This window comes from Xenopus laevis, chromosome 6S (genome assembly GCF_017654675.1).
Source record: "Xenopus laevis strain J_2021 chromosome 6S, Xenopus_laevis_v10.1, whole genome shotgun sequence".
In the NCBI taxonomy this organism is placed as follows: Eukaryota; Metazoa; Chordata; class Amphibia; order Anura; family Pipidae; genus Xenopus; species Xenopus laevis.
In genome coordinates, this window is record NC_054382.1 from 1,148,357 (window position 1) to 1,292,535 (window position 144,179).

Genomic DNA, 144,179 nt, shown 5'->3' on the forward strand with positions numbered 1-144,179 from the left:
GACACTGAAAGCATAAGTGGAGTTTGTAGACCTATAATGATTAATATAGCTAAATTATTTTGCAAAAAAAAAAGTTGACATTTCTTGTTTTGATGTGATTTTTTTTTAGGAAACTTTTCAAAGGTCCCAGATAGGAACATCTCTGAAACACCCATACAATTAAAAAAAGAGGACACTCAGAGTCTAATAACCAGTTGTCCCCGCTATCCGCAGGATGCAACAAAAATTCCCTCACACACAAGGAACCAAATGGTGAGCGAAGGAGAGAAACTATATCACTGCACTGAATGTAGAGAGAAATGACATACTAATATTCTTCTTTCTTCTCCTCAGCTCATCCATCAGAGAAATGACACTGATTCATCAGAGAATTTACATACAGACTCTGAGGAAAATACTTTTCAAAATAGTAACTTTGTCTCAAGCCAGGATATCCACAAAGGGAAGAAAATACTCAGTTGTACAGAATCTGATAAAGATTTCACACACCAGACAATCCAAAGAGGGCAGAAACTTTCCTCTTTCACAGAATGTTGGAAACAATTAAATTCTAAAAGCAGCTTTCACTCTCAGAAAATCCACACAGGAGAGAAACCTTTCTCTTGTACAGAATGTGGGAAAGCATTCTGTTATAAGTTCAACCTTCACACACACCAGAAAATCCACACAGGAGAGAAACTTTTCTCTTGTACAGAATGTGGGAAAGAATATTCTGATAAGTCCAGCCTTCACAATCACCAGAGAATCCACACAGGAGAGAAACCTTTCTCTTGTACAGAATGTGGGAAACAATTCACTGAGAAGTCAAAACTTCACAGACACCAGAAAATACACACAGGAGAGAAACCTTTCTCTTGTACAGAATGTGGGAAAGCATTCTGTTATAAGTTCAACCTTCACACACACCAGAAAATCCACACAGGAGAGAAACCTTTCTCTTGTACAGAATGTGGGAAAGAATTCACTGATAAGTCCAGACTTCACAATCACCAGAGAATCCACACAGGAGAGAAACCTTTCTCTTGTACAGAATGTGGGAAAGAATTCTCTGAGAAGTCCAGCCTTCACAATCATCAGAAAATTCACACAGGGCAGAAACGTTTCTCTTGTACAGAATGCGGGAAAGAATTCTCTAATAAAAGCCACCTTCGTACACACCATAAAATCCACACAGGGGAGAAACCTTTCTCTTGTACAGAATGCGGGAAGGAATTTTCTCATAAAAAACACTTTTACTCACATCAGAAAATCCACACAGGAGAGAAACCTTTCTCATGCACAGAATGTGGGAAAAAATTCTCTGAAAAGTCCAGCCTTCGCACACACCATAGAATCCACACAGGAGAGAAACCTTTCTCTTGTACAGAATGTGGGAAAGAATTCTCTCATAAGTCCAGCCTTTACACACACCATAAAATCCATACAAAAGAGTAACCTTTCTCATGTACAAAATGTGGGAAAGAATTCTCTGATAAGTCCAACCTTTGTAGACACTAAAATCCACACAGGAGAAAAACCATTCTCCCCGGAACAGCGAGTATTCCAATTCAATACACACATCTTTTCCTGGCTGCTGGATTCATCTATTCCATGCTTCACCTGGGCAAGTTGTGAATAGTGCACTTCTTCCAAACCACTGAGGAAGCTTGCCAGTGGCTCAACAACCCGTGGTGCAACTGATATGAGCATCTCGTGGTTAGTAGGACCTACTTATGTTTACCCTACATGCACTAACCAAAGTAACTACACAACAGCTACAGACTATGCACAATGAGACTGTTTGGTAAGTGCGGAAACTCAGGGAAAAGGCGTAACAAGACTATTGGCTGTTTCTTTTATTTGAACTTGGCTACAATGCACAAATTTGGCCTCCATATAAGACTGTAGGTCAACCAGTGCAGAGTGGTACATATAGTGGGCAAAACAATGCACAGGAGGATTGAATACCCATTGGAGTAGTACTCAACATAGATGATGCTTGCGTACACTGCTTAAATCTAATACAAGGCTAAACTGGTGCCTCAAAAGCAGTGAAGCTATTGGAGCTCCAAAAATACTCAATGCAGTATTTGAGGTCCAACTCTCCCTGGGATTACAAATTCTAAACAGATGCCAGTAAGCAGACTCTTATAGGAAAAAGTGGATAAGATGACATTGGTACTATGGACAAGGATTTTCATCGCTGTTCATTAACCTGGGCACACTGTTAAGCTGGAAACTTAAAGTAACAAGGTGCATGCAGGACATAGGGCAAATGGTCTTCAAGATCTAGCTATTGTAATATCACCTGGAAAGGCTCCCTGGCAGTGACAGAGAAAAACACTTAACCAACCCTATGGACGTGATGGACAGGTGTCAGAACTGGCCCCCCCAGGATACCAGGAGAACTCCTGGTGGGCTCAGGTGTCAATAGGGCCCTTGTGCTGCTAAACATTTGACCTATTTCATGGTCATTCTTTATTTCCTATGAGAACAAAAAGGCTAAATAGATGGAAAAATAGATTATAGTATTATATTATGTAAATAGAAGAGGCTAGGAGAATAGTGATTGAGTGAGGAGAGGAAGCATAATAGTACTGAGAGTGGCCCCTGGTCCTAAGATTTTTGGGTGGGCCCCTGGTGTCCCAGTCCGACACTGGTGATGGATGATTGGGGGTTGATAGCCTGGAATAACTTCAACAGCATCTCCACTAAGGCAGAGGCTGTACATAAGTCCCCAGCTGTGTGGGGGAGGGGGCGACCTAACCTAAAGTTTATATCCCTAGACCTAATGGCAAAGGAGTAGGGACAATGTTGGGAGGGCTTTAAGTACTCACACCATGGATGTCACAGGTTTGGGGTATAGGCCCACACAGGTTGGGGGGAGTGGGTAGAGAGGGCAAGAGCCTGCAGCGAAGTTTGGTTGTGTATATAGTTCAAAAAGTTGTCAGTCTTTAATGGGAAGGGCAATTCACACTGTATTAATGATGAGCCACTGGGACAACAACGAGAATAAGTTATGCACAAAGGTGATGTCAAAGGAATGTGAGAGGGGTAAACTCAAAATTTAAAAGGACACTAGTCTTCCACCATATACTTAGATATTGCCCAGATGTGGAGTTACTGCAAGAAATGCATTTAATGTGTCAGAACTTAATGGCAGGGGGTTCCATACAAATTGTTCAATATACATGTGGATTTCTATAGTAGATAAATAATAACTGGTAATAGTGATAAATATATATATATGTCCCCCCTCTCCCTGGCATTGCTGGAACAAGTAGCACAAAAGGTGGTAGATCTTTCCCCAGACCCCCTATGCTACATAGAGGACTTTAATCGCACTACGGACCCCACAATTGATAGGCTGTCAGGGATTAAACCCTTTTCAAAAGCACTAAATGGGTGACTTAAAGCTTTTGGACTAGCAGACCTGTGGGGAGCTAAGCACAGGGGAGAACAACAAATCTATTGCCATGCCACTAGCCACAGGATCCTTTCTAGGATTGATCTAGCCATTGGTACACAAAGTACAATACTTGCCAAGGGCACAGTCTGCACCACTTGCCATTATTTATACTCAGTGGGGCAATACCCCTCAAAACAAACTAAGGAGACCTATCCCCCCTATGGCTGGCAGACCAGGAGATAGTGGACAAATGTGTTGGAGCTACAGGGACTACTGGGACCAGTAACACCACCCTATTTATGTCCTCAGGGATGCGTCCAAGGCAGTTTCAAGAGGACACTTATAGTAAACAAGAGCTCCAGTAGAAGGAAGTGACAGAGAAGGAAATATGCTTTCCAGCAGGAACAGGCTTCATCATCATCATTTATTTATATAGCGCTGTCAGATACGCAAGTGCTTAATCTTCTTACACTTCCCTTAAAGGGACACTGTCATGGGAAAACATGTTTTTTTTCAAAACACATCAGTTAATAGTGCTGCTTCCAGCAGAATTGTGCACTAAAATCCAATTCTCAAAAGAGCAAACAGATATTTTTTATATTCAATTTGAAATCTGACATGGGGCTAGTCATATTGTCAGTTTCCAGCTGCCCCCAGCCATTGACTTGCGCCTGCATTTTAGGATGGAACTACTTCTCTGGCCGTTATTTCTCCTACTTGTATCTACTTGTAACTGAATCAGTCTCAGTGGGACCTGGATTTTACTATTGAGTGTTGTTCTTAGATCTACCAGGCAGCTGTCTATCTTGTGTTAGGGAGCTGCTATCTGGTTACCTTCCCATTGTTCTGTTGTTTGGCTGCTGGGGAGGAGAAGGGAGGGGTGATATCACTCCAACTTGCAGTACAGCAGTAAAGAGTGACTGAAGTTTATCAAAACACAAGCCAGATGACTGGGGGCAGCTGGGAAACTGACAATATGTCTAGCCCCATGTCACTTTTCAAAATTAAATATAAAAAATCTGTTTGCTCTTTTGAGAAACTGATTTCAGTGCAGAATTCTGCTGGAGCAGCACTAATAACTGATGTGTTTTGAAAAAAACATGTTTTCCCATGACAGTATCTCTTTAAGTCAAAAGAGGCTCATCAACACCTGGTGTGGGCCCAAAGAAACCTAGAATTGACACAGGAGAAAGTAAGTAGGAAAATGCTTCTTTACTATAGGCAAAAAAACCTTCGCAGCCCACCTAGCACAAGCTGTGAATCCCATCACTGTTATAAGCACTGTTATGGACAATAAGGTGACCCCTCCAAACACCCAAATGAAAATAGCCTCAATATTTGCAGAGTAGTCCAGGGATGTATACGAGCAACTAGACTCCCAAGAGGAGGCAGACCTAAACTACTATCTAAGTTCTCTCCATGAAGGCTTTGTTAAGTCCTAATTAGTCTGAGGCCTATATAACCTCTGAACTCTGGTTCATTTCCATGTCCTTTTTTTATTTCTAAAGCATTTTTCTTTTTTGTTTTGTTACAGTTGTCAAGCTACGTGCAATGAAAGCGGAACCTAATGTCCAATGCCTAATTGGCTTGTTATTATAAAATTGCTTTTTATCAAGAAAATAAACAAATTTTTCAAAGGATAAAGTTTGTGCCCATATAAGAATAATGGATTGTTCTGTCTATAACTATATTAGGAATGAAAAGCAGTAGGTCTAAGAAGTCAGGTCAAGCTGAAAATATATATTTTTTCTTTTTGCTTGCAGCTCGGGTGTTTGATATTATCTCAAGATTTCTAATGTCTAATACGGGAGATTCCCCCTTTTTCCATGAATTAAAATGAAATTATTGGGAAGCATTACATGATGAAATGGGAAAAGAGTGGAGAAACCCTTTAATTAAGGTGATTCTGCATAAATAAAGTTTTCTGAGCTCTGATAGTTTCTTTATATATTGGTGTTTTAAAGACTAAAAATTTTCATTTTTGTGTTTTCCCCTGTCTAATAAAATTTAACATAAAATATCATTTTATCCAATTTTTTATATTACAATGTAATAAAGATTTAATGAAGGAATACAAATTCATAGAATACAGCTCTCAATAAATATACCTCTCTTAGCGAGTGAGCAAATGTGTGGATGGTAAAAGGCTTTTCTCAGGAGGGTTGAGCTAAGAGCTGATTTACTGTTGGGACGGGGACATTTATCCTATTCCTGGGTTAAAGGGGACATATAGCATATATTTTCACAATGCATCAAACAATGTAAAATAATGTAAAATAGAAGAAATGATTTTTATTTTAATACCTTTTGGGTGAAAACATCTGTATTAGCTTGAAAACCACCGTATGCTCAGCCCTCCCCCTTTGCTTCCCGTCCAGGAGTTTCCAGTATAAGACTCTGGAGCCTCCAGCAACTTCTACATAAGATACAGAGCAGCAGCCACTGTAGTAGAGAGCTGTAGTTGGTGTATACATATAGCTGTAGTTGGAGTATATAGAGAGCTGTAGTTGGTGTATACATATAGCTGTAGTTGGAGTATATAGAGAGCTGTAGTTGGTGTATACATATAGCTGTAGTTGGAGTATATAGAAGCTGTAGTTGGTGTATACATATAGCTGTAGTTGGAGTGTATAGAGAGCTGTAGTTGGAGTATATAGAGAGCTGTAGTTGGTGTATACATATAGCTATAGTTGGAGTATATAGAAAGCTATAGTTGGAGTGTATAGAGAGCTGTAGTCGGTGTATAGAGAGAGCTGTAGTTGGAGTATATAGAGAGCTGTAGCTGGTGTATACAGAGAGTTGTAGTTGGACTATATACAAAGCTGTAGTTGGTGTATACAGAGAGCTGTAGTTGGAGTATATAGAGAGCTGTAGTTTATGTATATAGAGAGCTGTAGTTGGTGTATACATATAGCTATAGTTGGAGTATAAAGAGAGCTGTAGTTGAAGTGTATAGAGAGCTGTAGTCAGTGTATAGAGAGAGAGCTGTAGTTGGAGTATATAGAAAACTGTAGTTGGTGTATAGAGAGAGAGCTGTAGTTGGAGTATGAAGAGAGGGCAGTGGGGCTCAGCTTTGGAGTAGAGCAAAGCCTGAATACAGTCATTTTCTCAGGCTTTGCTTTACTAAGTCTGCATATTGCGCATTATTTCTATAGATATTGTTACTTGATTCAGTAGCCTGTCTTCAAAGTCTGACCTCTAATTTTACTGGACTTTATTGAGTCCCATATGTCACCTATATATAAATGATTAACCAATACAGAGCCTGCAGGTTAAACATATATTTATTTGGACAACATTCCAGCTGCTCCTGTCATCATACCCTATAAAGGCTATATACTGTATAAATATATACAGTATATATAGAGAGAGAAAAGGGGGGATTAAAATACATTTGCCCCTGTGAGTTTATTATGGAACATGTGGCAGAGCTCTCTCTTTTACATAAGGTTATTAGCAACAGTATATACACATTCACTGCTGTTGAACCCTTATTACACTGAGGTCTTCTGAGGTCTATATCATCTCTAAACTCATTTCCATCATATTGTCTATTTCTAAAGTATATAAAAAAAATGAAAGTGGAACCTAATGGCCAATGCCCGGCTAGCTGGTTATTATGAAATTGCTTCTGGTCAGGAAAATAAACAACTGTTTCAAGGATAATGTTTGTGCCCACGTAAAAATATTTTGTTTAGCCTCAGTCACGCCTTTATGCAGATGTATTTTATAGGGATGCACCAAATCCAGGATTCGGTTCGGGATTCGGCCAGGATTGGCCTTTTTCAGCTGAATCCTTCTGCCAGGCTGAACCCGAACCCGAATTTGCTTATGCAAATTAGGGGCGTGACTTTTTGTCAGAAAACAAGGAAGTAAAACCTTTTTCCACTTCCCACCCCTAATTTGCATATGCAAATTAGGGTTTGGATTCGGTTCGGTATTCGGCCAAATCTTTCAAGAAAAATTCGGGGGTTTAGCTGAATCCAAAATAATGGATTCGGTGCATCCCAGTATTTTAACCAATCATGTATGGCTTCTATTTTCTATATTGATATTATAAAGATATGTGCAACAGACAATTTGGGTAGAGAACATTCTCCTGAGCTGCTGAATGCTTCTGTATTGTGTATCTCAATAAACTTCCTTCTCTGATTGAAACTTTGAAAGGGCATTGGATAGGGATCGGTGAAATTGACTCGTTTTGTTTCGCCAAAAATTCGCCACTGGCAAAATTTCACTGGTGCCCATTAAAGTCTATGGGCATCAAAAAAATGTATGTAATTTTTTTTTGGAGCGCAACGCCATAAAAGTCTATGGGCGTCATTTCCACGTTGAAACAAGGCAAAAAAAAATTCACCCATCCCTGGCATTGGACTGTATCATTGGAAAAGACACTCACTGAGGTCCAGACCCAACAGTTGGTGCCATAACTTGGATGGGAACTGCAGTTCTGCCTCTACCATGTGCAAATGGGCCCACATTAGGTAAGCTTTTACCTTTTTTGCACTGGCTATTGGTTTTACTTCCAACCTGTCCAGGAAAGGATGAATCCCAGTCAGTTTATCTCAGAGAATTGAAAACCTGTCCAGAGATAAATTATAGCATATCTGTTGTATCTCATGACAGATTGGTATTTTAGGATTTTTCATTTTAATATTTTTGTCTTGAGATTTACACCTTCTTGTATAAGATAGATAGTTAAATAAATAGTGTGGTGCTTGCAGAGAAGGTTCACGCTGTCCTGGGGGACCTACGTTGTCCCTATTGAAGGGCGTCAGCTATAATGGTACGGGAGACGTCCCCCGCTAAGGTAGTGGAAATTCTAAGCACTCTTATCACTTGACTAGCGAGTGACCGCAGCTCCTAGGAACTAGATACCAAATACTGTGTGAGCTTTCCAATGTATGTACATGAAAAAGGGCATTTACATCATTACATGCGAGATATGCTAGGAGCTAGTTGCTTGTAAAAGGTGGAGCTTGTACCTTAGCAAGTACAGACACATCTAGAGGAGTGGGGTTGGTTGAGAGGAGGCACACACACATCCTAGTGGCTTCAGCTTTGTGTATTTTAGATTCTCTCTATTTCTTTGTTCTCTCCCTCTGTTGCCTGTGTGAGACGGAACAGACGCAAATACTGAGATACAATAACAGACCACACTTCAAGGAGCTCAAGTATTGTCTTTTATTAGTTAGCATTATGGGTAACCTCAAGTCCAAACCCTGTCAAGAGTCTGACTCGCATGAGCTTGCTTTTACTAAACCTACGCACCCTTTGTCTCCTGTTGCTTACATGGATATTAAGTACGGTAGAGGTGATGGGAGTTGTAGTTAATTGAGAGCAGGAGGTTTGTTAGGGCCCTTACACACGGGCTTTTTGAGCTGCAGCGTGTTGCATTTTACCTGCGTTTGGCGCTTACATGCGTCTGTGTGACTACAGCCCCATTGACAGTAATGGTGTGTGTCTATTCCTGCGTTCCCCTGTGGCTAAACGCATGAAACTGAAACGCAGGGGAACGCAGGAGTAGACACACGCCATTACTGTCAGCGCAGCTCAAAACGCCCGTGTGTAAGGTCCCTAAGACTAGATGTACGGCAGGTGTCAATGTAAAGAATCAGGTGCCTCTGATCCTATTCATTGTCCTGTATCTCTTGTAGCATGTAATCATTTAGATTGTAAGCTCTTTGGCAGGGCCTGTACTACCTCTTGTATCAGTTACTCTTTGCTTGTAAACTGTATGTTCATTTTAATAAGTGATTATATCTTATTACATTATCCTATACCAATCACATTATCTTTTATACCACATTATCCTACTACATTATCATGTATTATATAAAATTGTTTTATTACTTTATCCTATATATTAGATTTCTATAAATGTTATATATGATCAAAGGGGATGTTCACCTTCCAAACACTTTTTTCAGTTCAGTTGGATTCAGATTGTTCCCCAGAAATAAACACTTTTTCCAATTACTTCCCATGTTTTATTTTTCCATAATTGAAGTGGAAAGTGGAATCCAGGGGCAGGTTCCAATTGGCTGATCCATTAATTGGTCCATTTCTCAGCAGTATCTGTGGAATATAAGTACAACTATTGTATCAAGTCTAACAGTCGTCTAATGAAACTCAGGGATTCTGCTCATCAGGGACAGAGATAAGAAATGTATAAACTAAATGTATCAATTTAGAATAGTTTACAGGGTCGGCGACCCCCACTCCCAGAGCTGCTTTAGAAGGTGAAAAATTACACGTTACCCTTCAATATTAGAAAAACAGTCACAAATAGAAAATAGAAAGTCATTGGAAAAATTCTTTATTTCTGGTGATCTATCTGAAACCAACTGAACCGAAACAAGTGTTGGAAGGTGAACAACTGCATTAAAATTATTATTTTATTCAATATGTTTTATATAAAACTATTTATTACACTATTCTATATAAAAATGATACCATTACATATTATCATATTCCAATATCTATCATATTATCTTTTACATCATATAATTCCTCCTATATCTATTATTCTTCTAGTAACACAGTAACATAGTAAGTTAGGTTGAAAAAAGACACACACCCATCAAGTTCAACCTTTTAAGTCTATATATAACCTGCCTAACTGCCAGTTGATCCAGAGGAAGACAAAATGAGAATTTTACCTACTCAACGTAAACTCCTTTCCTTCTAGTCCCGACATGTCAGTACACATGGGCATTGCCCCTCCCAGACCTGGAGGTAGGACCTATAACACAGCCAATCAAAATGAATCATGACCTATAAGATCACATGACTTCCTCTTCACCACAATTATACTTTTGCCATAGCAGTACAGTAACCAAAATAAATAACTTGGGATGGGAAACCCTGTACTGACATGTCGGGACTAGAAGAAAAGGAATTTACGTCAAGTAGGTAAGTAAAATTCTCTATTTCTTCTACGTCTCTCCATGTCAGTACACATGGGATCTACAAAGCCATACCCCAAAAACAAGGGGTGGGAATAGGCCAGCATCACATCCATCCAACAGGGGAGCTGATAAAATGTATAGCCCCTGAAAAGGTAGATAAAAGGCACAAGAACATGAACTAGGACATGGTAAGCGATTGATAAAAAGAGCTGCAAAAACCACCACTAAATTACAGAGACTGGCACTTGAGGAACAAGCATTGCAATCAAGAATAACCATATTCTGCTTAAAAGGTTCTCTCAGTGACTAGAGGGGTAACCTGCAATATGGTTATCTGACACCTGGGAAGAACAAAAAACCCTGCAACTGTTAAAAAGGTTCCCTAGGACACAACCAGAATGATGGCAACAGTGATCTCAGGACTAAAACACCATAGAAACCACCAGGAAACCAATCAGATCAGAAACTAAACACAACTTGGATGTATCTATCACCAGTGCTGGAGAAATACACGATCCTCAGCAATAGCGAGAGGCCCTAAAAAGACTTGTCCCATAAGCCTAGTCCTGCAGCTTAATGGAAGCAGCTCACCCCAGTGCTGACCAAAGTCAACTCCACACCATAGATCAGCCAAAAATCTACCAATTAAATGCTGATAAACACCTAATGAAGACTTAACCAGATGAACACCAACTCTGGGTTATCCTAATTCAGCATTTCCTTGTAACCATTTTAGAGCCATGCTGGTACAGCCCAGTAGCTCCACCAAACCAAACTGGGCATACAACAGCCCCAGAATCAGGCTGCTGGACCAGCCAAATGTGACTTAAGTTCATGTACCAGTAAGATATGCTGTTGCCCCAGCCAACTGCTACACAAGCAAACAAATGGGACCCAAGACAATTACAGTGCTAGAAAACACCCACAAAAGCCAAGGCCACTACATCTCAAGCTGCACAATGCTACAGTTTATGCAAAAACTGAACCAAACCTGTGACCATACATTGAAGCTACTGAATCCAATAGGCTACTGAACCAGCCAACAGCTGGAGTCAAAATCCAAAATCAGGCATGCCAGAAGCTTATAGCCTACAAACACTGGTACCAACCAGTAATGATGCACAATCCACTGGCAAAAGAACCAACCACCATACATGCAAACCAGTGGTGGACCAGCCAGCTATTATGTATTCCAACATAGATGTGCAAGGCCATTGTCACACTAGCAGGCCAAGATGCCCGTCAGCTGCAGTATATGCAAAACACCAGAGTGGAACTCTAATACACAAGCAATAGTACATAAGCCAGCTATTGTGAATGTCACCCTTGGAGACAAGGTCATCAACTGCACTGGCACCTGACACAAAAGTCAATTTTCACACATGCAACGAGCACAAGTCAGTTGTTGAACTTGCAAAACCCTGGTCCACAAGCCAGCCTTATTCATAATAAGCAGTGTCATACAAGACCAAAAACAATGCATGTAAGGCAGAAGCAAAGGTCAGCTGTAAAACCGACAACCTATGACCAACCGCAGCTGCTAAATACCAATCAGCAACAAAATTAGCTAAGGGCTGTGAAACTCAGAGCAAACACCAGCTGATGGTACAACCCATGTTAGACCCAACCAAATAGCCAATATTGCCTACTGCTGGTGTAACCAGAACCATGCCTGCAAGGATTGTAGACAAGACAAAACCAATGGCTGTTGTCCTGCCAAGGATTGCCGCAAGGCAAACAGACATACCCCCCAAGGGCCACAGTAAAGAACAGTAGCCACACCTATCAGCCGCCGCCGGTGGCCTATGCACCACAGGTCACAGCAAAGGCTGGCAGCCACATGACAGCCAGCAACCACAATCCCTCAAGGACTATAATAAAAACTAGTGGCCGTCTTAGCCAATGGCCACGGAAAAAGGCAAACAGCCCAAGAACCCTGGTAAAAGGCAAGCAAGCACCTAAGTTAAGGGCCATGGGAAACAGGCCAGCAGCCACAATAACCCTGGTAAAAGGCCAACCAAACAAATGTGCCAACAGGTCAGCAGAACAAGGACCCTTGCAGCAGAACCATGAGCCGAACGCCATGGTATACGGCCAGCAGACCCATAAGTCCAGGGCCATGCAAAAAGGCCAGCAGACCCATTAGCCATGGACCAAAAACAAGGGCTCTAACACAAGCCAAGGGCCATAATGAAAGCCAGAGGCCACACAAACCCAGCTCCCTGGCAAGAGGCCACACAAAGGGCAATAGACTACAACCTGTTAAGTTGCCAGCAGACATTACAGTAAATGCCCTTCAACATACCAATAATTAAAGAAGGGAAACACACAGCCACCAAAAACTCAGTAGAGGTAGTAGAACTACAACTGAGCTCCCAACAAAAACCACCAGATGGGAATAGAATATCTAAGAGCCTATATCACCATCTAAACCATATAAATTGAAAAACTGCCTGTTAAGTGTGGACACATCATAGGAAAAAATGGGGTACAATGCTGCTACAGCAGAACAAACCCCTAGCCAGTCCTGGAAATACCAGGTGTAATAAGAGCACACTTACCTACTGTGTCTGCACAGAGAACTCAGGCTCACAAACCTAAGACCTCAGGTGACATCAATACAAGAAGTCAGAGGAACCCCGGCACATAACCAGATAATATGCGCTAGACAGTAGGAATAATCCAGTCAGATCCTTGGTGTCAGGCTCTTAGGAGCAGACTCAGGGGAGTAAATTCAGAGGAAGCAGACCCTGCGGCTGCAGGTGGGCCCAAAAGGTATAGGGACCCATGAGGCCTAAATAAAGAGCAATTTCAATATGTATTGGTAAAAAGGCACATCTTCTGAATATGTTAGGGGCCCTAAAATGAATTTGCTGTGGGGCCCAATGACATCAGGTTACAGCACTGAGCAGACTCAATGTAAGGAGGGAAGGGGCTACCATACTGCTTCAGCAGTGCAAGCCTCCAGCCAACCCTGCAAGCACCCTGTGTAATAAAAGGCAAATATAGACAATAGGACAATAGAAACAACAATAGCAAAGAGACCCAGAGGAGTATTTGCACGTTACCTGATAACAGTGACTAGTCCACAGGATGGAAACTCCAGCCAAAGCCCTGATAGCTTTCAGCTGAGGGACAGAATTAGCTAATTAGCCTGCAGACTTCCCAGTGCAATGAGCATTTTAACACACAGTGGATACTGAAGAACACTCACCAGCACATGGGGTGCCGTTTGTTCCAAATACATTCTGTATACAAAACTATCCCTAATACACAGAATGTTATCTAAGTATTTGTGCCCATACACAGAGAAAAAAAATATACAAAAGACTAATTTCTATTAAAGAATGAGAACAAAATCTGGTTAGTGCACAAAAGGATGTCATTATATCACAGACTCCATTCTGTACATTTAACAATCAATCTGTCTCACAAATGTATAACCTCCATGTAACGGACGCACTTATGTGCAAAGTTACTTACAGAATGAATTATGTAAAAAATAACTTGGACATAATATATAATAGTGTAACTAACTAGTGCATGACAAGCTAGATTTGACTGACAAAATAGATATTTGTGACAGAAAGCAAGATTTTATAGTACAGGATTCATTCTTTCCACAAAATGACAGTTTTGTTTCACAAAACAGATAAAATAACCATTCTGTGAAGCAACACTGTCAGTCACATTCCTGAACCAATAAGAACAAAGCTTATTGCCATATACAAACAAGATGAGAAGTTCCAGCTCTGCTCCACATGGCTAAGGCAAAGTATCTGACCTGCTATAGAGGCTCCTCTAATGTCCCCTGTGCTGCATAGTAATAAACATGAACAAACATTTCCTAAAAGAGCTATACCTCCCAACTGTCCCTTTTTTGGAGGGACAGTCCCTCTTTTAACAACTCAACCTGCAGTTCCTCATTTGTACTGGAAAGTCCCTCTTTTCTCTGCACTGAACAGCCAGAAAAAGAAACAAAATGTCTAACTAACAAGAAGTCATGTGTAGTGTGGGTACTTCAATGTGGTAAACAAATTACTCACCACGTAAGGGAAGTGGCCCAGGTGCACTGCCCTGAGCCCTCAGCATAGGGGGCGGATGAACCGAAATGTAAAAAGGAGCAGGCGCTCAATGAACGCAGACTTCCAGCAGGCACCAATTCAAAGTGTAAAGATCTTTATTGTATCCAAAATTTCTAACTTAATTGGTTTTTGGTAGAGAGGCCAGTACAGCTAACAGGTGCAACTAAGATACTTTGTAACAATTTTGAGATAAGAAAATAAGTAATTTTAACAGTTTAGATAAGGAGAAATATTTTCAAACTTTTATAACCTGCCAAACTTTGTAAAATGAACATGGTAATTAAGGGGTGCGGCCACAAAAATGGGTGTGGTCAAAAAAATTCACCGCGCTACATGACAAAAAAATTTTTGTCCCTCTTTTTACTTCCAAAATGTTGTAAGGTATGACCACGCATTGTGTATAGTATGATGTGTAGGTTATATGAGCAGCCACTCCTGAGTACTGTGTATAAACAAAAGGGGGTCATTTAGGCAGGAGCAATTTTAGGGGATCATAATTTATTTATATAGAAGCAACAAGCTGCACATGCTTTCTATTTATTTATAACAAAAGACTAATGATGCCGTCCCCTTACCTGCCCAGTGTTTAACCCTTTCACATCAGAGTGGGTCGAGGGGGGCACAACACTAGAGCAGAGAGCACAACTGCGCCCATGTCACATGTCCAGGGCCGCCAGCAGGGGGGGACAGGGGGGGACAAGTGTTCCGGGCCTGATGGGGGGCCCAGAAGTGCTGCATTTTTCAAAGAGCCGGGTCCCCTTTACGAGCGCCCGAGCCATGCGGCCATTTCGCATATTACAGAATGCGGAAGTGCCGAAAAGACGAAGCTGAAGTCCCGAAGTGGTGAAAAGACCCAAATTCACGAAAGGAGGTGAAGTTGAAGTCCTGAAGCCTTTTGTTTACACACAGTACTCAGGAGTGGCTGCTCATATAACCTACACATCATACTAAACACAATGCGTGATGCACATGATCAGTCCCAAGTCTCTGGCTAAACATATTATGTAGTAGTTGAACTATAGCTAAGCACATTATTAATTACTAATTGGTGCAAGATTACAGCTAGGAGGAGACATTGGAGTCTAACAATCATATACAAAACTTATACGTGACTCTGAGAGTTTGTCCGACATCATTGAAGGGATATTAGAGCAATTATAATGATGGGTTAGGCTGCTGTGTGATGTCTGATAAACTGACTGCTAGTGGATTAAATGATTGTGTTGTGTTAGTTCAGGCAAAGCAGCCAGACAAGCACAGGAACTTCTGCTACATTTAATACAACATGGCAGGTGGGTGTGGCCTGTCCCATTATTGCTCTCAGCTTAGACAGGAAGAGGAAACAGGAGTGAGTCATAAGATAATGGCAAAACAGCAGGAATGCCCTTAACCAAAATGGCCACACACGCAGGTTACTACAATAAGAATAGCCATATCACCTAAAATGATCATATTTATGTTTTACATACATTTCTTTCTCTACAATCATTATAAGTGCAGCATTATATTTCTCAGCCATTTGTAAGAACTTCCATTTATGAACCTGTAGTGTTAAACAGCAGCTCTTTTAGGAAAGGTTTGTTCATGTTTATTACTATGTAGCACAGGGGACATTAGAGGCCACATACTTTGCCTTAGGGATGATACAGCATGTGGAGCAGAGCTGGAACTTCTCATCTTGTTTGTATATGGCAATAAGCTTTGTTCTTATTGGTTCAGGAATGTGACTGACAGTGTTGCTTCACAGAATGGTTATTTTATCTGTTTTGTGAAACAAAACTGTCATTTTGTGGAAAGAATGAATCCTGTACTATAAAATCTTGCTTTCTGTCACAGATATCTATTTTGTCAGTCAAATCTAGCTTGTCATGCACTAGTTACTTACACTTGACTGTGCACATGATCAGTCCCAAGTCTCTGGCTAAAGCTATTATGTAGTAGTTGAACCATACCTCCCAACATTTTGGAAATAAAAAGAGAGACAAAAAATTATTTTGCATGTAGTGCAGCAATTTTTTTTGACCACACCCATTTTGTGGTCGCACCCCCTAATTACCATGTTCATTTTACAAAGTTTGGCAGGTTATAAAAATGTGAAAATATTTCTCCTTATCTAAAATTACTTATTTTCTCGAAATTGTTATAAAGCATCTTAGTTGCACCTGTTAGCTGTACTGGCCTCTCTGCCAAAAGCCAATTAAGTTTGTTAAATTTGTTTCTTTTTCTGGCTGTTCAGTGCAGAGAAAAGAGGGACTTTCCAGTACAAATGAGGGACTGCAGGTTGAGCTGTCAAAAGAGGGACTGTCCCTCTGAAAAAGGGACAGTTGGGAGGTATGGTTCACACTTTATACAAAATGCTAATGGGGCCCCAGCACTGTGTCACTGTATGTAGTACATATTAGACTGAGAGCTTTCCCTGTCTCCTGCTCTGTTCTACCTTCCCTCCCTGTGTGTCACACTTAGGTGTTTGTTCTGGGGGTTTGTTACCATTTGAAAATGATTGTTAGTGGCCCCTAAGGTGTTTAATCATATGCTGGGGTACTGTATTATACACAGGGGAGGAGGAGACATATGGATTTATATCTTATATGACTGAGTTTATTTCCCATATGAGTGACATCCCTGCAGGACAGACACAAGGTAGTTTGGCCCCTAGACAAGAGCTTCACTCAGTGCCCCCCTGTCCTGCATTACCATTTCCCTCCTTACCATGATGGTTTTTAAATAAAGAGAATAAGAAAATGTACAAGACTTTCATTTATATTACTGCCCCCTGTACCTGTACCAGCAAGCTCAGCAGCCCTCCATCATACAGCCCTCCTGCAGCCATCATATTGCCCCCAATCTTTACCTGTGTCAGCAGCAGCCAAAAATAAATCTGATCATATTGCCCCCAAGTATTTATGTATCTGTGCTAGCGCCCAACAGCAAATATATGGGCCCCAAATCTGTACGTGGCTGTGCCAGCAGGAGGCTTCACACTTTACAGTAATAGAGAGAAAGTCTTGAGTTCAGTGTAACTGTGCAAGTGTGAGAGCAGCGAGAGTCCCACCAAGCAGCCCCCCAGCTCTCTGCCTCTCTCTGTCCCCCAACATATCAGTGATGTCATTGACGCGTATACGCACATCACACTGCACCGCACAGAAGGAGCCATTACTTGCCGGCAAGAGGAGAAGGGGAAGGAGATGGATTCCACCCAACTGGGTGACCATGATTACTGAAACTAATTATTAAATAAACACTTGAAATGATGGTGCCCCAGACAGCCGCCTACTCTGCCTCCCCCTAGTTCTGGCCCTGATCCCTTCAGTGAGCACCAACCATTTGGTTTTTTGTTGTGCTATTAATATGGACATGGTCTTGTGGTAACATGGGTGTGGTTTAAAGTGGGTGTGGTCTAAAAACAGGGAGTGGCTAACACTGGCTTCCGTTATCGGCCCTCCACCATGTAGATTGGAAGTCCTGGATCATTGCTGCTATTGACAAGCTCAAACTTTAGCCTCGTGCAATAAGTTCACTATAGAAAATAGGCCATTTTTAGCCACATTCATTTTTAAACTCAGGTATTCTGCTCAGCAGGGCCAGAGATAAAATATGGATCCACTATGGGGCCGATTCACCAAGGGTCGAATATCGAGGGTTAATTAACCCTCGATATTTGACTTGGAATTAAAATCCTAAATTGGAAGTCGAAGGATTTTAGCGCAAATAGTTCAATCGAACGATCAAAGGATTATTCCTTCGATCGAATGATTAAATCCTTTGAATAGAATGATTAGAAGGATTTTAAACAAAAAAAAAAAAACTTAGGCAAGCCTATGGGGACCTTCCCCATAGGCTAACATTGACTTCGGTAGCTTTTAAATGGCAACTAGGGGGTCGAAGTTTTTTCTTAAAGAGACAGTACTTTGACAGTCGAATAGTCGAATGATTTTTAGTTCGAATCCTTCGACTCAAAGTCGTAGTCGAAGGTCGAAGTAGCCCATTCAATGGTCGAAGTAGCCCAAAAAACACTTCGAAATTAGAAGTTTTTTTACTTCGAATACTTCACTCGAAGTTAGTGAATCGGCCCCCAAATGTATCAATATAGAAAAGTTACAGGGTCGGTGACCCCCCTCCCAGAGTTGTTTGAGAAAGACTTAAAAAGGTGAAAAACAAAACTTTAATCTTCAGTGTGGTAAAAAATTGTCACAAACTGTAACAGAAACTGCCACTGGATCGCTGAGTTGCCTCACTCACACTCACACTCACAATCGGTTGTAGTTTCTAAAACACAATCTTAAAATAACTGATCTGAAAAAGGTTTTTGGAAAGTGAACAATCCTTAAATAAATTTATGTAAAAAACTAGACTGCACTAAAATCCAATTTCTAATTTTCTTTCTTTTATTTTACAGTCTAAAAAAAAATCTAAACATTTTTCTCAAAAGCTTGAATCTAAAAATAATTTGTATTTTAAAAATACACCTCACAGTTTTTAGGTGCTGAATTATTATTTTTTTTTAATAGTAACTTTTTATTACATTTTCATGAACAACAAGAAAGAAGGAAAGAAGAAGAAGGAAAGAAGAAGAAGGAAAGAAGAAGAAGGGTAGACATGGAGAGAATATGATGAAATTTCACAGTAGACTTATTTGGTCGCCGTTGCGGGTGAATCCAGCCAAGGAGACCATATACATTCAAATTTCTGTGGACAGCCTCTGGCAATATACGTTAACTTATAAAGTTCCAGCTGGGAATTAATGAGATTTATCCATTTTTTAAGCGTGGGAGATGTTGGCCCCATCCAGTGTAGGGCTACTGTTTTCTTGGCATAGAACAAAAGTGCTCTCATCAATAATCTTGATTATTTGAGGAGATTCGAGGAGATTTTGTTGGCCTGGCGATTAATCGCCTCGTCTTTTGAGCGGCTATTTCCCCAAACTGCCTCAGCATTTTCCCCCATAGGCTACAATGAAAAGTCGCCTGCCGCTAATGCACACGCGGCGATGCGTTTTCAATAGTCGCCCAAAGTTGCCTCAGTGAGGCAGGCGACTTTTCATTCTAGCCTACGGGGAAAAACGCTGAGGCAGTTCAGGGAGATTGTCGCTCAAAAGACGAGCCGATTAGTCGCCAGGTGACAAAATCTCCCCGAATCTCCTCGTGTGGACTAGCCCTAATGCATTTGGAGTATGAAAAAAATTGTTGCGCCCAAAAAAAAGTTTGCCGCCTGTTGACTTCAATATGTTTCATGACTATTTGACAGTTGTTTTTTTATTAATTAAAAAGTTAAATCTTTACCTGTAATTTCTTTTGTCATTTATTCCATTTCTCTGCACCTGTTGTGAGTCATGAAAACAACGCAGCTGACACACCATAGAAATCATTGGGAATGTGATATGGACTTGTCTGTGTTTGATCCACTAATAACTACTGGGGATAACACTAACACATTTCCAACCAGAACTTTTCTCTTTCTCCATTTCCCATAATCAGATGGGGAGCTACTGGGGCATCTTTGGAGACACAAAGATCTTTACTGCTAAAGGGCTGTGGTTGCCTGGGCTGGTACAGAAACACAAAACATCAGCAGTTTTATATTCAAGAAAAGCGGACGTTGCAGCGCACTTCCAGGAGTCAAAGATTACTCAGTTCAATATGTTGTTAAAATCATCCGTCTTTATTGTTGAATTTAATTAAAAAGAAAGAAAAAGCAGCCCAAGGTCTGACGTGTTTCGTAACAACCCCTCAGAGACCTAGGCATGTATTGTACAGTCCAACAACTTATACTCACAAACAAACAACTCCCCCTCTTTCCACAAAATTCATCATCTTAATCAACGTCCTAATTAACAGCACGAGCGCGTGTATTAAAAACATTCCAATAAAAAGGACAACATTGATCCAAGTTAATCAAATACATATTTCAGTTTTATAATTGTTACTGTGTTTCTTGCAAATGTCACTACACTTCCCATTATAAGATAATCATGTTTCAATTCATTGGTTACAAATCTGTTACTTAATAACATTATATATGTTTAGAAACAAATGGTACAAAGTTTGATTAGACTTATGAATATATATATAATAAAGATGGTTAAATAGATTAATTTAGATCATTCTCAGTGATCACTGTTCCTTACCCTAATCACTAGAAATAGTAACTGATATCAAACACAGAATTTAGCCTTGGGTTGTCTAGTCCATAATTTGTATATCATTTATCCTCTGCTCATAGTAGTTTAGATTGCAGGTCCCCACCCCTTGGCCCCAAGGTTACACACTCTATTCCCTGTACTATAAGTGACCCTACATTACTACCATTGCATTAATTCCTTAAAGTGCCTTCACACTGTCGTGGACTCGCTCCCAGATTTAATTGAATTAAGGTGCTCCCTCCATCTGTTCTCCTTCAGGGGTGTAATGGTGCAGCCCCACATATTGTTTATAACATGTCAAACACGTTAATAAATAAACCACTGATCTTGTATTGCAGTTTTCATTATCTAATAACTTCCATGTGTTATGCTACACTCAAACTGTCTGATACATGAACCACAGAACATGTTACACAATTAGACTATGGGTAACACAGGGGGCTCAGTGATCAGCACATCTGCCTTACACCACCGGGGGTCACTGTGTGTGAATAGGGTTTCCCCCAGTTTCATCCCTTGCTACAAACACATACAGGCTGTCCGGGCCCGGGACTGGCAATCTGTGGGTTCTGGCAAATGCCAGAAGGGCTGCTATAAGGTCCCATAGAAAGTCAGTATTTAGTGGGCTGATGGGGGCTGTTTGGGCTCTATTTGGGTTGTTTGGGCCTCTGTGTACCTGAAATGCAAGGGCCTATTTTAATTCTCAGTCCGGACCTGACTGTCCCTAGTTTGGGTGAATGTGATAGGGGGCATTAGATTGTAAGCTCACTGGGGCAGGGAATATGATAGCAGTATTAGATTGTAAGCTCAATAGGGCAGGGACTGATGACAACGATATATATCTGTACAGTGACAAATGCTACATATAACAATAAACACAGGACTATATAGACTGCCTTCCCATCAGGCCCCGACACTTTACAAATAATCAAAAGCCATGATTGGTCATTGGGCAGAAGCTTCCCTAGTATATATAGTGAATAAAGTACCCCCTCTTGTAAATATAAGGATATTATAAGTTACCGAGGAGTTTCATGACCATATAAAAGTACGAGGCCGAAGGCCGAGTGTTTTTATACAGGTCATGGAACTCCGAGGTAACTTCTAATATCCTCATATTTTGCAACTGGGGGGAACTTTATTTATTTATAATACACAAATTTCAGTGAGTCCACTGTGACAGAAATTACATCACAACTCACCGTTTATAACTGATGACATCAGAACTCACCGTTTATAAGGATATAATTTACAGGATATTCATGGCTTTTGTGTATTATATGGATATAAAGTCATTTGGGTGAATAAGAAGCCTGTGAGTAGCAGCAGTTGGGACCCCTCTGAGCAACTCAACTGGCTGGGGCCTGACCTACACTCACTGATTCACCTGCAAACAACACAATTCACTTGCTCAGGAATATTCCTCTGAAATTCATCATTGGTTCCTCTGTAGTCAATTGTGCCCATAAACATGAACCCTGGGGAACATCACTGGGAAACATTCTCACATTTTATTTATTAATAACAATAACCAACAAAAATATGCAAAAACTTTATTATAGGGATTGTGTTGCCTTTAGCCATCAGATTAATTACAGGATATAAATCGTAGCTCTCTCAGCAGATTAAAATACAATTTCTGGTAGGAATTTAACATTTATAGATTATTATTAGCAGTCCAGTTCTCACCTGTATCAGACAACAGGCAGTTTTCCCATAGAGCTGCAATAGAACAGCCCCCCCATCTGATCTGTGCTGCAGATAAGTAGGGGTGTCACCTGACTGATGTGAATATCACTGATATAAGCCAATCACAATGCAGCATATTCCATACAATAAACAACAAGCCCCTCACATACAGTAAGAGGAGAAGAGTCACAAAGTCTCAGGCACATTATTTGCTAAAATCCCAACCTATTTATTTATACACACACAGTGGTGAGATCAGTTAGAGGGAGATCATGGATAATTGCCTTAGTGACCAGTGAATCAGTCCTGGGCTCACTACTCAGGGGCAACTGAGCCATTTGCTGCACCAACTGAGCTGTTAATCATGTGACTGGCACAGTCCTCTCACTCCCCATGTGCAATTCCCTATGAGAAATATCCAGTGGGTGTGGCCTTAAAGGAAATGGGGCGGGGCTAATTTACACTGTCACTTGCCAAACTAATTGTCCTGGCCGTATCCTCCTTAGTCACATGATCAGTGTATAACTTCAGTAAAATCTTGGGATAATCCCCTCACATAAGAGCTGTGCCCCAGGGTTAATATATTTGGCTTCTTGTCTCTAATATAATCTGCCCCCCCCCCCCATACCCACAGAATATTGTATAACACACATATTGTATATTGTACATTCACAGGACAGTTCTGGTTGTGACAGCTCAGCCCATAGTCCCAAATTCTTATTCACATCTCACATTTCTCTTTGATCCCTGACACTGAATGAGCAGGAAAAGTAACGTTTCACAAACTGAATGAGATAAGGAGACTTTTGTCAGATCCCAGAATACTCAGCACCTGCACTGAGATACAATTGTAACTAATAAGATCAGCAGGTCTCTTGGGAGAGGTCTCTTCATTAGCAAATCTGTAATAACACATAAAACATGGCCCTAAAACTCCATAAATGTGTTCAGACTTTCCTGACAAAATTTTTATAAAAAGGGCCGTTGATATAGGGATGTGGCCACTAATGAGCCACGAGAGGAATGTGATTTTACTTCTAAATCTACAGTGGCCTGTGCCCTAACTAATGATTCTCACACAGGCACCCGACTCCAATACAGAGAATGCAGCATGGAGGGGCTCAGTGAATGTGACAGTGAAGGTGTGTAAGTGTCTGATTGGCTCACTCAGCTCATAAAAGGACAGACGTCCCGGCCTCATAGTCCAATGAGATCCTGATTCTCCTGCAGGAAGGGATGTGGGGTACTTTGTTTCTTTACTGTCATGTCTCACTGTATATTTATTATTATTCCATCTCCACAAACACCAGGACTTGTTATTATTCCCAATACAGGACTGATCCCCTCTCCTCTTATACTGGGATAGGCCACCCCTACCCTCCAGTCCCCTGATTCACTGACCTCCACTTCCCAGTAATGTCGCCCTGAGGGGAAACTCCTGCTGCTTAAAATCTGAGCATAATCCTGAAATCTCTCTGGGGATTGTGGGTAATGTAGTTTGTGTTAGTGAGTAGGAAGCAGATTCCTGTCCCCTGATACAGATACAAGATTATGAGCCGTTGTTATATCCAGTAACAGGTCTGTAGCCTCCTGCCCATAGTTAGATCAGTGTCCTTATACCCAGCACAATATGAGCCAATCCAGGGGCCATTATCCCATCTGTGCCCCCTCATTATGTGCCCCCTCAGCCCCACACAGTGCAGCTCCATGTGATTCCTGTGCCAGTAAGGAACACAATGTATCACACATGTTACACATCTCCTCCATGTCAGGGATCTGCCCGACCAACTCTTCCCTCTCTGTCTCCCCCTTGTGGATTATGAGACACAACATCTCCTCCTGCATCCGAGTCTTTAGGTAGAACTTCTCTATGTCTCTTATCTGTCTGTCTGTCTGTCTCTAGTGTCAGTACTTCTTCTCCTTTTTTTCTATCTCTAATGATTCTCACCCAGTCACCTTCCCCCTCACCCAGAATGCAGCATGGAGGGGCTCAGTGAATGTGGCAGTGAAGGTGTGTAAGTGTCTGATTGGGCTCACTCAGCTCATAAAAAGGACAGACGTCCGGCCTCATAGTCCAATGAGATCCTGATTCTCCTGCAGGAAGGGACGTGGGGTAAATTTGTGCCCTTTCTGTCATGTCCCACTGAATATCTGTTATTCCATCTGCGCAAACACCAGGACTTGTTATTATCCCCAATCCAGGACTGACCCCCTCTCCTCTCTATACTGGGATAGGCCACCCCTACCCACCAGCCCCCTGATTCACTGACCTCCACTTCCCAGTAATGTCGCCCTGAGGGGAAACTCCTGCTGCTTAAAGTCTGAGGATAATTCTGAAATCTCTCTGGGGATTGTGGGTAATGTAGTTCTGTTAGTGAGAAGGGAAGCAGATTTCCTGTCCCGCTGATACAGATACAAGATTATGAGCCGTGTTTATATCCAGTAACAGGTCTGTAGCCTCCTGCCCATAGATCCACCTTTCCTTTCCCTCAGTCACAATGGCAGCTAAGCCTGTGAGTAATGTCTCTGAGATCAGATCCACATACAGATCCCCTACAACAAGGACCCTTATATAATGTCTCTCTTGTAACCTGTCTCTATTCATCTGTGTGTTCTTTCCCCGAGGCAGAAAAGAGTGAAAAATGAGAAAATTGAATCCTCTCTCTCTCTGCCCCCCTCATTATCTGCAGCTCCATGTGATTCCCGTTCCTGTAGGACAGTGAGTGGATCTGCCATGTTGCACAGCTCCTCAATGTGACGGATCTTCCTGGACAGCTCGTCCTTCTTTATTTCCAGCAGGTGGATCAGATCAGTGAGTGGGAGGGAAAGCTCCTGTTTCTGGCTGGAGATGTCACTCAGGAGTCGCTTCTCTAGGGCTTCCAGCTGTTCCCTGATGTCTCTAAACAGGGCAGTGGACTCTCTCTGTCTCACCGGCTGCTTTTTCTGCCACTTCTCTCCTGCGCTCCCTTAGCAGTCTCTGGGCTACTCTCTCAGTCTCCTCTCTCTCTGGCCTCAGTTTCTCCACAACTTTCCTCAGTGTCTCTTTCTTCTTCTCAGAGGCCTCACTCAGCAGCTCCACCCTGTGGCCCCTGTGCTCTCCGGCCAGACAGCAGGACACACAGACACAGACAGACTCCTCCCAGCAGTAATATTCCAGGGGTTCATCATGGACTGAGCCATTTCTTGTCCCCCAGGTGCATTGTGGTTCTATTAAGACGTGTTTCGCTGACTTGCTGTGCACCTTCAGGTGGGTCTCACACAGAGAAGCCTCACACAGGAGACAGGATTTATCAGCAGGTACATGGGAGTCACAGTAGGTGCAGGGAATCCCAGTGTCCCCCGCGCTTCGGGCTGAGCCAGAAAGGAATCGCTCTGCTATGTTCCTCAGAGTTCTGTTCCTGGGCAGGGCAGGGCGCTCCTTAAACTCCTGTCTGCATTCAGGGCAGAATAAGCCCCAGATCCCTCCTGGGTGTCGCCATGTTGTCCCAATACAGTCCCGGCAGAAAGTTATGGGAACACGGCAGGATTACAGGATCAGTATAAATGCTCAGGGCAGATGGAGCAGCTCAGCTCGGTCTCTCAGAATCAGGCAGCCGACGCCATCACTGAGAGCAAGGAACAGCAACTGAACAAGAAACGAAACTGAAAAGTTCCCCTTTTATCAAAGACAAACAGCACTTTGTACTCCTGGGAAGTTAACCCTCTCAGTTCCTGAATAGGGTGAAGTATCAGGCTCAGAATAATTTTAGCTTTAGACAAGAAACTTTGCAACAATGAAGAAAAGAGATGAGTGAGAGGAGGGATGGAGTATGGCAGCTCCACTCATAATAACTAGTGTGATCTTAATCCTCCCTGGAAAGAAACAAGTTAATACAGTGAGTAACCAGTGGTCATACAGCTACACTGCAACTACAACTCTCAGCACTACTCAGTGGCGTAAGTACCGAGGGAGCAGGAGGTGCAGTTGCACCAGGGCCTGCTCCGCCTCGGGGGCCCGCCAGAGCCACTGACTTTTGTTTTAGTTTTTTTTACAATTTTTTTTGCCTTTTCTTTTTTTGTGCTGGCTGGGCACCTCCCCCCACTGTTCCTGTGGAGCCGCTCTGCTGGAAGGTATGAGGGAGAGGTGGTGGGAAAGTTTACTAGTGTTTTACACAAACCTGCTGAATGTAAGGGGTTTTTGCAACCTTCGAGTAGGGCACAAAAGGGATTTGCGTTGATTGAGTCATCAGTTTGAGAGGGATGGAACAGACACAAGAGGAGGCCACAGAGACCACAAGGGCTTTATGTATTAAAATGAGGCTGCATGTCCCAATAAGGTGAGTTTAGGATGGGGCAGTTGGTAGAAGGTGACTAGACCCATGTCTGCTGGGGGGTGGCATGAAGGTCCTGATTGTGTGTGTATATATTATATATATAGATATGTGTGTGTGTGTGTGTATATATGTATGTATATTTGTGTGTTGTGTGTGTGTATATATATATATATATATATATATATATATATATATATATATATATATGTGTGTGTGTGTATATATGTGTATGTATATATGTGTGTGTATGTGTGTGTGTGTGTGTGTGTGTATATATGTGTATGTATATATGTGTGTGTGTGTGTATATATAGATATATGTGTGTGTGTGTGTGTGTGTGTATATATATATAGATATATGTGTGTGTGTGTATGTATATATATATAGATGTGTGTGTGTGTGTTTAAGTGTGTGTGTGTTTAAGTGTGTGTGTGTGTGTGTGGCCAAGATTTGGGAGTGTTTCAAGCACTAATGATGTTAAACAAGTGGAGTGGTGGGAAGAGTGAATCTGCACTGGTTTACAGTGATGTCTATTGGATCCATTCAAACCTTGTGGTTAATGTTTAAGTGATGATTAAAAAAAAAAAAAAAAAGCTGGGAATGTTCATCTTTTAAAATAAAAACCAGATACTTTTGGTGTTAGGGCTGCTCCACTTTCATTGCTCTGGATTAAAAGCTCCTTAGAAGTGGGTTCCAGGGCACAGGGTAAATATCACAGGGACCCTTGGAAAGGCTTCTCGGCTGGGTAACAGGGGCAAAAGCTCTTCTCCTCGATTTCTTCACCTGAGGGGTATATGTGAGAACAGCTTCCCAGCACCCAGCTGTAAACTACTCATCTCCTGAGCTGTGTGCCACCGGGGGTGCATGAGGCATTGGCTAGACCTGGAACTGGATCAAGGAAACTGGTGACTTTTGCACCAAACCACTTGCTTGGAATATAGAGGCTAAAACAAGACTCTGGGGACAAACAAAGCCTGCTCTGGACATTCTCCTAAAGGGGAACCCCCTGAGCTAAATATTAAGGAGAAGGAGAGCAGAATGAAGAAATTAGCAGGGTAGGTCCTAAACCATCGTAATTAATGGGTGAAAATGTAAGTCCAGTGTGTGAGAATCCCCCACCACAATGGAACTAGATATAACCCACACAACCTGTTGTGTAACAGCCCCGCTGCCAGTACAAGTGCGGTGGTACCGAGGTTACCAGATCACGTGAGTGACGTTTATAGGAAATGCAGCTTGACGACAGCATTGATTGGAGTGTAAATTGTATTGGCATCTTAGATACGTTAATTAGATGTTTTCCTGACTTTTCAAGGGATCTGGTGTTGGAAAGCTGTCATTTTAGATCTTATGGCAAAGATTAGCCACTGAAAGTGCCATTTACATTAAACTTTAATAGAAGGCAGTGAATACAACTCCGGTCAGAATCACGAGGTTCTGTAGAGTCACCTGGTTACAACCCTGCCATTGTATGAGAAAGCTCATTTTGCAGTGGTCCATAGCCCTGATCGAACTCCTGTCTGTCTCCTCCTTATGGCTGCCCTGTCTGCTGGACATAGTAAGTTAGGATGAAAAAAAGACACATGTCCATCAAGCTCAACCCTAAAGGACCAGTAACATCAAAAAAATTTTTTTGAAAATTGGTTAGTAAACAACGAAAAATAAACATCAAGACAAATTAAACTTTTAAACAGCAAAGCCTTTATTAAGAAATAACTTACCAAAACTCCACTTCCTGTCCTCTGCAAAAAAGGCGAATGGGCGACCATCCATCCTGCAGAGCTCGATTTCTCCTCCTGGCTATTCTAGTGACAGTCTGCAGCGCTTCTCCTATTCCCAGCAGCAGCAGGTACTGGGAGAGCTGGATCAGTGGGCTGCGCATGCCACCTGCTCCGGGAGTTGTAGTGCCCCCGTCCGATGCTGGAAACCCCAAGACGAAGATCAACCCCCCTAAAAGTGATGAGACCGCCAATGCTAAACTACAGGACTGTTCTTTCCCCAGATCTGACACAAGCTCACAGCCATTATAAACAGGCCACAAATCCCGCGAGCTACAACATACCTCCAGTCGGCAGTCACGATTTCCCTCCCCGAGCAGAGACAGTGGATGTATAACCCGTGCGCTGAGATCACCGTTACAGCTACAACAAGCAAGCAGCCGCGCTCGCAGCCTCCTCGCAGCGACATTTCCGCGCTTGCTAGCTCCCAGACGCCGGACAAGCAAGCGCGCGGCACAGCACGACAGTAAACAAGGAGGTAAAGAGCAAAAATGGAGAGCTTGTGTCTGCCTGTGCCAGTCCATGGAGTAGCCAGTGTGTTGCTGTCCAATGTGTTGGACATGCTGCTGCTGTCCGGACTCTTATCTTGGGCAGGAGACATGGACTGAGAAGTAGACGGGGCACTACAACTCCCGGAGCAGGTGGCATGCGCACCCCACTGATCCAGTTCTCCAGTACCTGCTGCTGCTGGGAATAGGAAGCGCTGCAGACACTAGAATAGCCAGGAGGAGAAATCGAGCTCTGCAGGATGGATGGTCGCCCATTTGCCTTTTTTGCAGAGGACAGGAAGTGGAGTTTTGGTAAGTTATTTCTTAATAAAGGCTTTGCTGTTTAAAAGTTTAATTTGTCTTGATGTTAATTTTTCGTTTTTTACTAACAAATTTTCAAAAAAAATTTTTTTTGATGTTGCTGGTCCTTTAAAGGAGAAGGACGGTGAGATAATAGCCTCTGGGAAGGGAGTGTGACTGTGGGATAGCAGGTATAGTAGGGAGAGATGTGTCTATAGTAACAGTGGATAATAGTCTCTGGGAAGGGAGTGTGACTGTGGGATAGCAGGTATAGTAGGGAGAGATGGGTCTATAGTAACAGTGGATAATAGTCTCTGGGAAGGGTGTGACTGTGGGATAGCAGGTATAGTAGGGAGAGATGTGGTGCCTATAGTAACAGTGGATAATAGTCTCTGGGAAGGGAGTGTGACTGTGGTATAGTAGGAGAGATGGTGCCTATAGTAACAGTGGATAATAGTCTCTGGGAAGGGAGTGTGACTGTGGGATAGCAGGTATAGTAGGGAGAGATGGTGTCTATAGTAACAGTGGATAATAGTCTCTGGGAAGGGAGTGTGACTGTGGGATAGCAGGTATAGTAGGGAGAGATGGTGCCTATAGTAACAGTGGATAATAGTCTCTGGGAAGGGAGTGTGACTGTGGGATAGCAGGTATAGTAGGGAGAGATGGTGCCTATAGTAACAGTGGATAATAGTCTCTGGGAAGGGAGTGTGACTGTGGAATAGCAGGTATAGTAGGAAGAGATGGTGCTATAGTAACAGTGGATAATAGTCTCTGGAAGGGAGTGTGACTGTGGGATAGCAGGTATAGTAGGGAGAGATGGTGCCTATAGTAACAGTGGATAATAGTCTCTGGGAAGGGAGTGTGACTGTGGGATAGCAGGTATAGTAGGGAGAGATGGTGCTATAGTAACAGTGGATAATAGTCTCTGGGAAGGGAGTGTGACTGTGGGATAGCAGGTATAGTAGGGAGAGATGGTGCCTATAGTAACAGTGGATAATAGTCTCTGGGAAGGGAGTGTGACTGTGGGATAGCAGGTATAGTAGGGAGAGATGGTGTCTATAGTAACAGTGGATAATAGTCTCTGGGAAGGGAGTGTGACTGTGGGATAGCAGGTATAGTAGGGAGAGATGGTGCTATAGTAACAGTGGATAATAGTCTCTGGGAAGGGAGTGTGACTGTGGGATAGCAGGTATAGTAGGGAGAGATGGTGCCTATAGTAACAGTGGATAATAGTCTCTGGGAAGGGAGTGTGACTGTGGGATAGCAGGTATAGTAGGGAGAGATGTGTCTATAGTAACAGTGGATAATAGTCTCTGGGAAGGGAGTGTGACTGTGGGATAGCAGGTATAGTAGGGAGAGATGGTGTCTATAGTAACAGTGGATAATAGTCTCTGGGAAGGGAGTGTGACTGTGGGATAGCAGGTATAGTAGGGAGAGATGGTCCTATAGTAACAGTGGATAATAGTCTCTGGGAAGGGAGTGTGACTGTGGATAGCAGGTATAGTAGGGAGAGATGGTGCCTATAGTAACAGTGGATAATAGTCTCTGGGAAGGGAGTGTGACTGTGGATAGCAGGTATAGTAGGAGAGATGGTGTCTATAGTAACAGTGGATAATAGTCTCTGGGAAGGGAGTGTGACTGTGGGATAGCAGGTATAGTAGGGAGAGATGGTGCCTATAGTAACAGTGGATAATAGTCTCTGGGAAGGGAGTGTGACTGTGGGATAGCAGGTATAGTAGGGAGAGATGGTGCTATAGTAACAGTGGATAATAGTCTCTGGGAAGGGAGTGTGACTGTGGGATAGCAGGTATAGTAGGAGAGATGGTGTCTATAGTAACAGTGGATAATAGTCTCTGGAAGGGAGTGTGACTGTGGGATAGCAGGTATAGTAGGGAGAGATGGTGCTATAGTAACAGTGGATAATAGTCTCTGGGAAGGGAGTGTGACTGTGGGATAGCAGGTATAGTAGGGAGAGATGGTGTCTATAGTAACAGTGGATAATAGTCTCTGGGAAGGGAGTGTGACTGTGGGATAAGCAGGTATAGTAGGGAGAGATGGTGGCCTATAGTAACAGTGGATAATAGTCTCTGGAAGGGAGTGTGACTGTGGGATAGCAGGTTATAGTAGGGAGAGATGTGTCTATAGTAACAGTGGATAATAGTCTCTGGGAAGGGAGTGTGACTGTGGATAGCAGGTATAGTAGGGAGAGATGGTGTCTATAGTAACAGTGGATAATAGTCTCTGGGAAGGGAGTGTGACTGTGGGATAGCAGGTATAGTAGGGAGAGATGGTGCCTATAGTAACAGTGGATAATAGTCTCTGGGAAGGGAGTGTGACTGTGGGATAGCAGGTATAGTAGGGAGAGATGTGTCTATAGTAACAGTGGATAATAGTCTCTGGGAAGGGAGTGTGACTGTGGGATAGCAGGTATAGTAGGGAGAGATATAGGTAACAGTGGATAATAGTCTCTGGAAGGGAGTGTGACTGTGGGATAGCAGGTATAGTAGGGAGAGATGGTGTCTATAGTAACAGTGGATAATAGTCTCTGGGAAGGGAGTGTGACTGTGGGATAGCAGGTATAGTAGGGAGAGATGTGCTATAGTAACAGTGGATAATAGTCTCTGGGAAAGGGAGTGTGACTGTGGGATAGCAGGTTATAGTAGGAGAGATGTGTCTATAGTAACAGTGGATAATAGTCTCTGGGAGGGAGTTGACTGTGGGATAGCAGGTATAGTAGGGAGAATGTGTCTATAGTACAGTGGATAATAGTCTCTGGGAAGGAGTGTGACTGTGGGATAGCAGGTATAGTAGGGAGAGATGAGAGCAGGAACAGCAACTGAACAAGAAACGAAACTGAAAGTTCCCTTTTATCAAAGACAAACAGCACTTTGTACTCCTGGGAGTTAACCCTCTCAGTTTCTGAATACAGTGAGGATCAGGCTCAGAATAATTTGTAGCTTTAGACAAGAAACTTGTAACAGTGAGAAAAGAGGTGAGTGAGAGGAGGGAGGGAGTATGGCAGCTCCACTCATAATAACTAGTTGTGATCTTAATCCTCCCTGGAAAGAAAACAACCGAGTTAATACAGCATACTCCCACTGTCCCTTTTTCGGAAGGACAGTCCCCTTTTGACAGCTTCAACCGCAGTCCCTCATTTGCACTGGAAAGTCCCTCTTTTCTCTGCACTGAACAACCAGAAAAAGAACTAAGTTTCTAACTTATTAGCTTTTAGCAAAGAGCCCCAGAACAGCTAACAGGTGCAAATAAGATATCTTGTAGCAATTTTGAGACACAAAAAAACAGTTTAGATAAGGAAGAAATATTTTCAAACTTTCATAACCTGCCAAATTTTGTTAAATTAACATGGTAATCAGGGGTGAGGCCACAGAAAGGGGCATGGTCAAAAAATGTTGCTGCACTACTTGCAAAAAAAAAATGTTGTCCCTCTTTTACTTCCAAAATGTTGGGGGTATGATACAGTGAGTAACCAGTGGTCATACAGCTACACGCAACTACAACTCTCAGCTCTACTGAAGCTCAATGGTGAGTGAGTGATGTTGGCAGCAGGGGTACAGACATGAGGAAAGGGGCAAATCATATCTCAGGCAGCAGCAGCCCCACATTACCATGTTGTTGAAAAGTCACTCCCAGTAAACTATAAGAACAAAATTTCAATTTTAAATGAGAATTTGGCTTTTGTGCTGCACTAGTGATCTGCGCCCTTGATTTGGTGTCAAAGCTCCTAACGGCAGATCTGAGGGGTGAGGAGGGGCAGCATTGGAAAGTCGGGCTCAGGGAATCCAGGGCCAGTGAATCATATATAGATACTTAGGTCCTGTATATAAGTCACTGCTGTAGAACTGATTGTTCTTCTGTATTTTATTCCCTCTTGTTCTCCAGGGCTGGGCTAACGAGTGGCTATAGAATTATTGCAGGATCTCAGCACTGGGCCAGAGAGTTATTCTGTGCTGCCTGTAAGATCTGTTTGTCTGTCAGTAACATATTATAACAATATACTGACGTCACTTACCTCTAGTTTTATTCTCTGTTGGTTGGATATTGTCTCTTATGAATGCAGCTCATCTGAATTCAGCCTGTGATTGGCTTGGGCTGTCTCATGCCCAGAACCAGCAGTCTCAGCAGTCTCACTTATTTTTGGATCTGTCAAAGCAGAAGAGAGACCATGGTTAATCTTACGGAATTTCAAAAAATGCCAGTGAGATAAGGAAGTTGCTTGTGTTTGTTTAACTTGTTCTGCCCAAACCTGACAGTCAGTATTTTATTCTGGGGGAGGGGGAATATCTGTGTCACATTGTATAATGGCACATGTGTATCAGTCATGTCTTTATTATCTGCCATGTTCAGTCAATGAGTTTAATTTATTTGTATCAATTAACAATTACTTTAATCAACTGGTATATATTCATCAATGGAGGATTTGTATTAATTTACATTTAACTTATATTCTTGGTGAGATCAAAAATGTCAGTAACTGTTTATTTCAGGCCAGATTATTACACCTAAGGTTCAATACAGATAGAATCCATAAGGGATGTTATCAGCCTCTTAACTTAAGCCAAAAACATTATATTTCAGGTTTAATATAAAGAGGTTATGTGTGTATATGTATATTTTTTTATATAGCGCTTCCTGAGGGCAAAACACTGTACAGCAAAACAATAAATTAGTAGTAACAAACAAGGGGTCATTGGAATAAAAAGTAACAATATGTGCATTATTAGAAATACAATTCACAAGACCTCTCAGATTGTGGCAATTATCGTCCCATCTCCATACTGAATAATGATGTAAACATTTAGGCAAAATACTGGCCACTCTTTTAAATTCATTTTTGGCAAATTTAATACACCAAGACCAAGTCGGCTTTGTCCCCAACAGAGATGGTGGAGAAAATATAAGGAGATTAATACAACTAATATACACTCTTAACTCTTCCAAAACCCCAGCGCTCCTACTCTCATTAGATATACAGAAAGCTTTTGATACAGTTACCTGGGATTATCTGTATTATATATTGAAAAAATGGAACTTTGGGGTAAATTTATCTTGCTAAGTCAAGCTTTATATAACACTCCACAAGCTTTTTTAAAATGGGGCCCCTTGCTTATAACACTATTACAGTACATAGAGGGACAAGACAAGGTTGCCCCCTCTCACCACTGCTCTTTATATTGGCAATCGAACCCCTAGCAGCACTAATAAGACAAAACCCGGACATAACTGGAGTATTGATAGGTCAGCAAGCTCACAAACAAATGCTATTTGCAGATTGATATGTTATTGGTAATTAAGAAACCACTTTCATTGTTACCTCATCTATTTAATATCCTACACACCTTTGGGATTATCTCTGGACTAAAGATAAATCCAACAAAATCTCAAACCCTAGGTATTAGTCAGACGCATAAAAAACGAATTCACCTCAATTTTGATTTACAATGGAAACAAATATTTGATTTACTTAGGGATTAGGATAACACCAGACCTCGAGGGTTTATATCAAGCCAACTACCCTTACCTTTGGACAGAAATAGAAAAAATTCTTTCAAATTGGTCACATATATGTATATATATATATATATTATATCATGGCTTGGGAGGATAAATACGATAAAAATGATGATCCTACCTAAAATATTATATCACTTTCGAATGTTGCCAATTGAAGTCCCAAAATATACTATAAACAAAATACAAGCCAGACTCACAAAATTATCTGGAATGGGAAAAATCAAGGTTTTCACAAAAACACTTATAACACCTAAAAACAAGGGCGGTTTGGGTGTCCCTAATTTACTTTACTATTATCAAGCGACGCTTGCTTCCCCTCATTGTCCACTATGCCTGTATTTGGGAATTCCTATTCAATGTCGGACTTTGATACCAGGGGCCCACCCAAAAACCTTAGACCAAGGGCCCACCAAGAAAATTTAGACCAGGGGCCCACTGTCAGTACTAATATTCTTCCTCTCCTAGCTCAACCTCTATTTATAGTTTTACATACTATAATCTATTATTCCATCTATTTAGCCTCTTTGTACTTATAGAAATAGGGAATGGCCTTGAAATAGGCAAAATGTTTAGCAGCACAAGGGCCCACTGACACCTTGGCCCACCGGGAGTTTTCCTGGTATCCTGTGGGCCAGTCCGACACTGATCCTATTTTTGTTCCAGGTGTACAGAAATACAATTTCCAATGGTGGCAAACACACAATATGACGTATGTGAATCATTTTCTGGCTTACATGGTATTGTAAAATGGGCTACTATAGTTATGCAACACGACCCACCTGGAAATTAATATTTTAGATATTTTCAGATCCAACACTTTCTTAACAAAGTGCTTAAAGGGTGCAGTAATGTTTTAACCTTGACTGCTTGGGAACAAATGTGTATTACATTTCCATGTAGTAGAGGAATAATAACCTTACTATATAAAGATATCTTAAACTCCTCAACGCTCTCCCCTCCGAACTACATCAAACAATGGGAGAAAGAGCTAAATATGACAATAGAACCCATTTTTTGGCAACAATCTCGGGAAACTACACACAAAAGTTCAATAAATCTACTGGCACAAGAAACACAATATAAAGTGCTATCTGGTTGGTACATGGTGGCTACTAAACTACATAAATATTATCCCAATTCCAGCCCGTCATGTTTTAGAAATTGTAGACTAGAGGCTGGATGTTGCATACATGGTGGCATTGTAGAGAGGCATCTTTAATAGACTCAATCACGGGAGTTAATCTTCGAAAAGACCCATTGTTTGTGCTGTTGAATACAAAAATTCCAGTGTCAAATAAATATACATGAAAACTGATACAGTTTATCTTCATAGCAGCAAAACAAACTACTGCTGCCTCATGGAAAAAATGTACCATTCCTATAACTATGTTCCGCCATAGAATGAGCTGGATAATGATCAATGAAAGAAAGTTAAGTATAACGGTTGATAACTATACTATCTATACCAAGATCTGGACGCCTTGGATATCATATACTAATATGTAATACTGATATCCTCCTGAGAAGTTTTCCCACAAAAAAGTGTAACTTACTCTCCAAACTGACCAATGATATTAGGTTGAGTTGAAATCTATATGACAATACTTTATTATCACAAAGCACTATTTTAGGAGAATATGGTATACAAAACTGGAGAAACACTCAGCTGTAGACGGTTATGTTTGTTTTAAACATTTTTTTTATTGGTATGCAATATAAAAATGGAAAATCATCATTTATTGTAACTAACAGTAAAGCTGGTGATTCCCTCTGCGTAGGTGAACATCTGTTATCTGAAATAGGAAAAAGAAAAATAGTTACTACATAATGTAAGTGAATGTAATGCTGTAAACCAATAAAAAAGTTTTGAAAGAAATACAATTCACATAAATATAAAAATAATTACAATACAGATCAAGTGCTCAGTGTCAAGGAGACAAAAGGCTAGAGGAGCCTACCCCGTAGGGCTTACAGTCTAAATGAGAGGGTAACATACAGACACAATTCAGAGGGGTATTAAGGTGCTGGGAGTTACAGTTTGTTACACTGATATATAAGTGCCAGTTCAGCTGTTATCCAGGTGCTCCCAGAGGGAGTCTGAGTTTTGTTATAAAAACACTGAAGGAGGATTCTCTGCTGAGAGATTCAGGAATGACATTCCAAATATAAGGAGTCACAAGAGAGAAGGGTTTGATACGGGCAGTGTTGGACTGGGGTGCCTGGGGCCCACCAGGAAACCATAACCTTCTGTGATGCTGCAACAAGGGGTTTGATTGGAGGTCTCAGAATTAGTGAAGTGAAGCCAGGTATGATGTGCCAGTCTCCAACCAGTACTGGCAAGTATTGTGGGCAGAAGTGAAGCGACTAGTGATGGACACCAGGACACTAGCTGCCAGGAGGCGGTGGGCTCACTCATTGAAACGGTGCAACTCTGATTTTGGTGAGGCCCACACGCCGCCTGCATGCATATGTGTTCCATCACCTGTCGCATGCACCGCATGGTACAGAATAACTTATTTTATAATAATGCTGTCGCAGATCATTAAGTAAAGGGCCTAGGGGCCCACCAAGGCTGGGGAACACCAGGTTATATCCCGGTACCCGGCTGGCCAGTCCGACCCTGTGTAAATACCTTGTGATTTCAGAAGATCACTTTGCATACAATTGCTAGCTAAGGGCTTTTTTGGCTCCTTTCAGCCCTTCTCACCATAACCAGAATTGGTTCCTTTTTTCTCCAAGTCCTACCTCTCAGAAGCCATGTTCCAATATCTTGCACTGATAAGATCTAACAAGATTGAAACAGACTGTCTGATAGTTTGGATATATGGCTCTGAACCATTAGGCTGTATCTGTGCTATAAACCAGCGGTTCTGGATGCATAGTTGGCCAAAGGGACACAAAGGAGTGATTTGCATGTCTCCGCCCATAATGCCTTATGGGAAAAACTCTCATTTTTGGTATCTAGGCAGTCCTGGTTACATATAATCTTCCTTTTCTAGCTGCTTCAGTGAGTGGCCACTAGATGGCAGTGCAGTCATCAACAATGTCATTCTACCAGAATAGCTATGAGGGCAGCACAGTTGGTATTTCTGTATTTTATGTACATCTTCTTGGTAACAATCTTTCTTCTACATCCCTCCATGTCAGTACACATGGGCATTGCCCCTCCCAGACCTGGAGGTAGGACCTAGTAGGTAGGACCTATAACACAGCCAATCGAAATGAATCATGACCTATAAGACCACATGACTTCCTCCTCACCACAGTTATTTTTTGTCCTATTGGACAGGGAGGTTGGATCTCCCCCTCAAACACAGTTTTTGTTTTTTCTTTTGTATTTTTTTGTTTATTTTATACCTCTGTGTGGACACATAGGGATGATTCCCAGGTAATGAAGAAGAATTTACCTGATGCCTCAAGACCCATAATCTGTAAATTATCGCTTATTGGGAAGAAGTGCAGGTGTGGGCATATCCATGGTCCTAGCCCTGTGCTAAAATAGCCCCCTGCTATATGTCCAGTGAGGCACAAGATTCAATCTAGTGCTTTTTTGGGAACAGACTCAGGTGTGAGCTTCCACAATGTTACCTGTGAGATTTTTGGACTCCCCTTTTCTTTTGAGTTACGTGAGGCTTTACAGAACGTCTGCAAAAGGGCCATGGGTATGTATATGGGCTAGTTATAACTGGCTGAAGCTGGTGAGTCTGATTCTTGTGTGTTTTTAAAAATGCTCAGTGCACTGGGAAGTCTGCATGCTAATTAGCTAATTATGTCCCTCAGCTGAGAGCTATTTGGGCTTTGGCTGGAGTTTCCATCCAGCTAATTAGTCTGATAAGGTGCAGGTGTGCCTTCGGCCCGCTGCTATTGCTGTTTAATATTTTAAGCTTTGTATGGGTGAACCTGCATCTTCTGTGCAGACACAGAAGTTATATTGGCTCATGTTACTAAGGCACCTCCAGGAAGGGCTAGAGGTTGCACTGCTCAAGCAGTATGGCACCTCCTTCCTTCTTATGAGTCTGCTCTTAACAAGCAGTGTTCCACCTGTCTGGATATTCCTGCTGACAAGCCTGAGCTATCTGCTAAGGCGCCTGTGTTCCTCTGACTTCTTGTATTATCTGAAGTCTTATGTTGTGAGCTGGAGTCCTCTGTGCAAAATGCATTATTGGCTCTTGTTACACAAGGTACTTTAAGTACTGGCTGGTGAATCCCTCTGCCTAAGCAGTGTGGTACCTGAATCCGGTGAGTTTGATTTCTCAGTATTCATTGTGTGTTTGAAATATTAATTTCACTGGGAAGTCTGCATGTTAAGAAGCTTAATTATGTCCCTCAGCTGAAAGCTATCAGGACTTTGGCTGGAGTTTCCATCCAGCTAACTAGCCACTATCTGGTAAGGTGCAGGTGTTCCTTTTGGCCCCTTTGCTATTGCTGTTTAATATTTTAAGTTTTGTATGGGTGAACCTGCATCCTCTTGGCTCACACGGTTATATTGGCTCATGTTACTAAGGCACTTCCAGGAGTGCCATACTGCTCAAGCAATATGGCACCTCCTTCCTTTCTTCTGAGTCTGCACTTAACTAGTAGTGTTCCACTGGACTGGATATTCCTGCTGACAAGTCTGAGCTATCTGGCAAGCTGCCTATGTTTCTTTGACTTCTTATATTATATGAAGTCATATGTTGTGAGCTGGAGTCTCACAAAATTCCGTTACACAAGGTACTTTCAGTACTGGTTGGTGAATCTCTCTGCTGAAGCAGGATGGTACCTGAATCTGGTGAGTATGATTTATCAGTATCCACGGTGTGTTTAAAACATTCATTAGGGCTCTTACTCATGAGCGTTTTTACCTGCGCTCCCCTGCGTTCTGTTTTTCGGCGTTCAGCCGCAGGGGAGCGCAGGAATAGACGCATTTCATTATTTCAAATGGGGCTGTACTCACACAGGCGCGTGTAGGCGCCGAACGCAGGAAAAATGCAGCATGTTGCGTCTCAACCTGCGTTTGGCGCCTACATGCGCCTGAGTGAGTACAGCCCCATTAGAAAAAATTTAATGCGTCTATTCCTGTGCTCCCCTGCGGCTGAACGCAGAAAAATGGAACGCAGGGGAGTGCAGGTAAAAACGCTCATGAGTAAGAGCCCTTATACTGGGAAGTCTGCATGTTAATAAGCTAATTATGTCCCTCAGCTGAAAGCTATCAGGGCTTTGGCTGGAGTTTCCATCCTGCAGACTTTTCATTGCTATCAGGTAAGGTGCAGATACTCCTCTGGCCTCTTTGCTACTGTTGTTTCTATTGTACTCTGAGCAGACACAGAGGTTATATTTGCCTTTTATTACACTGGGTGCTTGCAGGGTTGGCTGGAGGCTTGCACTCCTGAAGCAGTATGGTAGCCCCTTCCTTCCTTACATTGAGTCTGCTCAGTGCTGTGACCTGATGTCATTGGGCCCCACAGCAAATTCATTTTAGGGCCCCTAACATATCCAGAGGTTGTGCCTTTTTACCAATACATATTGAAATTGCTCTTTATTTGGGCCTCATGGGTCCCTATACCTTTTGGGCCCATCTGCAGCTGCAGGGTCTGCGTCCTCTGTAGTTACGCCCCTGAGTCTGCTCCTAAGAAGCAGCCTCCCACCAAGGATCTGACTGGATTATTCCTACTGTCTAGTGCATATTATCTGGTTGTGTGCCGGGGTTCCTCTGACTTCTTGTATTGATGTCACCTGAGGTCCTAGGTTTGTTCTCTGTGCAGACACAGTAGGTAAGTGTGCTCTTATTACACCTGCTATTTCCAGGACTGGCTAGGGGTTTGTTCTGCTGTGGCAGCATTGTACCCCATTTTTTCCTATGATGTTTCCACACTTAACAAGCAGTGTTCCGATTTATATGGTGTCTTTTTGTGCAATGTAGGCCTTCTCTTAGATAGCCTATTCCCATCTGGTGGTTTTTGTTGGGAGCTCAGTTGCAGTTATACTACATCTACTGAGTTTTGGTGACTGCAGGTTTCCCTTCTTTAAGTGTTGGTAGATTGAAGGGCACTTACTGTTATGTCTACTGGCACCTTTAACATGCTTGAAGCCAGCTTGTAGTCTATGGCCCTTTGTGTGGCCTCGGGCCTCTCGCCAGGGAGCTGGGTTTGTGTGGCCTCTGGCTCTTATTATGGCCCTTGGCTTGGGTTAGAGCCCTTGTTTTGGTCCATGGCTTTTTAACATGGCCCTCGGCTCATGGGTCTGCTGACCTTTTACAAAGGCCCTTGTTCTGCTGGCCTGTTGCATGAGCTTTTGGTTCATGTGGTCTTTTACCCTTGGCACATTTGTTTGGTTGTCCTTTTACCAGGGTTATTATGGCTGTGGGCCTGTTTCCATGGCCCTTAACTTAGGTGCTTGCTTGCCTTTTACCAGGGTTCTTGGGATTTTGGCCTTTTCCATGGCCCTTGGCTAAGGTGGCCGCTAGTTTTTATTATAGTCCTTGGGGGCTTGTGGCTGCCAGCCTTTGCATAATGTGCATAGGCCACAGGCTAGGCGGTTGTCACTGATAGGTGTGGCTACTGTTCTTTGCTGTGGCCCTTGGTGGGTATGTCTGTTTGCCTTGCGGCAATCCTTGACAGGACAACAGCCATTGGTTTTGTCTTGTCTACAATCCTTGCAGGCATGGTTCTGGTTACACCAGCAGTAGGCATGATTGGCTATTTGGTTGGATCTAACATGGGTTGTACCATCAGCTGGTGTTTGCTCTGAGTTTCACAGCCCATAGATAATTTTGTTGCTGATTGGTATTCAGCAGCGGCAGGTGGTCATAGGTTGTCGGCTTACAGCTAATCTTTGCTTCTGCCTTACATGCATTGTTTTTGGTCTTGTATGACACTGCTTATTATCAATAAGGCTGGCTTGTGGACCAGGGTTTTGCAAGTTCAATAACTGTGGAAATTGACTTTTGTGTCAGGTGCCAGTGCAGTTGATGACCTTGTCTCCAAGGGTGACATTCACAATAGCTGGCTTATGTACTATTGCTTGTGTATTAGAGTTCCACTCTGGTGTTTTGCATACACTGCAGCTGACTGGCATCATGGCCTGCTAGTGTGACAATGGCCTTGCACATCTATGTTAGAATACATAATAGCTGGCTGGTCCACCACTGGTTTGCATGTATGGTGGCTGGCTCATTGCCAGTGGATTGTGCATCATTACTGGTTGGTACCAGTGTTTGTAGGCTATAAGTTTCTGGCATGCCTGATTTTGGATTGTGACCCCAGCTGTTAGCTGGTTCAGTAGCCTATTGGATTCAGTAGCTTCTATGTATGGTCACAGGTTTGGATCAGTTTTTGCATAAACTGTAGCATTTTGCAGCTTGAGATGTAGTGGCCTTGGCTTTTGTGGGTGTTTTCTACAACTGTAATTGTCTTGGGTCCCATTTGTTTGCTTGTGTAGCAGTTGGCTGGGGCAACAGTATATCTTACTGGTAGATGGACTTGTCACATTGGTTGGTTCAGCAGCTTATCCTTGTGCTGTTGTATACCCAGTTTAGATTTGGTGGTTTGTGGAGCTACTGGGCTGTACCAGCATGGCTCTACAATGGTTACAATGATATGCTGATTTAGGATAAACCTGAGTTAGTGTTCTAGTTAAATCTTCATTAGGTATTATTAGCATGGAGTTGGTGGATCTTGGGCTGATCTCTGGTGTGGAGTTGACTACGGTCAGCACTGGTTTGAGCTGCTTCCATTAAGCTAATGTGGGCCAAGTCTTTTTAAGGCCACATGCTATTGCTGAGGATCGTGTATTTCTCCAGGACTGGTGATAGAGACATCCAAGTTGTGTTTAGTTTCTGACGTAGAAGAAATAGAGATTTTTACTTACCTACTTGACGTAAATTCCTTTTCTTCTAGTCCCGACATGTCAGTACAGGGTTTCCCATCCCAAGTTATTTATTTTGGTTACTGTACTGTTATGGCAAAAGTATAACTGTGGTGAGGAAGAAGTCATGTGCTCTTATAGGTCATGATTCATTTTGATTGGCTGTGTTATAGGTCCTACCTCCAGGTCTGGGAGGGGCAATGCCCATGTGTACTGACATGTTGGGACTAGAAGGAAAGGAATTTACGTCAAGTAGGTAAGTAAAATTCTCTATTGTCTTTGTGATCTAAATAACTTATTGTCTGTATGAAAGCTTGTGCCCTTGTGTATTAACTCTTTGGGGCAGATTTATTAAGGGTCAAATTGAAAGTTTGAATTTGAATTTTTGAAATGTTTATGGTCAAAACTGTGAAGGGAATTATCCAAACTTGATTTGAGGGTTTTTTTTTTAATTTCAAATTCGATTTTCAAGATTTATCATACTCTGGTCCTTTAAGAATTCAAATTAGACTAATAGCCACCTCAAACCAACCAAATTGCTGTTTAAGTCAATGGGAGATGTTTGCAGCCTTTTTGACACTCAAGTTTTTTTCGGGGGGGGGGGGGAACTGGAATCGAGTTTGATCTAATGTGACTAATTCAATTTAAGTTTTCGGGTCATTTATATTCATCTGAGTTTAAAAAATGCAATTTTTAAAATAAATTTCCTCAAGCTCGATTTTGAATTCATATGAATTTAAGGGAATTTGAAAAAACTCACATGAATTTGAAATTTGACCCTTGATAAATGTGCTTCTTTGTGTGTGTGGGAAGGAAAGGTGCCGATTTATATTCTTAATAACTAGTACGGCTAGCAGGAAAGTGTGTTTGAATGTAATTTAACCCTTTGGCTGCTGGATTGCTTGCTGAACTAGTAAAGACTAAGCCTAAAACTAACTTAGTGTTTGATGCATTATTGTAGTGTTAGTTTTACCTGTTATAGAGAGCAGGGGAATAGTCACATTAGGTTTCTATCATCTGTAATGATAGATGTGGCAGCAAATGAGTTTTGTGGATGTTGGTAGGTTTTGGGGTGTCCCATGTTAGTCTAACCTGTGTGTAAGTGTAATCCCTTGTAGCCACACCCAAGAGTCACTTAGATAACAAGTTGTCTAATTCTGGGCAGTGTCATTCTGTGGCTACTAAAGCAAATAAAGTTCTTGTATAAAAAAGGGCATTAACTCAAGGGATGAAACCTAATTGTGTCTCTTTATAGGTCCCTGGTGAGGCCTCATCTGGAGTATGGGGGCAGTTTTGGACTCCAGTCCTTAAGAGGGATATAAATGAGCTGGAGAGAGTGCAGAGACTAAGTGCAACTAAACTGGTTAGAGGGAGGGAAGAGTTAAATTATGAGGGGAGACTGACAAGGTTGGGGTTGTTTTCTCTGGGGGAAAAAAGGCGCTTGTGAGGGGACATGATTAGACTTTACAAGTACATTAGAGGACATTATAGACAAATAGCAGGGGACCTTTTTACCCATAAAGAGAATCACGTACCAGAGGCCTCCCCTTCAGACTAGAGGAAAAGAAGTTTCATTTAAAGGAACAGAGTAGGGGGTTCATCACAGTGAGGACAGTGAGGTTGGGGAATGCACTGCCGGGTGATGATTCAGTTAATGACTATAAGAGGGACTTGGATGATTTCTTGGACAGACATAATACAAAGGCTATTGTGATACTAAACTCTATAGTTAGTATAGATATGGGGATATATCATTTATGTGACAGTAGGGAGGGGGGTGTGTATGGGGCTGGGTTTTACTTTGGAGGGGTTGGACTTGATGGACTTTGTCTTTTTTTCAACCCAATTTAACTAACTATGTAACTTGTGGCTGAGAATATCATTTTTCTGAAAGTCTTGAATTAAAAAAATTAAAGTCTTTATTTCTGGGGAACTGTCTGACAACTGAACTGAAACAAATGTTGGAAGGTGAACTTCCCCTTTATTAGACATTCTAACTATATCATGAGTGTAAAATATATGAAATTAGACCGTTCATTAATTTTAAATCAATGCGAGAGGCATGTTTATGAAAATTTTCATTTTAAATTTAAAAAAAAATGAAAAAACTTTAAATCTTATTTCTCAACTGCTAGCTTATTTATGAAAAACTCCAGTTACAAAAACATTAAATAAATCATATTAAAAAAAACTAGACTGCCTTAAAATCACATTTTAGTTATGTGCAGTGAGTCTAGAAAATGTCAACATTTTCTGAAAAGCTTGAATTTAAAAATAATTTGTACTTTGAAAAAACACCTCACAGTTTTTAGGTGCTGAATTGATTTCAATGATTTTTTGGACTTAGAAAATCCAAGTTATGAAAGCACAGATAAACACAATATCGGTCACGTGTTTTTGTCGTGAGAAAATTGAATCATTAAAACTTGATGATGAGTTCACTTCAGTGTGGGACACAATATGTTGGAGACACAAAGAGATGTTTGAGAGAGAATTGTAGGAGTCTGTGCTGATATTGCTCATTACAATCTGACTCTCAGTATTTACTAACACATTTACTATAAACATGATGGGAGAGGCTCATGGGATTTGTATAAATGGGAGAATCTTCACCTGCGAAGGCTTTACATCACTTTGCGCACCTTCATCATGTGCAAATTCACTACCACTATACTAATTCACTAAAATGCAAAGTTGCTTCTCTGTAGCTGAATGCTGGTGAAGTTTCGCTAGTGTTGATTCTTCAGTGTGAGCAGTGAAAACAAAATAATGTATTTTTAATGTATTTCTAATGTCCTAGACATGAGCCCACCCTAAAACAAATGTGACATGCCCCTCAAATGGTTAAAAAAAATGTTACCACAAAAAATCTTTAATAGTTAAGACATTTGAAGGCAATCCCGCTTTAAAATATAAACAAAATGCAGCATTTTTTTTAGAACTTTTATGAGTTTCTGACAGATTATGATGTCACTGACATAAGATTGAGGAGGATGTTGCTTCATTTTATCAGCTCACCAGGTCTAAGTTGGCAAAGAAAACTCTGGTGATAGAGCTAACGAAATGGAAAATTTGCACTTTAGTGAATTTGCGGAGTGACGGTTGTTGGACTGAGTGAAAATTCACCTGGTGATAGGGCCCAAAACTGCGCTAAAGATGTCCTTTTTCACTAGGGAATGGTCCTCTATGCCTGTTAGTGAATTGATGACGTCCCTGCCAATGGGATTTCTGGTGAATTTTCACTTCACCCTTTAATAAATGTGCCCCTTTATTTAAATCCAGAGAGATATTCCAGGAGGAAACAGACATAAACCCTGAGAAAAGAAACAGAATGGATATTTCAGCTTTAATTTAAATTCACATATTGTCATAATTAAGGGGCCGATTCACTAACTTCGAGTGAAGGATTCGAAGTTAAAAAAACTTCGAATTTTGAAGTTTTTTTTGGGCTACTTCGACCATCGAATGGGCTACTTCGACCTTCGACTACGAATCGAAGGATTCGAAGTAAAAATCGTTCGACTATTCGATAGTCAAAGTACTGTCTCTTTAAAAAAAACTTTGACCCCCTACTTCGGCAGCTAAAAGCTCCCGAAGTCAATGTTAGTCTATAGGGAAGGTCCCCATAGGCTTTCCTAAGTTTTTTTTTTTTGATCGAAGGATTATTCCTTCGATCGTTGGATTAAAATCCTGTGAATCGTTCGATTCGAACTATTTAATCGTTTGATCGAAGGAATAATCCTTCGATCGTACGATTGCAGTATTTGTGCTAAATCCTTCGACTTCGATATTCGAAATCGAAGGATTTTAATTCCTAGTCGAATATCGAGGGTTAATTAACCCTCGATATTCGACCCTTAGTGAATCGGCCCCTAAGTGTTAATTCTCAGGCCTCTCTGTGATTTTATTTATATTTTTATTAATCTGGAATAAAGCATTTATAATTAAATATTTAAAGAAATTAGATAAATAAACTGTAGAGCATTCATTAAGTGGATGGTTTAAAAATTAAGGGGCATATTTATCAAGGGTCATGGTAAATTTTGATATTCAAATTTTTTAATTTTTTTCAAATTTGGAATATATACTAGTTGAAGTACACAAAAATAGCTTGAAATTTAAATTTTTTTCATTCAAAAATTCACCTCGACCTTTGATAAATCTGCCCCTAAGGGGCAGATTTATCAAGGGTCAAATTTTGTATTGAAAAAACTTCAAAATTCGAATTCAAAAAGGGTTGTTTTTTTTTTTGGTCGAATAGGTCTGTTTTCGATCAAATAGGTCAGTATTTGGCCAAATTAGAATCATACGAATCGAAGGAATACTGCATTCGATTCAATCTTTTTCCCCAAAAAAACTTTGATTTTTCAAAGTCCACCAATTGACTCCACATGGGTTCTAGGAGGTCCCTCATAGGCTAAAATAGCAATTTGGCAGGTTTTAGATGGTGAATGGTTAAAGTCAAATTTTTAAAGAGACGGTACATGATAAATTTCGATATTCGAATTTTTGATTTTTTTTTTTAATATTTGAATTGAATAAATCTGCCCCTAAGTGTTAATGAAATTAAAAGTGTGAGATTAAATATAGTTAATGCCAAAAGTTAAAATGAAACAAAATTTGTTAAGAAAAATGCACTTAAAATGACTAAAATATAGAGTAACAAAACAGGGGAAACAGTATTTCAACCTTAATATAAATTGGATATAATCAGTTATTAGCAACAATGTTTCTAAAAAGTTACTTAATATAAATATAATTGTATTTAGTAGCAAAAATGTTTCCTGAATAAAAAGTGGATACTTTGTGGTAAAAAGGATATAAAGGTTACAATAAGCCTTTCGGCAGAGTAAATTGAAGTATGAATTGTCACTAATTATAAAAGAATGTAAAGAGTTAATACAAGAGTGAGTAATGTCACTAATGACGTCAGTTCCAGTTGCTCTTTAAAGGTGGTGGTTAAATGTATTGTATACCTATGATTCCGTGTGGTTACGCATGAAACGCGTTAGCTGTTATTTACTAGATGTGAAATAAAGTTCTGCTAAATATTAATTGTGAAGTGCACAACATAAGTGCAATATTATTGTTGTGACTCCTGACACAATGCAGCAACACCAGGGGATTTACAGAGCAGGAGGAGAGCCGAGTGCTGCTACATTGCTTCACAAGTCACAACCAGAGAACACAAAGGAATAAACTCTGCTTTCAATAACAATTACTTGTACACAATTAAAACCATTGGATATGTGTAATTAATGTAGTCGGGGGAATTATCCTGAACATGGAGAAGGAAGTTGAAGCCACATTCTGTGGAAATATAATGAATAAAACATTCTGAGCAGTTTGTGATCAGCAACTTACTCTTCACTATTGTCTCTCAGGGATCTGTCTCTCTACATGCAGGAGTCACTGTCCAGTGATAAGTAGTGATCAACAAAACTGCCCCATTTCTTTTCATCAAAACATTTGCAAAACTGTTGAAAATTTAGCAAAATCTATGCCAGATACATTAAAGTCAATGGGCGTAGTTTCATGTTTAATCTTTCTATGTGCAAATGTATAGCAGTCAATAGATGTTTTCTCCATATTTTTTTAGGCACAACAAATCAGGATTGTTTGGGGGGTAACACAAAATGCAGAATTCTAATGCAGGTTTGCAGAATTGCAGAATTCGTTTTTATTTATTTACAGAGTGTGCTTTCCTTATTTTTTATTTTTTGTTTTCATGCATGATTTTTTGGAAACTACAGATGGGTAGCCTCCTATAGGATTAGCACCTCGCATAGATTTACTTTTTGTAGTTTTTGATTTTTTATTAGGGAGTGTGCGCCTTCTATTTTTGATGTTTTGTACAAAACTGTACCAAGCTGAAAATGAACTCGTCTCTAGTGATAAGTACTTACTAGTGAAGAGCAAATTCTTTTGCCAGTCATGGACTCAGAGCAAAATTTGCATTTCACCAGCTGAGATTTATTTAGCAAAAATTTGCAGTGGAAAAATTTGGAGACAAAAAAAGTCACTGCATGAAAAAAAACGCCCATTGACTTTGATGTATTTGGAGCAAGAAAAATATGTCACTTGCAAAGAAAATTGTCACCTATTCACTTTAATATATTTTGTGAATTTTTATTCAGCAGTTTGGCAGATTTTTTGGTGAAGCAAAACAGATTCAAGTGATCACTAGTGATAAGTACTTACCTGTAGGTGACCAACGTATTCCTGTAATGTCACTATTTCTTCTCCCCTCCATACAAATCATTGGGAATGTGATATGGACTTGTCTGTGTTTGATCCACTAATAACTACTGGGGATAACACTAACATTTCCAACCAGAACTTTTCTCTTTCTCCATATCCCATAATCAGAATCTGGGAGCAGTTTTATATTCAGACAAACCTGCACTTACAGAACCAGTAGTGAAATCATTGTCTAATAAATTCCTTTTGCAAAGGAAGGTTGTATATAATAATTATACTATGGGTAACACAGGGGCTCAGTGATCAGCACATCTGCCTCATACACAGGCAGGCTAACTGGAAACTGCCTTTTACTTCAATGTGTGGGATCTCTGATTGGTTCCAGACATCACGTGTCTCTGAATCCGGGTTCCTGGCCTAGGAACTTTCTTTTATATCACAACACTTAACGGATTCACTCGTACACGATTTTTAATTAAAAATATCGTTACTTTATTATTTCCATTAAAATTTGTTAGCTAAGGTACAGTGCATGATGATCACCACTGACGCGTTTCATGCCCTATGGCACTTCCTCAGAGTGTTACAGATCTTCAAAAAGACACAACTTTATAGCAAGTCTGGTAGCCAAACAATTTACACAATGTGTTTCTTAAAGGTGTATTACACATATAGTCTCACTTCTATATTCCTTTCATACAACCAATAAAAACATCATAGGTTATTAAAAGAAATCTTTTTGTTTTCATGTATGTTATTTAAATACTTTAGGGGATAATTCAAAAACATTTAGTGGATATTTGCCTAGGGGAACCTTATATCGCTTATTAAGATCTCAAATCTTAACTGGAAACTGCCCCTAGAGTGGGTGAATATAATACAGACATTAGATTGTAAACTCACTGAAGCAAGGATTGATAGGAATGTGATAAAGACATCAGAAGCCATGATTGGTCATTGGGCAGAAGCTTCCCTAGTATATATGGATATAAAGTCATTTGGGTGAATAAGAAGCCTGTGAGTAGCAGCAGTTGGGACCCCTCTGAGCAACTCTACTGGCTGGGCCTGACCTACACTCACTGATTCACCTGCAAACAACACAATTCACTTGCTCAGGAATATTCCTCTGAATTCATCATTGGTTCCTCTGTTAGTCAATTGTGCCCATAAACATGAACCCTGGGGAACATCACTTGGAAACATTCTCACATTTTATTATTAATAACAATAACCAACAAAAATATGTAAAAACTTTATTATAGGGATTGTGTTGCCTTTAGCCATCAGATTATTTACAGGATATAAATTGTAGCTCTCTCAGCAGATTAAAATACAATAATACAATAATGTATTCATAATTAGGTTTATAGATTATTATTAGCAGTCCCAGTTCTCACCTGTATCAAACAACAGGCAGTTTTCCCATAGAGCTGCAATAGAACAGCCCCCCCATCTGATCTGTGCTGCAGATAAGTAGGGGTGTCACCTGAGTGATGTGAATATCACTGATATAAGCCAATCACAATGCAGCATATTCCATACAACAAACACAAGCCCCTCCCATACAGTAAGAAGAAAAGAGTCACAAAGTCTCAGGCACATTATTTGCTAAAATCCCGACCTATTTTATTTATACACACACAGTGGTGAGATCAGTTAGAGGGAGATCATGGATAATTGCCTTAGTGACCAGTGAATCAGTCCTGGGCTCACTACTCAGGGGCAACTGAGCCATTTGCTGCACCAACTGAGCTGTTAATCATGTGACTGGCACAGTCCTCTCACTCCCCCATGTGCCATTCCCTGTAGGAAATATCAGTGGGTGTGACCTTGCGGGAAATGGGTGGGGCTAATTAATACTGTCACTGCCAAACTAATTGTCTGGCCGTATACTCTTTAGTCACATGATCAGTGTATAACTTCAGTAAAATCTTGGGATAATCCCCTCACATAAGAGCTGTGCCCCAGGGTTAATATGGGATTAATGTATTTGGCTTCTTGTCTCTAATATAATCTGCCCCCCCCCCCATACCCACAGAATATTGTATAACACAGATATTGTATATTGTACATTCACAGGACAGTTCTGGTTGTGACAGCTCAGCCCATAGTCCCAAATTCTTATTCACATCTCACATTTCTCTTTGATCCCTGACACTGAATGAGCAGGAAAAGTAACGTTTCACAAACTGAATGAGATAAGGAGACCTTTGTCAGATCCCAGAATACTCAGCACCTGCACTGAGATACAATTGTAACTAATAAGATCAGCAGGTCTCTTGGGAGAGGTCTCTTCTGTAATCTGTAATAACACATAAAACATGGCCCTAAAAATCCAGAAACAGGGGCGGAACTACTGGGGGAGCAGGGGGTGTGAGCGGGCCAGGGCCCGCACCCCCTCAAGGCCCCCCCGGCAGTCCTTGCGCTGCGCATATCCCGGCCAGTTCCGGGTTTATGGAGGGGGGCGGGGGCCCGGCTGTGCTTCCTGTGCCAGGGCCCGCCCCCCTCTAGTTCTGTTTCTGTCCAGAAATGTGTTCAGACTTTCCTGACAAACTTTATAAAAAGGGCCGTGATATAGGGACGTGGCCACTAAATGAGCACGAGAGGAATGTGATTTTACTTCTAAATCTACAGTGGCCTGTGCCCTAACTAATGATTCTCACCCAGACACCATCCCACCCTACCCAGAATGCAGCATGGAGGGGCTCAGTGAATGTGGCAGTGAAGGTGTGTAAGTGTCTGATTGGCTCACTCAGCTCATAAAAGGACACACGTCCGGCCTCATAGTCCAATGAGATCCTGATTCTCCTGCAGGAAGAGACGTGGGGTAACTTTATCCATTTACGGTCATGTATCACTGAATATCTGTTAGTAATCCTTCTGTACAAACACCAGGACTTGTTATTCTGCCCAATCCAGGACTGACCCCCTCTCCTCTCTATACTGGGATAGGCCACCCCTACCCCCCAGTCCCCTGATTCACTTCCCTCCACTTCCCAGTAATGTCGCCCTGAGGGGAAACTCCTGCTGCTTAAAGTCTGAGGAACCTGAAATCTCTCTGGGGATTGTGGGTAATGTAGTTCTGTTAGTGAGTAGGAAGCAGATTTCCTGTCCCCTGATACAGATACATTATTATGAGCCGTGTTTATATCCAGTAACAGGTCTGTAGCCTCCTGCCCATAGATCAGTGTCCTTATACCCAGCACAGTATGAGCCAATCCAGGGGCCATTATCCCATCTGTGCCCCCCTCATTATGTGCCCCCTCAGCCCCACACAGTGCAGCTCCATGTGATTCCTGTGCCAGTAAGGAACACAATGTATCACACAGGTTACACATCTCCTCCATGTCAGGGATCTGCCCGACCAACTCTTCCCTCTCTGTCTCCCCCGTGTGGATTATATGAGACACAACATCCTCCTCCTGCATCTGAGTCTCTGGCTCCAACTTCTCTCTGTCTGTTATCTGTCTGTCTGTCTGTCTCTCTAGTTTCAGTACTTCATCTCCTTTTTTTCTCTCTCTAATGATTCTCACCGAGGCACCTTCCCCCCATACACAGAATGCAGCATGGAGGGGCTCAGTGAATGTGGCAGTGAAGGTGTGTAAGTGTCTGATTGGTTCACTCAGCTCATAAAAGGACAGACGTCCGGCCTCATAGTCCAATGAGATCCTGATTCTCCTGCAGGAAGGGACATGGGGTAAATCTGTACATTTATTGTCATGTCTCACTGAATATCTGTTATTATTCCATCTGTACAAACCCCAGGACTTGTTATTATTCCCAATACAGGACTGACCCCCTCCCCTCTCTATACTGGGATAGGCCACCCCTACCATCCAGTCCCCTGATTCACTGACCTCCACTTCCCAGTAATGTCGTCCTGAGGGGAAACTCCTGCTGCTTAAAGTCTGAGTATAATCCTGAAATCTCTCTGCGGATTGTGGGTAATGTAGTTGTGTTAGTGAGTAGGAAGCAGATTTCCTGTCCCCTGATACAGATACGTAATTATGAGCCGTGTTTATATCCAGTAACAGGTCTGTAGCCTCCTGCCCATAGATCCACCTTCCCTTTACCCGAGTCACAATGGCAGCTAAGCCTGTGAGTAATGTCTCTGAGATCAGATCCACATCCAGATCCCCTACAGCAGGGACCTTTATATCATCTCTGCCCCCCTCATTATCTGCAGCTCCATGTGATTCCCGTTCCTGTAGGACAGTGAGTGGATCTGCCATGTTGCACAGCTCCTCAATGTGACGGATCTTCCTGGACAGCTTGTCCTTCTTTATTTCCAGCTGCTCCATCAGATCAGTGAGTGTGAGTGAGAGCTTCTCTTTCTGGCTGGAGATGTCACTCAGGAGTCTCTTCTCTAGGGCTTCCAGCTGTTCCCTGATGTCTCTAAACAGGGCAGTGACTCTCTCTGTCTCACCGGCTGCTTTTTCTGCCACTTCTCTCCTGCGCTCCTGCAGTCTCTGGGCTCCTCTCTCAGTCTCTTCTCTCTCTGGCCTCAGTTTCTCCAGAACTTTCCTCAGTGTCTCTTTCTTCTTCTCAGAGGCCTCACTCAGCAGCTCCACCCTGTGGCCCCTGTGCTCCTCAGACACCCAGCAATACACACAGACACAGACAGACTCCTCCCAGCAGTAATATTTCAGGGGTTCATCATGGACGGAGCATTTCTTGTCCCCCAGGTGCATTGTGGGTTCTATTAAGACGTGTTTCGCTGACTTGCTGTGCATTCCCAGGTGCTTATTACACAGAGAAGCCTCACACAGGAGACAGGATTTAACAGCAGGTACAGGAGAGAGGACACAGTAGGTGCAGGGAATCCCAGTCTCCCACGGCTTCGGCTGATCAGAAAGGAATCGCTCTGCTATGTTCCTCAGAGTTCTGTTCCTGGGCAGGGCGGGGCGCTCCTTAAACTTCTGTCTGCATTCAGGGCAGGAATAAGCCCCAGATCCCTCCTGGATGTCCCATGTTGTCCCAATACAGCCCCGGCAGTAGTTATGGGAACACGGCAGGGATACAGGATCAGTATAAATGCTCAGGCAGATGGAGCAGCTCAGCTCGTCTCTCAGATCAGCAGCCGACGCCATCACTGAGAGCAGGAACAGCAACTGAACAAGAAAAGAAACTGAAAGTTCCCTTTTATCAAAGACAAACAGCACTTTGTACTCCTGGGAGTTAACCCTCTCAGTTCCTGAATAGGGGGAGTATCAGGCTCAGAAATATTTGTATTGTTACACTAGAAAAGAGGTGAGTGAGAGGAGGGAGGGAGTATGGCCGCTCCACTCACAATAACTAGTGTGATCTTAATCCTCCCTGGATATTATTAACATGTATTTATATAGCGCCAACATATTGCGTAGCAATGTAAAGTAAATGTGATTATACAACTAAATCACATGAATTCTATACATAGAACATATGGAGTTACATACATCACAATCAATACAGGTACAAAAAGATGAGGAAGGCCCTGTGCATAGGCATACACTCTAAAGGGAAGGGAGTAATACACAAGGTGTGGGAGTGGGCAAGATCGAATTAAGTGGGTGAGAAATGTGGTACTGTATGTGGTGTTGCGTTTGGTAGTTAAGCAGAGTGAGGGGAGGCTTCTTGAAAGAAGTGCGTTTTCAGAGATTACTTGAAAGCAGAAAGGTTGGGAGAAAGTCGGACAGACCATGGGAGAGAGTTCCAGAGGAGGGGTGCAGCCCTTGCAAAGTCTTCAATGTGAGCATGTGAGGAGGTAATGAGAGAAGAGTTGAGTAGCAGGTCAGTAGAGGAGCTTAGTAAGCAGTTGGCTGAGTATATAGAGATGAGTTCAGAGATGTAGGGTGGAGCAGAGTTATGAAGTGCTTTGAAAGTCAGTGTCATTAATTTGAATTTGATTCTGAAAGGTAACGGAAGCCAGTGCAGGGATTGACAGAATGGCGAGGCAGAGGAGGAGCGGTTGCTGAGGTGTATGAGCCTCGCAGCAGTGTTCATTATGGACTGGAGAGGTGACAGTCTCTGGAGGGGGAGGCCAATTAAAAGAGAGTTACAGTAGTCTAGACACGATATGATGAGAGAGTGAATAAGAATTTTGGCAGCATCTTGGGTGATAAATGATGGTATTTTGGATATGTTCCTTAGGTGGAAGTGACATGATTTAATAAGTGACTGGATATGAGGAGTGAATGGATACGTCCGGGATGTTACTGGTGTTAGTTGGAGGATAGAAACAAACAAGTTACCGTATATACTCGAGTATAAGCCGAGTTTTTCAACACCCAAAATTTGCTGAAAAACTCTTCCTCAGCTTATACTCGAGTCAGTACGCAGAAGGCTGCAAAACAGGCTGCGCTTCATGAGCTCCTCTGTGTTCCCTGCACCCCTTGATGGGGCTCCGCATCCGTGGGGTCAGCAAGACTGCCCTAATCCAGCGCTTCCTACCGTAAGTACCGGCGCACAGTAGAGGAGATGCACTATTCAGGGGTGGTTGCAACCTGCGGCCCGGGATGGAGATCAATGCGTCCCCTATTGAAACGCTCCGTTGCCGAGTTGCACTACCGGGAATCAAAGACAGTGCAGTGATTTTGTCTCCCGCTCCCTCTGAGCCTTTCTTCTCTGTGGCAGACTTTTCTTTTCACAGCTTCCCTTGCTGCCGCTCCTCCTCTCTTGTCCTAGTCTCTGCTGCAGGATCAAATTAATTCGGCTGTGACAAGGAGAAGGAGAGAGCGCTACCAGCAGCTGTGGAGCATCTGATTGGCCAGCAGCACTCAAATGGTTTTCAGCTCGGGAGAAAAGGAAGCAAGGAAGGAGCTGCTACTATCACATTAGCACTGCAGTCTGCAGCCTTCTCACCACTTTCCCACCCACACGGTCAGTCAGTGCCTCTGTTAAGTTGTCCCTGGGTTATTGTGCTGGCTACTGGTCCACTTTCTAGTTAAAGCCAGAGAGCAGTGCAGGCATTAAATCTGTGCCATTCTGCTATGATATCTGGGGGTATTATACATGTACTTGCTGCTGTGCCATCTTTTTGTGAGCTCTGGGGGTATTTAGTAATAGAGTGCCAAGTCTCCCAGTCCATCATTTCTCAGCCTAGGCTTATACGGGAGTCAATAAGTTTACCCAGTTTTTCTAGGTAAAATTAGGTACGTCGGCTTATACTCGAGTCGGCTTATACTCGAGTATATACGGTAATACAGTGAGTAACCAGTGGTCATACAGCTACACTGCAAGACACGTGGAAAGGGGCAAATTTTGTCTCAGGCAGCAGCAGCCCCACATTACTTTGTTGAGAAAAAACTCCCAGTAACTATAAGGGGCAGATCTATCAAAGGTCAAAGTGAAAATTCAAATTAAAAAAATTAAAATTTTGAGCGAAGTTTTGTGTACTTTGACTATAGAATAGTCTAAATTCGATTCAAATTTGAAAACTCAAATATCGAAATTTATAATGTACTGTTTCTTTAAAAATTCAACTTAAACCATTCGTAATCTAAAACCTGCCGAATTGCTGATTTAGCCTATGGGGATCTCCTAGAACCTATTTGGAGTCATTTGGTGGACTTTGAAAAATCGAAGGGTTTTTTTTGAAAAAAAATGTTGATTAGAATTTGATTTGATTCACACAGACATTTACTCCAATTAATGTTACTATAGAGAGAGGCACAAGAGCCTTTATACTATGACTGGAGGGAACAAGTTAGGGATCACCGTGTGGAGTTTTACCTTGACGAGGTTTTGTGACTTATCAACTTTATGATCAGAACTTTGTAACTAAACCCCTGTGTTTGTGACACTTACACTTGTATTTATACTGAATTACTTATGAGACGGGACCAGGGAATGTGCATTAATTCATTGGCCCAGTCAGTGACACTTCCATTGTATTTAATACACATTAGATACCTCCCAACATTTTGAAAGTAAAAAGAGGGTCAAAAATATTTTTTTCCGCACGTAGCGCAGCAAACTTTTTTGACCACGCCCCTTTCTGTGACCACACCCCCTAAACCATGTTCGTTTTACAAAATTTGGCAGGTTATGAAAGTTTGAAAATATTTCTCCTTATCTAAACTGTGTTTTTTGTGTCTCAAAATTGTTACGAAGTATCTTATTTGCACCTGTTAGCTGTTCTGTGCTCTCTGCTAAACGCCAATTAAGTGAGAAACTTTAAGAGGGACTTTCCAGTACAAATGAGGGACTGCGGGTTGAGCTGTCAAAAGAGGGACTGTCCCTCCGAAAAAGGGACAGTTGGGAGGTATACACATTAACTTAGCCTTATTAGTGCTCCCACAGCCCCCCTTTGTATTAGGAGTGTAAGTAACACAATTTGTCTGGAAAACCACCAACCTGGCAGCCCTTGTGTGAGTAGAAGAATAATAACACAGAGCTCTGGAGTCTGTATCAGTCACATTGAGGCCCCTTGTCTGTCACACACGGCCAACTCCCTCCTCCTCCTCCTCCTCCTCCCTCTCACGCGTCTCCTGTGCCCTCCTCAATCACTCCTCTCCTTCCTGTGCGCTCAGTAAATCCTCCTCCTCCCTGTCACGTGTCTCCTGTGCCCTCCTCAATCACTCCTCTCCTTCCTGTGCGCTCAGTAAATGCTCCTCCTCCCTCTCACGTGTCTCCTGTGCCCTCCTCAATCACTCCTCTCCTTCCTGTGCGCTCAGTAAATCCTCCTCCCTCTCCCTTCAGGCATCTTTGTTCCTTCTCTCAAACCGTCCGACAATGTCATCCCCTCCCCCAGCGTTTCTCCGCCCTCCTCTGTTGTTAGTGAACAAGCTCAGCTGAGCACGCACATCCGGTTGTTTCAGGTTCCCACACAGACACATGGAAATATCTGAGATTAAATCAGAAGCTGAGACTGAGGAGCATTGGCGGGAGAGCTCAGCACTTACTGGTGTGGGTAAGTAGCCGGGGAGTTACAGGGAAATAGGCAGCCCGTGTAGTATCAGCGCCGGTTAATGTGTGGAACTCGCTGAACAGGAAGTGTTTCCGTGGGGAAGGGATACTGGGGGAACTCGAGGTAAGAACATAGAAATACAGGAACAGGAAGTGAAGGGATACTGGAGGAACGCGAGGTAAGACAATAGAAATACAGGAACAGGAAGTGTTACAGAAAGTCCAGATCAGCTGGGAGGGTGTATTTCTTATTCAGAGCGAGGGTGGGACGGTACATGTGATACTTATTATGACTCTATGTGCTGCATGCAGTGTATGGGACTGACTGTCATATGAACTGTAATGGAAGGCAAATGTCTTTATACTGGTCTGGGATGGACAGGAGCTGAGAAGGAATGAAATGCCACCATTAAATGCTTCATGTTTAGTATATTACAGAAGGGCGAATTCTCAGCAACTTTTCAATTGGTCTTCATTTATTTTTTATAATTTATGAATTATTTCCCTTCTTCTTCTGATTCTCCCAGCTTTGAAATGGGGGTCACTGACCCCACCTAAATAACAAATGCTCTTTAAGGCTACACATGTATTGTTACTTTTTATTTATTCTTCTATTCAGGCCTCTCCTATTCATATTCCAGCCTCTTATTCAAATCAGTGCATTGTTGCTAGGGGAATTTGGACCATAGCAACCAGATGACTGAAATTACAAACTGCAGAGCTGCTGAATAAAAAGCTAAATAAGTCAAAAACCACAAATAATAAAAAATGAAAACCATTTGCAAATTGTCTCAGAATATCCCTCTCTACATCCTACTAACGGTTAATTTAAAGGTGAACAACCCCTTTTAATTAAAATGTGCTGATCAATTTCATCTATTTGTCTTAATGAAAGCTGCCAACCTGCCTGGTACTGAGCTCCCAGCACATCCAGCTGCAAAACAGGCAGACTAGCGATTATAGCTGATACACCAGGAACTTCTGTCAAACAAGATGCGGGAACATTAGAGTCAGAGTGAATTTAGGGTTAAAGAATTAGGGGTTGTTGCACCCTCGGGCAGGTTATGCTGTTGCTCAACTTACATTGTTACACAGTTTATTTAGATTGAAAAAGTCCATAAAATTCAACCCGGGTGTGTGTGTGTGTGTGTATATATATATATTATACACACACTCGCTGATATATATAGGGATATGTATGTAGAGCCTGGGGGATGCCAAAATACCATGCAGCTGTGTGAATAGTTTGCTCCATTGGCCTTTGTGAGACTGACCAGCTTAGACTCATTACATTCAGTTGCCTAATTTAAAGGGGTGGTTGACCTTTAAGTTAACTTTTAGTATGTTCTAGAATGGCCAATTCTAAGCAACTTTTCGATTGGTCTTCATTAGTTATTTTTTTTTAAAGTTTATATTGAGTATTTGCCTTCTTCTTTTGACTTTTTCCATTTTTCAAATGGGGGTCACTGACCCATATAAAGAACAAATGCTCTGTAAGCCTACACATTTGTTACTTTGTATTCCTCATCCTTTTATTCAGGCCTCTCCTAATCATATTCCAGTCTCTCGTTCAAAGCAGTGCATAGTTGCTTGGGTGAATTGAGCCATAGCAACCAAATTGCCGAAATAGCAAACTGGAGATCTGCTGAATAAAAAGCTGAATAACTCAAAACCCACAAATAATGAAAACCAATTACAATTTTTTTCAGAATATCCCTCTTTGCATCATACTAACAGTTAATTTAAAGGGGAACAAACCCTTTTAAAGCCTAGTGAGTCAGTTGGAGTTGGAGAGACAGAGAGTGAGGAGGAATGAGATCTCAGAGAGTGTCACACTATTATTTAATGTCCATGAGAAGCACCGGCACAGTTTATTGTTGCAGTTCAGCACAAATGAAAGTAACTGCTGCCAGTGTTGTTGTGACTCTTGCCAAGTTTCATTTGTTGCTTCTTGTAGATACGGAGGCTGTCAGGTAGAAAATCCTTCTCACCTTACTGAGTGGCTGGAGTCACACACCAAATTGAGCAGGTGGATTGGCATGGGCAGGGCTGCTGTAGATACTGCTTTGCATATTACTGAGCATTTTAGTGACGAGATGAGAAGGAAACACTGGGGAAGCAGTTATCCCTCTGTTTCATTGCTTTAATTTCTGTAATTAGACTCCTTCCAGCTCCAGCCAGTCCATGTACTGTATATACTCGAGTATAAGCCGTCCCGAGTATAAGCCGAGGACCTCATTTTACCTCCAAAAACTGGGAAAGCTTATTGACTCGAGTATAAATAATGCAGTTGGTTGTGGAACAAACCCAAGGCAGCAAGTTGACTGCAATACTCTTTATTGGGAGGTAGAGTTACACAACATGTTTCGGGCGGAGCCCTTTGTCAAGTGTAACATGTTGTGTAACTCTACCTCCCAATAAAGAGTATTGCAGTCAACTTGCTGCCTTGGGTTTGTTCCACAACCGTCTGCATTATTGATACATTTATTTGGGATATCGAACACAGGATAACCCGTGGAATTAAACCAACAAAGACTTTTGGTGAGCCGCACCCATTCCTTTATTTGACTCGAGTATAAGCCTAGGGTGAGAAATGCAGCAGCTTCTGGTAAGTTTCAATCAAAAAATTGAGGGTTTCTGCTCCCATTGGAGGTGCCGGCGTCTCGTTTTTGGATGCTGGCAACCATTCTTGGACGCCAGCGAATATTCTTGGAGACTATTCTTGGATGCCAGCGACTATTCTTAGACGCCGGCGACTATTCTTAGACGCCGGAGACTATTTTTGCGCTTGACCCGAGTATAAGCCGAGGTAGAGTTTTCCAGCATATTTTGGGGGCTGAAAAACTCGGCTTATACTCGAGTATATACGGTAAGTGCAATGTATATAGACCAATATGTCTCCACTCACACCCCCTTTCCAAAGTGGCAGTTTCCAAGTTGTTAATCAAAGGCATGTTGGGAATTGTAGTTTTCCTATATATATATAATCTGGGCAGATCCTATAACAGCTTTCTGTTGTAAAAGCAGCACATTGAGAATATGTGTTTATAAAAAGATTTTCTACTTCATGCAGAATTTCATATCTCCATTTCATATAAAACTTTAGGGCATGATCAGAAAGGCATTTATCCAGCACCTTCATCACTAGAGGAACCTCGTGGGTGTGGTTAGGAAAACGTACTTTGTCACATGACTCTTCATACTTTTTCATGCTTGCTGCCTGCTCCTGCTCTAAATATGCGTAGACAGGTCTGTAAACAAGTGGGACACATAAGTGTTGGTAGTTAAGCTCAGCCTGGCTGGTATAATGCAGGGGTGGTGGTAGATCAGTATATGGGCTGGGGCTCTGTTATTGGGTGCGCAGAAGCAAAGAGAGAGACATCCAGCACTTGTGTCCATATATAGGGCTGCCATCAGGGAAACAAAAGGGACTTTGGATTGTCATTGGCCCTAATTTCCTATGAAAAGGGCAGTTAGAGTTTGGGAACTGAAGATCATTAGGGATCACTGGCACAGACGCTTGGAAAATGGTAATTAAAGCAACCCTGGCCATGTTGAAGTCCACATTTTCCTAACAATGTTGCTGCCATTCTGTAGTTCTTTGATCCTTTTCCCAACCTATGGGTATAATATGGTGCTCCAGTATAGGTATCTAGTAGCAGTCCATATACATGAATGAGGAAGGAGTCCATTCTATGATTATAGCAATATAATGGAAAACAGGGGCCTCTAATTAAGCCATATAAGGAAGCTCCAATAAGAAGATACAGTCAGAGTTGAGCTGAACTGCAACAGGCAATAGGGTTTCTTTTATTGTGAGCATCCCCCATTGATATACACTTTTCTTGGAACCAAGAAAAATATATGGTGGCATGTTTATTCTATTGTGTCCCTGTTCTGAGAGTATTTCTTATGTTGTAATGAAGCCCAAGATGTACCACACTAGTAGCAACATGTCCTCCACTTCTACTGTCATGGTCCAAGCTCAGTATAAGGTTTGGGGTGGAACCCATGTGCTCAACTAGTTACACCAAAAGAGCAGAATGAACAAAACTATTGGCAAGTGGTTTATGAGTGGTGGCTATCACATGTGTGGACCTCATAGCCAACTTCATGATGTGTGTTCCTTGCTGTCAGGTTCTCCAGAGATGAAAACAAGGAGGTTAGAGGGGAAATGGGAGAATAAAGAGCCGGACACTGAGGATCCTCTGGACACAATAAAGAGAGAAATGGATTCTGATCCTTTAGAGGGTGAGTAACATTTGTGTAGGACACATCAACTATTTACACACAACAACTCAACTGCACTGGAGGGACAAGAAAAGCTAAATGAAAATCAGATCCTCCTCTTTTTAGACATGAGCTCATTCAGTTTGACTTGTGTAGAAAAGCTGCATAAATGTATGAACTTCCAGGAATAAATATGGATCTATTTTTTATATAAACAGATTGCTCAGAGGGTGAGTAACGTTTGTGTAGGACACAGACCATCTGATTACACAGAGCTCAACTTCATTAGAGGGATAACAAGTCACTGGAAATGGAAAACAGACCCCTCTCTTTTTTTGACATAAGCCCATTTAGTTTGACCTGTAGAAAAGGTGCATGAACACCATGTGAACTTATAAATATGTGTGTGAGTCTAAGGAGAGGGAGTACTAGAGAAAGATTCTTTGTCTGCTAAATGGTCTATTGCGGAATTACCTGGAAGGATTACAGCTAGTATTGGTAACTGGCCACGCACTTTTAGAATTGCTTCACACCATGGGGTGAATCACTAAAATCCGAAGTTGCGCTCAGGGATAGCGTAAGGTTGCGGAGTTGCGCTAGCGTTGATTCGCTATATAAAGCAAAGTTACGCTAGCGAAGGCTAATTTGCATACGGCGCGAAATTCAAATTTCAATGGAGGAATACGTATCAGCACTACAAATGCCTAGAAAACCTTCAAATCAGCAAATAAAAATGTTATTTTGCCCTACACATGTGCCCACTGTCTAGGTAAGTTGCCATGAGTCAGGAAATGTAGGGGGGAGGAAGGGGAGCCCCAAAAAAATTTCGATCTTTTTCAGCCATCATGTAGAAAACACGCCAGCGTTTTTTTGGGACTTAGAAAAAAAATTGACTTTTTTTTTAAACAATCCCTATCTACTCTATTGCGCTTCGCCAGGTCTGAGGTGACGAAGGAAGTCTAGCGTAAAAGGTAGCGTTCAGTACACTGCGCAAGTTAGTGAATTTGCGTAGTTTCGTCGCTAGCGAAAATTCGCCAGGCGTAAGGTTGCGAAGTAACACTAGCGAAACTACGCCAGCGTTCGTTAGTGAATTTGCGCAGTAGCGAAAATGCCAAACGCTAGCGAATTAACGCTAGCGTTCGGCGCTTCGCGGCTTAGTGAATTTGCCCCCATGACTGATACATACCCCAGATTGATGAGCTGGTATATGGGTCTCCCACTCTTTGCCTTTAAGGTACAACAAAGGCCTGGGAAGGAAAAGCAAAATTTACCAGACAAGGGTTGGAGAGTTGGGGTTCAACCATGGGAAGCCAAACTGGGGAGGAATGTAGCCAAGTGAGGAGCTACAGACTAGTTGTGTGTGAGTAGCCTGAGTTGTCTACTCAGTAGCCCATAAAGCCCTCACTGCCAGTCTCACTGTTGGAGACAACTGTTTGCTGAAAAAAAACTGCCATTGTCTTGTCTATGTTGTTACTGGCTGAAATGGCCACAGTCATGGGGTCGGCTTCCTCTGTAGTTACATGAAAATGTAATGTAATAATATAAAGTTTCAACATACTGAAATAGGGAACTTTCTACATGTAAAACATACTTTGTCACATGACTTTTCATCATTGTTCTTGCTCACTGCTTGTATCTGCTCCAAATAGTCTTAAACAGGTCTGTAAATGAGTGGGACTGATAAGTGTTAGTGGTTAAGCTCAGTCTGGCTAGTAGCATGGCAACATGCAGGGGTGGCAAGTAGATCATCATATGGGCTCTGGCTCTATTATTGGGGGTGCAGAAGCAAAGAGGGGCATCCAGCACTGGTGTCCATATGTAGGGCTGCCATCAGGGTAACAAAAAGGACTATGGGCTCCTATTGGCCTATAAAAGGGACTGATGTCCTCATTTTCCTATAGTATTTCTTATTTTAATGAACCACTGAAGCCAAAGATGTACCTCTCTAGTAGCCACATGTCCATGGTAACAGGTCTGAAGTGGAACCCATGTGCTCATCTAGTTATGTCAAAATGAACAAAAATATTGGCATATATATCGCATGTGTGGACCTCATAGCCAACTTCATGGTGTGGGTTTGTGTTCCTTGCTGTCAGGTTCTCCAGAGATGGAAACAAGGAGGTTAGAGGGGAAATGGGAGAATGAAGAGCCGGACACTGAGGATCCTCTGGACACAATAAAGAGGGAAATGGATTCTGATCCTTTAGAGGGTGAGTAACGTTTGTGTAGGACACATCAACTGTTTACACACAACAACTCAACTGCACTGGAGGGACAAGAAGAGCTAAATGAAAATCAGACCCTCCTCTTTTTAGACATGAGCTCATTCAGTTTGACTTGTGTAGAAAAGCTGCATAAATGTATGAACTTCCAGGAATAAATATGGATCTATTTTTTTATATAAACAGATTGCTCAGATTGAAAGGATACCATGTTACTCATAAGAAACCTTTGCCAACTCCTCTTTACAGCAATCTCTCCCTTAAAGGAGAAGGAAAGCCCCAGGGCGCAAAACCCCTCCCCTGTGTTGCCCCCCCTCCCTCCTCCCCCCTGGCCTACCTGTCCCCCTGGGCAAATGCCCCTAACTTGTTACTCACCCCTCTGCGCAGGTCCTGTCCACGGAGTTCACAGTCGCCATCTTATCCCACGCGTGTCTTCTTCCTGCTCTGACCGGCGTCTTCTGGCGCATGCGCAGTAGGAACAGGTACCGGTACAGCTCTACTGCGCATGCGCCGAATGTCACAAAGTTTTCCGATTTCACTTCGCGACATTCGGCGCATGCGCAGTAGAGCTGTACCGGTACCTGTTCCTACTGCGCATGCGCCAGAAGACGCCGGTCAGAGCAGGGAGAAGACGCGTGTAGGAGAAGATGGCGACTGTGAACTCCGTGGACAGGACCTGCGCAGAGGGGTGAGTAACAAGTTAGGGGCATTTGCCCAGGGGGACAGGTAGGCCAGGAGGGAGGGGGGGCAACACAGGGGAGGGGGGGAGGGGTTTTGCACCCTGGGGCTTTCCTTCTCCTTTAACTTGTTCCACTTTAATGTGATAGAGGGGTCACATCAAAGTGTGAGCCTATAGAGGGGGTATATATATATATATATATATATATATATATATATATATATATATATATATATACACACACACACACCAGTTGCACCATGTCCTCCAGTTCTACTGTCATGGTCCAACCTGACTAGAACAGGTTTTGAGTTAAACCCAAGTGCACATCAAGTTACACCAAAAGAGCAGAATGAACAAAAAGATAGCCACCACTCATATAACTTGTGTCAATCACATGTGTGGGCCTCATAGCCAACTTCATATTGTAAGTTTGTGTTCCTTGCCGACAGGTTCTTCCGAGATGGAACCAACGTGGGTAAAAGTGAAGAGTAAAGAGTCAGACACTGAAGATTCTCTGATCACAATAAAGATAGAAATGGATTCTGATTCCTTAGAGGGTGAGTAATGTTTCTGTAGGACACAGACCATCTGGTTACACACAGCTCACTTTTATTAAACGGACAATGATAACATTTGACATGATCTCTTCAGTTGGGGGTGTAAAGCAGCATAAATATCTGAACTTCCAGGAATAAGACTTTCTATACTTGCTGGACCTACCTCTGTCCAGACCCTTCAGCACACAACCTCCTCCAGCAGGTGGGGAGCAAAAGATTGAGAATGTGCGGTGGATTCAGTTTTATATACAGTATTAGGGAAATATTTGCTGTATTTTTTGTCTTTAAGATGTTTTGCAAGTCATCCAACCGGCTTTTTCATTTAAAAAAGACTTGTACAAGATCTTTCTGGAGTTTATTAAAAATAATAAACACCTCATCCTGGTCTACTTTAAACCCAGCAACTATTTTACCCAAAAAACAAACAAAAGTAAATCATAAGAAGAGTAACGTGGTGTATGCAGTGCAGTGAGGAGAGCTCTGACTTGTTTATGGGAGAAAATGATGCTTGACAAAGGGGTTACGCCCCGAAACGTTGCATCCGCAATAAATGAGCAAGGGGTTTCCCTGCTAGAAGCAACCCATGCTGTGCTGGTGATTTATTCGCTTTTTAGAAAAGCAATGAGTACACCCAGGTATGTTGCAGCACAGAAGAGCCAGCTCCTCTGATCAGGACTCGTGCTTGAAGACTTTAGGTTCACATTGGTGTGACATCTGTTGTCTGCCACATACAATGCTTTTAAAGGAGAAGGAAAGCTACCAACAAAGTTTACTGCCAATAGATTAGCCACATAAGCCACACCCATTGGTTCATCCACTTTAAAGCAAAGCCATTTTGCTGTTTCCTTTTTGGTATTTCCTACTAATGCCCAGTTTTTTACGTATGTGACTTGTGGGGACCCCAAAATGAAAATTTTGCATATGACTTTTCTTGCTGCCAATTCAGCTACTGCAAACACAGCACATTGCCTGTGTATTGTGTATCGTAACAACCCCATCATATTCTGTATAACCCAAGATTATTTTTATATATATATATATATATATATTTCACAGAAATAAGGAAGTTTCCAATTCCAGCACTGCCTTCAGGAGCTCTCTGACCCCATGCTACTTCTGCTAAACAGATTATGCCGATTGAAGCAATATTCCAGGGTACTTAACTCCAGGAACATCTTCCTACAAGTCATTCTGAATTGACTTATTACAGTAGATATTTACTGGATTTGCTCACATCTAGCAACCAATCAGATGTTTTTTTCTACACAGCTAACACAGTTCGTTGGTTGCTATGGGTTACTAGATCAGTAGAAAACCTAGGACCAATTGATACATTACTGTAACCGTTTTTTCATGTAGTAAAGAAAATGTTAAACTTTCTGACCCCCAACCATACCTACATTCCAAAAGAACATGTCTAGACCTACAAATTTGGCTGATGCACTTATAAAAGTTCAGAAAGTTGATGTTGGAGGATGGGCTGAAATTAATTTTATTGGCAACCTCCCATAAAAATAATCATTCAGATAAGTCAAAGAATGTGAGGATGAACAAAGACACCAATATTCATGAACCCATATTTTTCATGGATTACATGCAGATACAGCCTTCTGATGCTGATATAAGATTTAGAGGACATGTAGCCCCAACTGGTCTAGGCAAACCAATGTCATAACCAGTTTAGGGATAACATTTACAGATGCCTCAAAAAGCATCTAGAGAAGGCAATGCATGCACTTGTCTTGGGTTGGAGAAAGGTTTTGAAATTTCCTCTCTAATTTTTCTCTAAATTTGTATTCCTTTTGATATCTGGCTGGCCTAAAATCAGATGCAATGAGGACTGCTCAGGACAGTGAAACCAAATATATATCTGGTAAAGTGAAGCCATGATTTAATGTCCAATAAATTCAAGGCCACTACCCGTGTAGGGGGTTAGATATATATGTGACTGGTTTGCTATTGTTCCTGTCAAGAAGTGGATTTCTTGTAACATAGTAAATTAGGTTGGAAAAAAAGACACACATCCATCAAGTTAAAAATTAATTCCATATATAACCTGCTCCATCTGGAGCATATCCAATTTGCCTCAGAGGGGGAAAAATTCCTTCCTGACTCTAAAATGGCATCAGACTAGTTCCTGGATCAACTCGTATGTTAATGGTTGAAAGAGCTACATCAGCCCAAGAATGTATATAGTGGGCTGCTGAGTGGCAGGGTTAGGGTAATTTCCAGTGCCAGACATATAAAATCATGTCTGGATCTTAACAGCTGAGTAGCAATCCACAGTTCACCAGAGCCACATTTAAACTCTCTTAATACACCTACTGTGGGTCCTTTTCCAACCTGTTTATGCTTACTCCTGGTTTTCCTCTTGTGGATTCATATCACTCCTTCACCAGTTAGTTCTCCGTTAGCTGCTGAGGGTATACTGTACGGGGAGCTGTAAGGAAGTCCCATTCCAGCAGTTGAGTTTCAAGAACTTTCTACTGGGGAGGTCTGATTTAGAGACTTTATCTCAACAGACCATTGTTCTCACATGACCTGTTCAGGAACTTCAAGGAGACTACAGAACCATTCAGTCCAGACTTCAAGACTTTCCTCATACTCATCAGCCTGTACATCCAACATCCAATTCAGATGCAGCCCCACCAGCCTTTTCTACTGTACTTCCTGAACCTCCGGTACTCCTGCCTCAACATTTTGTAGGGGACCACAAACCGTTTTTTTGCTAACGTGAATGGTTGCAGATTGCAATTGTTCTTAAAACCTTGAACTAATGCTGAGGAGAAGACATTCCTCTTGGAGAATGTTAGTCTTGGGCTCACTCTTGTTAGAAATGAACAGTCCTCTTCTGAGTGACAGTGTTTAATATAAGCCACTGCTTTTCTTTATGATGACCCTCAACAGCCTCCCAATTGAGGTCTATCCTGCAGAATTTTGGAAGTGGATACTTGTTTGAATGAACCTACCCTCAGATATAGGTATTGCTTTAGTCTTTCTGAATACTGGAAAGAGAACTGGCTATAGTTGGGGGGCTGACTCTTGAAGAACCTTTTTCAGCAATTTAAATTGACTTTTGTTTAAGAGACAGCAATTCTGATAGACTTGCTTTTCAAGCTTCTTTGTCACACTCAAAGCTCTTCCACCAGTTTATCCTCCCTTTGATGAGCATGATCCTGTGCAGCTCAGGTTGGTTCAGCTAAGCTGAAGCCCAGGGGAACCTTTACAGAAAGGCTGTTGTAACCTTTGCTTTAATAAGACTCTGCTGATCATCATCAAAACCTGCCCAGTTCATCCAGATGGTAAACCTGTTCCTTGTAAGGTTCAGGACATGATTAAGTTAAATTTTTTTCTAAAGCCCAGCTTTCCATTTCATGACAGTGGGGAAGAATGTATGTGTTAGTAGCAGCAATCGTTGTTTCTGGTGCTCTCAACCAGGTAGAACACTTGTGCAAGGGCAACTTGTGTTTAATAAACTGGCCCTGGTCTTCTTCCATTTTATTTATGAAAATAACTATAATCTCGGCCTGGTTGCATTGATCTATTTTCTATTTTTTAGGTAACTGCTCAACAGACACAGAAGAAGAAGAGGAAATTCACAATCTAGCAGGCAATGGTCTCTCCTATCTCCTATCTGAAGCCAACGGGCCATCACACCCAAACAACCAGATGGTGAGTGAAACGATATCAATGCATTCAGCGGGGGCAGAACTTTAGTACTAAAATACTTCTGTCTTCTCATCAGCTGATCCACCAGACAGTGAACACAGATTCATCAAAGAATTCACACACAGACCCTGGAGAACATAGTTTTGCCTCTGGCAAGAAAGTCTATAAAGGGAAAAACACCTTCACAGAGTCTGAAAATCTGTCACAGCAGAAATTCCAAAGAGAAAAGAAAGCCTTTGTTTGCAGAGAATGTGGCAAAGAATTCCCACAAAAAAGCAACCTTCTGCGACACTATAGAACCCACACAGGAGAGAAACCTTTCTCTTGTTCAGAATGTGGGAAAGAATTCTCTGATAAATGCACCCTTCTCAGGCACCATAGAACCCACACAGGGGAGAAACCTTACAATTGTACAGAATGTGGGAGAGAATTCTCTCACAAGAGCCAACTTTGCAGACACCAGCGAATCCACACAGGAGAGAAACCTTACTCTTGTACAGAATGTGGAAAGGGATTTTCCCAAAAAAACACTCTTTACAGACACACGAGAATCCACTCTGGAGAGAAATTTTTCTCTTGTTCAGAATGTGGAAAGCTATTTTCTCAGAAAAGCGCCCTTTACTTACACCAGAAAACCCATATAGAAGAGAAACTGTTCTCTTGTACACAATGTGGGAAAGAATTTTCTCAAAAAAGCTCCCTTGACTCGCACCAGAAAATCCACACTGGAGACAAACCTTTCTCTTGTACACAATGTGGGAAAGAATTTTCTCAAAAAAGCTCCCTTGACTCGCACCAGAAAAGCCACACAGGGGAGAAACCTTTCTGTTGTACAGAATGTGGGAAGGGATTCTCTACTAAAAGATACCTTTGCCTACACCAGAGAACCCACACGGGAGAGAAATATGCCTCTTGTGCAGAATGTGGGAAAGGATTCTCACGGAAAGCTTATCTTGTCTTACACCAGAGAATCCACACAGGGGAGAAACTTTTCTCTTGTACACATTGTGGAAAGGAATTTTCTCAAAAGTCTCACCTTTCCTTACACGAGAGAACCCACACAGGGGAGAAACCTTACATTTGTACAGAATGTGGTAAACAATTCTGTCAAAAAAGCTCCCTTGCCTTACACCAGAGACTCCACACAGGAGAGAAACCTTTCTTTTGTACAGAATGTGGGAAGGAATTTCCTCAAAAACGCTACCTTGACTCACACCAGAAAATCCACACAGGGGAGAAACCTTACACTTGTACAGAATGTGGGAAGGGATTCTCTACTAAAAGATACCTTTGCAGACACCTGAGAACCCACACAGGAGAGAAATATGCCTCTTGTGCAGAATGTGGGAAAGGATTCTCACGGAAAGCTTATCTTGTCTTACACCAGAGAATCCACACAGGGGAGAAACTTTTCTCTTGTACATATTGTGGAAAGGAATTTTCTCAAAAGTCTTACCTTTCTGTACACGAGAGAACCCACACAGGGGAGAAACCTTACACTTGTACAGAATGTGGCAAACAATTCTCTCAGAAATGCATTCTTGTCACACACCAGAAAATCCACACAGAAGAGAAAACTTTCTCTTGTACAGAATGTGGGAAGAGATTTCCTCAAAAACGCTACCTTGTCTCACACCAAAGAACCCACACCAGGGAGAAACGTTCACATGTACTGAATGCGGTAAAGCATTTTTGCACCAAATAAGCCTTAAGAAACATTATAAAATCCACAAAGATGAGAAAATGTTCACTTCTGCAGAACGTGGGGAAGAATTCTTTCTACAGAACCATCTTTCCGCACACCACGAAATCCACAGAAATGTTGACATAGTGCATGAAATGTTGCCTAATAATCAGATTTAAGTTCATTTTAGATCAGGTTTCTCATGGTGGGACTGGCAAGTAAAACTCCCCTCTCCATCTGTCACTACTTCCCATGGGTCTATGCACTAGTTAAAGCCCAAGCAATGGAGACCAATGGACCTCAACTGTCACAACGCTTGCTTTGGTGATTTGTAGCACTATAGAGACAGTATTTGGGGTGCCTTTTCCAAATGCCCTCACCAGTAAACCTCTGAACTATAACTCTCAAGATACGCTTTGATCATTCATCCTGGCTGTTCTAGGATAACATTCTACAAGAATAGTAGAATAATATTGAAGTTGTTGTTTCCATGGTAAACAAATATTCATGGCACAATAACAAAATGCATATTACTCATACCACAGATGTCTGCCCCAAGTGCATCAGGATTCACAGTTTGCTCCAAGGAATATCATCGTCTATCCCTGAACTGCAGTCCCTACGGATTGGTGGATGTCACTGGGGGAACAACCCCAAACTACAATCTCTTTGTTGGAGCACAAAACTGCTCTTACCAGCTCATACTGTATTTCTTACACTCATGTAGTGAGATATAACTAGAGTTGGCTGCCCTTAACTGAAGCCCTTATTCATAGAGTTCCTTTGTTCACTGAGTGGGTAAACAGGCAAAACTACCTATACTGCTTCCCAATAATTTAGGGTGGCTTCAAGCATTGACGTTATCTTGGAAAAACTATGGAAAAACTGCCCCATTTGCCATTCGCCTCAATTAGTTTGCACAGTAACGGATCTATAGTTATGAGCACATGACTTGCCTTTGAGCTGAATGGCAGTGCATCTGTAGAGCTCTGTGCTCCACACCCAGATCCAGCGATGGGGAAAAGGAAGGAAAGAATAACGGGGAAAAAGCAATCCATGGCACAAACCAAGCTAAAACTGCTTTTCTTTAAAAAGAAAACCAACCTTGTGCAATCCAAGATGGCGGCCTGTAAAATAGGAAACCTGCTTCCCAAATACGAGAATATTTTAACATTGTAGAGATCAAACAAATTCATGAATTATTCACATTATTAAATATGCCCCATGTCACAGCTAGTGGTCGAAATGGTTTGCTATTACGTGACTTGGGCTTATCTGAAAGCAGTTCTGTTGTGTAGTGCTGGATCTTTCTGAATGCTCAGAATGGGGCACAGTGACCTGAGATGGCGCCTACACACCAATATTAAAAAATAAATGTATAATAGATAAAGTAATGTAGAAATAAATACAATACTATAAAAATTATAACAGATTCCTTTTAATTCTGTATTTTAAGTAGGAATGCACAGAATACAAAATTCAGTTAGGGACTTGTCCAAAACATAATCTTTTTATTGGCAGGATTCAAATGCCGCCAGATCCAAGTGCCTGGCTAAACTGAATCCAGACATTTAAAATCATGTGACTTCAAGCCACATGGAAAACTATACCTTCAGCATGAATACCTGGCCAACAGATTACCATATAATTTATATAATAATAATAATAAGTGGCCTATTATATATATATATATATATATACATATATATATATATATATACCAGTAAATCTTGCTTTATTACATCATTTACCTTGAGCCACCATTTTGTGATGGTCTGTGTGTTGCTTCAGAGGTCACCTGACAGGAAGTGATGCAGCTCTAACTGTAACAGGAAGAAGTATGGGAGTAAAAGGAAGAACTTTCAGAACCATTCATTGGCTCATGTGACCTAGCATGTGTATGTGCGCCCTTGGTGTGTTTGTCTGCACTGTGAATTGTACAATGCCAAGGGGTGTCCCTTAATATTAAAATGACAGTTTTCTATTCAGGATTAACTGGCATATTCTACTAGAAAAGTAGATTTTTATAAAAAATGCTGTGTTTAGATCAAGCAGTGTTTTGAATATGGGCTGTTTTATACAATATATTTTCATGGAGACCTATATTATTCAGGGTATAGTTTACCTATATTGCACCCCCCTGTATGCTACACGTGTGTATCTACCCCCCTTCATTAATATTATATATATCCCACTTATTCATATACAACTTGGAATTTGGAAATTTGAATTCTGTACAAGGTTATACTTAGAGTTACTTTTTCTGTATATATATTATATAATAAAGATGACTGATGGTACAGTTCTCCAATGTGATTGGCTTATATTCCTTTAAATAGTTTGTCTATACTGCTGGTGATTTAGCCTTTTATTCAAGGGGAAGCGAAGCTTGCTGCACTGCTCAACCAAACTTTACTGTTGCTGGACTACAAATCCCAGAATAACGGATGAAGTTGGAGGCAGGCTTACAGCTGAAATCCAACAACATCAGGGTTGTATTCTTAAAGTGATATTGTGCAATAAATCAAAATTTTCTCCAAATCTCCACAGCCAGGTTGGAATTATTACACAAAGTGAGATGATGGGAAAAGCTTCAGTTACAAAGCCGGGGGCTTAATGCAAAGTAGTAAATATGATTTAACATTCAAAATATTATCAATACAATAATGAGAATTGACAAAAAGTCTCACTAAAGAATGGAACCTGGTGTAATTGAACTGAATCTGTTTCTAAAAAAACTCCTTCACTCTCCACAACCTTATCTGTGCAACTCCCGGATCCCACATTCCAGTATAATCACATGATCTGGTTTAAGGACACATCGGAGGTTATAATGACAATCAGACCCTGTGCTGCAGGAGAAACAAGGTGGCCATACACGTGCCGATAAAAGCTGGAGACAGACCGTGTCTGCAGCTTATTGGCTCGTGTATTGGGCCCCCCGACGGGCTTCACCGATCGAGATCTGGCCGAAAGTCGGCCAGATATCGATCGGATGGGACAACAAATCCCGTCGGATTGCGGCCGCATCTATTCGTTGATGCGGTCCCGAAATCCGACCGTTTGGCATCGTTAGGATCTGATCGTTGGGCCCTAGGGCCCACGATTGGATCAGCCCAATATTGCCCACCTCAAGGTGGGCCTATCGGAGGGAGATCCACTCGTTTGGCGACATTGCCAAACGAGCGGATCTCTGTGTATGGGCACCTTAAGTCTGGATCAATATTAGGGCTGGATCTGGATTGTTCTGTATGTGCCATGTCTGTGTGAGGCCAGTGTCAGACTGGGACACAAGGGAACATGAGATTAAAGGGCCATCAGCCAGAGCCCAGTAATCCTGGTATCCCCAGGTTTAAAAAGTTCAGTGTTGAAATGAATACTATTAAAAACAAAATAAATAAATGTAATTGCTTAAAGGGGTTGTTCAACTTCAAACAACTAGTAGGTTTCAGATAGATCACCAGAAATAACGACTTTTTCCAATTACTTTCTATTTTCTATGTGCAGCCGTTTTTCTAATATTGAAGTGTAAAGTTTCATTTTTCACTTTCTAAAGCAGCTCTGGGAGGGGGGGTCGCCGACCCTGTAAGCTGTTCTAAATTGATACATTAAGTTGATACATTTCTGAGCGGAGTCCCTGAGTTTCATTACAGGCAGCTGTTAGAATTAATACAATAGTTGCTGATGCTCCAGAGATGCTGCTGAGAAATGTGTCAACTAAATGTTACAAAATTGTAACAGAATCTGCACCTGAATTACTGAGCTGTCAGACTCAAACACCAGAGACACAAACATTCAACTTTATACTTAGATTTTGGAAAAACAGTAAAAAATAAATAATGGAAAGTAATTGAAAAAAGTCTTTATTTATGAGGAACAATCTGAAAACAACTGATCTGAAAAAAGCGTTTGGAAGGTGAACACTCCTTTATAGGAATTTTTTTGCCCAGTAGATGGCAGCTCACTGAAGTCTATGGGAAATGTTAGAGAGATCACAGCAACCACTATGGCAGCTTCCAGTAAGATACAAAAAAAAGAAGATACCATTGTCCGACGACTTATAACTTTATCCTCTTGATTACAGTTGAGGTCTGACTTACAGTCAGGTCCATAAATATTTGGACAGACAACTTTTTTTCTAATGTTGGTTCTGTACATGACCACAATGAAGTTTAAATGAAACAACTCAGATGAAGTTGAACTGCAGACTTTCAGCTTTAATTCAGTAGGTTGAACAAAAGATTGTATAAAAATGTGACAAACTAAAGCCTTTTTTTTAACACAATCACTTCATTTCCGGGGCTCAAAAGTAATTGGACAAATTAAAAAACTGACAATTAAATGTTCACGTCTAATAGTTGGTAGAAAATCCTTTGCTGCAATGACAGGCTGAAGTGTTGAACTCATGGACATCAGCAGATTGTGGGTTTGCTCCTGTTTAATGCTCTGCCAGGTCTTTACTGCAGCCGCTTCTTTCACTTGCTCTTTGTTTGTGGCCTTTCTGTCCCACGTTTAGTCTTCAACAAGTGAAATGCAGCTCAATTGGCTTCACATCAGCTCAATATTCCACTTCTTTGCTTTAATAAACTCCTGGGTTGCTTTGGCTCTATGTTTTGGCTCATTATGAAACGCCTCCCAATCAATGTGAGTGCATTTAGCTGGATTTGAGCAGACAGTGTCTCTGAAGAGCTCACAATTCATTCTTGTGCTTCTGTGTCACATGATGGATAAACACTAGTGTCCCAGTGCCACTGGCAGCCATGCACCCCAAGCCATCACACTGCCTCCCAAATGTTTTATACACAACTGTGCTATGCTTTGGATCATTAGCTCTTCCCAAGCCTTCTCCACACTTATTTACTCTTGCCATCATTCTGCTAGAGCTTCATCTTGGTTTCATCTGTCCAAACAATGGTTTTCCAGAACTCTGCTGCTTTTTTAGATGTTTTTTTTTAGCAAAGTCTAGTGTAGCTTTTGTATTGTTGATGCTTATGAGTGGCTTGTACCTTGCAGTGCACCCTCTGTATTTACTTTCATCAGTGGTGTAACTACCAGGGGTGCAGCAGGTGCAACTGAACCAGGGTCCGTGGTCTCTGCACCCCCGGTGGGGCCCCACCTGGAAAATAAGGCTCCTGAATCTACAGAATTGTCAGGCTATTGCTTGGCCGCCTAAGGAGGTAAGAAGGACTTCCATGTGCAAATTGGCCATTTAGGGAGCTTTAAGCAGCAGCACTTTCAATTTGCTGTAAAACCTGGAGCGCCCCCTGATTGGCCAGTTTGTACATTGAAGTACATTGTGCCATAGAAGTTTTTTTTTCTTCATCGCTGGCTCCTGTCTGTGTCTCCTGCTGTGTAACCTGATCCCCCCCAGCCCCCCTCCGTCCTGCACAGAACACGCAGCTAATGTAGCAGAGGAATGGAATGAGCTGACAGCAGCGAGAAACTCCAACTTCTTATTGACCTGCTGCTTCCCCTGTAAGTTTCTCTAACTCATAATACTTTACTTAGTCACATGTGAATCACAATGGGAATCTGGGGCTGGGGTTATTATACATGTGATATCCACATATCATTTTCCTATGACTTCTGGGGGTATTTATACATGGGATTGCCTTTATGCCATCCCACTATTTATTCTGGGGGTATTTATACATGGAATTGCCACCGTACCATCTTGCACAATGCCTTCTAAGGCTATACGTTTACTGCTACTTTTTTTTTATTCAGGCTCTCTGCAATTCATATCCCAGTCTTTCATTCAAATCAATTTATAGTTGCTAGGGTAATTTGGACACTAGCAAACAGACTGCTGCAATTGCAAACTGGAGAGCTGTTGAATAAAAAAAGCTAAATAATACAAACCGCAAATAAAAAAAATGAAAAAAACTATTGCAAAGTTTTTCAGAAGATCCCTCTCTGCACCATATTAAAGTTAATGTAAAGGTGAATGACCCCTTCAATGCTGCACTGATTAACCCTTGTCATAAATGCAGTAAAAATGTATTTCAGACTCATGCTTAGATCCTTTGAGAACAAGAATGGGACCTGTTATCCAGAATGCTCCGGATAATAGATCTTTCTGTAATTTGGATCTTCATATTTTAAGTCTAGTAGAAAATCATGTAAACATAAAATGAACCCTCAATAAGGATTAATTATATCTTAGTTGGGATCAAGTACAAGCGACTGTTTTATTATCAAGTGAAAAAGGAAATCATTTTTAAAAAGTTGGAATATTTGATTATAATGGAGTCTATAGGAGACAACCTTTCCGTAATTCAGAGCTTTCTGGAGAACAGGTTTCTGGATCCCATACCTGTACTAAAAGACAAATTGTCTTTCTCAGATTGATTTCTTTTTCTCTGTCCCTATAAACCAGCAGCATTATTCATATACAGTATATATGTGTGTATATTGCAGCCAGAACAGGAACATGATTCATCCATATTATATTATAGGCAGATATATTATTGTTCAATCCAAGGGTGCCACTATTTACTGTCCAAAGCTGCATGAAGTCATTCTTTTCATAAGAGTAATGTTGCTGTGGACTTAAATGATTGAGAACATACATGAACTATTATTCTGAATTGGTAGATATGTATGTCATGAGCAGCCATATTGATCATATTAATGTTCTCTTTACTGGAACAGTTTAACTGCTCTATGACATTAGGTCAGTAATCCTGTGTTCCAGCCCAATACACGTGTGTGTGTTGGGGGGGGGGGGTAGGGGGGCCCAGTTATAAATTTATGTACCAGGGCCCTAGTTAAGCCACTGACTTTCATACAGTCTTCTCTTTATGGTAGACTTGGATATGGAGACTCTACCTCCTGGAGACTGTTCTTCACTTGTTTGGCTCTTGTGAAGGGCTTTCTCTTCCCCATGGAAATGATTCTCAGATCATCCACCACTGTTGTCTTCCATGGACGTCCAGGTCTTTTTGTGTTGCTGAGTTCACCAGTGATTTCTTTCTTTCTCACCATGTACCAAACTGGAGATTTTGCCTCTCCTAATATTGGAGACATTTCTCGCATGGGTTTTTTCTGTTTTTGCAGCTTAAGGAGGACTTGTTTCACCTGCATGGAGAGCTCCTTTGTCCTCATGTTGTCTGTTCCACATACACCCCCCCCCAGGCCCGGACTGGCAATCTGTGGGTTCTGGCAAATGCCAGAGGGGCTGCTATAAGCTCCCATAGAAAGTCAGTATTTAGTGGGCTGGTGGGGGCTGTTTGGGCTTCTATATAGGCTGATTGGGCCTCTGTGTACCTGAAATGACAGGGCCTATTTTAATTCTCAGTCCGGACCTGCCCCCCCCTCAAATCAACTCCAGGGTTTTATCTGCTTCATTGATAATGACATAATCAAGGACTTGCCCCACCTGCCCATGAAATAGACTTTGGCTCAATTGTGAGTCAACACTTTTAAGCCCCTGAAATGAAGAGATTGTGTAAAAAAAGTCTTTAGTTTGTCACATTTTTATACAATCTTTTTGTTCAAGCCACTGAATTAAAGCTGAAAGTCTGTAGTTCAACTGCATCTGAGTTGTTTCATTTCAACTTCATTGTGGTCATGTACAGAACCAAAATTAGAAAAAAGTTGTCTCTGTCCAAAGATTTATGGACCCAACTGTAAGTCAGTATATCAAAGTTTTAGTAGAATAAAGTACCCGCCTATACCAAGTTTTAAATTCTAACTGGTCACTTGTAACTATTGTATTAATATCTGAATATAATAATCACCTAACAGGTTAATCCTTATACAGAAAAAAAACAATCAAAAGGATATCGACCGCACCTACGATTAAAAAACGTTTCTCCTTTATTGTTTTGCTATTAGAAAAGATCACATAAAAGCATGTAGACTCATCATTGCCTGACGCGTTTTGGACTCAACTGCTCCTTAATCATAGGCCTATACAGAAAAACACCAATGACCTCACCTAGATTGGTTGATAGTCTATTGGACTTATGGACCTTACTAAGTGCAGTGCAATATTTAGAAATTCATTACCTCAAATTAATTCTAATTGGGAATCAATTTCCACAAGTGATTTAAAAAACAATTAATTCATCTCTATATTAAGTGCATCCATTAATTATTTTTATATTAATCGGCTAAATAAATTAGCTTCAATTAATCTAAAGTGCAGTGCAGGCCTTTTATCTTTTTTGCAATAATTTATGAATTTTGCCCTGATGAAGACCACGTTAGTGGTCGAAACGCGTAGGGCCAATACTGGGCCATGGGCCAATATTGGGCCATAACTGAAAATGTAAATGTATTTTTGTAAATGTAATAAAATTTTGCCTTTTTTAATTTGATTGTGCAGTCCCTATATTTATCTTTATAAGTTATTAAAACAATCTGCTCATAATTCATGATATAATAGAAGGAAAATAAAATAAAAGGAGGTGGAGTTGTCCCGTTATCTACTGCCTTAATTGTTACTATCCCTGGGACACCACAAAGCTGGAGAAGAAAGGATAACGGGACTGTGATCTCGATGGTTGCACAAACACATACAATATGGAACAGTCCTTACGGGAGAATGCGGGAGAACTGCTCTCTCATAACATTACGGATTGAGACACTTTTGGGAACATTTACTTAGTTCAAGTGAAGGAATAGAATAAAAAAAAACTTTGAATGATTTTTTTGGCTACTTCGACCATTGAATTGGCTACTTTGACCTTCGACTTCGACTTTGAATCGTTCGACTATTCAACCATTCGATAGTCGAAGTACTGTCTCTTTAAAAAAAAAACTTTGACCCCCTACTTCGGCAAGTAAAACCTACCGAGGTGCAATGTTAGCCTATGGGGAAGGTCCCCATAGGCTTTCTAAGCTTTTTTGGTCGTACGATCGATGGATTAAAATCCTTTGAAACGTTCGAACGATCTTTCATTCGATCGAACTAATTGCGATAAATCCTTTGACTTCGATATTCGAAGTCGAAGGATTTACCTTCGGCAGTCGAATATCGAGGGTTAATTAACCCTCGATATTCGACCCTATGTAAATCTGTAAAAGTGCTGATAATATATTTTTTATATGAGCACATTTCTATGAGAACAGCCTATTCCAATGATGGACAAATGGTTATGTGTCAAGTGTAGGAATAATAAAGTCTAATAACAAATGTCCCTATATCTGATCATAAAAACAAATCCCTAAGGCAGGAAAGGTGAAGGGAGGGGTGATGTTCCCCCATTTATTATTTCTCTTATTAATGACACCCAGTGATGAGAGGCCACTTTGTAAGTTACTGACAGAATTCAGAGTGTCAGCAGTTGGGCCCCTTGTGTTTTCTTCATTTACTGATTCCTCCCTGTGTCTGATTTTAACTGATAAAGAACCACAAGGCTGAGGGACAGTTGTAAGCGGGAAATATCTGTAGATAAGAACATTCAGTTCTCTTCCAACATTGACGTATGTTTGTGTCCTCCCATTTTAATCTATAAAAGTTGTGAGAAGAGGAGAGTCTATGGCAAAGCCCTCGTGTTCCACTTCGGTGTCACATCGAATTCTTTCCCAAATCAGAACCATTCTATGTTCTTTGTTAAACTCAATAAACCTCATTCTATTTGAAATAGCCTTATCTTTGAGTTTTGCTTTCCATATACAGGGCCGCCATTAGAAATCACGGGGCCCCGTACAACAAAATTTTTGGGGCCCCGCCCACACTGACGACCAAGCTCCGCCCCATATCCCACCCACATCGCAGTTAAAAGACCACACAGACATCAGCGCTAAAAAAGTAACCCCCCCCACACAAGTTGTAAAAAGCTATTGATGGTCAGGGCCCCCTTATAAAAAATTGGGGCCCCCAAAAAAAAATTTAATTTTTTTTTTTTTTTTTTAAAAAAACATTGGTGGCAGGGGCCCCCTTATAAGTTAAAAAAAACTTGGGGCCCCAACAAAAAAAAATGTAAAAAAAAACGAAAAAATAAACAAACATTGGTGGCAGGGGCCCCCTTATAAGTTAAAAACAAATTGGGGCCCCAAAAATATAATTGAAAAAAAAAAGAACTGGTGGCAGGGGCCCCCTTACAAGTTAAAAAAATTTGGGGCCACCAAGAAGAAAATTAATTTTTTTTTTTTAAAAAAACCAAAAAAAAACAATGGTGGCAAGGAGCCCCTTACGAGTTAAAAAAAAAATTGGGGCCCCAAAAAAAAAGTTTTAAAAAAAAAGTTTGGCGGCAGGGGCCTATAGAATATTTAAATAATACATTTGTGGCCGGGGGATTAAAAAAAAAAACACACAAACTGGTGTCAGTAGAATTGAACTTGTGGCTTCAGTACTTCAACTTCACCTCCTTTCGTGACTTCGGGTCTTTGCGCTGCTTCAGGACTTCGGCTTCGGCTGTTTTCGTGACTTCGGGTCTTTTCGGCGCTTCGTGACTTCGGCTTTTTCCGTGACTTCGGGTCTTTTCGGCGAATCGGCTTCGGCTTTTCGGCACTTCCGCATTCGGCAACGCAAGAGGCAAGACGTACGGATCGGGGGCTCGTAAGGGGGGCCCGGATCTTCAAAAAATGCAGCGCTGCCGGGCCCCCCTTCATGCCCGGGCCCGGTACACTTGTCCCCCCTGTCCCCCCCTGATGGCGGCCCTGTCCATATAACGAGGTCATAGCAATAAAATTAGCAACACATTTGGTGACTCTCCCGACGTGATCATTTTCCTGATGCCTGAGATTTTCCAGTCGCATTTGTTCAAGGGCCAGTTATCTACAGGATAAACTGATGGCAGTGCAATCGGTCTATCGCTTATGTATAAAGTAGATCCGGCAGCGGCAGACTCCATAGTGTGAGTATTCATGGTTTTCAGCCTGTTCTATTTTGCTCATTGTTTTGTTAAGTGTTGTGACAATTAGTTCAAATGCCACTCGTGATAGGAATACGCTTTTTCCTTACTATTTTTGTCATGTATGTCGTTGCTTATTATGAAACATTAGACTAATCTGTCATAGAAACTACACAAGTATGTTGGTTGATGAATGAAAAAGAATCCCTGTGTCTTGAGCTGGATGAATGAGGTTGAGACCGGATACAATAACCGGCATCAGACTAGTGTGTGAATAAGATTTAGAATAAGTATAATCTGTATGAAAGTGTCCATGAGGGAATTCACGGCTCTTTCTCAGAGTCTGTTTGTGTTCTGGGATTTTCCCTATGATTCCTGTTTAGGAGGCGACTCCACAGACCAGGGAATGGAAATCTAGGATGTTCCAGAGGGAATTCTTGTAGTGTGTGAAGTGTCCATCACTTTCCCGTCTGTGTGAATCAGCAGATGACAAACGAGAGCCCGAGAAACATCTATGTGTCCTCCATCTGCAACTTCAAATAGGTTTTCTTCCCTTACACCCAGTTGTAAGTCCCACACAGTAAATCCCCACTACAGACACAGGTCCCACTATCTATACTAGGGAGCTTTCACATGTCTCCAAATGGAGAAATTAGTTCTGCTGAATAAGCTGAAAGCTACAGATGTAACTATCTTCTGCCTTACTTCTCTAGGAGGTTTCATTTTCCGTGTCTATTATCTGATATTAATTATTCCTAATTTTAAAATCCCAAACTCTTCTAAATTACAGAGGAAAGTATAACATCATTTTTCCTGCAGGCGACCCGAGGAGTTTATGTGTCTGTTTGTCTCCACTGTTTGTTTTTATAAACAAAACAAATGTTAATAACTTGCTGCTCAGCTTTTTTACATTGTTATATAGGTGTGTTTCTACAGGTCTGTTAGAGCATATTGTGAATGTAATACTTGTGTGTATGTTACAAAGAAAAGGACTTGACACAAATATGAATTTGATGTGTGTGTAATGAATACATTTACCTTACTGTTTTTGGTTCTCTTTAATGTTTATATGTTTTAATTGGTACCACTTGTAATATAATATTTGTTCTATGTGTCTGACACTATTATACTAATATTGTTATTTTGTCTTTGACTATCATGTCACTATTCTTATCTTATCCTAACATTGTCTTCTTTGTTATTTAGTTCTCTTGTGTATTTTAATTTGTGAATGGGTTACTCGTGAATAAGGTTAATACACTCCACTTGTCTTTATAGTGTTAATAGAAATATTAGTGTTGTCTCTTTAAAGGAACAGTAACACCAAAAATGTAAGTGTTTTAAAGTAATGAAAATATCATGTAGTGTTGCCCTGCACTGGTAAAACTGATGTGTTTGCTTCAGAAACACTACTATAGTTTATATAAACAAGCTGCTGTGAAGCAATGGCGGAAATTGAAAAATGGCTATATGGCACAGGATAACTAATGGATAACAGATAACACCATTAAATAGACAGAGCTTATCTGCTATCTGCTGTGTAACCTGAGCCTTTTCTCCTTTGAATGGCTGCCCCCATAGCTACACAGCAGCTTGTTTATATAAACTATAGTAGTACTTATCTGTTATCTACTGTGTATCCTGTGCTTGAATGGCTGCCCCCATGGCTACACAGCAGCTTGTTTATATAAACTATAGTAGTACTTATCTGTTATCTACTGTGTATCCTGTGCTTGAATGGCTGCCCCCATGGCTACACAGCAGCTTGTTTATATAAACTATAGTAGTACTTATCTGTTATCTACTGTGTATCCTGTGCTTGAATAGCTGCCCCCATGGCTACACAGCAGCTTGTTTATATAAACTATAGTAGTACTTATCTGTTATCTACTGTGTATCCTGTGCTTGAATGGCTGCCCCCATGGCTACACAGCAGCTTGTTTATATAAACTATAGTAGTACTTATCTGTTATCTACTGTGTATCCTGTGCTTGAATGGCTGCCCCCATGGCTACACAGCAGCTTATTTATATAAACTATAGTAGTACTTATCTGTTATCTACTGTGTATCCTGTGCTTGAATGGCTGCCCCCATGGCTACACAGCAGCTTGTTTATATAAACTATAGTAGTACTTATCTGTTATCTACTGTGTATCCTGTGCTTGAATGGCTGCCCCCATGACTACACAGCAGCTTGTTTATATAAACTATAGTAGTACTTATCTGTTATCTACTGTGTATCCTGTGCTTGAATGGCTGCCCCATGGCTACACAGCAGCTTGTTTATGAGTTAGATTGATAACTCTTTTAAAGTGTATTATGTTTTAGTTGTGATCTAAAACAAATCCACTTTCCATATCTAACAGTCCTCTGGCCATGCTAGTTGAGTGCCCAAAACATTTCAAGTTTCAAAGCCTTTGTTAAGTGTCACAGTGGAGGGGACAAGGCTGAGTTTTCCTGGCCAGAAGGCGATAGTTTTCTCTCCTCTCACAACTTGAAATTCTGCTGTGATAGATAAAGGATTTTATCTGCCATGAGCGTAAACACCAGTTCACTACATTTCCCACAATTCTCTGTTGCACAATATTTCAGATGCTTAACTTCTCCCGCTGACTCAGGATCTTTTAACTACAGCTAATTTTTGTTTTTTAACTTTGCCATTTCATATTCATCTGTATTTTTTCTGTATCTCCTCAATCTGGATCTTTTCACCAACATGAAAGTAACAAAGTTTTCCATTCATATCTGTGATGCCTTTACATCTATTGCTTATCCTAATATCAGATCTATGGACTGATTATGAACTATTAAGAACTGTACAGAGACTGCTGCATTAACTGAATACAAGTGAATATTTCTTCATATTTCTATCCACAGCCATGATGTCTCTCTGATTGGACTTTCCTCTATAATGAACTGACGGACTGATATTGAAACGGCTTAATTTTACGTTTTAGATTCATACAGTATTGAATGTGATATAGTTAAATTGTGTGACATTGACAAGAACAGTGGGAATGTGATAATGAAAAAGTTTTTTATGTATGTTTAGTTATAGATTAGTTATGAAAACAACAAAGGTATTTGTTTAAAAAGCTTTTAGGCTAAGGCCACACTAGGCGATAGCGCCGTGATTTGACTCGCGGCGACTTTTCGCCGCCACTTTTAAGCCGCAATCGCTGGAGAAACTTTTGCACTGGCGTCTATGGGAAATCGCGACAAATCGCCAGCGTAAAAACACACGCGGCAATCTTTTTTCTATTGTCGCTCGAAATCACCTAGTGAGGCAATTTCGAGCGACAGTAGAGAAAAGATCGCCGCGTGTGTTTTTACGCTGGCGATTTGTCGCGATTCCCCATAGACGCCAGGGCAAAAGTTTCCCCAGTGATTGCGGCTTAAAAGTCAAGGCGAAAAGTCACCGCGAGTCAAATCGCGGCGCTATCGCCTAGTGTGGCCTTAGAAGGAAAGTTTTCTGTAATTACTTAATTGTATTATTGCCCCAGATCCTCAGCTCTATATGTAGCTGGTTGTGTGTAAACGGCACTGACATAAACAAAATGATAGACCCATAATAATAGAACTTTGTCTAATATTAGTATTGAATAGAGTCGAGATGCCAAGACTGATCCTCCCATAATGTAAAATCTATAAATCTATCACCGTCATAAACATAGAAGTTGTCCAAATAAATAAAGTAACTGACCAACATAGTGTGACTTTAGATTAGTATGTGTTTTGATAGGAAAAAGAAGGTTGAACTCATATTGTTTCTGAAATGTTTGTTGAATGTCATATAGTCAAAGTTTTAGAGCTGCAACAATAAGGGGCACATTTACTATGGGTCGAATATCGAGGGTTAATTAACCCTCGATATTCGACCAGGAACTAAAATCGTTCGACTTCGAATATCGAAGTCGAACGATTTAGCGCTAATACTTCGATCGAACGATCGAAGGATTATTTGTTCGATCGAACGATTAAATCCTTCGAATCTAACAATTCGAAGGATTTTAATCGTTCGATCGAACGAATATCCTTCGATCAAAAAAACATAGGTAAGCCTATGGGGACCTTCCCCATAGGCTAACATTGAGTTCGGTAGCTTTTAGCTGCCGAACTAGGGGGTCGAAGTTTTTCTTAAAGAGACAGTACTTTGATTATCGAACGATCGAATAGTCGAACAATTTTTAGTTCGAATCGTTTGATTCGTAGTCGAAGTCGTAGTCGAAGGTCGAACTAGCCCATTCGATGGTCGAAGTAGCCAAAAAAACACTTCGAAATTCGAAGTTTTTTTTATTCGAATCCTTCACTCGAGCTTTGTAAATGTGCCCCTAAGTGTAATGTTTTTATAGAAGAGTTCAGTTATTGCAAATGATTAGGTTACATTTTATATGTGGTTAAACAACTCCATTGGAAGTTTCATTAAGTCTATCCATGTTATCCTAGTATTAATACTTGCTCTATATTTCTCTGTTAGAATTTGTGCTATAAGTACCTCCCCCAACTTCTCCTCTCATTTCATTTACATCTATAAGATAAAGCTTTTCTCAGCCGTATGTGGGGAGGTAAGAAAGAAAGAGAATAATGTTTTGCTTTTCAATAGTAATGAAATCAGTATTATATTCATCTCTTATAACAGCTCACATATAACATGTTACATATATATATTATATATTCTTTGTCATTTTGTAGGGTTTTCTGTTCCCAGCTGCACTTAACCAAGTTATTTCATGAAACAGGATTTATCTGTAGCTCCCGAGCTTCCTGTGTTTTCTTTTCACTGATTTCAGCTTTCAGCTGCACTTCTGTACTGGTGCTGCCATGACGTTGAACTGTAACTCACAACAGCGCACACCACTGTCCACCAATTACAACAGACCTCCCTTGTTCCTGGGGGCCCTCTTACTGTGCCTATGATTTACTAATATGAAACGTTTTTAAAATGTTCCAAAAGAGGAAAAGTTTATATTTTTTATATCTGGAACGGTCTAATTCCTATGACGGATGAATGGCTAGTGTCAGAGGGTTGATATTTGTCACCCCCGCCCTCTATGACGCCATAACGCTATAGGGCCCAAGGCAGGATGGACTATAAGGGCTAATGGTCAACTGTGGACAATGGTCACTCATATAACTTATAGTAGGCCATACAAATAAATGATCTCCACTCTGTTACTTAAATTCCAGAGTGTCAGCATAGTGTCAGCATGTCTCTTATGCCCTTTTGCAGAAGTGTTGCTCAATTACTGGCTGTACCACAATGGCTATGATTAGCCAACAGATGTCTATGAGGCTGTGGACAGTTGGAACCAGAAGATGTTGCAATGTTGCAAAACTGCACATCTTACAGGAATGTATAAATGTATATGCCAGTAAGTCTCCTCGCCGGACCATGTATGGTATTTCCCTGTACCCCTTGTCACAATTACTGTAAATGCCTTCTGAAAGTTATATAACGCCTGGACCAAGAGTCCTTGGTTGACATTCTATGTGTAACTTCAACAGCTTACCCAGACACAACTGTTATGTTGTATTCTGTATGAATAAATTGCCTGACTATTACTAAAGGTTTTCCTTTACTGAGTTTTGTCTTACACAAGGTCAAAATGGTACTACTACAAATACCATCAGTATACGTATTGGGTTTGTTACCACAAGTGTTATAGTGCTAGGGGCATGGTCTGAGATGATTATGTCATGTATGTTTATATGGCTTGATGTTGGAGCGTGTTTTGGTTTACTAGTATATAATCTATTCTGGTTTATAGGTCATGTACATGTGAGTAGTAGGTAAATTCCCAATCTAAGGGGTGTGTGATCTGCCATGCGTGTAGTAGTTGTAATTTCTTTGTGAATGAACAAAGGGGATTAGCTCCTTGGGACGGGGGTTTATTCCTATCTATTTGCTGGTCCATGACTACATTGAAATCTCCTGCCACCAATAATTGTTAAGTAGGAATATCTATTGTTTGCTGCAGACTATAAAAGCTATGTGTAGGGGAATTCGGGGCATATATGTTACAAAATCACATACATTTCCATGTTGGCCTGTCCTTTAATGATTAAGAATCTGCCTTCTGGATCTTCAATGTTATTGAGTAGTTTCCAATTAAGACTTTTGTGTATTAATATAGCTACTCCACGGCTATGTGATGTGTATAGGGCTGCATAGCATGTTCCTACTCAATCTTTGCAGAGTTTTTGATGCTCCTCTGCCGTGAGGTGTGTTTCTTGTAGGAGTGCTATATGTGTGTGTGACAGTTTGAGGTGATGAAGAATCTTGTATGTCTTGATTGGGTTATTAATGCCTCCTACATTCCAGGATGAGACTCCTATCTGTGTTGTCTTGTTAGTCGTATGTAATGTTCATGTCATTTGAACTTGTGACTTTCTGTGTGGTTGTCCATGATATTGTAGTTTGGCAATTTATTTGTTTTGGTGCTCGCTTCCTCCTCCTCATTTTCATAGGTATTAAGATAAAGAATAGATGAGAGAGAGAAAGATAAGGAAAAAGAATTCAACATATTATTAAACAAAACATGTCCTCCGATATCAGACTTAGGATTTTTTTTCCCCTATAGTTCATAAGAACATCTGGCGGAGTATTTGAGTTGCATTGCTCAGATGGAGTCTAGTAGTCTGGAGCCATTTTTTTCATGTATCCATTGTGTTGGGGCACTATTTCATCCTTTAATAGGTTCATAACGTGTGTATAATTAGTGCCATAGTTTGTCCCATGCCATAATATCCAGCTCCAAGGACGTGTCTTTGTTCGAGCTAGCTTCCGGCCTTGTATGGCCTTATTACAGTAATGGGTTTAGTCACAGTCGAGTATTGTGTAATTAGCCACCCAAGTGAGTCCCATGTGAGTAGGGCAGGAAAAAGGAAAAAAAAGGAAAATAATACATCCGGGTTGTTCAGTTTGGGGGTCAGACTCTCCGCTGGATGCCTGAGAGCAGTTGAGAGATTGTATAAAGCTTTTAGCAGATTCAGGTTTTGTGAAAGTGTGTCGTCCCTTGATGTAGTATTTTCAGTCGCACTGGATAGAGCAGTGCAAACTTAATGCCTCGGTTGTACAATATCTTGCATATTGATGAGAATTGTCGTCTTTTTTCTGTGACCATGGCAGAAAAGTCTTGGAATAGTAGCAACTTGCAGCCCTCAAATTCCAGTATGTCCATTCTTCTGTATTCTGCCATGAGTTTGACTTTATCTACATAGTTGGTCACTTTGAATATTATTGGCCTGGGCCTTTTCGCTTGGTTTAGTTTCAGTGGGCCTATCCTGTAGACTCTGTCTATATTAAGTTGCAGGTTGCTCTCCATTTTGTATATTAATCCAGGTGGAGTAAATCTGACAAATTCCCATAAATCTTGTACTTTTATTCATTTAGGGTTAGTGTATTAGAGTTAGGGTTAGTGTATTAGGGTTAGGGTATTAGGGTTAGGGTTAGTGTATTAGGGTTAGGATTAGTGTATATTAGGGTTAGGGTTAGTGTATTAGGGTTAGGGTTAGTGTATTAGGGTTAGGGTTAGGGTCAATCAAGGGTAGGTTGCTCCTTCTGTTCCTGTTTTCAGGTCTTCAATGCAATCTATTAGTATTGTGTTGGTTTTTTTTGTATGTGTTCTACTTGACTTTCCAACCCTCATTCAAACGTTCAGTGTGTTGCTAGATTTCAGATAGCATCTCCTTTACAGAGAATGAAATGAAAAAAAAAAACATTTTTTGCTTGAATGTGGGAGTTAGCAATTCTGCTACCATCTTGGCGGTTTCCTGCGCTAAGGTTTGCTGTGTGTCTGCTGGGAGTGCTCATCTCTGAATTGCTTTGGTTTGCTGAGGTATGTTCTGGTGTTGAGGTAGGAGGTGCTGTTGTCTCTCTCCTTGTGTCTCGCTTGTCACATTGGGTTTTTGGTTTAGACATGAGGTTTGTTTTGGTAGGATATCTGTACATGCATGAAGTCAAAGTATAGGCTTTTACCACAGCCTGTTAATGATTCACTATTAGTGTAACACAGAAAATCATGGAGCCCCCGGGGTTCAATGACATCCTGTTTAGCCTGGGGCATTGTTGTGAGTAGGATAGCCATAGATTGGTGGTGGGTCCAATGTCGCGTCTGTGGGGGTAAGGGGGAGATATTCAGGTTGATGCATTGCTGCAATATGGTTGTGCTTGTAGCTAAGCCTCTACCTTCCCTGCTGTATAGCCTTTTAGCTTTCAGTTTAAACTCAGTTGGTTTCCAAGTGTTTTGGTGCTTTGGTGTCCTACTGCGATAGGCTGATATGCTGGAGAAAGTCAGACAATGAGTGCCCAAAATCACGCTGGGGGGTGCTGTGGACTGCAGTTGGAGGTAGCCAACCAGTCTCACACAGCTTGTGATGTCCTGGCATGGGGCTTTGAGGTGTTAAAGCAGTATAGTTGACAAGTGTAGTCCGGGTTTAACTGCTGCTGGCCCCTTCCATTGCTTTGGGTATATTTTGGCAGGGAGGAGGGCACCCTGGGATCAAGTGTGTGGCAGCAGCAAGTCAGTGGTGGTCAGTTTCTGTGGTGTTGCCCGGCTGCTCCATGTAGCCGCACCCACTCGGTCAGTCGCCCCGTGCACTTGCGTGTATGCGAGGTTGAGGCCTCCCCGGCAGCAGTAGGCCTCGGATGGATTTCCACTCTCCCTGGTGCCAGCAACCGATTCCAGCTGGCTCTCCATGCAGGTGCCACACTGAGGCTCTTTTGGTGCGGTAGAGGCAATTAGTGCCTTTATACTGGGTGGATGGCCAGGGAGTATAATTATAGCCCCTGGAGCCCACAGGTTTTGCATCCTACCAGCAGGGCCGCCATTAGAAATCACGGGGCCCCGTACAACAAAATCTTTGGGGCCCCATTGGCCCTGCCCACCCCAGATCCAGCCCACAACACAGTTAAAAGACCTTAGCGCTAAAACTGTAAACCTCCCTCACACACAAGTTATAAAAAGCCATTGATGGGCAGGGCCCCCTATAAGTTACAAAAAACTGTGGCACCAGGGCCATCGCTAGCGACAATTCGGCAGCAATCTCATCCAACAAATCAGCAGCAATCTCACTGACAGCACAATTCACTAGCGAACGAGCAATTGCTAGCGTTTGTTCACATTCTATTTCCAGGCGACTTTTCGCTCTAGTGAACGTTCATTACTCCGCAAATTCACTAAAGTGCAAATTTTACTGAACATTACCTCTTTCCTTCACCACTGAATGCATGCATTAAAGTTGGAAAAAACACTGGTGACTTGTCCTTTTTTAAGTGGGATTGCCTGCAAAAGTCCTAACTATTGAACTTTTTTATGTCAACATTTTTCCCCAGACATTTGAGGGGCATGGAACATTCGTTTTAGGGTGGGCGCATGTGTAGGGCATTAAAAGATCTATTTTGTATTTATTCAGGTTCCTTGCACATGTGTAATAATAAGTGGACACTTCAAGCATTTGCACCCACATCACTAATAAAGACATGTATACAACTTTAATGAACCCGTCCTATTCAAATTGACCTTAGCCTAAGAAGACTAAGGAAGTTTCATTAGGCAGAAGCGATCACTAGTGTTATTTTGCTTTGAGACACTCTCACTGCTGAAGTAACGCTAGTGAAAAGTCGCCATTGTTCGGCACCCAGGACGCAAGTGCTATTTTCTAGTTATTTATACCTAATCAATTTTTGAGATGTTGGTCTCCCTAATTGAGTTCAATTATTATTTACTGTCATTAGAAGGAAGTGGAATACATTTTGCCTTCCAAACACAAGGATGGAGGGTCCAGTATCTCATTAAGTAGAAGGATTTTTGGCCTGACTAAAAATCTTGCACAGCAGCTGACCTTTCACAGACTTTTCACCACAGATATCCCAATAAACGTACCGGATATACTCGAGTATAAGCCGTCCCGAGTATAAGCCGAGGTACCTAATTTTACCTCCAAAAACTGGGAAAGCTTATTGACTCGAGTATAAGCCTAGGGTGAGAAATGCAGCAGCTTCTGGTAAGTTTAAATAAAAAAATGTAGGGTTTCTGCTCCCATTGGAGGTGCCGGCGTCTAGTTTTTGGATGCCGGCGACCATTCTTGGACGCCGGCGACCATTCTTGGACGCCGGCGAATATTCTTGGACGCCATTTTTGCGCTTGACCCGAGTATAAGCCGAGGTAGAGTTTTTCAGCATATTTTGGGGGCTGAAAAACCTGGCTTATACTCAAGTATATACGGTATCTATTTTCACATTTCAGAGGCCACACTCCTAAGATGGGGCAATGATAGTTGTCTGGTGGTCCATGGTTTGTGCAAGTCAAAATTGTCAAACTTTTGGCTATTTCTGTGAACATTTCTTCATAAAAATGCTGAATTTCCAAGAGAAGCCATCAATTTTTCATGAGTATGTACTGGGTTCCAAATGTCCCTCTGCTCTAAAATTCTTACCTTTGCATGACTTTTGTTGACTGCATCTATAACGAAGAATAAAGCTAAATTGTTTTTCTTTTATATATTTTATTTACATTAACAGTTTTGACATGATTTTTTTCTAGGTAACTGTTCAAAGGACACAGAGAGGTGGATCTCTGAAACACCCATCGATTTAAAACAACAGGACACTCCGAGTCCAGTAGCCAGTGATATCTCCTATAAAGAGGATGCAGCAAAAAATCCCTCACACACATGGAACCAAACGGTGAGCAAAGGAGAGAAACCATATTACTGCACTGAGTGGGGAGAAATATAATACTAATATTCTTCTGTCTTCTCCTCAGTTGATCCATCAGAAAAATGACACTGATTCATCAGAGAATTTACATACAGACTGTGAGGAGATCACTGCTCAAAACAGTCATTTTGTCTTAAGCCAAGAAGTCCAGGAAGCCAGTTGTACAGAATTGTTTATATAAACTATAGCTTGTTTATATAAACTATAGTAGTACTTATCTGTTATCTACTGTGTATCCTGTGCTTGAATGGCTGCCCCCATGGCTACACAGCAGCTTGTTTATATAAACTATAGTAGTACTTATCTGTTATCTACTGTGTATCCTGTGCTTGAATGGCTGCCCCCATGGCTACACAGCAGCTTGTTTATATAAACTATAGTAGTACTTATCTGTTATCTACTGTGTATCCTGTGCTTGAATGGCTGCCCCATGGCTACACAGCAGCTTGTTTATATAAACTATAGTAGTACTTATCTGTTATCTACTGTGTATCCTGTGCTTGAATGGCTGCCCCCATGGCTACACAGCAGCTTGTTTATATAAACTATAGTAGTACTTATCTGTTATCTACTGTGTATCCTGTGCTTGAATGGCTGCCCCCATGGCTACACAGCAGCTTGTACAAAGGACATTGTGTAAGATGATTCTTATTGAAAAAAAACCCACAATTTTTGTTTGCTGTTGTACTAAACATTGCAAATAAAGAATGATTTGTGATTTCACTTCATCCTGCACCTTGTGGGTTTTTATCAGAGTAAGCCCTGGAGGAGATTCACATTATACTCCCAATTAAATTGACATGACTTTTTTGCTTTACAGTTTTGCAGTTTAGACTTACTGGGAGTTGGACAGACCAAATCACTAACTCGTGTCAGATCAGGTAACCCAGAGAAAACCCAAATTACAAAGGAAGTTTTATCCAGTACAAGTATGAGATCTGTTATCCAGAAACCTATTATCCAGAGAGCCCTGAATTATGGAAAGGCCTTCTCCCAAAGATTACATTTTATCCAAATAATCCAGTTTTATGAAACTGATTTCCCTTTTCTGTGTAATAATAAAACAGTCGCTTGTACTTGATCCCAACTAAGATATAATTAAAGGAGAAGGAAAGGCTAAAAGTAAGTAATCTTTATCAGAAAGGTCTATATAAATACACCAGTAACCCCTCAAAGTAATGTTGCTCTGAGTCAAAAGAAACAGCACATTTCTTTCCTTCTATTGTGTACTCATGGGCTTCTGTATCAGACTAACTGTTTTCAGCTTAAACCTCCAGGGCTAGGGCTTGAGCATGCTCAGTTTCTCCCCTCTCCCCTTCCCTTCTCCTTCCTTGCTTCTCCCCTCCCTGCTGTAAACTGAGCCTAGGGCTGTTAGAGACTCAGGCAGGAAGTGATGTCACACCAAGCTAATATGGCAGCTGCTATGCTAAACAAACAGAGACAGTATGTAGAGCTGTTTACACTGGTAGGGTAAAGCATTCTGCACAATAAATATAGTGTTATATGTGGATAATCTATTGGCATTAAACTGTCTTGGTAGATTTCCTTCTCCTTTAATCCTTATTGGAAGTCAAACCATCCTATTGGGTATATTTATGTTTATATGATTTTCTAGTAGATTTAAGGTATGAAGATCCAAATTACAGAAATATCCCTTATCTGGAATACCCCAGGTCCCGAGCATTCTGCATAATAGGTCCCATACCTGTACAAGCAAATGCCAGTCTGGGGCTGAAGCCATGAGTTAGTTGTTCACAGCTGGAATAAAATTGAGAGCTCAATGTAATTAAAAGGGATAGTGATGCCTTTACAACTCCTGTCTGACACTAAGAATAAGGCTATTACATTCATGGGGTCAGACCCTTTCCACATTGCTAATCAAAGGCATGCTGGGAATTGTAGTTTAACCACCAATGACTGCAGCCGCCTAGGATTATGGGTACTGCATCTAATAGTTGTATAGGCACATGGACACACTTTTGGCAAAAGAGCAGTTAGTACAGTGGTAAGAAAAAGAGCTAAAATATTCATAGTTATGAACTATGTGGTTGGACAGTAGAACCCCCATTTTAAGTTTTTCAAGGGACTGGGAAAAAGTATTAAAATCAAGGAAATGTGTTAAAACAACTTATTCTTCAAGTACAGATATGGGATCTGTTATCTGGAAACCCATTATCCAGAAAGCTCTGAATTACAGAACGGTTGTCTCCTATAGAACCATTTTATCTAAATAATCATTATTTTTTAAAAATGGTTTCCTTTTTCTGTGTAATAATAAAACAGTAACTTGTACTTGATCCCAACTAAGATATAATTAATCCTTATTGGAGGCAAAACCAGCCTATTGGGTTTATTTCATGTTTATATGATTTTCTAGTAGACTTAAGGTATGAAGATCCAAATTAAGCAAAGATCCATTATCCAGAAAGCCCCAGGTCCCGAGCATTCTGGATAACAGGTCCCAAACCTGTACTGAAAAGATATAAGCACAGGAGTCAATTTTATTTTGAAAAACAATATTTACCATGGGAATGACAAGGGTTAATCATTGCAGCATTAAAGGAGACATATAGAATTAGTAAAAACCCGCCCATAATATGTGTGAAATGTCATATATCTGTAAATTATTTTGTGTAAGTATTAATATTGTGTGGAACTGCTACAAATGATCTGCATAATAGAAAAAGTCAGTGTAACATACCCTGTGTGACAACTAGGGATGCACCGAATCCAGGATTCGGTTCGGGATTCGGCCAGGATTCGGCCTTATTCAGCAGGATTCGGATTCGGCCGAATCCTTCTGCCCAGCCGAACCGAATCCGAATCCTAATTTGCATATGCAAATGGCGGGAGGGAAATTGCATGACTTTTTGTCAGAAAACAAGGAAGTAAAAAATGTTTTCCCCTTACCACCCCTAATTTGCATATGCAAATTAGGGTTCGGATTCGGTTTGGTATTCCGCCGAATCTTTCACGAAGGATTCGGGGGTTCGGCCGAATCCAAAAAAGTGGATTCGGTGCATCCCTAGTGACAACCTACAGCAAATCATCTGTATAGTGAATACACAAGTGTTTATGTGTATATGAGATGTATGATGTGTGTCTGCAGGGTCGGACTGGGCTGACGGGACACTGGGAAAAAACTGTGAGTGCATTTTTAGCCAAACCAAAATTAGAAAAAGTTGCCTGTCCAAATATTTATGGACATAACTGTATATCTATAAGGCAAGAGTATATGTTCTAAAGCCCAGTACTTCCCAAATGACATATTTTATACTGTGATCAATACTAATGTGATACTATATCTACAAATTCTATAATATGTACTAACACTCACTCTGGGCTAAAAATAATCTTTGACTTGAAAAACAGCCCCTTTATTGGAGCTCCCCATAGACCTGATACTGTCCCTGTATTCAGCTAGGCTTCAGTTCCCTATCAGGTCAGACTAGCTGCTGATTGGTCCCTATTTGCAGTCTCCCCTGCACATGTAAATCAACCTGAGACTATTTATCTAGCACTTTCCTTTTCTATTTAACAGAGTATAATTCACTGGCACATTTTTGTTTTTCACAGAATATGTCTCCTTTAATGATACACTCGGGGCATTAATATTAAACTATGGGTGGTGAAAGCAAAGCCTCTCTGCTAGTCACATGTACAACCTAAAGTAATGTGATTGGTGCATGACTGGGGTGCAGACTAATTGGAATTGACTATTTACAGGCAGAACCATGGCAATATATACATCTGGTTACTATTTTACACCTCTTTATCTCACTAATAAGAACATTCACAGAGGATATAAATAGGTGGGACCACAAAAACAACAATGAGACAGTGGAAAAATGTATATTGGGGAATGTAATATTGTGGTTTCAATGTATCTCATATTACTTGTTGTGCAACACTAGAAAGACACAGTTATATAAATATGGGGAGAGACATAAAGCAACAAAAGAATATTGGCCAAACTCAGGGCCAGAACTAGGGGTAGGGACGTCCAGGGCCGCCATTAGAAATCACGGGGCCCCGTACAACAAAATTTTTGGGGCCCCCTGGGCCCCGCCCACACTGACGACCAAGCTCCGCCCCATATCCCGCCCACATCGCAGTTAAAAGACCACACAGACATCAGCGCTAAAAAAGTAACCCCCCCCCACACAAGTTGTAAAAAGCTATTGATGGTCAGGGCCCCGTTATAAAAAAAATTGGGGCCCCAAAAAAAAAAAAAATTTAAATTTTTTTTTTTTTTTTTTTTAAAACATTGGTGGCCCCCTTATAAGATAAAAAAAACTTGGGGCCCCAACAAAAAAAAATGTAAAAAAAACTAAAAAATAAACAAACATTGGTGGCAGGGGCCCCCTTATAAGTTAAAAACAAATTGGGGCCCCAAAAAAAAATTTGGAAAAAAAAAATTTTTTTTGAAAAAAAAAAAAAAACTGGTGGCAGGGGCCCCCTTACAAGTTAAAAACAAATTGGGGCCCCAAAAAAAAATTTGGAAAAAAAAAATTTTTTTTGAAAAAAAAAAAAAACTGGTGGCAGGGGCCCCCTTACAAGTTAAAAACAAATTGGGGCCCCAAAAAAAAATTTAAAAAAAAAATAATTTTTTTTTTGAAAGAAAAAAAAAAAAAACTGGTGGCAGGGGCCCCCTTACAAGTTAAAAAAATTTGGGGCCACCAAAAAGAAAATTAATTTTTTTTTTAAAAAAAAAAAACAAAAAAAAACAATGGTGGCAAGGGGCCCCTTACGAGTTAAAAAAAAAATTGGGGCCCCAAAAAAAAAGTTTTAAAAAAAAGATTGGTGGCAGGGGCCTATAGAATATTAAAATAATACATTGGTGGCCAGGGGATTAAAAAAAAAAAAACACAAACTGTTGTTCAGTAGGATTGAACTCATGGCTTCAGTACTTCAACTTCGCCTCCTTTCGTGACTTCGGGTCTTTTCGCCGCTTCAGGACTTCAATTTCGGCTGTTTTCGTGACTTCGGGTCTTTGCGCTGCTTCAGGACTTCGGCTGTTTTCGTGACTTCGGGTCTTTGCGCTGCTTCAGGACTTCGGCTCTTTTCGTGACTTCGGGTCTTTTCGGCGCTTCGTGACTTCGGCTTTTTCCGTGACTTCGGGTCTTTTCGGCGCACCGGCTTTTCGGCACTTCCGCATTCGGCACTGAAGAGGAATGACGTACGGCTCGGGCGCTCGTAAGGGGGGCCCGGATCTTCAAAAAAATGCAGCGCTGCCGGGCCCCCCTTCATGCCCGGGCCCGGTACGCTTGTCCCCCCTGTCCCCCCCTGATGGCGGCCCTGGGGACGTCTATTGGCACATACTCAGGGTGCCCCATGGCCTCACTTTTGCTTGTCACCCCGTCTCGTTGTCTTCACACGCACAATGTTTCATCATCAGGATCACTGAGAATTGGTGCACCAGATATATAAAAAAAACTATTGTGTCTCCTTAGCAGCACCAGAATTTCCAAACCAATGTGGCTGTGACATGCCGACCCCTCAAGTCCTGCCGCCTTAGGTCCGGGCTTGGTGGCCTTTCCACAAATCCGATTCTGCACATTTACATTCACAATGGTTTGGGGGTGATGTGTCTGGATTGATTAGGGTGCCCTGCTGGCTTGGCTCCCCCCTGGTCAAACTGCATGTACCTGTAACCCTATAGACACCCCTTCTGTCAGTGTTACACCCCACGTGTGGTACTTACCTGATGGCACGGGACATACCTGAGTCACCCCGCAGTGATATGGGGAGACACTGAGTACCTGGTACTTATTAGCGCAATCTCTCCATAGAGTGGGATCCAGGAATGCACCTATGGGGCCCCAGTAGGAAACAATAATAATTCACACACAGACTTTAGTAAATGAAATAACTGTTTATCTAAAAGTAAATGGGCAACTAATACATACAACACTCCTTACAGGTGCCAATAGGGGCCTCACTATCTGACTCACTTGTGCTAATTATCTGCTTAACTAAAGGAATTCAAAGTCCTTTAATGTATTCCCACAACACAGTCTCTATATCTTCAGGTGCTCTTTTAGGGTACTGTACCTTTAAACAGGATACTCACCCCAAAAGTCTCTTTGTATAATTCACACAGATCCTTCAGGCGAGTCCAACACTTACTGCCCTGCAGTGAGACTACCAGCCCCTATGGATATTCAGATGGAAATCCCCTGCTGATGCTGATTGTTCCTACGGTCCAGACTCCTCTCCCTCTCTCTCCAGACACAGTATCTGCCTTCCCTGTACCAGCCTGATACAAATTACAGCTTTTCGTGGGGCCTTCCAGCCTTCTGGGCCCCACAGCAATTCCTCTTTCTCTGTCCACCACATGGTTCTCTCTGCCAGGCTCTGCTGCTTCCACTTCCTGCCGGCCCCTCCCAGGCTGCTGTGTCACTTCCTGCAGCTCTGAGATCACTGTACAGCTGGTTGCTAGGTAACAGCTTACAACACACACAGGCGCTGTGTAGGCTCCATTACAGGGAACTAGTGCAGAGGGATAAGTGCAAGGGTTTTGCATTACTTCCCTACACACCCTTTATATAAATTGCAACTTTGAAACTTACTGAATAATGAGAACCACCACTAATTCATAAACTTATAGTATGTAGGAGGGTAAAGGTTTTGCTAACCTTTAGGTTCTTTGGTTTAATTTTTCCTATGTTTCCTAGTTCAGTGACTGGCCAGTAGATGTCACTATAGAAAAGGGTAAAGGTTTTCCTATGCCCCAGTGAATGTGTTAGCCAGCTAGGCTGGGTTCCCCAGAGGTTATAAATAGGGATGTTGCCATGTGTTTTGCCTCTTTCCTGTGCACCAATTGGAAGTGGGGTGTTGCTGCTAGGGCCTGAGGTGGAGGTAGGCCTCAGTATAGGAATAAGTGAGTGTCAGGTCAGAAACTTTAATAGGTCACTATAGGAGTGAGAGATAGGTTTAGGAAAGTTAGTGAGCAGCTAAAGCTCCAACAAGGAGTTAGTGAAGGTTTAGCACCCTGCAGTGACAAGGCCACCAGGTTAGGGACTCAAGTGGTTAAGCTCAGGGATAGAGAGATCCTTGGAGTGTAAAACCAGCTGTGAGATCGTCTTTAATGGGGAATGTGCACCAAAGGCAGGAAAGGCGGCTCAATTCACAAAGCTGACTAACAAAGGATCAGACAGTATCTGTGAGTAACACAATTGTGTGTAAATGACCTGCTGCCACTACTTGCTTCATGAAGTGCACACATCTTGAATATGTGATGGACTATTGAGAAGTTACCACCAGTTCAATAAATGTTCTGCTGTTTTAAAGAACCACTGGCGCCCAAAGTTTATTTGATCAAGAGTGAATACTGTGTGTGCTTATACCCAGCGTTGTAATCCCTCCCTCCTTACCATAAGCAGGGGTCCCACCTGAGGATAAAGAGTCTAATTATATTGTGCCTAATGGGAGTTGCTGGGAGTTGGACCGCTTGCCCGGGTACAGTGGATAGTAACCCATGGGAAGGTTTAGGGAGACCCTGGCCCATCCACCTGTTACAAGTATACACTGTATCTCATACCTACTAACTGTCCTGCTTTTCACAGAACAGTCATGAATTGCTGCCCCCAGTCACAAAGAAGCAGCTAAATGTCCCCGTCTGAGCAGAGCCAAAGTCAAACAGTCGTCTGGACTTATGGGACACAAGTGGGCTACACAGGAAAGTGCGGGAGTTCATATGGAAGTTTGGTAATGGCAATCACCTCTATACATTCACATAAATGATATATCCCCATATCTATACTAACTATAGAGTTTAGTATCACAATAGCCTTTGTATTATGTCTGTCCAAGAAATCATCCAAGTCCCTCTTATAGTCATTAACTGAATCATCACCCGGCAGTGCATTCCCCAACCTCACTGTCCTCACTGTGATGAACCCCCTACTCTGTTCCTTTAAATGAAACTTCTTTTCCTCTAGTCTAAAAGGGGGGGTTCTGGTACTGTTGGGACTATTATCTAGGAAACCTACATTAGCTGGTTCCTTATTAGTGATGGGCAAATTTATTCGGCAGGCGCGAATTCGCAGTGAATTTGCGCGATTCGCCGCCGACGAATAAATTAGCGAAACGGGCGCGAAAATTCACTGGCAAAAGTTCGCCTGCGTCAAAAAAAAACTTGTCGCCGGTGTCAAAAAACGGGTGTCGGCGTAATATAAAACGGACGCCAGCGTCAAAAACGAGAATTTTTCGCCATTTCGAGAATTTTGCGGGAAATTCGCGAATTTTTGGGCGAAGCAAGACGCCCCAAATTCGCCCATCACTATTCCTTATTCATGTAGACAAACGGAAAATAACAGTTCAGAATCTCTGCTTTTTCTCTGTTCTCATCAACCATCTGACCCCCTCTGATATTAAGGGTCCCACCCCTTTACTATTTACATATTTAAAAAATATTTTTACTCCTTGCTGCAATACCCTTTTCCATATGGATTTTAGCATGTTTTTTTTTTTTTGCATGATTTATTGGCCTTCTGGTAAATGTTTCAGCTGTCCCCGCTAACTTGAAAGCCTTAAAAGCACGTCTTTTCTTACCCACCTCAACACACTTCTATCCAACTCTAAGCCTATTTTAACCCCTTGTGTACTATAGGATGTACAACATCAATATCTTACCATGCACAGGTCCTGAATCCCCTTTGCTAACTGAAAGGTTACTGGTTACAATGGCAATGCCTCCAGGACAGGCCCTAAAGAGGCAGTCTCCTTGAATTTTGATTTTCACTACTTCACTTGGACTTTCTCACCTGGACGGATTCACCATTGGACTTAATGGACTAAGAAGTTTATTTTCTTTTAAGGATAAATAGTTGTGTTATTAATAATACTTATTAATATTTATTATACTACACAAAAGCCATGAATATCCTGTAAATTATATCCTTATAAACGGTGAGTTCTGATGTCATCAGTTATAAACGGTGAGTTCTGATGTCATTTCTGTCACATGACTCATTGAAATTAGTGTATTATAATAAATAAAGTACCCCCAGTTGTAAAATATGAGGATATTAGAAGTTACCTCGGAGTTCCATGACCTGTATAACTCAGCCTTCGGCCTCGTACTTTTATATGGTCATGAAACTCCTCGGTGACTTATAATATCCTTATATTTTACAAAAGGGGGTACTTTATTCACTATATATTATATTCACTCACTCCACGCTATCAATTTAAGTGGGGGAGGTGGTTTGTTCCTTATGAAGGTATTTAATACCCACAATGCCTTGTTATTGTTACACTTGATATAGGGCTGTGCATGAAACATGTAGTGTGCCTACACTGCTAAATAAACACATTGCAGTTTAAAAACACTGCCTGGAGCTGCTTGATTCAATTTGCTTTCCTGATATCGTATCCCAATGTGTAACACAGACACCTGAAGCTGCAGCCGTAAGGAACTGAACATTGGGGTCTGTGTTAGGGATGCACTGAATCCAGGATTCGGTTCGGGATTCGGTCTTTTTCAGCAGGATTCGGCCGAATCCTTCTACCCGGCTGAACCGAATCCGAATTCTAATTTGCATATGCAAATTAGGAGCGGGGGGGGGAAACTGCGTGATTTTTTGTCAGAGAACAAGGAAGTAAAAAATGCTTTCCCCTTCCCGCCCCTAATTTGCATATACAAATTAGGGTTCGGATTCGGTTCGGTATTCGGCTGAATCTTTCACGAAGGATTCGGGGGTTCGGCCGAATCCAAAAAAGTGGATTTTTTGCATCCCTAGTCTGTGTGGCAGGTGCATCACTACGTAGTACCTTGTGCGCTGGGACATTAGAAGAATTATAAATTGACTGTCCCTTTAGTCTAATCAGACTTTCTTTTTCTCTGTAATTCCTCTAGCGTCGTTCTATGGAAGCAGCAGGTTTAAAGAACACACCAATACCTTTTATAACTTCCACTATGTTCATATAACACTTCTGCTTGTGCAGCGGATATTCCAGGTACAACACGCGCTGAATAAAACCATAAAGGGCAGTTGAACAGTTCAGTCTTGTCAGACAACATAACATGGTGGATCTATGTGACTCTCAGGTATAGGACTGTGCATTTGCTTTATATCACCAGTAAGAAATTCACCTTTGTATTTGCACTTGGATTTGTAATTGTATCTGTATTTGGTCTGTAATTGGTGGAACTATAAGTAAGTACATATACAGGTTCAATATACAGACCTACTCACACTATTAAACAATAGGGGAACAGAAAGAAGTGTATTAAATACCTATTTGGCCTTCTCTGCTTCCATAAAACTTATCTCTGACTGGAACTCTCTGTATATGAACCATACATACCTCCCAACTGTCCCTTTTTCGGAGGGACAGTCCCTCTTTTGACAGCTCAACCTGCAGTCCCTCATTTGTACTGGAAAGTCCCTCTTTTCTCTGCACTGAACAGCCAGAAAAAGAAACAAAGTTTCTCACTTAATTGGCTTTTAGCAGAGAGCCCAGAACAGCTAACAGGTGCAAATAAGATACTTTGTAACAATTTTGAGACACAAAAACACAGTTTAGAGAAGGAGAAATATTTTCAAACTTTCATAACCTGCCGAATTTTGTAAAACGAACATGGAATTAGGGGGTGTGGCCACAGAAAGGGGTGTGGTCAAAAAAATTGCTGCGCTACGTGCGGAAAAACATTTTTTGTCCCTCTTTTTACTTCCAAAATGTTGGGAGGTGTGGGACCTTAGTGTTGATGTTCCCTTGGAGGATGGGGGTAGCGTGAAGAAGCCGCATCCACACTATTATGTTTCATTTGAGCACACCAAAGACTGGGTTACTCCCATGATTTGAACATCTCAGTGTCTGGACGGATTCTTTTCCTTATTTTGATTGACCCATTACTGTGACTCTTCCATAATGGGTTGGGGTTCTGTTATTGGCCTAAAGAAGGGGACATTGAGAAGATTACCCAGTCGGGGTAATCGCTATGACATTTCCACTTATGGTTACCGGTGTGTTTTTCTACAAAGTTATTATCTTAATCAATCTTTTACTGACCTTATGGAGGTAATAAGGTTTCCTAAATTTTGTTACTAAAAAAATAAGTTAATAAGCAATGCAAATTTTGTGTCTGTTTTCATTATTAAAGGGATACGGTCATGGGAAAAAAAAATATTTTCAAAATGAATCAGTTAATAGTGCTACTCCAGCAGAAGTCACATGACTGGGGGCAGCTGGGAAACTGACAAAATGTCTAGCCCTGTGTCAGATTTCAAAATTGAATATAAAAAAATCTGTTTGCTCTTTTGAGAAATGGATTTCAGTGCAGAATTCTGCTGGAGCAGCACTATTAACTGATTCATTTTGAAAAATTTTTTTTTCCCCATGACAGTATCCCTTTAATATGTGATTGGTTGTGTGCACGAGGACGTGCTTGATTTAAAAGGTGTCGAGTGTAAGAAGGTGATTTTGTTTATGAAACAATGTGGGTTTGAGTGTATGAAAATGTGTATATTATATGTGTTGTAATGTGTGAAAATCACCACAGGGTGGCAGTGGTGTCATACAAGTGAATCTGAAGGTTTCATGGGGGGACCTGGGGAAAGGCACATGCACTGAAGTGAGAACAGCACATGATAGATACATGTTAACAGCACATGATAGATACATGTTAACAGCACATGATAGAGAAATATTAACAGCACATGCACAGTAAATGTTAAAGGGATGGTTAATTGGGGGAGGTATATAAAGGGAAAACACATTCACGGGTGGTCAATGGATGCATCTGAAAAAAGGTACTATAGATATTAGTCGGTACTATACAGGTAGATAGTTAATCGGACACTAGAAGGGGTAGCCAAGACCCCAACGAGGAGTTAGTGGCTTAGGAGCCAAGGCTTTGCCAGTGAGGGCCGGAGTGTTAGGGGGGACATGGACATCCTGAAGGAGGGGGCAAATAAAATCCTATGTGGAGTAGACCAGAGGGGCATAGGACGTATGCTGGACTGGTAGGATCAGAAGGTGGAAGAAAAGTCCTACCCTGAAAGGTCAGTGGTGCACTGCTGGGGTGTCAGCCCGACTGAAGCAGGAGGAGGTAAGTGACCCTGGAAAGGGGTGTTCTTGTGTCTCCTGTGACTCTGTGTGAGGGGTTCCCTATACAAAGAAGTTATTGCTCTACAAGAAAGGGACTGATTGACACCTTGGGAATGTGCTTGGACTGTACAAAACTTAACAGATCTTGTTAAAGTGTTCCAATAAATAATCTTCATTTTTGTTAACCATCGGTGTGGATTCCCATCCTTGAAAGAAGTCTGGTTTCCATAGTGACGGCGGAGTATTAACCCGTAACTCCCACATGTGACCAGTAAATGGGGGGACACATTATTATCTGTAGCGCGGGGAACATGTTACAGGAATTCTGTCCCCAGTCCCGAACACCATGGGGGGCAATTTCACAAAAACACAAGACCTTAAATAGCCGCAGCCCCTAAGAGTATCTATCCCCGTCCTAATGAGATGATACTGTGGTTCTAACTGGAAGACTCCCACTGAGACAAACTGTTCAGTATAAAATGCTTCTTCTCCTTTATTATAAAGATACAGAAAGTGATATAGTCAGAATAGGCAATTGAGTGATCACTCAGGATGTATGAGGTTTAGCTATTTAGCCAATAAGAATAGCGTATGGCACAACATGTCCTTATTGGGAGTGTTTGTTCAGTCTTCTTCAGGAAACAGCTGCAGAGTATCATGACCACAAGCCCTTATGCCGTGTACAGACTCCTGGAGACGTTCTAACTTGGTTTCATCTAGCACTTTGTGATATACAGTGTCGGACTGGCCCACCGGGAAACCAGGAAAACTCCCGGTGGGCCCAGGTGTCAGTGGGCCCTAATGCTGCTAAATATTTGGCCTATTTCATGGCCATTCTCTATTTCTAAGAGGCTAAATAGATGGAATAATATATATAGATGTAAAGAAAAGAGACTAGGGGAATAGAGGTTGAGTGAGGAGAGGAAGAATAATAATACTGAGAGTGGCCCCTGGTCTAAGGTTTTTGGGTGGGCCCCTGGTGTCCCAGTCCGACACTGGTGATATATACGGTATTGTAATAGCTGAGCAAGGAAATAAGGCAGATAGGCAGTAAAATAGACATGTTTGATATATAATGACCATAGTTCCCTCACAATCCCCCCTAAAAAAGTCTGTTTTACGGTCCCTACCTACAAAGGAGTGTGGAAGTTGCTCCAGAGGGAGTCACCATAATGGTGGGTATGGATGTTCAGCTTAGCCTGGAGAGACCTGCACAAAGCCACCGACCAACCCTACCAACTCCACAAACCTGACTATCCCTGGGAAGGAAAAAGAGGATTGAAAGAAGAAGTAAAGGTGGAGGATAAGGGAGTGAAAGGTGTAGCTTGAGAAAAGTGGGGGTGGAAACATCAAGTCTTGGAAGCTTCTTCATATACGGGACAATACAACAAACAAGAAATGGAAATGAATACAATAAGGAGAGTGACCCCAATCTGGGCGAAGACTTTTTGCCAACCAGTCATCCATCCAAAATACTCATCCCAAGGGTTTGTGATGCCGGAATTACTCTTCAACTCAATTGACAGATCTTCTAGTTTCTTAAAGGAGAAGGAAACCCCCAGGGCGCTAAACCCCTCCCCCCCTCCCCTGTGGGGCCCCCTTATAAGTTAAAAACAAATTGGGGCCCCAAAAAAAATTAAAAAAAAGTTTTTTGAAAAAAAAAAAGTGGCAGGGGCCCCCTTACAAGTTAAAAAAAATTAGGGCCCCAAAAAACATTTTTTTAAAAAAAAAAATTTAAAACAAACAAAACATTGGTGGCAAGGGGCCCCTTACAAGTTAAAAAAAAAATTGGGGCCCCAAAAAAAAATGTTTTACAAAAAGATTGGTGGCAGGGGCCTATAGAATATTAAAATAATACATTGGTGGCCAGGGGATTAAAAAAAACACACAAACTGGTGTCTTCAGTACTTCAACTTCGCCTCCTTTCATGACTTCGAAAAATGCAGCGCTGCCGGGCCCCCCTTCATGCCCGGGCCCAGTACACTTGTCCCCTCTGTCCCCCCCTGATGTCGGCCCTGTATACACACAACTAACTGTACATCACTATATACTCTGATATTCTGTCTGTCCAAGAAATCCTCCAAGTCCCTCTTATAGTCATTAACTGAATCATCACCCGGCAGTGCATTCCCCAACCTCACTGTCCTCACTGTGATGAAAAGCTGCAGGTGGAAAGTCTGATGGGTCCGTTTAGTATTTAGTGAGGAAAAGACTAATTTGCTGATCAGATGAAGAACGTTGCACCTGTATGATATACCTGGTTATGGTAATGTCTGTATGAATGGACTTACTGCACAGTATTCAAATTGTCACCTTTAACATTCAATACGATGGTGCAGAAACTAATATAAATGTGAGAGGGACCTTAGATTGTAAGCTGATGGGGCAAGTAATGGTGGGAATGGATATGAAGGACCTTAGATTGTAAGATCACTAAGGCAGGGTCTGATGGGAATGTAATAGGGAGTTTAGATTGTAAGCTCACTGGTGCAAAAACTGATGCAAATGTGATAGGGCCCCTAGATTGTAAGCTCACCAGGGCAGTGACTGATGGAAATGTGATAACAGCTGCAGAGTCCAGACATCAGCTCACGTGCCAATAGATAAAACAATATTATAGATCTATTTATATAGTGATAATACACATATGGGCTATTTACCAGCACACTGGCATCTGATGGTTTTTGTGCACCAAACTTGCATTGATGTGTGTGTATATATAGTGAATAAAGTACCCCCTCTTGTAAAATATAAGGATATTATAAGTTACCGAGGAGTTTCATGACCATATAAAAGTACGAGGCTGAAGGCCGAGTGTTTTTATACAGGTCATGGAACTCCGAGGTAACTTCTAATATCCTCATATTTTGCAACTGGGGGAACTTTATTTATTATAATACACAAACTTTAGTGAGTCATGTGACAGAAATGACATCAGAACTCACCGTTTATAACTGATGACATCAGAACTCACCGTTTATAACTGATGACATCAGAACTCACCGTTTATAAGGATATAATTTACAGGATATTCATGGCTTTTGTGTATTATAGATATATATATATATATATAGATAGAGAGAGATATGTACACATTGTATATACACCAATACTACATCCGCTTTATGAACTGCATTACATTAATTGTAATTAATTAACTGATTTCATGTTACACTTCATTAACCAAATGAAACCAGTAAGCATTTCATTTACTTAATCACATTTTAATTCATTCATTTTAACCACCTCCACCCCAGTCCCAGTAAAAAAAATAGAGAGATGAAGCAACTTAAAATAAAGAGATGATAAAGGCCCAAAAGTGGCCCGAAACGTTGGAGGCCCTGTGACACTACAAGAAATCATTGAGTTTTGGAAACGGAGTGCTGCTCCTCTTTACAATTAGTTATATATTTATTTATCTGCACATACAGATATTCACATACTCACACACACATACAAATACTTCTCTGTTTCTTCTTTTCCTTTCCAGAGAACAAACAAACTGGACAAACTCAGTAAGTGCTCAGCTCATTGTTATACAGTCGTTATATAGTGAATAAAGTGCCCCCTCTTGTAAACTATAAGGATATTATAAGTCACCGAGGAGTTTCATGACCATATAAAAGTACGAGGCCGAAGGCCGAGTTATACAGGTCATGGAACTCCGAGGTAACTTCTAATATCCTCATATTTTACAACTGGGGGTACTTTATTTATTATAATACACAAGTTTCAGTGAGTCATGTGACAGAAATGACATCACTACTCACCGTTTATAACTGATGACATCCCTACTCACCGTTTATAAGGATATAATTTACAGGATATTCATGGCTTTTGTGTATTATATCAATATAGTCATATTCAGTCATTATATGGGATCACTCTATAAGGTTCTATTGGGGGTGACAAAGAAATTGCCCTCTCTGTTCCCCCAGCACCAGCCCTGTGTAACCCCAATACCACCTGGTACCACATCTCATTAAACATCCAGAGATAGAAATAAACACACAGAACAAATGCTGGGGATTCTGGGGTACAGTTCTACACACTAATGTACATGTATAGGGGAGAGTGGGCTAATGCTGGGGAATTCTGGGGTACAGTTCTACAGACTAATGTACATGTATTGGGGAGAGTGGGCTAATGCTGGGGATTCTGGGGTACAGTTCTACAGACTAATGTACATGTATAGGGGAGAGTGGGCTAATGCTGGGGATTCTGGGGTACAGTTCTACAGACTAATGTACATGTATAGGGGAGAGTGGGCTAATGCTGGGGATTCTGGGGTACAGTTCTACAGACTAATGTACATGTATAGGGGAGAGTGGCCTAATGCTGGGGAATTCTGGGGTACAGTTCTACAGACTAATGTACATGTATAGGGGAGAGTGGGCTAATGCTGGGGATTCTGGGGTACAGTTCTACAGACTAATGTACATGTATAGGGGAGAGTGGGCTAATGCTGGGGATTCTGGGGTACAGTTCTACAGACTAATGTACATGTATAGGGGAGAGTGGGCTAATGCTGGGGATTCTGGGGTACAGTTCTACAGACTAATGTACATGTATAGGGGAGAGTGGGCTAATGCTGGGGATTCTGGGGTACAGTTCTACAGACTAATGTACATGTATAGGGGAGAGTGGGCTAATGCTGGGGATTCTGGGGTACAGTTCTACACACTAATGTACATGTATAGGGGAGAGTGGGCTAATGCTGGGGATTCTGGGGTACAGTTCTACACACTAATGTATATTTATCAAGTGGAATCGTTTGCGTCTGTCGGTAACATGACTGTTTGTTCTGTCGTTAGATTGAGCCAATGGAGGAAAGAAAAAACAACGACAAGAGACCTGATTGGTTTATACAGATCCCCCATATTGAGAAATGATCATTAATGTTGCACAGATTATTTCAGGGTTGCGGTGCTCTACCCAATGCAACAGGCAACACCTGAGGAACATCAGAAATGTAATGAGAAGCCCTGGGATGTTGGACCATATAAATAGACTCACTAACTGGAGCCTCAGCACCGCCTTGTTGGGCTTTGTGACCCGTGTAGCAGAAGCAGCGCCCCGACATTTCTGAATAAACAGAACAAAACCCAGTTGAAAATCCACTCCAATCAGAGTTCAATACTAATTAGATGAACTGGACAGAAAGATAAAGGTGGAACAGCAGAGCATTTGGGGGGGCTAGTACACCAGGGCTGGGGGGGAGCATCACACAAATACCTGGAGTCTTTACTGAATAGAAAACCCAGAGTTGGTTCTGTTGGGTCACTGCACTATTGTGGCTTTTCACTGACCTCATGATGGAGCCTGTTTGTGCTTATTTGGGGGGGGGGGGTGCCATTTGTATCATATTTGTCAGATTCATTGTCAAACTGTCACTTTCTACTTTAAACTGTCATTAAATCTGTGTCCAGAAACTCTACTGGCAGGGCCTACTAATCCTTTGGGTTTTACCTGTGTGTGTGTCTTGTCCTGTGTTCTGTATCATAGGAGGGATTCTTTGCTATTCCCTGAGCGCAAGAGTGTGACCCTAAACCCAACCATAAAGGTCCCACTGCACCCCCTAATTCTCTAAAGAACTTGAGGAAAACTTGATTTTCTATTTCTTTTCCCCGGCACTGTTGTTACTCTATATAATTTTGTAGACAGAAGTAATGGGGGACTTGTTACCTGCATATTCCATTTCCGTCTTCTAAGGCAGAACACGTTTCCCACCAAGAGTTGAGATCAGAGCTTTGTGTCATTTTTTGGTATTTTTATTTTACCATGACCTCGTGTAATATAAAACTTCAGAAAGCAAAACCTTTAGTAATAAGTGAGGTCATTTATTTAGCCCAAAACAACATGGCAGTTTTGTCTGGATAAGCTGTCGGAGTAAAACCACAGCATGGCACCGACGTGAAACCCGGGGACTTACCGTATATACTCGAGTATAAGCCGAGGTACCTAATTTTACCTCCAAAAACGGGGAAAGCTTATTGACTCGAGTATAAGCCTAGGGTGAGAAATGCAGCAGCTTCTGGTAAGTTTCAATCAAAAAATTGAGGGTTTCTGCTCCCATTGGAGGTGCCGGCGTCTCATTTTCGGATGCCGGTGACCATTCTTGGATGCCGGCAAATATTCTTGGAGACTATTCTTAGGCCCCCGGCGCCTATTCTTAGGCGCCGGCAACCGTTTTTGCGCTTGACCCGAGTATAAGCCGAGGTAGAGTTTTTCACCATATTTTGGGGGCTGAAAAACTTGGCTTATACTCGAGTATATACGGTACCAAAGACTTGGTCCAAGCTTTATATAGTTTTCAGAAGGCATTTACAGTAATCGTGAAAAAGGGGTTCACTGATATATACCATACATGGTCTGGCAGGGAAACTTACTGACATATACATTTCTGCCGGAGTTATTGCAACTGCCGTTTTCTGATTCCAGCCGGCACCAACCTTGTGATCTATGTCTGCTAAATCGAGACACTTATGTCGAAATCAGTTCTGTAAAGGAGAAGGAAAGCTCCAAGACAGTTTATTGCCAACAGATTAGCCACAATAGTACAAGCTAGAACACTATATTTTTTTCTGCAAAATTCTTTACCATACCTGAGTAAACCGCTCTAGACACTGTCTCTGTTTGTTTAGGATAGCAGCTGCCATATTAGCTTGGTGTGACATCACTTCCTGTCTGAGTCTCTCCCTGCTCACTCATAGCTCTGAGCTCAGATTACATCAGGGAGGGGAGGAGGGAGAGAGGAGCAAACTGAGCATGCTCAAGCCCTAGCCCTGGAGGTTTAAGCTGAAAACAGTAAGTGTGATACAGAAGTCCATGAGTACACAATAGAAGGAAAGAAATGTGCTGTTTGACAGAGGACTCAGAGCAACATTACTTTGAGGGGTTACTGGTGTATTTATATAGACCTTTCTGATAAAGCTTACTTACTTTTAGCCTTTCCTTCTCCTTTAAGCAACATTTCTGTACTGTGGCCCAACTGATTTTTTAAGCCCCCTGACATCTGTCGGCAGGGCTCTGACCCTTTGATTAGCCTGCAATTATATCATTTACCTGGGAGACCACAATCCACCTCCCTTTACCTATTCTGGTTTAGCTTATTGGCTTCCAGGCATCGGAGGGAGTGGGGGACTTACGTAATTGATAGAAAACATATATTATTATTGCACTCTGTATACTGGCAGGAATAGGTTGTTCTCAAATTGTTATTATCATATTTTTATCAGGTACTTTATAATTACACTGGGCCATGTAGGGTGGGAGGCATTTTTGAGGTGTTTTCCCTGTCCCTGGGGAAGGGGTCTCTTAGAGGCTCATTTATCAAAGGTCAAATTTCGAATCCATTGAATTTTTGTTAAATTCAAATATACTCACAATTCGTCTGGGAATTTATTTAAGAAAAAATTTGAATGGCTAATATTCGATCGAATGGTTCCAACCCGAAAATTCGGATTGAATTTGATTCGCACAAATTACATTTTTCTCCCGAAAGAAACTTGAATGTCAGGAGGGCTAATATTAACATCTCCAAATGGCTCTGCGGACCTCGGCCATTGACTTGAACATGAACTTGGCAGGTTTCAGGAGGTGAACATTCGAATTAGGACTGTTTCCATGGTCGAGGCATCATTAAATCTCACAATCAAATTTACATTTGAATGAGGGGGATTAAAATTTGAATGTGTGAATCTTAAAACTCGAAAATTCTAATTCAGATTTACTATTCGCCCCTTAGTTTACTGATCCCCTACAGCAGAAATGGATCAGGTAAAAGAACAATAGCCTGACTCCCAGTTCAGTACTGAGGTCCCTTAGGCTAGCAGAGTCCAGGGAAGAGCTCACTCTAGCTGTCAATCCTTCTTAGAGCACAGGCTGTTCTTTATAGTTATTCCTGATTATCTCACCTTCCTTTGACAGTAACTAGTCCTGTAACTGACTAATCCTCATTCACGGGGTCCCTGTTCCCTGACTTTCACTCAGGCCTGGACTGGGAGTCAAAATAGGCCCTGCCATTCCAAGTACGCAGAGGCCCAAACAGCCCCCAACCAGCCCACTCTATGGTAACTTTCTATGGAACCATACAGCAGCCCCTCTGGCATTTGCCAGAACCCACAGATTGCCAGTCCGGTCCTGCTTTCACTAATAGGGTTGTTCCTCTTGAGAAGAACAGCTTTGCTGGGCCTAGTTGATCCCAGGCTCCCCAGACACATCCACCCAGGTCAACAGACAAAGGCCATATAGTCAGTACCAGCCCTTTCTAATCACTATATAACAGTATGAAGGAACTGGTCATTGAACCTATGGGCCAATAATACAAATATACAAAACTAGACACATGGGCTTCTGCCTAGTAACTAGGGAAATTAACTAGTAGGGACTGAAAGGAGCCATTAACCTTATGGTTTACTATATACACCCATGGGTAAATGTCATGTTGTCCCAACAATGGTGCACAATAACAATACACATTATCAAACCAATATAAAAATACTATATGTAAAAGAGATAAACGGTGCTAAGTATATGCGCTTCTTATAGTCTCTCCTGAGAACTACTGGGTAACAACTGTCACTGCAAGAAACAAGTAGAAGCATAAAATACTGCATATAATAGGAAAACAGTTACTTACAAACAATCAACAATCATCATGAGTGTCTATAAAATATCACTCAGACACTTTACTTAAAGGATCCTGAGAGTCCCTCTAATCCCTGAGATCGCCCAGGTATTCACTTACAAGATCTTGGGGTTCATCCTTGGATGACTCAGGCACAGAGCTTGACTATAAAGGAAAGTTAGAACATGACTATATGAATACAAACAAACTAGACTAAGGAAGGGCTACCAAGCCAACCTATATTCCAGTCCATGTTATCTCACCAATCCCACTGGTCATAGGTTACTAGGCACTTGGAAGGGAAGGGGATGAGGAAAAAAGGTTCCTACCCAGCAGGACAGGTGAGATAAAAGGTGGCGCTGAACTCGTGAGAATGTAATAATCAGCAAACCTGTAGCATCAGCTTATATTACAGCCAGGGAAGGTCATTTTCTGCTGCTGGATAATTAGTGACGAGCCCTAAGCTTAGCTTCTCAACAGCCAATCAGAGCCCACTGAGCATGTGAGTGTCACAGACACTTTCCAAGATGGTGACCCCCTGTGACAAGTTTGAAGTCCTGGATCATTGCTGCTATTGACAAGCTCAAACTTTAGCCTCCTGCAATAAGTTCACTATAGAAAATAGGACATTTTTAGCCACATTCATTTTTTAGTTTTCCTTTAAGAATGTGATATGTGGTGTAAGAACCAAAGTGGAACTAGGAATTTGCTGTAGGGATCACTGTAGGCAGTGGAACAGATTGTTCTTCTAATGGACACAAAGTTGCTGTTACTTTTGTTATACAATGTTTTTATTTCTTTCGCTCTTGAAAACCTCAGTTGTGAATAAAACAGATTTCTGTATATCGTTGGATGTTGCGTTATTGCCAAGGCTACAATTTGAGTGAATTCACACAGTTCTCTACACAGAGTTTTACCTGCAATTTGCTTTTGTTGATTCCTAATTAGCCTGAGGTCTCTGAGGCCTATATAACCTCTGAACTCTGGGTCATTTCTATGCCATTTTCTTTTTCTAAAGCAGGGATCCCCAACCTTTTTCAACCGTGAGCAACATTCAGATGTAACAAGAGTTGGGGAGCAACACAAGCACCCAAATGTTCCTGGGAGGTGTGATTGGCTATTTGTAGCCACTAAATGGACTAGCCGCCTACAAGAGGCTCCATTTGACAGGCCACTGGGAGCAACATCCAAGGGCTTGGGGAGCAGGTCCGGACTGAGAATTAAAACAGGCCATGCATTTCAGGTACACAGAGGCCCAATCAGCCCACAAAGAGGCCCAAACAGCCCCCACCAGCCCACTAAATACTGACTTTCTATGGGACCTTATAGCAGCCCCTCTGGCATTTGCCAGAACCCACAGATTGCCAGTCCGGGCCTGTTGGGGAGCAACATGTTACTCACAATCTACTGGTTGGGGATCACTGGTCTAGAGCATATTGTTTTTTGTAACGGTTATCAAGCTACGTGCAATGAAAGAGCAACCTAATGGCCAACCCCTAGCTGGTTATTATGAAACTGCTTGTTAGGAATGAAAGTAGGCCAAAGAAGTCAGGTCAAGTTGAAAATACTTTTTTTCTTTTTGCTTGCAGCTTGAATATTTTGCTTATGTATGCAGAAAGAAAAATGATTGCACAGGTATTTAATGAGTCTGAAGGCTGTTAGATAAGATGGAACATGGCTTTATAAACAATATGTTGTGTTACAGTACAACATTGGGCTTCAAGGTTACTTAGAATAAGAACTAAAAATTATTTTGAAAAAAGGTAATTATGCCTTTATGCAGATGTATTTTAACCAATCATGTATGGCTAATATTTTCCATGCTTATGTGTGATATTATAAATATATGTGTGATATTATAAATATATGTGTAACAGTCAGTTGAGGGTAGAGAACGTTCTCCTGAGTGGCTTTGGCCTAACTGGGCTTGTGTGCCGGCCCTAACACTATACTCAATGCTCTATAGAACAAAGTGCAGAAACATATGAGAAAGAAAGAAGTGAGTGTAGTGTGAGTGGGGGATGGAGAGAACCAGAAGAAGGAGAAAGGACAGACAGACAGAGGGGAGCAGGAGGGAGTGGGGGCCAATAGACAATACATGAGTTTTTTGTCCAAGGGAACATGTAAAGCTTTGTCTGAAACAAATATCTGTATATATTGTATGAACCTGTTGTTTCTGGGGCAGCGTTACAGTGTGGGGGCTGCATAAATGTCTGACATGTCAGTAGCTTCTCACTGAATATAAAGTGTTTGTTTGGTAAATAAATCCGGTGTCTCACTGTATATAATGTGCTGGGTGTATAAATGTAACTCATGTAATTCCACTGCACCTCAATGTTCCATCAGAGCCCAGAACTGTCCACAGAACATTGTCAGGAATTGTAATGAGACTTTTTAGCCTGAAAGAGCCTTCCTCTTCCACTAAGCCCCTATAGTCCCTGCCCCCCCCCCCCAGCAATTTCAGGGTCTGTTTTGTGTACAGCCCCCCCCCCCCCTGCTGTTGAGTGAAATGATTGGTGAGTTTGTACCAGAGCAGTTGTGCTTAAAAAAAATCCAAATCTATTATTTTATTTTTCAAAAACCCACCTACCTGCTACTTAGCTGTTTGTATAAAACACACTACTGTATTTATGGCACAACCGCAAAGTTTCTGCTGGTTTCTCTCTATAATATTTTCCGACTGGTGCTCAGTGGTTTGTAACAAGTAACTGTCAAATGAGAAAAACAAGAGAGGAAGAGGAGGGAGAGGAAGATGCAGAACTGCTGACAGTCAGGAAGGGGTAACACAACCACAGCAGCTTTAACCCCTGCACAGCCTTTCATTTAAAGCAACAGAGTAGAGGGTTCATCACAGTGAGGACAGTGAGATTTTTATTATAAAAATACACTTACATTAATTCATCAAAACATAACATAATATTAGCAAACCCAAAAGCCACAAATCCACCCATACACCCTCCTGCCCGCAGACTCCATTTCTCCATAGGCAAAAGTCCAAAGAAAAACCCTCCAACCCACCAATTCACAAGGCCAAACTTGCAAAGTCTTGTTTTTGTCCATATGGCCTTTATACCACCCAAAACACAAAAACAACAGCCGGTCCTCGTACTCCAGGCTGAGCAATGTCACAGTGAGGACAGTGAGGTTGGGGAATGCACTGCCGGGTGATGATTCAGTTAATGACTATAAGAGGGACTTGGATGATTTCTTGGACAGACATAATACAAAGGCTATTGTGATACTAAACTCTATAGTTAGTATAGATATGGGGATATATCATTTATGTGACAGTAGGGAGGGGTGTGTGTATGGGGCTGGGTTTTCATTTGGAGGGGTTGGACTTGATGGACTTATATGTATGTTTATTTTTATTTATAGGGCAAAGCTCTGTACAACAAAACAATAAATTAGTAGTAACAAACAAGGGGTCATTGGAATAAAAAGTAACAATAAGTGCATTATTAGAAATACAATTCACATAAATATAAAATATAATTACAATACAGATTAAGTGCTCAGTGTCAAGGAAACAAAAGGCTAGAGGATCCTACCCCGTAGAGCTTACAGTCTAAATGGGAGGGTAACATACAGACACAATTCAGAGGGGTATTAAGGTGCTGTGAGTTACAGTTTGTTACACTGTTATATAAGTGCCAGTTCAGCTGTTATCCAGGTGCTCCCAGAGGGAGTCTTTGAGTTTTGTTATAAAAACACTGAAGGAGGATTCTCTCCTGAGAGATTCAGGAATGACATTCCAAATATAAGGAGTCACAAGAGAGAAGGGTTTGATACGGGAAACAGCAGTAGTAGTGGGGGTACAACCAAGCGGTTGCTCTGAGAGGAGCGGAGGTTTCGGGCAGGAACATATAGAGAGACAAGAGATGAGATGTAGTGAGGTGCAGAGGAATGAAGGGAAGGTTATGAGGAGGAGGAGGAGTTTATAAGTTATTCTTTGTTTTATAGGAAGCCATGATAAGGACTTCAGCAGCGGAGGGGCCTGTACCTTTTGGATGAGAGGAGGAGAATTCTGGCAGCAGTGTTTAATACAGACTGTAGAGGGGAGAGATGGCAGTTAGGGAGGCCAGTTAGTAGAAGGTTACAGTAATCTAGTTGGGATAGGATGAGAGCATGCATGAGCGTCTTGGATGTATCAGGTGAAAGGAAGGGAAGGATTTTGGCAATATTGTGTAAGAAAAAGTGACAGGTTTTGACAGTGGAGTTAATATGATCAGAGAAGGAGAGAGAGGAGTCAAAGATTCCCCCCAGACAGCGAGCTGAGTTGACAGGATTAATGAGCCATCAATAGAGATAGTAAATAGGGGAGTAGGACCAGGCTTAGGTGGGAAGATGATAAGTTCAGTGTTAGGTTGAGTTTGAGGTGGTGCTGGTTCATCCAATTTGAGATAACCAGGAGGCAGTTAGAGATCTGAGCCTCTGTTTCAGCTGTTAATGAAGGGGTGGATAAATATATTTGGGTACATCAGCATACAGATGATAATTAAAGCCAAATGAATGGATGAGATCTCCCAAAGACAGAGAGTACAGGGAGAACAACAGCGGACCAAGTACAGAGCCTTGCGGCACCCCCACATTAAGTGGAACTGGAGATGAGGTTTTGTTATCAGAGGAGACAGTGAATGATCGGTTAGAGAGGTAAGAAGAGAGACAAGATACAGCCTGGTTACTGATGCCAAGCGAATAGAGAATCTGCATCAGGAGAGAGTGATCAACTGGATCTAATGTAGATGAGGTCAAGGAGGAGAAGGATGGAGAAGTGACCTTTGGCTTTGGCACCTGAAGATCATTTGTAACTCTGCACAAAGCAGTCTCAGTAGAGTGACCAGGCCGGAAACCAGATTGTAGAGGGTCCAGCAGATCATGGGTGTGTAGAAAGTAAAAGGGGAAGTATTGCAACATTCCAGTCCCTCCCACATGGACATGTTCTATACACGAGATACGAGAAATCCATTAACTCCCTCCTCCTGTGTCCCTGACATTCCCATTCCTTCACTCACAGGGGAGACTGGGGTGAGGGGAGTTAATCCTGCTGCAGGGACTGATAGAGAGGGGAGACTGGGGGTTAATCCTGCTGCAGGGACTGATAGAGAGGGGAGACTGGGGGTTAATCCTGCTGCAGGGACTGATAGAGAGGGGAGACTGGGGGTTAATCCTGCTGCAGGGACTGATAGAGAGGGGAGACTGGGGTTAATCCTGCTGCAGGGACTGATAGAGAGGGGAGACTGGGGGTTAATCCTGCTGCAGGGACTGATAGAGAGGGGAGACTGGGGGTTAATCCTGCTGCAGGGACTGATAGAGAGGGGAAACTGGGGGTTAATCCTGCTGCAGGGACTGATAGAGAGGGGAGACTGTGGGTTAATCCTGCTGCAGGGACTGATAGAGAGGGGAGACTGGGGGTTAATCCTCTGCACTATTACATTAGACTGCAGCCAGCACCAGGTCTGGGGGAGACTGTGGGACTGGGGGCTACAAGACTGACCTCTCCAATGCAGAGTTGACTTAAAATTCTGGTATAACATCAATTTGCACAAGTGTTATTATATGAATGTCACATTGTTCCTTGTTTCCTTTTTATTCTGTTTTCTAAGGTATAAGAAATCAATAAAAAGTGTAATTTCTGCATGTGGCCCTATATAGTGATTTATGTATATTCTAATGGGACATTTTCACTATGTGTCCTGTAATTAAAAAAATATATCTGGAACGGTCTAAATCCTAAAACAGATGAATGGCTAGTGTCAGAGGGTTGATAGTTGTCACTACCGCCCTCTATGACGCCATAACGCTATAGGGCCCAAGGCAGGATGGACTATAAGGGCTAATGGTCTACTGTGGACAATGGTCACTCATATAGCTTATAGTAGGCCATACAAACAAAAGATCATCACTCTGTTACTTAAATTCCAGAGTGTCAGCATAACACCAGTCTGTCTGGTGGGGCCCCTTTTAGCTGAAGTGCTGCTCAAATTACTGGAAATACCACAATGGCCTTGGTTAGCCAATAGCTGATTGCGAGGCTGTGGACCATTGGAGCTAGGCACAGTATGTTACAACATTCCTTTGATAACATGTAAGACTAAGTAAATCATTTAGACATTAATTGTACAAGGAGGAGTCAGACTATGTATGGTATTGGCATATTCCCATTTGTTATCACCCCCATCTATGACATCAAAATGGGTAAATAAACTTATGTTATGTGGGAGTATCCTTGGAAAGCATTCGGGTACCACCCAGGTGACACACGACTGCTTCTCCAGGCAAAACCTATTGTCTTGTATTTTGGACACAATAAACTATCTCATTGTATTTGAACTTGCACTATTTCGTGGTTTTGCTTTACGTACGAGGTCATAGAGGTACAAATATAATAACAGTCCATATCTACATCCAGGACAGCCCCCCCATCAGATATTTGGGTACAATGTTCCAGTTAGGAGTGTATCAGATATTTGGGTACAATGTTCCAGTTAGGAGTGTATCAGATATTTGGGTACAATGTTCCAGTTAGGAGTGCATCAGATATTTGGGTACAATGTTCCAGTTAGGAGTACATCAGATATTTGGGTACAATGTTCCAGTTAGGAGTGTATCAGATATTTGGGTACAATGTTCCAGTTAGGAGTGCATCAGATATTTGGGTACAATGTTCCAGTTAGGAGTACATCAGATATTTGGGTACAATGTTCCAGTTAAGAGTGCATCAGATATTTGGGTATAATGTTCCAGTTAGGAGTACATCAGATATTTGGGTACAATGTTCCAGTTAGGAGTCCATCAGATATTTGGGTACAATGTTTCAGTTAGGAGTACATCAGATATTTGGGTACAATGTTCCAGTTAGGAGTACATCAGATATTTGGGTACAATGTTCCAGTTAGGAGTACATCAGATATTTGGGTATAATGTTCCAGTTAGGAGTACATCAGATATTTGGGTACAATGTTCCAGTTAGGAGTACATCAGATATTTGGGTATAATGTTCCAGTTAGGAGTACATCAGATATTTGGGTACAATGTTCCAGTTAGGAGTACATCAGATATTTGGGTACAATGTTCCAGTTAAGAGTGCATCAGATATTTGGGTATAATGTTCCAGTTAGGAGTACATCAGATATTTGGGTACAATGTTCCAGTTAGGAGTCCATCAGATATTTGGGTACAATGTTTCAGTTAGGAGTACATCAGATATTTGGGTACAATGTTCCAATTAGGAGTACATCAGATATTTGGGTACAATGTTCCAGTTAGGAGTACATCAGATATTTGGGTATAATGTTCCAGTTAGGAGTACATCAGATATTTGGGTACAATGTTCCAGTTAGGAGTCCATCAGATATTTGGGTACAATGTTTCAGTTAGGAGTACATCAGATATTTGGGTACAATGTTCCAGTTAGGAGTACATCAGATATTTGGGTACAATGTTCCAGTTAGGAGTACATCAGATATTTGGGTATAATGTTCCAGTTAGGAGTACATCAGATATTTGGGTACAATGTTCCAGTTAGGAGTACATCAGATATTTGGGTACAATGTTCCAGTTAGGAGTCCATCAGATATTTGGGTACAATGTTCCAGTTAGGAGTACATCAGATATTTGGATACAATGTTCCAGTTAGGAGTACATCAGATATTTGGGTACAATGTTCCAGTTAGGAGTGTATCAGATATTTGGGTACAATGTTCCAGTTGGGAGTACATCAGATATTTGGGTACAATGTTCCAGTTAGGAGTACATCAGAACAACAGTTCAAGGCTCTTTTTGGATTTGTACTTACAGGTTTTACCCCAAGTGAAAATATTACAGTTTAGAGGAGAAACAGTTCCAATGGAGAGCTCAGCAGTTGTACCTACTGATGGAGGTAAGTACCCAGGGATTTCTGAGAGTTACAACAGTCAGTGGATTTCAAGGGAGAGGAATAAGACTCTATTTCAGACTCCTTTGATTCCCAAAAGGAAAAATGAAAGCCCAACCCTTACTTTTCCAAATTGTAGTCCACCTCAGCCTCTCCCCAGTCTCTATATGTTTTTGGTTAAACCTCATATTTTTCTCTAAATGAGCCTAAAGAGAATCCTCCATATCAGTTCTGTGACCTCCTCCATTCCTTCCTTTCATGTCCATTGTGTGTATGTGACATAGTCCCGCCCATGAGGAGCACAGAATACTGGTGTCACTGTAAAGTGAAGGACAGGATTGTCAAAGTGACACTGACATTTTCCCTCTTTAAATCCCAACTGGGAGCTGCCATTTTGTAATTTACAAAGCCAAGTTTCCATTTCTCAAAAAAAAAAAAAAAAAATACCTGCCTTCCAATATACTGTATGTATGTTTCTGTTTATCTTTCTTCCCTATTAACAATATTGGAGGATCATTTTCTTTTTTTGGTGATGCTTGGAAAATAGAGGCCAAGAGGCAACCCTACTAAGAGATGATGGGAACTTTAGTTGTTGTAGTTTTATGCAATGTACACCAGGCATTACACCAGTGCTGTATTTTCATAGGAAAGAAGCAGGTAATGTTAGACAGCAGGTATGCACTCATGGACAATCAGTATTTACTGAGGGATCATAAAGGGATATAGGTGTAGGAGACTGGTAAATGAGTCTCCCAGTATTATTTAGCAGGCAGTCTCCTAGTGTTCTAGCTGCCTAAACTGGGTCCTAAGATACAGTTAGGAGGGGGACCTGATTCCTGATCCTTCTTTGAGCTATGCCCCCTGTAATTCCATCAGTACCCAGTAGATGCAAAAGTATAAAGTCCTAGGCAGCCATGTGTTAAGGGTCCATTTCTTTAAGCCGATACCAGAGCAGACAGGCAGGGTAAAGTGGAACCTAGACAGGTCAGGTCTAGTAAGGACAGACTACTCACCTTAAGAGGTAATTCTAGGAGTGACAGATAATCAACTAATTTAGCTAAGCAGCCTGAGGCTCCTATGAGGAGCGCTCTTCTTCCTGGATTCAGCTGCATTTTCTGGCCCATGCCCAGTATGCCATGCACAGGAGCTACTGCGCATGTGCCTGAAAGTCACAAAGTTTCCAATTTCTTTTTTTGGAAACTTCATGACTTTCAGGCGCATGTGCAGTAGCTCCGTACCGGCAAATGCCTCTGCTGTGCATTCACCAGAAAACGCTGCTGAATCCAGGAAGAATCTCAAGGTTGGGGTTGTTTTCTCTGGGGGAAAAAAGGCGCTTGTGAGGGGACATGATTAGACTTTACAAGTACATTAGAGGACATTATAGACAAATAGCAGGGGACCTTTTTACCCATAAAGAGAATCACGTACCAGAGGCCTCCCCTTCAGACTAGAGGAAAAGAAGTTTCATTTAAAGGAACAGAGTAGGGGGTTCATCACAGTGAGGACAGTGAGGTTGGGGAATGCACTGCCGGGTGATGATTCAGTTAATGACTATAAGAGGGACTTGGATGATTTCTTGGGAAAGCAGAATAGCCAAGGCTATTGTGATATTAAACTCTACAGATATTGGTATATATAGTTTATGTGAGTGTATGGAGGCGTCAGTATGTGTAATGGGTTTCATTTGGAGGGGTTGAACTTAATGAACCTTGGTTATTTTTACTCCAATTGCTGAGATAATGTCTGAATCCGGTGAGACGTCCCTGCTGGGCCTGGATGGAGCTGGAACAACCACTGAGGAGAATCTTTAGCAGATACTCACTGAACTCACCAGGGAATCCACAAAGCTGCTTTATTTCAGCTGAATGGACACATGTAGCAGTGGGTGTAGAAGTGATGCAGGTCATAAAGAATATTTCCTTCCTAAACTCTGAGCTGAAGCTCCTCCCTCATGGAAGGCAGGAACACAAGAGGATGATGGGAGGAAGTGACATCACACACAAACAAGGAAATACAGAGCCTGCCAAATAGCTTTGGTCACTAGATTGCAGCGTAACAATGGTTAAGCATTTAAACATTAAACATATACATTAACGTGATGAACTTTTAACTGCTGGGACAGCACACTCCCCATCTGGTATCTTTAGATACCACTATATTATATTAAATATAGCAGCAGTTATAAAAAATTTAAATACACATTAGTGCAATTTTGCTTGAAGATCTTGAGATCTGAAAAACAAAAAGAAAACAAGAATGCAATGCAATAAACACAGCATTGTAAAATAATCCAATGTCCTCTGTAGGTTCTTAGTGGAAATCGGTGGGAGTCTCTTGATTTAAGTGCTGATGAAGCAAATAAGAGTTCAATCCCAAAGGGTAAGATCAGAACAAGTGATGGGCCGATTGAAAGTCTTTGTGGTACCATCCCTAGCAATTTTTGTGACAAGGGTTGAAACTTCAGGACGAATCTCAGAGTCTCTGTCTGGATGCGAAGATAGCTGTGGACACAGGCCTGGTTGCATGATGTGCAGGGTTAATTTCAGATGGAACATAATGCCACTGTTCAGGTTTGGTGGATTTCCTGATTCTTTCTACTCAGTTGCCACATAAAAGCATCTTGTCTGAAGAAAGAGTGTACAGGGAGAGCAAGAGAGGAGCAAGTACAGAACCCTGAGGCACCCCCACATTAAGATGAACAGGAGGAGAGAATTTGTTTGCAAAAGTAACAGAGAAGGAGAGGTCAGAAAGGTATGAAGAGAACCAGGATGCAGCTTGATCACGGATACCAATTGAATGGAGAACTTGATTTAGAACAGAATGGTTATCAGTATCAAAAGCAGAAGATAAGTCCAGGAGAATGAGAATAGAGTAATGGCCTTTGGCCTTAGCAGTCTGGAGATCATTTGTAACTCTACATAAGGCAGTCTCAGTGGAGTGTGCAGGTTGAAAGACAGACTGTATAGGGTCAAGTAGATTATTGGTGCATAGAAACTTAGTAATACGGGAGAAGATGTTCCAGCAGTTTAGAGGCTAGCGGTAAGAGAGAGACAGGATTGTAGTTAGACAAACAGGATGGGTCCAGTGTAGCCTTTTTCAGAAACGGCTTGACACAGGCCTATTTGAATAAAGAGCAGACGGTAGCAGAAGTTAGTGAGGAGTGAGGACAGGAGCACACTGTTTTAATAGAGGTGATGGGATAGTGTAACGGTTGACACCGTAAATCTAGAACCGATGCCAAGCACCCTGGTCTCAGCTCATGCTTCTGCCTGTAGCAGCCGCCTTTGGACTCGGTGCAAGGCGAGGGGTTCTAGACAAGCAAAGGGGCACAACTGTAAACGTAAAGAGTCTATGGCTGAAAGTCACAGTTCAAGGCGTAAAGAAGATTTGTAGTCAGATCAGGCCGGGTCGGGGCAGGCAGTGAATAATCATAGTCAGGCAGGCAAGGGTCAAACCGGGTAATCAATCAGAAGGGATTCGGCAGAAGAGGTAGTCGTATAACAGGCAATGGTCAGGAATCAGGAGTTCAGAATAGCCAATAGCCAGGCAGGAGTCAAAACAGGAATCAGAGCGAATATATCCAATAGCTTAACGCTCAGGAACCACAGGAAAACAGATCCTATCACGGACAAGGTCTAGAAGCCCAACTGAGCTTTTTATAGCATCAGTTTCGCAGCAAGATTTTCGCACCACTGCGTGTCTGCGTCAGACGCTTGCGCGCCTGTGTCAACAAATGGAACAAGACGCGGGCGCGCACGCTCTAAGAAACCATAATGGCGGCAGAAATAGGTTGGCGTGGCGGACATCCCCGCTGCACCACTGGACCACCAGGGTGAGTTGATTTTATCACAGATAGGATCAAGTGAGCCAGTTGTCGATGGAGAGGAGAAGTTTAGAGACTTCCGGCTCAGATATACGATCAAAGAGTTGGAAATAGAAAAAGAAGCTTTAGGGGTAATTAGAATATTGGTATCTAAGGGGTGGGAAAATTGTTTGTGGATAGAGTCAACTTTGCATTCAAAGAAGTCAGCAAAGTCATGGGGGGTATGTTCAGGTGTTAGTGAATCATTTGTAGAGGGATGAAGTAATGAGTTGAATATTGGATTTGTTGTTATTTATGAGTGTATTGTAGTGCTGTTGTTTAGCCTGGGATAGGCCAGTACCAAGGCCATGAGGAATTTATAGTGGAGGGAGTGAGCTTTTGTATGGGATTTCTTCCACATGATCTGACACTCACGTACAGGAGCTCAGAAATCATGTCTGGTCATTCATCCACGGACGGGAATTGTGGGCTCGACTGTGTTGTGGCTGCAGAGGGGCATGAGTATTGATAGCAGCAGACAGAACTGAGTTGTAGGTATTTACTAGTGAATCAGGATCAGATAGTAGTGATGGAGGAGAAGCTGGAACTGAGAGAGTCAGATAGAGCAGTTACATCAACAGCACGGGTGTTGCGAACCAGAATTTTTGGTTGAGGGTTAGAAGAGGGGGGAGTCTGTCTGTCTGCTGTCTCTTCTGTCTGTCTGCTGTCTCTTCTGTCTGTCTGCTGTCTCTTCTGTTTGTTTGCTGTCTGTCTGCTGTCTCTTCTGTCTGTCTACTGTCTGTCTCTTCTGTCTGTCTGCTATCTCTTCTGTCTGTCTGCTGTCTGTCTGCTGTCTCTTCTGTCTGTCTGCTGTCTCTTCTGTCTGTCTGCTGTCTCTTCAGTCTGTCTGCTGTCTCTTCTGTCTGTCTGCTGTCTGTCAGCTGTCTCTTCTGTCTGTCTGCTGTCTCTTCTGTCTGTCTGCTATCTCTTCTGTCTGTCTGCTGTCTGTCAGCTGACTCTTCTGTCTGTCTGCTGTCTCTTCTGTCTGTCTGCTGTCTCTTCTGTCTGTCTGCTGTCTGTCTGCTGTCTCTTCTGTCTGTCTGCTGTCTCTTCTGTCTGTCTGCTATCTCTTCTGTCTGTCTGCTGTCTGTCTGCTGTCTCTTCTGTCTGTCTGCTGTCTCTTCTGTCTGTCTGCTGTCTCTTCTGTCTGTCTGCTATCTCTTCTGTCTGTCTGCTGTCTGTCTGCTGTCTCTTCTGTCTGTCTGCTGTCTCTTCTGTCTGTCTGCTGTCTGTCAGCTGACTCTTCTGTCTGTCTGCTGTCTCTTCTGTCTGTCTGCTGTCTCTTCTGTCTGTCTGCTGTCTCTTCTGTCTGTCTGCTGTCTGTCTGCTGTCTCTTCTGTCTGTCTGCTGTCTGTCTGCTGTCTCTTCTGTCTGTCTGCTGTCTCTTCTGTCTGTCTGCTGTCTCTGCTAACTCCCACATCGCCCCTCCCTGCATACTTTATCACTGGCCTCTCTACCCTCCCTGGCCATCAATAATGTAAGAAGACATTTCAAAATGTAAATATTGCACAGTTGTATGTCTAGTTCTGTAGCAGCACAACAGCTTCTCTGCTATAAAGATTCTTTATAAAGGCTGCGTCCCTATAGCTGCTCCCTGCACAATGCTAGGAAGTCTACGGAGCTGGAGGCCATGTTTAGAGCATGTGATAACAATGATTGTCTAACTTTGCTTATAGAGTCCATGTAACATGTATGTTAGTGTGTAAAATGTCACATGATCATGTCCCTCTCATTTTGCCCAACAATGTTGCACAATCAGGTCTGTGCAGTCAGGAAACAAGGAGAGAGACATTACAGGAAGGTGGGAGGGGTTTCCCTCAGTGCTGTGACCACTTCCTGTGAGAGAATGAACAGACACGCCCACCTCTCATTTCAGTCTAACTTCTGACCTGGAAGTGTCTCACTGTAGCTCATCACATTTTTAGGAGGGAAACTGCATTCAAACCTGCCCCAAGAATTGCCCCTTCTGAATCGATGCCCTGAAGCTGCCTGTAAATCTGTGCCTCTCCTATTAGTTTCCCAGCTTCTTATTCAAACTACCTGGCTATTAGGGTAAAACCTTAACAACCACATAACTGTTAAAATTCCAAACTGGAGAGCGAATGAACAAAAATCCACAAAATAATAAAAAGCCAATTGTAAATTGTATTGGAATATCTGAAATATCTTAATATAATAAAAGTCAATGGACTTTCCCAGCTCAACTCTTTGATGGGTTAAAGTAAAGTTTATATGTAACTCAATCCGGCCTTTCCCAACACTGTGTCCTGGTCGTAGATTCCTCTGAATATGACGTGGGAGCAGTCCCTTCTCAAGGCTAGGTCCTCAAAAGTTGAATTTAAATCTAAAAAGTGAGTCAGTTTCAGAACAGAACTATGATGTTTGAGCATTAGTATCAATAAAATGATCTAATAAAGAATAGAGAAGGAAGCACTGCTCAACACATTCTTCTATACAACAACCTGGAGTCTTTATGTTCATCCAAGAAATGGGACCCTGTCAAGTGAGACCTGTTCTTTTCCTATTTTTAACTCTAAATTACTTACTATTACGGTTGCCACCTTTTCTGGAAAAAAATACCGGCCTTCCTATATATTTATCTTTATTCCCTATTAATAACATTGGGATCACTGACCTTCCTATATATTTATCTTTATTCCCTATTAATAACATTGGGATCACTCACCTTCCTATATATTTATCTTTATTCCCTATTAATAACATTGGGATCACTGACCTTCCTATATATTTATCTTTATTCCCTATTAATAACATTGGGATCACTGACCTTCCTATATATTTATCTTTATTCCCTATTAATAACATTGGGATCACTGACCTTCCTATATATTAATCTTTATTCCCTATTAATAACATTGGGATCACTGACCTTCCTATATATTTATCTTTATTCCCTATTAATAACATTGGGATCACTGACCTTCCTATATATTTATCTTTATTCCCTATTAATAACATTGGGATCACTGACCTTCCTATATATTTATCTTTATTCCCTATTAATAACATTGGGATCACTGACCTTCCTATATATTTATCTTTATTCCCTATTAATAACATTGGGATCACTGACCTTCCTATATATTTATCTTTATTCCCTATTAATAACATTGGGATCACTGACCTTCCTATATATTTATCTTTATTCCCTATTAATAACATTGGGATCACTGACCTTCCTATATATTTATCTTTATTCCCTATTAATAACATTGGGATCACTGACCTTCCTATATATTTATCTTTATTCCCTATTAATAACATTGGGATCACTGACCTTCTTATATATTTATCTTTATTCCCTATTAATAACATTGGGATCAACCATCATTTTTACCGGCCAGGCCAGTAAAATACCGACCAGGTGGCGACCCTACTTACTATCCAGGCCTGGAAAACTATAAACACATAATGATGTTGCATTTCCTAGTGGAGCCATTTATTTTTATTAGTATTTACTGAGTTCCAAATGTCCATTTACTCTGATATTCTTAACTTTGTGAGACTTTTGCTGACTTACACCTTCCACTTTGCTCTGAAGTACCAGACACTGAAAGCATAAGTGGAGTTTGTAGACCTATAATGATTAATATAGCTAAATTATTTTGCAAAAAAAAAAGTTGACATTTCTTGTTTTGATGTGATTTTTTTTTAGGAAACTTTTCAAAGGTCCCAGATAGGAACATCTCTGAAACACCCATACAATTAAAAAAAGAGGACACTCAGAGTCTAATAACCAGTTGTCCCCGCTATCCGCAGGATGCAACAAAAATTCCCTCACACACAAGGAACCAAATGGTGAGCGAAGGAGAGAAACTATATCACTGCACTGAATGTAGAGAGAAATGACATACTAATATTCTTCTTTCTTCTCCTCAGCTCATCCATCAGAGAAATGACACTGATTCATCAGAGAATTTACATACAGACTCTGAGGAAAATACTTTTCAAAATAGTAACTTTGTCTCAAGCCAGGATATCCACAAAGGGAAGAAAATACTCAGTTGTACAGAATCTGATAAAGATTTCACACACCAGACAATCCAAAGAGGGCAGAAACTTTCCTCTTTCACAGAATGTTGGAAACAATTAAATTCTAAAAGCAGCTTTCACTCTCAGAAAATCCACACAGGAGAGAAACCTTTCTCTTGTACAGAATGTGGGAAAGCATTCTGTTATAAGTTCAACCTTCACACACACCAGAAAATCCACACAGGAGAGAAACTTTTCTCTTGTACAGAATGTGGGAAAGAATATTCTGATAAGTCCAGCCTTCACAATCACCAGAGAATCCACACAGGAGAGAAACCTTTCTCTTGTACAGAATGTGGGAAACAATTCACTGAGAAGTCAAAACTTCACAGACACCAGAAAATACACACAGGAGAGAAACCTTTCTCTTGTACAGAATGTGGGAAAGCATTCTGTTATAAGTTCAACCTTCACACACACCAGAAAATCCACACAGGAGAGAAACCTTTCTCTTGTACAGAATGTGGGAAAGAATTCACTGATAAGTCCAGACTTCACAATCACCAGAGAATCCACACAGGAGAGAAACCTTTCTCTTGTACAGAATGTGGGAAAGAATTCTCTGAGAAGTCCAGCCTTCACAATCATCAGAAAATTCACACAGGGCAGAAACGTTTCTCTTGTACAGAATGCGGGAAAGAATTCTCTAATAAAAGCCACCTTCGTACACACCATAAAATCCACACAGGGGAGAAACCTTTCTCTTGTACAGAATGCGGGAAGGAATTTTCTCATAAAAAACACTTTTACTCACATCAGAAAATCCACACAGGAGAGAAACCTTTCTCATGCACAGAATGTGGGAAAAAATTCTCTGAAAAGTCCAGCCTTCGCACACACCATAGAATCCACACAGGAGAGAAACCTTTCTCTTGTACAGAATGTGGGAAAGAATTCTCTCATAAGTCCAGCCTTTACACACACCATAAAATCCATACAAAAGAGTAACCTTTCTCATGTACAAAATGTGGGAAAGAATTCTCTGATAAGTCCAACCTTTGTAGACACTAAAATCCACACAGGAGAAAAACCATTCTCCCCGGAACAGCGAGTATTCCAATTCAATACACACATCTTTTCCTGGCTGCTGGATTCATCTATTCCATGCTTCACCTGGGCAAGTTGTGAATAGTGCACTTCTTCCAAACCACTGAGGAAGCTTGCCAGTGGCTCAACAACCCGTGGTGCAACTGATATGAGCATCTCGTGGTTAGTAGGACCTACTTATGTTTACCCTACATGCACTAACCAAAGTAACTACACAACAGCTACAGACTATGCACAATGAGACTGTTTGGTAAGTGCGGAAACTCAGGGAAAAGGCGTAACAAGACTATTGGCTGTTTCTTTTATTTGAACTTGGCTACAATGCACAAATTTGGCCTCCATATAAGACTGTAGGTCAACCAGTGCAGAGTGGTACATATAGTGGGCAAAACAATGCACAGGAGGATTGAATACCCATTGGAGTAGTACTCAACATAGATGATGCTTGCGTACACTGCTTAAATCTAATACAAGGCTAAACTGGTGCCTCAAAAGCAGTGAAGCTATTGGAGCTCCAAAAATACTCAATGCAGTATTTGAGGTCCAACTCTCCCTGGGATTACAAATTCTAAACAGATGCCAGTAAGCAGACTCTTATAGGAAAAAGTGGATAAGATGACATTCGGTACTATGGACAAGGATTTTCATCGCTGTTCATTAACCTGGGCACACTGTTAAGCTGGAAACTTAAAGTAACAAGGTGCATGCAGGACATAGGGCAAATGGTCTTCAAGATCTAGCTATTGTAATATCACCTGGAAAGGCTCCCTGGCAGTGACAGAGAAAAACACTTACCAACCCTATGGACGTGATGGACAGTGTCAGACTGGCCCCCCAGGATACCAGGAGAACTCCTGGTGGGCTCAGGTGTCAATGGGCCCTTGTGCTGCTAAACATTTGACCTATTTCATGGTCATTCTTTATTTCCTATGAGAACAAAAAGGCTAAATAGATGGAAAAATAGATTATAGTATTATATTATGTAAATAGAAGAGGCTAGGAGAATAGTGATTGAGTGAGGAGAGGAAGCATAATAGTACTGAGAGTGGGCCCCTGGTCTAAGATTTTTGGGTGGGCCCCTGGTGTCCCAGTCCGACACTGGTGATGGATGATTGGGGGTGATAGCCTGGAATAACTTCAACAGCATCTCCACTAAGGGCCAGAGGTGTACATAAGTCCCCAGCTGTGGGGGGGGGCGACCTATCACCTAAAGTTTATATCCCTAGACTAATGGCAAGGAGTAGGGACAATGTTGGGAGGCTTTAAGTACCACACCATGGATGTCACAGGTTTGGGGTATAGGCCCACACAGGTTGGGGGGAAGTGGGTAGAGAGGGCAAGAGCTGCAGGAAGTTTGGTTGTGTATATAGTTCAAAAAGTTGTCAGTCTTTAATGGGAAAGGGCCAATTCACACTGTATTAATGATGAGCCACTGGGACAACAACGAGAATAAGTTATGCACAAAGGTGATGTCAAAGGAATGTGAGAGGGGTAAACTCAAAATTTAAAAGGACACTAGTCTTCCACCATATACTTAGATATTGCCCAGATGTGGAGTTACTGCAAAGAAATGCATTTAATGTGTCAGAACTTAATGGCAGGGGGTTCCATACAAATTGTTCAATATACATGTGGATTTCTATAGTAGATAAATAATAACTGGTAATAGTGATAAATATATATATATGTCCCCCCTCTCCCTGGCATTGCTGGAACAAGTAGCACAAAAGGTGGTAGATCTTTCCCCAGACCCCCTATGCTACATAGAGGACTTTAATCGCACTACGGACCCCACAATTGATAGGCTGTCAGGGATAAACCCCTTTTCAAAAGCACTAAATGGGTGACTTAAAGCTTTTGGACTAGCAGACCTGTGGGGAGCTAAGCACAGGGGAGAACAACAAATCTATTGCCATGCCACTAGCCACAGGATCCTTTCTAGGATTGATCTAGCCATTGGTACACAAAGTACAATACTTGCCAAGGGCACAGTCTGACCACTTGCCATTATTTATACTCCAGTGGGGCAATACCCCTCAAAACAAACTAAGGAGACTATCCCCCCTATGGCTGGCAGACCAGGAGATAGTGGACAAATGTGTTGGAGCCTACAGGGACTACTGGACCAGTAACACCACCCCTATTTATGTCCTCAGGGATGCGTCCAAGGCAGTTTCAAGAGGGACACTTATAGTAACAAGAGCTCCAGTAGAAGGAAGTGACAGAGAAGGAATATGCTTTCCAGCAGGAACAGGCTTCATCATCATCATTTATTTATATAGCGCTGTCAAGATACGCAGTGCTTATCTTCTTACACTTCCCTTAAAGGGACACTGTCATGGGAAAACATGTTTTTTTCAAAAACACATCAGTTAATAGTGCTGCTCCAGCAGAATTGTGCACTAAAATCCAATTCTCAAAAGAGCAAACAGATATTTTTATATTCAATTTTGAAATCTGACATGGGGCTAGTCATATTGTCAGTTTCCCAGCTGCCCCCCAGCCATGTGACTTGCGCCTGCATTTTAGGATGGAACTACTTTCTGGCCGTTATTTCTCCTACTTGTATCTACTTGTAACTGAATCAGTCTCAGTGGGACCTGGATTTTACTATTGAGTGTTGTTCTTAGATCTACCAGGCAGCTGTTATCTTGTGTTAGGGAGCTGCTATCTGGTTACCTTCCCATTGTTCTGTTGTTTGGCTGCTGGGGAGGAGAAGGGAGGGGTGATATCACTCCAACTTGCAGTACAGCAGTAAAGAGTGACTGAAGTTATCAAAACACAAGCCAGATGACTGGGGGCAGCTGGGAAACTGACAATATGTCTAGCCCCATGTCACTTTTCAAAATTAAATATAAAAAATCTGTTTGCTCTTTTGAGAAACTGATTTCAGTGCAGAATTCTGCTGGAGCAGCACTAATAACTGATGTGTTTTGAAAAAAACATGTTTTCCCATGACAGTATCTCTTTAAGTCAAAAGAGGCTCATCAACACCTGGTGTGGGCCCAAAGAAACCTAGAATTGACACAGGAGAAAGTAAGTAGGAAAATGCTTCTTACTATAGGCAAAAAACCTTCGCAGCCCCACCTAGCACAAGCTGTGAATCCCATCACTGTTATAAGCACTGTTATGGACAATAAGGTGACCCCTCCAAACACCCAAATGAAATAGCCTCAATATTTGCAGAGTAGTCCAGGGATGTATACGAGCAACTAGACTCCCAAGAGGAGGCAGACCTAAACTACTATCTAAGTTCTCTCCCATGAAGGCTTTGTTAAGTCCTAATTAGTCTGAGGCCTATATAACCTCTGAACTCTGGTTCATTTCCATGTCCTTTTTTTATTTCTAAAGCATTTTTCTTTTTTGTTTTGTTACAGTTGTCAAGCTACGTGCAATGAAAGCGGAACCTAATGTCCAATGCCTAATTGGCTTGTTATTATAAAATTGCTTTTTATCAAGAAAATAAACAAATTTTTCAAGGATAAAGTTTGTGCCCATATAAGAATAATGGATTGTTCTGTCTATAACTATATTAGGAATGAAAAGCAGTAGGTCTAAGAAGTCAGGTCAAGCTGAAAATATATATTTTTTCTTTTTGCTTGCAGCTCGGGTGTTTGATATTATCTCAAGATTTCTAATGTCTAATACGGGAGATTCCCCTTTTTCCATGAATTAAAATGAAATTATTGGGAAGCATTACATGATGAAATGGGAAAAGAGTGGAGAAACCCTTTAATTAAGGTGATTCTGCATAAATAAAGTTTTCTGAGCTCTGATAGTTTCTTTATATATTGGTGTTTTAAGACTAAAAATTTTCATTTTTGTGTTTTCCCCTGTCTAATAAAATTTAACATAAAATATCATTTTATCCAATTTTTATATTACAATGTAATAAAGATTTAATGAAGGAATACAAATTCATAGAATACAGCTCTCAATAAATATACCTCTCTTAGCGAGTGAGCAAATGTGTGGATGGTAAAGGCTTTCTCAGGAGGGTTGAGCTAAGAGCTGATTTACTGTTGGGACGGGGACATTTATCCTATTCCTGGGTTAAAGGGGACATATAGCATATATTTTCACAATGCATCAAACAATGTAAAATAATGTAAAATAGAAGAAATGATTTTTATTTTAATACCTTTTGGGTGAAAACATCTGTATTAGCTTGAAAACCACCGTATGCTCAGCCCTCCCCCTTTGCTTCCCGTCCAGGAGTTTCCAGTATAAGACTCTGGAGCCTCCAGCAACTTCTACATAAGATACAGAGCAGCAGCCACTGTAGTAGAGAGCTGTAGTTGGTGTATACATATAGCTGTAGTTGGAGTATATAGAGAGCTGTAGTTGGGTGTATACATATAGCTGTAGTTGGAGTATATAGAGAGCTGTAGTTGGTGTATACATATAGCTGTAGTTGGAGTATATAGAGAGCTGTAGTTGGTGTATACATATAGCTGTAGTTGGAGTGTATAGAGAGCTGTAGTTGGAGTATATAGAGAGCTGTAGTTGGTGTATACATATAGCTATAGTTGGAGTATATAGAAAGCTATAGTTGGAGTGTATAGAGAGCTGTAGTCGGTGTATAGAGAGAGCTGTAGTTGGAGTATATAGAGAGCTGTAGCTGGTGTATACAGAGAGTTGTAGTTGGACTATATACAAAGCTGTAGTTGGTGTATACAGAGAGCTGTAGTTGGAGTATATAGAGAGCTGTAGTTTATGTATATAGAGAGCTGTAGTTGGTGTATACATATAGCTATAGTTGGAGTATAAAGAGAGCTGTAGTTGAAGTGTATAGAGAGCTGTAGTCAGTGTATAGAGAGAGAGCTGTAGTTGGAGTATATAGAAAACTGTAGTTGGTGTATAGAGAGAGAGCTGTAGTTGGAGTATGAAGAGAGGGCAGTGGGGCTCAGCTTTGGAGTAGAGCAAAGCCTGAATACAGTCATTTTCTCAGGCTTTGCTTTACTAAGTCTGCATATTGCGCATTATTTCTATAGATATTGTTACTTGATTCAGTAGCCTGTCTTCAAAGTCTGACCTCTAATTTTACTGGACTTTATTGAGTCCCATATGTCACCTATATATAAATGATTAACCAATACAGAGCCTGCAGGTTAAACATATATTTATTTGGACAACATTCCAGCTGCTCCTGTCATCATACCCTATAAAGGCTATATACTGTATAAATATATACAGTATATATAGAGAGAGAAAAGGGGGGATTAAAATACATTTGCCCCTGTGAGTTTATTATGGAACATGTGGCAGAGCTCTCTCTTTTACATAAGGTTATTAGCAACAGTAATATACACATTCACTGCTGTTGAACCCTTATTACACTGAGGTCTTCTGAGGTCTATATCATCTCTAAACTCATTTCCATCATATTGTCTATTTCTAAAGTATATAAAAAAAATGAAAGTGGAACCTAATGGCCAATGCCCGGCTAGCTGGTTATTATGAAATTGCTTCTGGTCAGGAAAATAAACAACTGTTTCAAGGATAATGTTTGTGCCCACGTAAAAATATTTTGTTTAGCCTCAGTCACGCCTTTATGCAGATGTATTTTATAGGGATGCACCAAATCCAGGATTCGGTTCGGGATTCGGCCAGGATTTGGCCTTTTTCAGCTGAATCCTTCTGCCAGGCTGAACCCGAACCCGAATTTGCTTATGCAAATTAGGGGCGTGACTTTTTGTCAGAAAACAAGGAAGTAAAACCTTTTTCCACTTCCCACCCCTAATTTGCATATGCAAATTAGGGTTTGGATTCGGTTCGGTATTCGGCCAAATCTTTCAAGAAAAATTCGGGGGTTTAGCTGAATCCAAAATAATGGATTCGGTGCATCCCCAGTATTTTAACCAATCATGTATGGCTTCTATTTTCTATATTGATATTATAAAGATATGTGCAACAGACAATTTGGGTAGAGAACATTCTCCTGAGCTGCTGAATGCTTCTGTATTGTGTATCTCAATAAACTTCCTTCTCTGATTGAAACTTTGAAAGGGCATTGGATAGGGATCGGTGAAATTGACTCGTTTTGTTTCGCCAAAAATTCGCCACTGGCAAAATTTCACTGGTGCCCATTAAAGTCTATGGGCATCAAAAAATGTATGTAATTTTTTTTTGGAGCGCAACGCCATAAAAGTCTATGGGCGTCATTTCCACGTTGAAACAAGGCAAAAAAAATTCACCCATCCCTGCATTGGACTGTATCATTGGAAAAGACACTCACTGAGGTCCAGACCCAACAGTTGGTGCCATAACTTGGATGGGAACTGCAGTTCTGCCTCTACCATGTGCAAATGGGCCCACATTAGGTAAGCTTTTACCTTTTTTGCACTGGCTATTGGTTTTACTTCCAACCTGTCCAGGAAAGGATGAATCCCAGTCAGTTTATCTCAGAGAATTGAAAACCTGTCCAGAGATAAATTATAGCATATCTGTTGTATCTCATGACAGATTGGTATTTTAGGATTTTTCATTTTAATATTTTTGTCTTGAGATTTACACCTTCTTGTATAAGATAGATAGTTAAATAAATAGTGTGGTGCTTGCAGAGAAGGTTCACGCTGTCCTGGGGGACCTACGTTGTCCCTATTGAAGGGCGTCAGCTATAATGGTACGGGAGACGTCCCCCGCTAAGGTAGTGGAAATTCTAAGCACTCTTATCACTTGACTAGCGAGTGACCGCAGCTCCTAGGAACTAGATACCAAATACTGTGTGAGCTTTCCAATGTATGTACATGAAAAAGGGCATTTACATCATTACATGCGAGATATGCTAGGAGCTAGTTGCTTGTAAAAGGTGGAGCTTGTACCTTAGCAAGTACAGACACATCTAGAGGAGTGGGGTTGGTTGAGAGGAGGCACACACACATCCTAGTGGCTTCAGCTTTGTGTATTTTAGATTCTCTCTATTTCTTTGTTCTCTCCCTCTGTTGCCTGTGTGAGACGGAACAGACGCAAATACTGAGATACAATAACAGACCACACTTCAAGGAGCTCAAGTATTGTCTTTTATTAGTTAGCATTATGGGTAACCTCAAGTCCAAACCCTGTCAAGAGTCTGACTCGCATGAGCTTGCTTTTACTAAACCTACGCACCCTTTGTCTCCTGTTGCTTACATGGATATTAAGTACGGTAGAGGTGATGGGAGTTGTAGTTAATTGAGAGCAGGAGGTTTGTTAGGGCCCTTACACACGGGCTTTTTGAGCTGCAGCGTGTTGCATTTTACCTGCGTTTGGCGCTTACATGCGTCTGTGTGACTACAGCCCCATTGACAGTAATGGTGTGTGTCTATTCCTGCGTTCCCCTGTGGCTAAACGCATGAAACTGAAACGCAGGGGAACGCAGGAGTAGACACACGCCATTACTGTCAGCGCAGCTCAAAACGCCCGTGTGTAAGGTCCCTAAGACTAGATGTACGGCAGGTGTCAATGTAAAGAATCAGGTGCCTCTGATCCTATTCATTGTCCTGTATCTCTTGTAGCATGTAATCATTTAGATTGTAAGCTCTTTGGCAGGGCCTGTACTACCTCTTGTATCAGTTACTCTTTGCTTGTAAACTGTATGTTCATTTTAATAAGTGATTATATCTTATTACATTATCCTATACCAATCACATTATCTTTTATACCACATTATCCTACTACATTATCATGTATTATATAAAATTGTTTTATTACTTTATCCTATATATTAGATTTCTATAAATGTTATATATGATCAAAGGGATGTTCACCTTCCAAACACTTTTTCAGTTCAGTTGGATTCAGATTGTTCCCCAGAAATAAACACTTTTTCCAATTACTTCCCATGTTTTATTTTTCCATAATTGAAGTGGAAAGTGGAATCCAGGGGCAGGTTCCAATTGGCTGATCCATTAATTGGTCCATTTCTCAGCAGTATCTGTGGAATATAAGTACAACTATTGTATCAAGTCTAACAGTCGTCTAATGAAACTCAGGGATTCTGCTCATCAGGGACAGAGATAAGAAATGTATAAACTAAATGTATCAATTTAGAATAGTTTACAGGGGTCGGCGACCCCCACTCCCAGAGCTGCTTTAGAAGGTGAAAAATTACACGTTACCCTTCAATATTAGAAAAACAGTCACAAATAGAAAATAGAAAGTCATTGGAAAAATTCTTTATTTCTGGTGATCTATCTGAAACCAACTGAACCGAAACAAGTGTTGGAAGGTGAACAACTGCATTAAAATTATTATTTTATTCAATATGTTTTATATAAAACTATTTTATTACACTATTCTATATAAAAATGATACCATTACATATTATCATATTCCAATATCTATCATATTATCTTTACATCATATAATTCCTCCTATATCTATTATTCTTCTAGTAACACAGTAACATAGTAAGTTAGGTTGAAAAAAGACACACACCCATCAAGTTCAACCTTTTAAGTCTATATATAACCTGCCTAACTGCCAGTTGATCCAGAGGAAGACAAAATGAGAATTTACCTACTCAACGTAAACTCCTTTCCTTCTAGTCCCGACATGTCAGTACACCATGGGCATTGCCCCTCCCAGACCTGGAGGTAGGACCTATAACACAGCCAATCAAAATGAATCATGACCTATAAGATCACATGACTTCCTCTTCACCACAATTATACTTTTGCCATAGCAGTACAGTAACCAAAATAAATAACTTGGGATGGGAAACCCTGTACTGACATGTCGGGACTAGAAGAAAAGGAATTTACGTCAAGTAGGTAAGTAAAATTCTCTATTTCTTCTACGTCTCTCCATGTCAGTACACATGGGATCTACAAAGCCATACCCCAAAAACAAGGGGTGGGAATAGGCCAGCATCACATCCATCCAACAGGGGAGCTGATAAAATGTATAGCCCCTGAAAAGGTAGATAAAAGGCACAAGAACATGAACTAGGACATGGTAAGCGATTGATAAAAAGAGCTGCAAAAACCACCACTAAATTACAGAGACTGGCACTTGAGGAACAAGCATTGCAATCAAGAATAACCATATTCTGCTTAAAAGGTTCTCTCAGTGACTAGAGGGGTAACCTGCAATATGGTTATCTGACACCTGGGAAGAACAAAAACCCTGCAACTGTTTAAAAAGGTTCCCTAGGACACAACCAGAATGATGGCAACAGTGATCTCAGGACTAAAACACCATAGAAACCACCAGGAAACCAATCAGATCAGAAACTAAACACAACTTGGATGTATCTATCACCAGTGCTGGAGAAATACACGATCCTCAGCAATAGCGAGAGGCCCTAAAAAGACTTGTCCCATAAGCCTAGTCCTGCAGCTTAATGGAAGCAGCTCACCCCAGTGCTGACCAAAGTCAACTCCACACCATAGATCAGCCAAAAATCTACCAATTAAATGCTGATAAACACCTAATGAAGACTTAACCAGATGAACACCAACTCTGGGTTATCCTAATTCAGCATTTCCTTGTAACCATTTTAGAGCCATGCTGGTACAGCCCAGTAGCTCCACCAAACCAAACTGGGCATACAACAGCCCCAGAATCAGCTGCTGGACCAGCCAAATGTGACTTAAGTTCATGTACCAGTAAGATATGCTGTTGCCCCAGCCAACTGCTACACAAGCAAACAAATGGGACCCAAGACAATTACCAGTGCTAGAAAACACCCACAAAAGCCAAGGCCACTACATCTCAAGCTGCACAATGCTACAGTTTATGCAAAAAACTGAACCAAACCTGTGACCATACATTGAAGCTACTGAATCCAATAGGCTACTGAAACCAGCCAACAGCTGGAGTCAAAATCCAAAATCAGGCATGCCAGAAGCTTATAGCCTACAAACACTGGTACCAACCAGTAATGATGCACAATCCACTGGCAAAAGAACAACCAACCATACATGCAAACCAGTGGTGGACCAGCCAGCTATTATGTATTCCAACATAGATGTGCAAGGCCATTGTCACACTAGCAGGCCCAAGATGCCCGTCAGCTGCAGTATATGCAAAACACCAGAGTGGAACTCTAATACACAAGCAATAGTACATAAGCCAGCTATTGTGAATGTCACCCTTGGAGACAAGGTCATCAACTGCACTGGCACCTGACACAAAAGTCAATTTTCACACATGCAACGAGCACAAGTCAGTTGTTGAACTTGCAAAACCCTGGTCCACAAGCCAGCCTTATTCATATAAGCAGTGTCATACAAGACCAAAAACAATGCATGTAAGGCAGAAGCAAAGGTCAGCTGTAAACCGACAACCTATGACCAACCGCAGCTGCTAAATACCAATCAGCAACAAAATTAGCTAAGGGCTGTGAAACTCAGAGCAAACACCAGCTGATGGTACAACCCATGTTAGACCCAACCAAATAGCCAATATTGCCTACTGCTGGTGTAACCAGAACCATGCCTGCAAGGATTGTAGACAAGACAAAACCAATGCTGTTGTCCTGCCAAGGATTGCCGCAAGGCAAACAGACATACCCCCAAGGGCCACAGTAAAGAACAGTAGCCACACCTATCAGCCGCCGCCGGTGGCCTATGCACCACAGGTCACAGCAAAGGCTGGCAGCCACATGACAGCCAGCAACCACAATCCCTCAAGGACTATAATAAAAACTAGTGGCCGTCTTAGCCAATGGCCACGGAAAAAAGGCAAACAGCCCAAGAACCCTGGTAAAAGGCAAGCAAGCACCTAAGTTAAGGGCCATGGGAAACAGGCCAGCAGCCACAATAACCCTGGTAAAAGGCCAACCAAACAAATGTGCCAACAGGTCAGCAGAACAAGGACCCTTGCAGCAGAACCATGAGCCGAACGCCATGGTATACGGCCAGGCAGACCCATAAGTCCAGGGCCATGCAAAAAGGCCAGCAGACCCATTAGCCATGGACCAAAAACAAGGGCTCTAACACAAGCCAAGGGCCATAATGAAAGCCAGAGGCCACACAAACCCAGCTCCCTGGCAAGAGGCCACACAAAGGGCAATAGACTACAACCTGTTAAGTTGCCAGCAGACATTACAGTAAATGCCCTTCAACATACCAATAATTAAAGAAGGGAAACACACAGCCACCAAAAACTCAGTAGAGTAGTAGAACTACAACTGAGCTCCCAACAAAAACCACCAGATGGGAATAGAATATCTAAGAGCCTATATCACCATCTAAACCATATAAATTGAAAAACTGCCTGTTAAGTGTGGACACATCATAGGAAAAAAATGGGGGTACAATGCTGCTACAGCAGAACAAACCCCTAGCCAGTCCTGGAAATACCAGGTGTAATAAGAGCACACTTACCTACTGTGTCTGCACAGAGAACTCAGGCTCACAAACCTAAGACCTCAGGTGACATCAATACAAGAAGTCAGAGGAACCCCGGCACATAACCAGATAATATGCGCTAGACAGTAGGAATAATCCAGTCAGATCCTTGGTGTCAGGCTCTTAGGAGCAGACTCAGGGGAGTAAATTCAGAGGAAGCAGACCCTGCGGCTGCAGGTGGGCCCAAAAGGTATAGGGACCCATGAGGCCTAAATAAAGAGCAATTTCAATATGTATTGGTAAAAAGGCACATCTTCTGAATATGTTAGGGCCCTAAAATGAATTTGCTGTGGGGCCCAATGACATCAGGTTACAGCACTGAGCAGACTCAATGTAAGGAGGGAAGGGGCTACCATACTGCTTCAGCAGTGCAAGCCTCCAGCCAACCCTGCAAGCACCCTGTGTAATAAAAGGCAAATATAGACAATAGGACAATAGAAACAACAATAGCAAAGAGACCCAGAGGAGTATTTGCACGTTACCTGATAACAGTGACTAGTCCACAGGATGGAAACTCCAGCCAAAGCCCTGATAGCTTTCAGCTGAGGGACAGAATTAGCTAATTAGCCTGCAGACTTCCCAGTGCAATGAGCATTTTAACACACAGTGGATACTGAAGAACACTCACCAGCACATGGGGTGCCGTTTGTTCCAAATACATTCTGTATACAAAACTATCCCTAATACACAGAATGTTATTCTAAGTATTTGTGCCCATACACAGAGAAAAAATATACAAAAGACTAATTTCTATTAAGAATGAGAACAAAATCTGTTAGTGCACAAAAGGATGTCATTATATCACAGACTCCATTCTGTACATTTAACAATCAATCTGTCTCACAAATGTATAACCTCCATGTAACGGACGCACTTATGTGCAAAGTTACTTACAGAATGAATTATGTAAAAAATAACTTGGACATAATATATAAGTGTAACTAACTAGTGCATGACAAGCTAGATTTGACTGACAAAATAGATATTTGTGACAGAAAGCAAGATTTTATAGTACAGGATTCATTCTTTCCCACAAAATGACAGTTTTGTTTCACCAAAACAGATAAAATAACCATTCTGTGAAGCAACACCTGTCAGTCACATTCCTGAACCAATAAGAACAAAGCTTATTGCCATATACAAACAAGATGAGAAGTTCCAGCTCTGCTCCACATGGCTAAGGCAAAGTATCTGACCTGCTATAGAGGCTCCTCTAATGTCCCCTGTGCTGCATAGTAATAAACATGAACAACATTTCCTAAAAGAGCTATACCTCCCAACTGTCCCTTTTTGGAGGGACAGTCCCTCTTTTAACAAACTCAACCTGCAGTTCCTCATTTGTACTGGAAAGTCCCTCTTTTCTCTGCACTGAACAGCCAGAAAAAGAAACAAAATGTCTAACTAACAAGAAAGTCATGTGTAGTGTGGGGTACTTCAATGTGGTAAACAAATTACTCACCACGTAAGGGAAGTGGCCCAGGTGCACTGCCCTGAGCCCTCAGCATAGGGGGCGGATGAACCGAAATGTAAAAAGGAGCAGGCGCTCAATGAACGCAGACTTCCAGCAGGCACCAATTCAAAGTGTAAAGATCTTTATTGTATCCAAAATTTCTAACTTAATTGGTTTTTGGTAGAGAGGCCAGTACAGCTAACAGGTGCAACTAAGATACTTTGTAACAATTTTGAGATAAGAAAATAAGTAATTTTAACAGTTTAGATAAGGAGAAATATTTTCAAACTTTTATAACCTGCCAAACTTTGTAAAATGAACATGGTAATTAAGGGGTGCGGCCACAAAATGGGTTGTGGTCAAAAAAATTCACCGCGCTACATGACAAAAAATTTTTGTCCCTCTTTTTACTTCCAAAATGTTGTAAGGTATGACCACGCATTGTGTATAGTATGATGTGTAGGTTATATGAGCAGCCACTCCTGCAGTACTGTGTATAAACAAAAGGGGGTCATTTAGGCAGGAGCAATTTTAGGGGATCATAATTTATTTATATAGAAGCAAACAAGCTGCACATGCTTTCTATTTATTTATAACAAAAGACTAATGATGCCGTCCCCTTACCTGCCCAGTGTTTAACCCTTTCACATCAGAGTGGGTCGAGGGGGGCACAACACTAGAGCAGAGAGCACAAACTGCGCCCATGTCACATGTCCAGGGCCGCCAGCAGGGGGGACAGGGGGGGACAAGTGTTCCGGGCCTGATGGGGGCCCAGAAGTGCTGCATTTTTCAAAGAGCCGGGTCCCCTTTACGAGCGCCCCGAGCCATGCGGCCATTTCGCATATTACAGAATGCGGAAGTGCCGAAAAGACGAAGCTGAAGTCCCGAAGTGGTGAAAAGACCCAAATTCACGAAAGGAGGTGAAGTTGAAGTCCTGAAGCCTTTTGTTTACACACAGTACTCAGGAGTGGCTGCTCATATAACCTACACATCATACTAAACACAATGCGTGATGCACATGATCAGTCCCAAGTCTCTGGCTAAACATATTATGTAGTAGTTGAACTATAGCTAAGCACATTATTAATTACTAATTGGTGCAAGATTACAGCTAGGAGGAGACATTGGAGTCTAACAATCATATACAAAACTTATACGTGACTCTGAGAGTTTGTCCGACATCATTGAAGGGATATTAGAGCAATTATAATGATGGGTTAGGCTGCTGTGTGATGTCTGATAAACTGACTGCTAGTGGATTAAATGATTGTGTTGTGTTAGTTCAGGCAAAGCAGCCAGACAAGCACAGGAACTTCTGCTACATTTAATACAACATGGCAGGTGGGTGTGGCCTGTCCCATTATTGCTCTCAGCTTAGACAGGAAGAGGAAACAGGAGTGAGTCATAAGATAATGGCAAAACAGCAGGAATGCCCTTAACCAAAATGGCCACACACGCAGGTTACTACAATAAGAATAGCCATATCACCTAAAATGATCATATTTATGTTTTACATACATTTCTTTCTCTACAATCATTATAAGTGCAGCATTATATTTCTCAGCCATTGTAAGAACTTCCATTTATGAACCTGTAGTGTTAAACAGCAGCTCTTTTAGGAAAGGTTTGTTCATGTTTATTACTATGTAGCACAGGGGACATTAGAGGCCACATACTTTGCCTTAGGGATGATACAGCATGTGGAGCAGAGCTGGAACTTCTCATCTTGTTTGTATATGGCAAT

At 41.5% G+C, this 144,179-nt stretch overlaps 4 protein-coding genes and 2 long non-coding RNA genes across 6 annotated transcripts; 4 read left to right on the top strand and 2 right to left on the bottom strand.

Moving 5' to 3' along the window:
• Window positions 1-330: 330 nt before the first annotated feature.
• Window positions 331-2,309, top strand: LOC108705852 (gastrula zinc finger protein XlCGF8.2DB-like; the record flags this gene model as incomplete). Its single annotated transcript, XM_018242633.2, has 1 exon — window positions 331-2,309. A coding segment is annotated over one exon (1,104 nt), but the record flags the coding sequence as incomplete, so codon positions are not given.
• Window positions 2,310-36,184: 33,875 nt separating this feature from the next.
• Window positions 36,185-57,152, bottom strand: LOC121395209. Its single transcript, XR_005962335.1, has 3 exons — window positions 57,004-57,152; window positions 45,595-45,782; window positions 36,185-36,416 (listed from the first exon to the last, which is right to left on the bottom strand). It is a non-coding gene; the product is annotated as an uncharacterized LOC121395209 (long non-coding RNA).
• LOC121395194 (nuclear factor 7, ovary-like) lies at window positions 49,910-54,048 on the bottom strand. The gene is made up of 3 exons (XM_041568179.1): window positions 53,485-54,048; window positions 52,732-53,343; window positions 49,910-51,861 (listed from the first exon to the last, which is right to left on the bottom strand). The coding sequence occupies exons 1-3, from the start codon at window positions 53,757-53,759 to the stop codon at window positions 51,315-51,317; spliced, it is 1,434 nt and encodes a 477-aa protein (XP_041424113.1). The 5' UTR covers window positions 53,760-54,048; the 3' UTR covers window positions 49,910-51,314.
• Window positions 57,153-57,227: 75 nt separating the features above from the next.
• LOC121395187 (oocyte zinc finger protein XlCOF6-like) lies at window positions 57,228-72,904 on the top strand. Its single transcript, XM_041568135.1, is given in 7 exon segments — window positions 57,228-57,559; window positions 61,693-61,806; window positions 63,882-63,995; window positions 65,139-65,246; window positions 68,806-68,918; window positions 68,992-70,573; window positions 70,576-72,904. Coding segments are annotated over 7 exon segments (2,310 nt in total). The 5' UTR covers window positions 57,228-57,483; the 3' UTR covers window positions 70,779-72,904.
• Window positions 72,905-75,615: 2,711 nt separating this feature from the next.
• LOC121393123 lies at window positions 75,616-92,405 on the top strand. Its single transcript, XR_005962333.1, has 3 exons — window positions 75,616-76,074; window positions 91,950-92,092; window positions 92,172-92,405. It is a non-coding gene; the product is annotated as an uncharacterized LOC121393123 (long non-coding RNA).
• Window positions 92,406-128,446: 36,041 nt separating this feature from the next.
• LOC121395243 (gastrula zinc finger protein XlCGF8.2DB-like) lies at window positions 128,447-130,233 on the top strand (the record flags this gene model as incomplete). Its single annotated transcript, XM_041568276.1, has 1 exon — window positions 128,447-130,233. A coding segment is annotated over one exon (1,104 nt), but the record flags the coding sequence as incomplete, so codon positions are not given.
• Window positions 130,234-144,179: the final 13,946 nt, after the last annotated feature.

Bases quoted from the DNA above. Each gene is read 5' to 3' on its own strand.
- LOC121395194 (XM_041568179.1), bottom strand. From the start codon at position 53,759: ATGGCGTCGGCTGCTGATCTGAGAGACGAGCTGAGCTGCTCCATCTGC. The intron at 53,344-53,484 runs CACCTACTGTGT...CCTGGGGGACAA, and splicing joins TGGGAGACTGGGATTCCCTG to GAAATGCTCCGTCCATGATG. The intron at 51,862-52,731 runs GTGGATCTATGG...GCTGGGTATAAG, and splicing joins GTGACTCGGGTAAAGGGAAG to GACACTGATCTATGGGCAGG.